Source organism: Anomaloglossus baeobatrachus, chromosome 2 (assembly GCF_048569485.1).
Source record: "Anomaloglossus baeobatrachus isolate aAnoBae1 chromosome 2, aAnoBae1.hap1, whole genome shotgun sequence".
Lineage (NCBI taxonomy): Eukaryota > Metazoa > Chordata > Amphibia > Anura > Aromobatidae > Anomaloglossus > Anomaloglossus baeobatrachus.
The window spans coordinates 12190445-12299185 of NC_134354.1; the positions used below are offsets into that span (position 1 = coordinate 12190445).

At 51.1% G+C, this 108741-nt stretch overlaps 3 protein-coding genes across 13 annotated transcripts; 2 read left to right on the plus strand and 1 right to left on the minus strand.

Annotated features, from left to right (window-relative positions):
* Positions 1–516: 516 nt before the first annotated feature.
* Positions 517–16589, plus strand: ZDHHC23 (zDHHC palmitoyltransferase 23). 7 transcript variants are annotated; one of them, XM_075334887.1, is made up of 5 exons: positions 517–619; positions 3398–3641; positions 5384–6022; positions 15548–15715; positions 15842–16589. In XM_075334887.1, the coding sequence occupies exons 2-5, from the start codon at positions 3490–3492 to the stop codon at positions 16107–16109; spliced, it is 1227 nt and encodes a 408-aa protein (XP_075191002.1). In that variant the 5' UTR covers positions 517–619; positions 3398–3489; the 3' UTR covers positions 16110–16589. The 7 variants fall into 7 exon arrangements, with proteins under 7 accessions (XP_075191002.1, XP_075191003.1, XP_075191004.1 ...); XM_075334888.1 differs by having other exon boundaries at positions 3401–3641; XM_075334889.1 differs by having other exon boundaries at positions 603–658; positions 3401–3641.
* Positions 16590–19440: 2851 nt separating this feature from the next.
* CCDC191 (coiled-coil domain containing 191) lies at positions 19441–48658 on the minus strand. Of its 2 annotated transcripts, XM_075334881.1 has the most exons (17): positions 48416–48657; positions 45639–45677; positions 41301–41445; positions 35309–35455; positions 28349–28524; positions 27741–27964; positions 27401–27584; positions 26955–27145; positions 26415–26646; positions 25852–26261; positions 25336–25442; positions 22115–22197; positions 21563–21664; positions 21336–21479; positions 20867–21019; positions 20511–20665; positions 19441–20427 (listed from the first exon to the last, which is right to left on the minus strand). In XM_075334881.1, the coding sequence occupies exons 1-17, from the start codon at positions 48530–48532 to the stop codon at positions 20280–20282; spliced, it is 2757 nt and encodes a 918-aa protein (XP_075190996.1). In that variant the 5' UTR covers positions 48533–48657; the 3' UTR covers positions 19441–20279. The 2 variants fall into 2 exon arrangements, with proteins under 2 accessions (XP_075190996.1, XP_075190997.1); XM_075334882.1 differs by lacking the exons at positions 19441–20427; positions 25336–25442 and having other exon boundaries at positions 20578–20665; positions 48416–48658.
* On the plus strand, positions 48621–81792 carry QTRT2 (queuine tRNA-ribosyltransferase accessory subunit 2). Of its 4 annotated transcripts, none has more exons than XM_075334886.1 (9): positions 48621–48814; positions 49423–49639; positions 50731–50786; positions 72091–72167; positions 72399–72608; positions 72687–72886; positions 73384–73535; positions 76156–76255; positions 81524–81792. In XM_075334886.1, the coding sequence occupies exons 2-9, from the start codon at positions 49437–49439 to the stop codon at positions 81753–81755; spliced, it is 1230 nt and encodes a 409-aa protein (XP_075191001.1). In that variant the 5' UTR covers positions 48621–48814; positions 49423–49436; the 3' UTR covers positions 81756–81792. The 4 variants fall into 4 exon arrangements, with proteins under 4 accessions (XP_075191001.1, XP_075190998.1, XP_075191000.1 ...); XM_075334883.1 differs by lacking the exons at positions 72091–72167; positions 72399–72608; positions 72687–72886; ... (1 more) ...; positions 76156–76255; positions 81524–81792 and adding exons at positions 52147–52223; positions 52456–52665; positions 52744–52943; ... (1 more) ...; positions 55029–55140; positions 57211–57493 and having other exon boundaries at positions 48699–48814; XM_075334885.1 differs by lacking the exons at positions 72091–72167; positions 72399–72608; positions 72687–72886; ... (1 more) ...; positions 76156–76255; positions 81524–81792 and adding exons at positions 52147–52223; positions 52456–52665; positions 52744–52943; ... (1 more) ...; positions 55029–55140; positions 57211–57493 and having other exon boundaries at positions 48702–48814.
* Positions 81793–108741: the final 26949 nt, after the last annotated feature.

A 108741-nucleotide genomic window follows, 5' to 3' on the forward strand; every position in this document is an offset into this window, starting at 1 on the left:
TCCGCAGTCTCGCCCTCGTCCCAGGGGTCCGCAGTCTCGCTTTCCTCCCAGGGGTCCGCAGCCTCGCTTTCCTCCCAGGGGCCCGCAGTCTCGCCCTCCTCCCAGGGGTCCGCAGTCTCGCCCTCCTCCCAGGGGTCCGCAGTCTCGCCCTCGTCCAGACGGCATTGGCTTCAGCCCCTTCTCATTTCAATATTCCTCAGAGGAGGAAGACATAGATGGAGTCTGGAGAAAGCGCTGGAAATGTCGCACTGTGGCAGAATACAGACCCCTGGACGCGGCCGCCCATCCTGCATCTCACAAGAGCAGGTGTCTCTGCGGCAGGGACGGGGGGACACACAGCGCAGCCGGGGGCGGCCATCTTGGTACACCCAACAAGAAGTTGATGGCTTCAGCGGGCGCGGGACGGGCGCAGGTCACTGTGCGGCCACATGTATACACCTGAGGACGCGCGGACAGGACATCCACTTCTAGGAAGGGCTCAGGCTCCGCTCTCCACCACCGCGGGCAGCAGACGGTTAATGTTCCCCGACACGTGATATGGGCGGGCCTGAACTAGGAAGTGTGGACACGCCCCTCAGCTGCTGCCGGTCACTGAGGAGAGAAGAGCAACAGGACGGAGGTAACCGAGCAACGGAGAGAGACCCCCGGAGACACGGGGGTGAGGAGGGAGAGACCCCCGGAGACACGGGGGTGAGGAGGGGGAGTGAGACCCCCGGAGACACGGGGGTGAGGAGGGGGAGAGACCCCCGGAGACACGGGGGTGAGGAGGGGGAGAGACCCCCGGAGACACAGGGGTGAGGAGGGAGAGAGACCCCCGGAGACACGGGGGTGAGGAGGGGGAGAGACCCCCGGAGACACGGGGGTGAGGAGGGGGAAAGACCCCCGGAGACACGGGGGTGAGGAGGGAGAGAGACCCCCGGAGACACGGGGGTGAGGAGGGAGAGAGACCCCCGGAGACACGGGGGTGAGGAGGGGGAGAGAGACCCCCGGAGACACGGGGGTGAGGAGGGGGAGAGACCCCCGGAGACACGGGGGTGAGGAGGGGGAGAGAGACCCCCGGAGACACAGGGGTGAGGAGGGAGAGAGACCCCCGGGGACACAGGGGTGAGGAGGGGGAGAGACCCCCGGAGACACGGGGGTGAGGAGGGGGAGAGACCCCCGGAGACACAGGGGTGAGGAGGGGGAGAGACCCCCGGAGACACGGGGGTGAGGAGGGGGAAAGACCCCCGGAGACACGGGGGTGAGGAGGGAGAGAGACCCCCGGAGACACGGGGGTGAGGAGGGGGAGAGACCCCCGGAGACACAGGGGTGAGGAGGGGGAGAGAGACCCCCGGAGACACAGGGGTGAGGAGGGGGAGAGAGACCCCCGGAGACACAGGGGTGAGGAGGGGGAGAGAGACCCCCGGAGACACAGGGGTGAGGAGGGGGAGAGAGACCCCCGGAGACACAGGGGTGAGGAGGGGGAGAGAGACCCCCGGAGACACAGGGGTGAGGAGGGGGAGAGAGACCCCCGGAGACACAGGGGTGAGGAGGGGGAGAGAGACCCCCGGAGACACAGGGGTGAGGAGGGGGAGAGAGACCCCCGGAGACACAGGGGTGAGGAGGGGGAGACCGACCCCCGGAGACACAGGGGTGAGGAGGGGGAGACCGACCCCCGGAGACACAGGGGTGAGGAGGGGGAGACCGACCCCCGGAGACACAGGGGTGAGGAGGGGGAGAGAGACCCCCGGAGACACAGGGGTGAGGAGGGGGAGAGAGACCCCCGGAGACACAGGGGTGAGGAGGGGGAGAGAGACCCCCGGAGACACAGGGGTGAGGAGGGGGAGAGAGACCCCCGGAGACACAGGGGTGAGGAGGGGGAGACCGACCCCCGGAGACACGGGGGTGAGGAGGGGGAGACCGACCCCCGGAGACACGGGGGTGAGGAGGGGGAGAGACCCCCGGAGACACGGGGGTGAGGAGGGGGAGAGACCCCCGGAGACACGGGGGTGAGGAGGGGGAGAGACCCCCGGAGACACGGGGGTGAGGAGGGAGCAGGGTGACACCCCCCCTCCCGAGACATCTTCACCTCATGTCTCCAGGTTACCCCCTCACCTCTGGGATTTGGGGTGAGGAGGGCGTGTGACTCTTGGATTTGGGGTGTGGGGGGGGTGACTGGGATTTGGGGTGAGGAGGGCGGGTGACTCTTGGATTTGGGGTGTGTGGGGGTGTGACTGGGATTTGCGGTGAGGAGGGCGGGTGACTCTTGGATTTGGGGTGTGGGGGGTGTGACTGGGATTTGGGGTGAGGAGGGCGGGTGACTCTTGGATTTGGGGTGTGGGGGGGGTGACTGGGATTTGGGGTGAGGAGGGCGGGTGACTCTTGGATTTGGGGTGTGGGGGGGGTGACTGAGATTTGGGGTGAGGAGGGCGGGTGACTCTTGGATTTGGGGTGTGGGGGTGTGACTGGGATTTGGGGTGAGGAGGGCGGGTGACTCTTGGATTTGGGGTGTGGGGGGGGTGACTGAGATTTGGGGTGAGGAGGGCGGGTGACTCTTGGATTTGGGGTGTGGGGGGGGTGACTGGGATTTGGGGTGAGGAGGGCGGGTGACTCTTGGATTTGGGGTGTGTGTGGGGGGGGGTGACTGGGATTTGGGGTGAGGAGGGCGAGTGACTCTTGGATTTGGGGTGTGGGGGGGGGGGTGTGACTGGGATTTGGGGTGAGGAGGGCGTGTGACTCTTGGATTTGGGGTGTGGGGGTGTGACTGGGATTTGGGGTGAGGAGGGCGGGTGACTCTTGGATTTGGGGTGTGGGGGGTGTGACTGGGATTTGGGGTGAGGAGGGCGGGTGACTCTTGGATTTGGGGTGTGGGGGGGGTGACTGAGATTTGGGGTGAGGAGGGCGGGTGACTCTTGGATTTGGGGTGTGGGGGGGGTGACTGGGATTTGGGGTGAGGAGGGCGGGTGACTCTTGGATTTGGGGTGTGTGTGGGGGGGGGTGACTGGGATTTGGGGTGAGGAGGGCGAGTGACTCTTGGATTTGGGGTGTGTGTGGGGGGGGGTGACTGGGATTTGGGGTGAGGAGGGCGTGTGACTCTTGGATTTGGGGTGTGGGGGGGTGACTGGGATTTGGGGTGAGGAGGGCGGGTGACTCTTGGATTTGGGGTGTGGGGGGGTGACTGGGATTTGGGGTGAGGAGGGCGGGTGACTCTTGGATTTGGGGTGTGGGGGGGAGGTGACTGTGATTTGGGGTGAGGAGGGCGGGTGACTTGCATTTGGGGTGTGTGGGGGGTGACTGGGATTTGGGGTGAGGAGGGCGTGTGACTCTTGGATTTGGGGTGGGGGGGGGGGGGGTGACTGGGATTTGGGGTGAGGCTGCGGGTGGTGCAGATGTCACTAATCCTTTTTTCGGCTGTCAGTAGGGGCGGCTTTGTCTGATGGAGCGTCGCTCTGGTGCCCGCTGCGCTCTCCGGATGTTTGACGTTTGGCCTCTATAGCAAAGGCAGCAGCTATGAACGGAGTCAGGAAAAAGAGGGCGACCCGGAGCGGGGGAGACGCGGAGGACGTTCTGTGCTGCTGCGAGTACATCAACCAGAAGGGAGAGAGGAGTCACCTGGCCGCCTGTCTGTGCGACTGCGAGGACCTGGACGAGGCCTGTGACAGGTGAGCGACACCCACAGCGCACGGCCCCCTGAAAGCAGACCCCAAGACCCGGACACAGCAGAAGTGTAAGGTCCACAGGAAACCCAAAGGCTTGACTGCGGAGACTGATAATGGAAAGACTCATAAGTCTCTGTGCACATACATTACTGATCCTGAGTTACCTCCTGTATTATACTCCAGAGCTGCACTCACTATTCTGCTGGTGCAGTCACTGTGTACATACATTACATTACTGATCCTGAGTTACCTCCTGTATTATACTCCAGAGCTGCACTCACTATTCTGCTGGTGCAGTCACTGTGTACATACATTACATTACTGATCCTGAGTTACCTCCTGTATTATACTCCAGAGCTGCACTCACTATTCTGCTGGTGCAGTCACTGTGCACATACATTACATTACTGATCCTGAGTTACCTCCTGTATTATACTCCAGAGCTGCACTCACTATTCTGCTGGTGCAGTCACTGTGTACATACATTACATTACTGATCCTGAGTTACCTCCTGTATTATACTCCAGAGCTGCACTCACTATTCTGCTGGTGCAGTCACTGTGCACATACATTACATTACTGATCCTGAGTTACCTCCTGTATTATACTCCAGAGCTGCACTCACTATTCTGCTGGTGCAGTCACTGTGTACATACATTACATTACTGATCCTGAGTTACCTCCTGTATTATACTCCAGAGCTGCACTTACTATTCTGCTGGTGCAGTCACTGTGTACATACATTACATTACTGATCGTGAGTTACCTCCTGTATTATACTCCAGAGCTGCGCTTACTATTCTGCTGGTGCAGTCACTGTGCACATACATTACATTACTGATCCTGAGTTACCTCCTGTATTATACTCCAGAGCTGCACTCACTATTCTGCTGGTGCAGTCACTGTGTACATACATTACATTACTGATCCTGAGTTACCTCCTGTATTATACTCCACAGCTGCACTCACTATTCTGCTGGTGCAGTCACTGTGTACATACATTACATTACTGATCCTGAGTTACCTCCTGTATTATCCTCCAGAGCTGCACTCACTATTCTGCTGGTGCAGTCACTGTGTACATACATTACTGATCCTGAGTTACCTCCTGTATTATCCTCCAGAGCTGCACTCACTATTCTGCTGGTGCAGTCACTGTGTACATACATTACTGATCCTGAGTTACCTCCTGTATTATACTCCAGAGCTGCACTCACTATTCTGCTGGTGCAGTCACTGTGTACATACATTACATTACTGATACTGAGTTACCTCCTGTACTATACTCCAGAGCTGCACTCACTATTCTGCTGGTGCAGTCACTGTGTACATACATTACATTACTGATCCTGAGTTACCTCCTGTATTATCCTCCAGAGCTGCACTCGCTATTCTGCTGGTGCAGTCACTGTGTACATACATTACTGATCCTGAGTTACCTCCTGTATTATACCCCAGAGCTGCACTCACTATTCTGCTGGTGCAGTCACTGTGTACATACATTACATTACTGATCCTGAGTTATATCCTGTATTATACTCCAGAGCTGCACTCACTATTCTGCTGGCTTTAGAGCTGCTAGTTCAGTATTGCTTTGCCTCCAGGCTCCTGTTCCTCCACCTGCCCCCACATTAGGGCGCTTCATGCTTGCTGACTGTTTCCACAGCTGGATTGTGCGTCCGGTCCCCAGCAGTGAGCCCTCGGTCCGGTTCTTTGGGTCTCATGTCCTTCTCTTCTTCCTCCAGATGGATCACCTGTAGGTCTCTGCAGCCGGAGGTCTTGGGGAGGGTGATGGACACTGCGTCTGATCGTTTCCGTGTCCCGTGGATTCGTGGTGCCAGGAAGGTTAACCTGAGCGTCCTGCCCCCGCTGGTTGTGCTGCCCATCTCCCTGCACGTGGCAGCTTTCCATGTCCTCCTGGGGGTGGTGGTCCTCGGCTCGCTGCCCATACTGGTGCTCTGGTATTATCGGCTGACGCACCGGAGAAAGGGGCAGACCCTCCTCTTCCTCAGCCTCGCCCTCTTCTCTCTGGGATACATGTATTATCACTTTGTGCGGGAGGTTCTCCTGAAGGGCCACGTCGGCTGGGGCCACTTCTGCGCCATCTCCTGCGGCCTGCTGCTGACCCTCCTGTGTCTGGCAAAAGCAAAGCGGGATCCCGGCTACCTCAACAAAAGCACATGCAGCACCCGGGGGGCAACAAGGGGCAGGACAGAGGCAGCTAACGGGGTCTGGAAATCTGAGGACGGGGGTCCGGAGGAAAAGCTACATCTACCCACAGAGAAGAACTGGTGTCCGATCTGCCAAGTCCTAAGAACCCCACGAAGCGGCCACTGCAGGATATGCGGGAGCTGTGTCCAGAGGCTGGACCACCACTGCGTCTGGTAAGTGGGGGCCAGGTAACCAGGCATAGGGCGGTATAGTATATTACTGTACATAGGGGCAGTATTATAGCAGTTATATTCTTGTACATAGCAGTATTATAGCAGTTATATTCTTGTATATAGGGGGCAGTATTATAGTAGTTATATTCTTGTACATAGGGGCAGTATTATAGTAGTTATATTCTTGTACATAGGGGGCAGTATTATAGTAGTTATATTCTTGTACATAGGGGGCAGTATTATAGTAGTTATATTCTTGTACATAGGGGGCAGTATTATAGTAGTTATATTCCTGTACATAGGGGGCAGTATTATAGTAGTTATATTCTTGTACATAGGGGGCAGTATTATAGTAGTTATATTCTTGTACATAGGGGGCAGTATTATAGTAGTTATATTCTTGTATATAGGGGGCAGTATTATAGTAGTTATATTCTTGTACATAGGGGCAGTATTATAGTAGTTATATTCCTGTACATAGGGGGCAGTATTATAGTAGTTATATTCCTGTACATAGGGGGCAGTATTATAGTAGTTATATTCTTGTACATAGGGGGCAGTATTATAGTAGTTATATTCCTGTACATAGGGGCAGTATTATAGTAGTTATATTCTTGTACATAGGGGGCAGTATTATAGTAGTTATATTCTTGTATATAGGGGGCAGTATTATAGTAGTTATATTCTTGTACATAGGGGGCAGTATTATAGTAGTTATATTCTTGTACATAGGGGGCAGTATTATAGTAGTTATATTCCTGTACATAGGGGCAGTATTATAGTAGTTATATTCTTGTACATAGGGGCAGTATTATAGTAGTTATATTCTTGTACATAGGGGGCAGTATTATAGTAGTTATATTCTTGTACATAGGGGGCAGTATTATAGTAGTTATATTCTTGTACATAGGGGGCAGTATTATAGTAGTTATATTCCTGTACATAGGGGGCAGTATTATAGTAGTTATATTCTTGTACATAGGGGGCAGTATTATAGTAGTTATATTCCTGTACATAGGGGCAGTATTATAGTAGTTATATTCTTGTACATAGGGGGCAGTATTATAGTAGTTATATTCTTGTATATAGGGGGCAGTATTATAGTAGTTATATTCTTGTACATAGGGGCAGTATTATAGTAGTTATATTCTTGTACATAGGGGGCAGTATTATAGTAGTTATATTCTTGTACATAGGATCAGTATTATAGTAGTTATATTCATGTTTATAGGGAGCAGTATTATAGTAGTTATATTCTTGTACATAGGAGCAGTATTATAGTAGTTATATTCCTGTACATAGGGGGCAGTATTATAGTAGTTATATTCTTGTACATAGGGGGCAGTATTATAGTAGTTATATTCTTGTACATAGGGGGCAGTATTATAGTAGTTATATTCCTGTACATAGGGGCAGTATTATAGCAGTTATATTCTTGTACATAGGGGGCAGTATTATAGTAGTTCTATTCTTGTCCATAGGAGAGGATAGACGTGTGTTTGTGAGCTCTCAGCAGGGCGGAGGCCATGGCCTCAGACCCAGGTGGAGGGGAGGGGAGCTGGGCTGATGATCCAGGAGAAGTCCACAGTCTGGAGTGTGGCCTGCAGCATGGATCTGATGGTGGTGGAGAAGTGGAAATGGTGGCTGGTGAGTCCTTGAAACCTGAGTGCAATATTTCTGGATTAAGTTCCAAAGATACAAGGAAAAGTATTTTTAAGTTGGAAATGCAAATTAGCAGACTAAAAAGAGAAATTAGTAATGAGAGTGATCCAAAACTGAAGCTGATGAAATGTGAGTGCCTGGATGACTGTACACGTGAGCTGGCGATGCAGAAAGAAAGACTGGAGAAGAACCTGACCTCTGTGACCAGAGTGGAGACACGGACTAAGGAAAAACAAAGGGAATCCAGAGCCCAGAGTGTAAAGAGACAGCGCTTCATTAAATCAAAGGACAAAGACTATGAGACTGTGTATGACATTGTGAGTCAGGGGAATCCGGTGAGGAGCGCGGCATTAATATCAGGGGCGCAATGTGAGCGGTCAGAGACATCCGAAAATGCTGCAGAGCAATGTGTGTCAGCAAATGATGGGTTAACTGCAGAGCCATGTGTGTCAGCACAAGAGGGGTTAACTGCAGAGCACTCTGTGTGCAGCAATGAAATGAACATTATTCCTGCTACTGAGAATGGAAGTACACCTTGTACAGAGACAGTAGGTGAGACCCCGCTCGGCATAGTGAGTGAGACCCCGCTCGGCATAGTGAGTGAGACACCGCTCGGCATAGTGAGTAAGACACCGCTCGGCATAGTGAGTGAGACCCCGCTCAGCATAGTGAGTGAGACCCCGCTCAGCATAGTGAGTGAGACCCCGCTCAGCATAGTGAGTGAGACCCCGCTCAGCATAGTGAGTGAGACACCACTCGGCATAGTGAGTGAGACCCCGCTCAGCACAGTAAGTGAGACCCCGCTCAGCACAGTAAGTGAGACCCCGCTCAGCACAGTAAGTGAGACCCCGCTCAGCACAGTAAGTGAGACCCCGCTCAGCACAGTAAGTGAGACCCCGCTCAGCACAGTAAGTGAGATCCCGCTCAGCACAGTAAGTGAGACCCCGCTCGGCACGGTGGGTGGGACCCCGCGGACCCCGCTCGGCATGGTGGGTGAGACCCCGCTCGGCATGGTGGGTGAGACCCCGCTCGGCACGGTGGGTGAGACCCTAGGCAATATGATTGAGACCGCGCTCAGTGGTGCTAGTAATGAAGACCTTCTGGCAGCAGAAAGTATAATGGACTCTCGGCCGTCTGTGGCAGTAAGTGGCGACAATATCGTGGTATTAATGGATTCCGGATCGTCGGTGTTAGACAATGGAGATAATATTGTGCAGCAGTTGGGGCTGGTGGACTCTCTGCCATGTAATGTGCAACAGTCGGGGCTGGTGGACTCTCTGCCATGTAATGTGCAGCAGCAATCAGTAGTGGAGTTAGCCATGTTTGCAGCACAATCGGGGTCCAGTAATCATAAGGCCGGGGAGAGCGGCAGCACTGAGCCGCCTGCAGCTGAGAATCCCAGCACCGATACGCCTGTGAATGGGGAAAATGCTGGCTCTAACCCATCTGACGACCAGCATCAGCCCAGGAGACTGTTCTCCAATGTCACAAGACTAGTGAACCCTCCACCTCAAAGAATAAATGCTGTGAGGATCAAGTACACCGGGCCAGAGGAGAAGATCCCTTCCAGAATCTATATTGGTAAAGTCCTTCTGAAAGGTTTCATGAAGTTTCAGGCGTCTGAAATCCATGCTCTGATACACGTTCCCCCCAGCAGAGTCTTTGATGTCAGTTTTAAGCTGCAGTATGATCTGGATGCGTTCTGGAGCATCTATAATGACACCAGAGATGATAAGATCTGGGATGACCTCTACTGTATCCAGCTGTCTAAGCCGCAGGAGGTAACGGCCACTGTCCTGTTCCGGTCTGAGGTGGTGGCACTGGCGGATCTACAGCACTGGCTGAGTCGGCAGTGTATGGTGAAAAGTCATCCTGAGAAGATCTATGATGAGGAACAGTTGTGGAATGGAGGCTATACGGTGAAGATTCAGCTCCTACAACAGAATGGTGTGACCTGTCATCTGCCGCACTCCTTCTATTTGGGCTCCGAGAGGGGGATATGCTACTACCCTGGTCAGCCACGTCGGTGCCATAAATGTGGAGGCCGTCACCTCGCCATGAACTGTTCTCGTGTGAAGTGCTCCTTATGTGGACAGTTGGGGCATGTAAAGAGCGAGTGTACAGGACCTGTCATCTGTAACCTGTGCTCAGAATCAGGGCACACATTCAGGGAATGTCCTTTTGCTGAACATAATCAATATAATGATCAGATCTTCCCAGTACCTATGGAGGAAGGTCAGGAAGATGTTGCCAGAGGTCTTGATGTTGTCCCTGAAGTCGGCAATGATCGTGATAGCAGTCTTAATGTCACTGAATCAGCTCCAGAGTCTGTGATACCACCAAAGAAAGCTGTTCTGCAAAGACCACCAGCCACTGAAAAAAAGTCTACGGTACCACCAGTCATTGAAGACACCCCTAAGGTGCTATCAACTCCTAACCTACCATCAATTAATCAAGAAGGGGCTAAATGGCCATCAGTCACTAAAGGAAGAACAAAAATCCTTCCAGTCAAAACTAAACTGTCAGTCATTAAAGGAAAATCTAAAGTGTTTAAAAAGCCTTATGTCAAACCGCCCAGTCCCCGGGCTAGTACTTCTGCAGAATCAGTTGGACTGGGCACTTCGTCCAGTGTCGATGACGAAGGTTTCGTTACCGTAAAAAGGAAAAATATTGCTGCGAATCCTTCCAGAAAAATAAAAACTGTACAGAAGACTTCTGAGCCTCCGGATTTATCAGTCAGTCCTGGACGTTATAGTGTACTGGGAGAAGGACCGGAAGAAGAGACACAAATGGAGCAAAGTCCTTCATATGTTCCTGAAAGTGACTCTCATGAGGTGGATCCTGTTTCCCCAGTGTCCACAAAGAGGTGGGGAACTACAGGTGACAGCAGTGGAAGGAGGAAGAAGACCAGGAAGTCTAAGTGATCTAGATGCGGCTGAGGATAAGCTCTATTAATGTGAACAGTGTAAGGACCAGGAACCGGCGGCAGGCTATATACCAGCGTCTGTCTGATGAGAGATCCGATGTCTTCTTTTTACAGGAGACATATTTGAAGAGTAATGCCCATGTGTATGCAGCTAAGAGAGACTGGAGACTCGGGCCGTCATTCTGGTCCTTCGGTCTGGAGAGGAATGACGGTGTGGGGATCCTCTTTAATACTATGGATGTTCATGTGAATAGAGTCTTGGAGATCTGTCCGGGCCGATGTCTGATGCTGGACTTTACGCTGGACTCCGTCCATTATAGAGCCATAAATATTTATGCTCCGCAGACCAGAAAGGAGCGGAGGGAGTTATTTGATCATCTGAAGTCATATTGTTTTACTTCAAAAGTATTCCTATTGTGTGGAGACTTTAATAATGTGTCATGTAATGTGGACCGAACCAGTAGTCACAAGAGACTGAGATATGATGAGACCTTTCTTAATAATATAGTCCAGCAAGCCCATCTAGTAGACCCTTTTAGAACCCATCATACCAGTAAGACGTTCACTTACCATAAAGCCGGTAATGCCAGTAGAATAGACCGGGTGTATATAAAGAGAGAGGTGAGAAGTTCTCAGTACAGGATCAGCCCTCTGGAGTACTCCGACCATTGTATGGTGAGCGTGACACTGGATTCGGACGGCACTGGGGTGTGTGGTAAGGGGTACTGGAAGATGAATAGCTCCGTAATTCAGGGGCCAGGGTTTAGAGATGCCTTTACCACCTATTATAATGAGCGGAGGACCACGCAGTGTATGTGTGAGGACACAGCTGAGTGGTGGGAAATCATGAAAAGTGACATCAAGCAGTTTATTATACGGGCAGCTAAAAGACGAAGTAATGTGGAGTATATGAGATACTCGGCCTTGAGACTACAATTGAGCAGGCTATATAGCAGGATGAATGGTGGAGAGGAGGTGGACAGCCGGAACGTTAGCCAGATAAAGCGGAGTATGAGAGAGTTACAGTACGATCGCCTCAAGTCTCTCAAGGCAGAGGGACAGTTTGATAGTTGGGGTGTCCATACTCCGGACCCCTTTATAGCTTGTAAGAACAGAGTCAGTAAGAAGCTAATGACCGGCTTGTTGGATGAGAATGGGGTGGAGCAGTCAGATCAGGAGAAAGTCCATAACATCATTGGGGACTATTATAGAGATCTGTATAAAGGGGTCCAGATCAGAGAGGATGGCATTAAAGACTATCTGAAGGGGACGTCTCGGACAACGTTAGACCCTGTACAGGCGGAGAGTATGGCCAGGCCCATAACTGAGGAGGAGGTAAAAAGGAGCATTGACTCCTTAAAGCCCAACAAGAGCCCGGGGCTGGACGGCCTGACCAGTGAGTTCTATAGGGGGTTTAGGGCCTTGTTGGCTCCAGATCTGGTGCAGGTCTATAATGAGTGTCTCTCTGCTGGGAAGCTCACCCAGTCCCAGTATAAATCTGTTCTGGTCCTTCTGGCAAAAAAGGGAAATCTAAAAGATCTAAAGAACTGGCGTCCCCTGTCTTTACTGAATACGGATTATAAAATCCTGGCTAAGATCTTGTATTTTCGGCTGAGTGAGGTGGCGGGTGAGCTGCTCATCGCCAACCAGACGTGTGGTGTGAAGGGTCGCACTATAGAGGACTCATTACTGCTGGTGAGAGAGGCCGTGACGTATATTAAGCAGCACAATATGGGAGCGTATATTGTGGGGTTAGACCAGAGTAAGGCCTTTGATAGAGTCCATCATGGCTACTTGTATGAGGTGTTGTCGCATTATGGTCTTCCCATGCAGTTTGTGCAGTGGTTGCAGGTTCTGTATAAGGAGGCCATTAGTCTGCCGCTGATTAATGGCCATTTGGCCGAGCCTTTCAGGATTATGTCGGGGGTGAGGCAGGGTTGTCCTCTCAGCCCTTTGTTGTATGTCTTCAGTCTAGATCCTTTCCTTAGAAAGTTGCAGGACCATAGAGATTTTACAGGGTTGAGGTGTCACCTGCAGAGTAAAGTGGAGGATGTGAAGTTCTGCGCTTACGCGGATGATGTCGGTCGTGGTGACTTCTAGAAAAGACTGTGCGGCTCTACAGCAGGAGATTGCAGCTTTCTCCCATGTGTCTAATTCCTCTGTGAACATGGAGAAGAGCGGGGCTCTATGGTTGGGGGATGACCAGAATGTCTTCTCTGTGCCCTTTAGGGTAAGAAAAGGCATACATAAATTCTGCATAACGATAGAAAATAGTCAGCACAATATAATATATTATGCAGAAAAAGGACCACGGATAAAGACCAAATCGCTAATACAATAGAACAAACAAGAGGAACAAAAGGCGATCAATTAGGTCTATTTATTTTTATTATGAATAAAAGTGCGGACAGGTGGGGGGAGTCAAACCCGGTATACATCACTTACAGTCAACATGCACCAATTGTGCCAGGTATTATAAACAAGTCAAGATTGTGAATAAATATGTACCATCAAAGTTACAATACAATCTGCATAGGGTAAAAATTCATCACAATATCCCTTACTGATTAACTGGGACTCGCTCATCCATATATGCACATATAGAAAACACGATATTAAAGTTCATTGGAGATCACATGAACTACTCCAAGTACAATTATAAACCTGTACCAAGGTGACTCTAATTATCCTCTCTATATACGCATGGGAACCGTGAAATTTCAACTATAATTCCAAGCGCAGAGCACGGAGCAATTCATGAGGATAGCACAATTCTCTAGTAAGTTGACAGAAACCACGTGCCCAAAAGCTTAGGCTTCCATGGATTTCTATGAGAATGGTGATAGAGCAATTGCCCTTTAGGACAGTTCAGGGTCAGATAAAGATTTTGGGAGTTGTGTTTGGTGCTGTAGACGATGGGAAGGTGAACTGGGAAGAGAGGTTGTCGGTGTGCGAGCAGAAGGTGCGGAGCTGGAAGCACTGGAGGATGACGTATCAGGAGAAGATCCGTCTGCTGAAGACGTTCCTGCTCCCGCTCTTCCTCTATATCAGTGTGGTGTTCCCGGTGCCTGATACGTTACTCCCTAGGCTCACCAATGTTTTCTTCCACTTTTTATGGGGTAACCGAGTGAATGTGGTCAGGAGAAATATTGTCTATCTCCACTATGAGGAGGGCGGCCTCTCCATGCCATGCCCCGAGCTCTTCTTTAATCTCTTGTTCTTGATGAAAAACTTCTCATTTTGTAAAAAGTTAGAGAAGACGCCGTGGTCTTGGTTGTTTAAGAGACAGATTCAGCAGTTTGTGTCGGTGTGGTCGGTAGGAGACCCCATCAAGAGGATCTCCGGGCGCATAAAGAATAACGTGTCTTGGTATGGTGTCCATGTAATAAGTAAGATCATCAGATGGAAGATCCTGTATGATGATGTTAAGCAGATCAGTAGGAAGGAACTGTACAAAAATCTTCTATCCTCTCACTTCAGAGCCCAAATACAACTGAAGGGTGCTCCACATCTAGACGTAAAATGGGCGGCAAAAACCCTGCGAGACCCCAGAGTTCCCCCTCATATGAGAGATGTAGCTTGGTTGGGGATGCATGGTAAAATGTACGTCCGAGATAATCTGAAGTGTAGGAATGTATCAGACAGATCCTGTCCTAGAGATGAGTGCCCCAATGTACAGGAGACCATGGAGCATCTGCTGCTGGAGTGTCCCTTCAGTATTCAAGTGTGGGAGTCTGTGTCTAGGTCGCTAAAGTTACCGCACCTGGTGGGACAGTCGTACCCTCAGCTGCTGTACGGAGACTTCCAGCCGGGGCTCAGGGCTTACAGCAGAAGCTCCCTGTATATCATAAATGTGGTGACCATCTACCATCTGTGGTGTGCGCGGTGCTGCCTGCTCATCAATAAGGAGATCCTGTCCTGTGAGAACGTCAGGTGTAAGATCCTAGAAAGTCTCAAGACCGTGTATAAGAAAGATATACAGAGGACAATAGGGAACCTGAGCTGGAGGAACATTCATGTGTCAGGATTCATTACTGAGACCTAATGTTTTGTGAAGGTGAAATCACTTCAATATTTCTTGTATTTCTTGTATTTTATGATTTAAATGTAAATATTTTGTAAATTTTGGTTGGCAATTTTAAATAAAAAGATCATTATAGTAGTTATATTCTTGTATATAGGGGGTAGTATTATAGTAGTTATATTCTTGTACATAGGGGGCAGTATTATAGTAGTTATATTCTTGTATATAGGGGGTAGTATTATAGTAGTTATATTCTTGTACATAGGGGGCAGTATTATAGTAGTTACGGTATATTCTTGTATATAGGGGCAGTATTATAGTAGTTATATTCTTGTACATAGGGGGCAGTATTATAGTAGTTATATTCTTGTACATAGGGGCAGTATTATAGTAGTTATATTCCTGTACATAGGGGGCAGTATTATAGTAGTTATATTCTTGTACATAGGGGCAGTATTATAGTAGTTATATTCTTGTATATAGGGGCAGTATTATAGTAGTTATATTCTTGTATATAGGGGCAGTATTATAGTAGTTATATTCTTGTATATAGGGGGCAGTATTATAGTAGTTATATTCTTGTACATAGGGGGGCAGTATTATAGTAGTTATATTCTTGTACATAGGAGCAGTATTATAGTAGTTATATTCTTGCACATAGGGGCAGTATTATAGTAGTTATATTCTTGTACATATGGGCAGTATTATAGTAGTTATATTCTTGTATATAGGAGCAGTATTATAGCAGTTATATTCTTGTACATAGGAGCAGTATTATAGTAGTTATATTCTTGTGTATATAGGGAGCAGTATTATAGCAGTTATATTCTTGTACATAGGGGCAGTATTATAGCAGTTATATTCTTGTATATAGGGGGCAGTATTATAGCAGTTGTATTCTTGTGTTTTGCAGGATTAATAACTGTATTGGATCTGGGAACCACAGATCCTTCCTTTTGCTCCTTGTGGTTTTCCAGTTCACCTCTGTGTACGGTATGGCGGTGACGCTCGGCGCTGTGTGTCCGGAGCGCAGTGTGTTCGGTGCCTTATTTTACTGCCCGGGGGTCTATGATCAGTACAGGTAATGCATGTTCTCAGGGTTCAGTGTTGGGGGTTCCGTTCTCTCGCTGGCTGGATGCAGATTCCTGCCCCTATATATAAGGTGCTGTATGTATATACATTCCCCCTTTTATTCTATGTTTTGCAGCGCGTCGTTTGCCTTCACGTGTGTGTGGTATTGCGGCATTGTCACGGCCGGTTTGGCTTACCTGCTCCTTATTCAGATACTGAACATCAGCTACAATGTGACGGAGCGGGAGGCGAGGATCGCTCTGCGGGAGGGGAGCGGCCGCTGCCTCCTCGGGGGTCTGGTTGTGGACACGGGAACCTTCAGCCGGGGGTTCCTCCAGAACTGGCTCCTCTTTCTGTCTCTGGACTGTGCGGGGTCAGAGCAGGACCTGCCGGCTCTTGTGTGAGCAGACCACCCCCGGTCAGTGCCTTATCCCTCGGACCACCTTACCTGCCTTTATTCCAAGTGCTCTTTTTCCGGACTTCACAGGATCCGCGGCCGATGTCTCCGGACGCCACAATCCGGTGGTGAATAAAGGCAGACCCCTGTACGGGGGCGAGGGTCTGCAGTCGCCCGATGCTTTGCTTCAGTTCCCCACCTCTGTGCAGATCTCTGCTTGCTGTCAGTGAATGGAAGCCAGATTTGTTTCTGGAACCTGAAATCCTGCTCGTAGACTTTATCATTCACTAAGAAGCAAGCGGAGATCTTACTGGTGAAGCGCTGACGACAAAGTGTATGGGAAAGTAGCAGAACGTCGCTGTAGCCCGGAGCCCCCCTTTATGTCTGTCCTGGGGCGTCCGAGGCCTGATATTATCTGTATCTTGTGTAGTAGTGATGACAATCAGATGTATGAGCGATAAATACGACACTGCCATATCGTAGTATATACTGTCTGTGCCCTCTTCTATTTCAGGACCCCTCCCCCATCCCACTATGACGTCTGCTCCACGGTTAGGCTCGGGCCCTGTTCACATTACCTCCAGCATAGACACTGCGGTCCCATTATGTCATGACGGGCAGTTTTCCTGTACCCCCCCACCTCCCCTAATGAATATTTGGTGCATTTTCCAGCTGCCGTGCGCCAAAACCAGAAATGTGCACAGTCCGGGTCTGGGGGTCTCTGTGACGTCATTTTACTTTTCTGTCTTAGTGGAAAGCAAAGCAGTGGCGATGTATTGGTGTAATGACGACTTCAGCAAAAATCTAACTTCTGCAGCATTTTTACCCCAGAATCGAGAACAATCTGCTTGCTGGATCAGGGGGTGAGTGGTCGCTCCAAGCGTGGACCCCCAGTCTGCGGAGTGTGATACGGAGGCGACAGCAGCAATCTGGAGATAAAATCCAAGCAGAAGACGGCACTCGCAGGGGTCTTATACGCAGTGGGGATGAGAATCTGCACAGCAGGGGACATAGTGAAATGCCCGGGGGTACAGGGACTCGCGGACCCTCACCGGTCTCTGCACATTTTCTTTCCTATAGATGTAATGTGAACAGGGCTTTGGGGGTCACAGGGGTGGTCCTGAGGGCTCTTAAATAAACAATGTTTTATATGCTTGTCCAGTGATGTGTGAGGGGATCATTACTGAACGGGGGCTGTGTGATAAAGGTCCGATCTCTACAACAGGTGAGAGGGGTTCTCTACATCAGGGGTCTTAAACTCGGCCGAGTAGAAGGGCCGCACGTAGAAAGAAAAAAAATTTACTGGACCCAGTGACCTTTTTTTCTATACATCTGTTGAATCTCATTTTTTGAAAATTTTCACTCATTCATTTACGTTTTTATTTGTTTATATATAAAAAGTATTTTTATTGGGGGGAAAAAGTTCATTCTTTATTTTGATTTTTTTTTTTTTTCTTTTACATTTTATTCCCTTCTTGTTTTATAATTACCAACATTTTGTAGTAATTTTTCCATCCTGGTCCCCATTTGCCCCATCCTGTAGTAATATCCCATTATAACATTTAGATACACACAAAAAAGATTCTTCTCACCTGTCCTCCGTTCCCTCGGTGTCCTCGTACCTGCTTCTTGCAGCACGCAGGCACCTAGACCCTGTTATGACCGCTGTCCAGTACACGGGGTCGCCGCCATCAGCGGTTTCCTTCTGGGGAATGATTTGTGGCACTGCTACTCTCCTCATATCTTTACTAATGGCAGCTGCTGCCGGCCAATCAGAAGACACCCATGTTAGCTGCTGGGCTCTGATTGGCCGGCGGCAGCTGCCATTAGTAAAGCTTCTTCTGTGCGTGGTGCTGCAAATTATACTCACCTGCAGGAAAGTGCTATGTATGACACGGGCGCAATCGGCATGGGGTGTAGGTGCCTGCAGGCCGCAAGAAGCAGCCTCTGTGGCCGCATGTCTTGTGATCTACATTGTGTCAAATTAAAGGATCAGTCTGGTCCAGATCCCAGAAGATCCTCTGGAATCTCAGCCATCAGAAAGCGTCCACTGGAGCACAGAAGACGCCGATAGTGGCCATACTTTCCTTACACTGGAGCTGTAGCGTCCTTTGCCTGCCCCCTCCCAGTGACACTTCCTAAAATACCAATGTGTAATCTCAGTATCAAATTCACAGCCTGAAGTGGCTGATAACAGGGAACAATCGCTTCTTTCATCTAATATTCTTCCTTTTCTCACTGCTGATTTCTTGTAAATTATAATTATTCATGCCTTGCTGTGAGGGCAATCAGCTCTCCCTGCGCTAACATCCTAAGGAGATATGAAGAAGCAGAACTGCAGTGTAAAGCATGGAGGAAGAAAAGAGCAATGTACTACATCACTGATTGAACTGGAAATATATTTACAATAAATCTGATCTCACACAGTAACCTCTTCATGTAGCACACTGGTGAGCCGGATGGGGGCCGTGCTTGTGTCAACCCACCCCACCACCATCCCACCCCACCCGATTACTGATACGGCTGTTGCGTAGCGTCCTGTGACTGTTTGCTCAGCTCTACTGCATCGATTATTAATTAGCTCATTTAGACCTGAGGGCGCTGGTGTACTTATTAGACTGGATATATAAAGATGAGATGAAGGTTGTGTTGAGCCCAGGGCAGGGAGATCTAATTAATCCAGGGGGAGTCAGGAAGAAAAGGTGCGGGCGGGCGGTCTTCTGAGACGTCACTGCATGCGATGGTGCAGCTGTGGGCACCGGGTGTCAGACACAGCCAGGCTCCGCCCAGATGCTTGATGACGGTCTCCTCCGATGTATACACAGCTCTGAAGCAGCGCTGTGTATACGGGTCAGGAACTCCTCCAGTCCCGGCCATCGTGTGATCGCGGGGTGCAGGAGACCCCGGTGTGTGGCCGAGAAGATACAATTCCACTGTATCAAAACAAAGCGAAAAACGGACATATTTCCTTAATTTTCCCACTCAGCAAAAACATAAAAAGAGCATGAAAATGACCCAATCACAAAAAGGGTCAAAACTAAACAGATGCACACAAAAAAAAAAAAGTACACATTTTTTCTGCACAAAACAAATAATTTTTGAAGATGTACCTGGTCAGGAACGGGGGTAAATCACCCGAGCCCCTGCCTGGAGTGACTGACAGCCTGCACCCACCCCTGATGTGGGACCGTTATCCGACCTCATTAGCATATGTGACGATGATAATGAACCCTGCAAATAAATCACTTGCTGGAGAAATGGTCGGGACAAGTCCCTGTAATAAGTGCAGGAACATTGTAAAATCTGGGGTCAGGTCCTCACAATGACCCCCCCCCCCCCCCCCCCAGACACCGGAGCTGCTGTGGAGGCCGAGCAATGAGGAAAATACACAGCAAATATCAGCCAGAGGCCGCCGACAACACACAGGACCACGGCAAACCTCGGGGTATAGAGACCGCGTCCCCTGAAATTAGAGAGCTGCAGACAGCAACATACAGACCAGGTCACATATAACTCCATCTACTGCAAAGGCCGAAACCAGCTGCATCCCCCATCACTACAAATGGTATATACTGTATACCAATATCTACAAGTACATGTGTTGCATCCTGTACACCAGAGCTGCACTCACTATTCTGCTGGTGCAGTCACCGTGTACATACATTACATTACTGATCCTGAGTTACCTCCTGTATTATACTCCAGAGCCGCACTCACTATTCTGCTGGTGCAGTCACTGTGTACATACATTACATTACTGATCCTGAGTTACCTCCTGTATTATACTCCAGAGCTGCAATCACTATTCTGCTGGTGCAGTCACTGTGTACATACATTACATTACTGATCCTGAGTTACATCTTGTATTATACTCCAGAGCTGCACTCACTATTCTGCTGGTGCAGTCACTGTGTACATACATTACTGATCCATTTATACTCCAGAGCTGCGCTCACTGTTTTGCTGGTGGAGTATTTGTATTATACAATAATCAGGCATTGTTTCCAGAACATGAAAGTAAAATGTTTTTTTAGTAAAGAATCCTCTTTTTCTAGTGAAGCCTCTGTAGTAGGTTCTGCAGCTGTTTGCTTTCTGCTCTGCAGCTGTCTGCTTTCTGCTCTGCAGGTTGGGTGCGGCGCTCCGGCTGCAGATGATGGAGGTTGTGCTCCGTCTCCTGTCACACGTCTCTATTGTCCGGGCTGAAGTCCGGCAGGATTTCGGCCACCCTCCTCCTCAGCGCGTCTCTTCGCTCCTCCTGTAATCTGCGCTCTCTCATCTCCTCCGGGAGCCGTCTCCACGCTCTGAGCGCGCTCAGCAGGATCCTCCTGGAGGTCGGTGCGGGGCAGTATTGAGGATTTGTCTGTTGCCCCCCATATGGCGCCCCCTGCTGCACATACACTGCACCCACCTCTGGTTGTGCTCTGCTGCCGTCCGCTGCTTCTCCCACATGGCCATCTTCTCCTCCTGTGCCACGTCCAGCCACGCCAGGAACGCCCTCCTCTGAAGACCCGCCCTGTGCCGCTGCACGGCCCTCTCCTCCTGGACGGACAGGTAGTCCTTATACTGAAAGGCAGAGAATTGGGGCATTACTGTGGCCCTATGATAGTGATGCCGGGCAGGAGTTCTGCAGGGGAGACGGAGCGATACCCCGCGTCCCTTACAATCGCGCGGCACCGTCACTCGGGGTCTTCTCCCATTCTCCCATAGTTTGCGATGTACAAGAGATGATCATCCCGCTACCGTGACGGACGGAGCACAACTCACCCACAGCCAATGCCGGAAGCTTCTCCGTAAGAGCACGGTGCTGCGCAGCCGCTCCGCCCGCTGCACCTTCACGGACACGATCTCCCTCGCTGTTTGTGCCCAGCACGTGAGGCCACGTCTCAGGAGGCCACGACAGCGATGAGACTCCGCCCGCTGCAGAGGAGGAAAGCGGTGTCACATGATTAGGAGAAAGGTTGGTTGGTGTTGGAGACAGTCAGCAAGCAGGTGAGCAGCCGCGCCCCTATCATGCAGTGTAAAGACATCACTTCTCTGCATGCAAATCTCCATCGAGGCACTGAAAAAGTAAGACGTCCTGGGAGATTGCAGCTCTGAAGCCATTAACGCAGCTTGCATTCTGTACATAGAGCCGTCCGTTACTCCATATTATGTTAATATGTAATGCTGCAGTATCCACACAGCAAAAAAGATGACGTGTCCCCCTGTGCCGCCGCCGCTGCAGTGCCGTTACCTCCGCGTGCCGCCTTTGTTGCACCAGCAGCTTCTTCCAGGGCTCCAGCCCCCAGGTCCTCAGCAGCCGGCGCTCGTTGTGCCGCTCCGCTCGCTGCAGCAGCTGCTCCTCTCTCTGCAGCCGCCTCTGCTTCTCCTCTTCTTTCTGGGAAGTGAAGTGATCGGGACGAGCGGTCAGACATGGACGGCGGGTGCCGCGACGAGGCGGCGGCTCTGGGGCCACACTACCTGTCTCTGCAGCCTCTTCTCCTCCCGCTTCCTCTCCAGCTGCGCCTCCTTCTCCGCTACCTCCATCTGCTGCCGCTGTTCCTCCGCCGCTCGCAGCTCCGCCTGTGGATGGAGACATCAGAAAGGCTAGGGCTGCGTTCACACACGTACATCGGATGCTTATAACTCGTGTCCTCAGTGTTGCCTCCATTTTTTTCTCACTGGCGCAGGTGGAAACACTGTACACAAAGTATCAGGTGAATACGGATAGAACTGGGACAGACACCGAGGTACAAGGTCGCCTGTGTCCCCCGAGACTCGCGGAGCCCCCCACACTTCACTGTCAGGGTCTGATCCACGGGGATAAGGCGCGGTCAGAGACTCGCGGAGCCCCCCACACTTCACTGTCAGGGTCTGATCTGCGGGAATAAGGCGCGGTCAGAGACTCACGGATCAGTATATAACACTGATGTGCGCGGATCCATGCACCTGTAGGGGGAAGTGCGCGATCCGAGAAATAAAGGGAAGCTCGCGCCTTATATACGGAGCGGAGGGAAGTGCAGGGATCCTCACCAGCTTCTCCTCCTCCCGCCGCCGCCTCGTCTCCTCCAGGATTCGCCTCCTCTCCGCTCGCTGCACCGCTCGCTCCTCCATGGCTGCAACACGAAGATAGGACAAATCAATGGAAAGAATAATCACAAGAAAGCGGCATCTGAAAGGAAACGGCACCGTACGCTGCACCGCCACCGCCCTCCCCGTGTGACTACTGCACCGCCATCTCCACAAATGCTACACCGCCCTCCCCGTGTGACTACTGCACCGCCATCTCCACAAATGCTACACCGCCCTCCCCATGTGACTACTGCACCGCCATCTCCGCAACTGTGACACCGCCCTCCCCGTGTGACTACTGCACCGCCATCTCCACAAATGCTACACCGCCCTCCCCATGTGACTACTGCATCGCCATCTCCGCAACTGTGACACCGCCCTCCCCGTGTGACTACTGCACCACCCGTCCTCCCTCCCTGTGTGACTACTGCACCGCCATCTCCACAAATGCTACACCGCCCTCCCCGTGTGACTACTGCACCGCCATCTCCACAAATGCTACACCGCCCTCCCCATGTGACTACTGCACCGCCATCTCCGCAACTGTGACACCGCCCTCCCCGTGTGACTACTGCACCGCCATCTCCACAAATGCTACACCGCCCTCCCCATGTGACTACTGCACCGCCATCTCCGCAACTGTGACACCGCCCTCCCCGTGTGACTACTGCACCGCCATCTCCACAAATGCTACACCGCCCTCCCCATGTGACTACTGCATCGCCATCTCCACAAATGCTACACCGCCCTCCCCGTGTGACTACTGCACCGCCATCTCCACAAATGCTACACCGCCCTCCCCATGTGACTACTGCACCGCCATCTCCGCAACTGTGACACCGCCCTCCCCGTGTGACTACTGCACCGCCATCTCCACAAATGCTACACCGCCCTCCCCATGTGACTACTGCATCGCCATCTCCGCAACTGTGACACCGCCCTCCCTGTGTGACTACTACACCGCCCGTCCTCCCTCCCCGTGTGTGACTACTACACCGCCCGTCCTCCCTCCCCGTGTGTGACTACTACACCGCCCGTCCTCCCTCCCCGTGTGTAACTACTGCACCGTCCGTCCTCCCTCTACTGCACCGCCCGTCCTCCCTCCCCGTGTGTAACTACTACACCGTCCGTCCTCCCTCCCCGTGTGTGACTACTACACCGCCCGTCCTCCCTCTACTGCACCGCCCGTCCTCCCTCCCCGTGTGTAACTACTACACCGTCCGTCCTCCCTCCCCGTGTGTGACTACTGCACCGCCCGTCCTCCCTCCCCGTGTGACTACTGCACCGCCCGTCCTCCCTCCCCGTGTGTGACTACTGCACCGCCCGTCCTCCCTCCCCGTGTGTGACTACTGCACCGCCCGTTCTCCCTCCCCGTGTGTGACTACTGCACCGCCCGTCCTCCCTCCCCGTGTGTGACTACTGCACCGCCTGTCCTGCCTCCCTGTGTGACTACTACACCGCCCGTCCTCCCTCCCCGTGTGTGACTACTACACCGCCCGTCCTCCCCATGTGTGACTACTGCACCGCCCGTCCTCCCTCCCCGAGTGTGACTACTACACCGCCCGTCCTCCCTCCCCGAGTGTGACTACTACACCGCCCGTCCTCCCTCCCCGTGTGTGACTACTACACCGCCCATCCTCCCTCCCCGTGTGTGACTACTACACCGCCCATCCTCCCTCCCCGTGTGTAACTACTACACCGCCCATCCTCCCTCCCCGTGTGTAACTACTACACCGTCCGTCCTCCCTCCATGTGTGTGACTACTGCACCGCCCGTCCTCCCTCCCCGTGTGTGACTACTGCACCACCCGTCCTCCCTCCCCGTGTGTGACTACTGCACCGCCCGTCCTCCCTCCCCGTTTGTGACTACCGCACCGCCCGTTCTCCCTCCCCATTTGTGACTACCGCACCGCCCGTCCTCCCTCCCCGTGTGTGACTACCGCACCGCCCGTCCTCCCTCTCCGTGTGACTACTACACCGCCCGTCCTCCCTCCCTGTGTGACTACTGCACCGCCCGTCCTCCCTCCCTGTGTGACTACTGCACCGCCCATCCTCCCTCCCTGTGTGTGACTACTGCACCGCCCGTCCTCCCTCCCTGTGTGACTACTACACCGCCCGTCCTCCCTCCCCCTGTGTGACTACTACACCGCCCGTCCTCCCTCCCAGTGTGTGACTACTACACCGCCCGTCCTCCCTCCCAGGGTGTGACTACTACACCGCCCGTCCTCCCTCCCAGGGTGTGACTACTACACCGCCCGTCCTCCCTCCCCACGTGTGACTACTGCACCGCCCGTCCTCCTTCCCTGTGTGACTACTGCACCGCCCGTTCTCCCTCCCCATTTGTGACTACCACACCGCCCGTCCTCCCTCCCCGTGTGTGACTACCGCACCGCCCGTCCTCCCTCTCCGTGTGACTACTACACCGCCCGTCCTCCCTCCCTGTGTGACTACTGCACCGCCCGTCCTCCCTCCCTGTGTGACTACTGCACCGCCCATCCTCCCTCCCTGCCTCCCTGTGTGTGACTACTGCACCGCCCGTCCTCCCTCCCTGTGTGACTACTACACCGCCCGTCCTCCCTCCCCCTGTGTGACTACTACACCGCCCGTCCTCCCTCCCAGTGTGTGACTACTACACCGCCCGTCCTCCCTCCCAGGGTGTGACTACTACACCGCCCGTCCTCCCTCCCAGGGTGTGACTACTACACCGCCCGTCCTCCCTCCCAGGGTGTGACTACTACACCGCCCGTCCTCCCTCCCCACGTGTGACTACTGCACCGCCCGTCCTCCTTCCCTGTGTGACTACTACACCGCCCGTCCTCCCTCCCCGTGTGTGACTACTACACCGCCCGTCCTCCCTCCCTGTGTGACTACTGCACCGCCCGTCCTCCCTCCCCGTGTGTGACTACTGCACCGCCCGTCCTCCCTCCCCGTGTGTGACTACTGCACCGCCCGTCCTCCCTCCCTGTGTGACTACTGCACCGCCCGTCCTCCCTCCCCGTGTGTGACTACTGCACCGGCCTTCCTCCCTCCCTGTGTGACTACTGCACCGCCCGTCCTCCCTCCCCCTGTGTGACTACTACACCGCCCGTCCTCCCTCCCCCTGTGTGACTACTACACCGCCCGTCCTCCCTCTATTCAAGAATATTTTCTCCATTCAGATCTCTCGCGGCCTCGGGCTTATACCGGTCACTGCACGGTGGGGGGTGGAGGATCCGCCATTTCTCTTGGATGTGGCGCTGTGGGCGGAGCTTGTATTGGGCCGCTCCGCTGCTTTAGATGATGCTGGGAATCTATGAAGACACAATCCAGAGGGGACACATGGGCGCATCAATGTCCTCATAGGGGCGACACCCGGTCCTGAACGGCACATGGATAGGTTATCCAGGAATATTCAACATAGTGGCAGCGGGCGACGGCGTCAGGGGCAGCGGGCGACGGCGTCAGGGGCAGCGGGCGACGGCGTCAGGGGCAGCGGGCGACGGCGTCAGGGGCAGCGGGTGACGGCGTCAGGGGCAGCGGGTGACGGCGTCAGGGGCAGCGGGTGACGGCGTTAGTGGCAGCGGGTGATGGCGTTAGTGGCAGCGGGCGATGGTGAAAGCAGAAATAGCAGCCATCGTGGCGGTCACCCAGCTTTCCCCGGATCAGATACAATCCACGGCTTGTTTATAAAGCTGCGATGAACACGAGGGTCTCTCTTACCTGGGGGGCGTCACACCTGCCGGGCTGCCCGTCCTGTGGGTGACCCTGGCCGGGACGCTGCGCTCGGACAGTGCTGCGGTCGCGGCGGTGGCGTTCTTGGCTTCCCGCCTGGCGATCATCAGTCTCTGGTTCTCCATCAGTCCCAGGATCAGGTCCTTCTGCTCCTGCAGCTGCCGCTTCTGCTCCTGGATCAGCTTCTGCTGAAAGCTGTGACGGTTCTCATAGTTTTCCCCGAAGGGGGGCACCTTCCTGTGCTGGCCGGACCCCTGGGGGGCGCTGCGATGCTGCTCCAGCTCCTCAGGTGTGAGGCACGCATGCTGGGGGGTCACCTGCCAGGCGTGTCGGGGTCCGGAGGTCGGCTTGTGGGATGTGACCGGAGCCTCGGCTTTGGCGTTTCTGCTCGTCTCCATCTACAAGGACACAATTTACTGTGAGGTTGAAAGATTTCAGCTCTGAGGGACATCAACGCTGACCTCAGCATGAAAAGCTCCTGCACCTGCAGCCCGGCTTCATCCACATGGACTAACCCCATTACTAAGCATTATGGTGACAGGAGGAGTTACCTTTGGCTCGGTGGCCTCGTGGCTGCTGACAGTCGCCTGCCTCAGACCTTCGTTATTCTGTCTCTGGACTGATGAGGCTGCGTCCAGCAGAGCCGCCATCTTCCTCTTCGTCTCCTCTCTCTGCGCCTCCAGCTCTCGCTTCTCCTTCTCGCCTCGACACCAGAGCTGCCACTCTACCAGGCAGCGGCGCAGCAGGCGTTTGTTGTAGCACTCGGCGGCGGCTCGCTGCTTCCTGCGATCAGTGAGTAAGAGCACCCAGGACATAGATGGGAACAGTGATACAAAAATGTGCACCCCCAACCGTACGTGAGGCCTCCCCCACGGTCGCGCACGTCAGGCCTCCCCCACGGTCGCGCACGTCAGGCCTCCCCCACGGTAGCGCACGTCAGGCCTCCCCCACGGTAGCGCACGTCAGGCCTCCCCCACGGTAGCGCACGTCAGGCCTCCCCCACGGTAGCGCACGTCAGGCCTCCCCCACGGTAGCGCACGTCAGGCCTCCCCCACGGTAGCGCACGTCAGGCCTCCCCCACGGTAGCGCACCTGTTCTGATCCCTCAAATCCTTCTCCATTTGCCGGGTCTCCCGCTCCATCTTTCCTGACCACACGAGGTCCCTCCAGGCTTGGAATGTCCTGAGCTGAAGCCTCCAGTCGGCCAGGGCCCGGGCCTTCCCCATCTTCACCCTGCGCTCCAGGACCAGCTTGTACCAGATGGAGAAGTGATTCTGGAGACACTGAGGAGATGGGGGCACAAAAGGGGAAGAAGATCCCATAATCCTGTGATATCGGGGCTGCGGGTTATAATGCCGTCCCAGTTACACCCCACTGACATGTTTAGGGGCCACTGAGGTCCCTTTAGAAACACTTATGATCTGCACAATAGTTGCAATTGTTCTAAAGCTCCTTCCTGTTCAGAAACTGAAGTGGCTGATAACAGGGAGCAATTGACTGTTCTCCAGCACTGAGTGCATTGCTGCAGCCGCTCTCACCCGGTGGTTCTCTGCGTAGATCTGATGGAGCAGCTCCTGGATCTTGGCCCGTTTCTCCAGTCTCCTCCTCTCCGGCTCCTGGGACACTGGCTGTGCTGAGGACGCCGGCTGTGCTGAGGACGCCGGCTGTGCTGAGGACGCTGGCTGTGCCAGGGACGGTTCCTTCTGCCGACGCTTCGCCTCTCTACAAAGACAAAAAAACTCCAGTAAAAAGAAGAGAATGGATCTCATTAGCCAATATGGCACCCATTATAAGTGTCACCCAACTTTTCCAGGTCCCTGAATGACAACCACGGACACTCAGGAGTCTGGGAAAGCTGGGTGGCCTGTGGCGGCTTACGCTCGCCGTGCCTCCTCCATCACTCTCCGGCGCTCGCTCATCTCCTTGCGCAGTTTCACCATCTCCCTCTGGATCGCCTCCTCTTCCTTTTTGGCCTTCAGCGCTTTCTGTTTGTTCTCCTCCTGCAGCAGAATCTGCGCCTCCGACAGCACCGACCTCTTCAGCGCCAGCTCCTGCCTCCGCCGCTCCGCCTCCCTCTGCCGCCGCGCCCGGTTCTCCTTCACCTACACGGGTCACATGACATCCTCTTATATCCTGTATATATTTGTATTTGCCCAATAAACAAGTTGTCATCCAAATTGGTCTGAACCTCTACAATCCGAGATCTCCTGAGAAGTGCTGCAGTGTAAAGCATGGAGAAGGGAGAGAGCCAGAGCTTATATCCAAGCAAAAGACGACCTTACATTCCCAACAGACAATGCATCTACGCTGGAGTCACTAATTATAAAGCAAAGCTGCAGTGTAAAGCATGGGTTACTGAATCTCAGAAAACTAGAGGGCGAAACATGACCTGCATATCAATGTCACATAAATGTCCGATCAGTGGGGTAGAACCCAATAAAATAGAGGGTGAGATATCCCTCTATATGTGCAATTCTTCGTCCCACCTGTTGGTGTCTCACTTCCATGGTGACTCTCGGGTCTTTAGGTTTCGGGATGTTGGTTCCTTCACTCCTGAGATTTTCCAATATCCCAGAATCCACCACTTCCTTCTGTAGAAGAGTCTGCAAGAAATCCTGAGTGTTCGCGCTCTCGGTTTCCTTCTCCAGATAATCGTAGAGATCTGAAAGACGCATGAAGTTAATTGTGTGAGGCACAAGATCTCTGCTCCTTGAGATCTCTGACCATGTGCAGCTAGAAAAACAAGGAAGCACCATGGCGGCAGCGCTGGGGGTGGATGGCAACGGTATGTGCCTTCCCTGATCGGGACCACAGAAGAAAATGATACTGTATATACAGAAGATGTAATTAAAGGGGTGAGGTCAGACCCCATTACAGTGCCCTATACCACAATGTTTTACAGCAAGCCAACATAGGGAAACACTATGGCAGCAGGTGGTTGCACCAAGCTGTGGATGGATTCTGCATGCTGCTGTTTGGCTGCCCTGTACAGCCCCACAAAATAACCCTTTATATTTAGAAAATATTAATTAAGGGATAAGGTTAGACCCAATTACAGTGCCCTACACTACATTGCTTCACAGCTAGCCAACATAAGGGAAACACTATGGCAGGACTAAGCTGTGGATGGATTCTGTGTGCTGCTGTGTGGCTCCCCTGTACAGCCCCACAAAAACCTGTATATTTAGAAGATATTAAAGGATGAGGATAGACCCGATTATAGTCCCCCAATATACTAATTTCATCACACTGTGTTGCTAGACAAAGAAGGGAATTTTGTTACTTACCGTAAATTCCTTTTCTTCTAGCTCTTATTGGGAGACCCAGACGATTGGGTGTATAGCACTGCCTCCGGAGGCCACACAAAGCAATTACACTAAAAAGTGTAAGGCCCCTCCCCTTCTGGCTATACACCCCCAGTGGGATCACTGGCTCACCAGTTTTAGTGCAAAAGCAAGAAGGAGGAAAGCCAATAACTGGTTTAAACAAATTCTCTCCGAGTAACATCGGAGAACTGAAAACCGTTCAACATGAACAACATGTGTACCCGCAAACAAACCAACAATCCAGAAGGACAACAGGGCGGGTGCTGGGTCTCCCAATAAGAGCTAGAAGAAAAGGAATTTACGGTAAGTAACAAAATTCCCTTCTTCTTCGGCGCTCTATTGGGAGACCCAGACGATTGGGACGTCCAAAAGCTGTCCCTGGGTGGGTAAAGAAATACCTCATGTTAGAGCTGCAAGACAGCCCTCCCCTACGGGGAGGCAACTGCCGCCTGCAGGACTCTTCTACCTAGGCTGGCGTCCGCCGAAGCATAGGTATGCACCTGATAATGTTTGGTGAAAGTGTGCAGACTCGACCAGGTAGCTGCCTGGCACACCTGTTGAGCCTTAGCCTGGTGTCGCAATGCCCAGGATGCACCCACGGCTCTGGTAGAATGGGCCTTCAGCCCTGATGGAACCGGAAGCCCAGCAGAACGGTAGGCTTCAAGAATTGGTTCTTTGATCCATCGAGCCAGGGTGGCCTTAGAAGCCTGCGACCCTTTGCGCTTACCAGCGACAAGGACAAAGAGTGCATCGGAACGGCGCAAGGGCGCCGTGCGGGAAATGTAGATTCTGAGTGCTCTCACCAGATCTAACAAATGTAAATCCTTCTCATACCGATGAACTGCATGAGGACAAAACGAAGGCAAAGAGATATCCTGATTAAGATGAAAAGAGGATACCACCTTCGGGAGAAACTCCTGAATGGGGCGCAGCACTACCTTGTCCTGGTGGAAGACCAGGAAGGGAGCCTTGGATGATAGTGCTGCCAGCTCAGACACTCTCCGAAGAGATGTGATCGCTACCAGAAAAGCCACTTTCTGTGATAGTCTAGAAAGTGAAACCTCCTTCAGAGGCTCGAAGGGCGGCTTCTGGAGGGCAACTAGTACCCTGTTCAGATCCCATGGATCTAACGGCCGCTTGTACGGGGGTACGATATGGCAAACCCCCTGTAGGAACGTGCGCACCTTAGGAAGGCGTGCCAAACGCCTCTGAAAAAAGACGGATAGCGCCGAGACCTGACCTTTAAGGGAGCCGAGCGACAAACCTTTTTCTAACCCAGATTGCAGGAAAGAAAGAAAGGTAGGCAATGCAAATGGCCAGGGAGACACTCCCTGAGCAGAGCACCAGGATAAAAATATCCTCCACGTTCTGTGGTAGATCTTAGCGGACGTGGGCTTCCTAGCCTGTCTCATGGTGGCAACGACCCCTTGGGACAATCCTGAAGACGTTAGGATCCAGGACTCAATGGCCACACAGTCAGGTTCAGGGCCACAGAATTCCGATGGAAAAACGGCCCTTGGGACAGTAAGTCTGGTCGGTCTGGGAGTGCCCACGGTTGGCCGACCGTGAGCTGCCACAGATCCGGACACCACGCCCTCCTCGGCCAGTCTGGGGCGACAAGTATGACGCGGCTGCAATCGGATCTGATCTTGCGTAGCACTCTGGGCAAGAGTGCCAGAGGTGGAAACACATAAGGGAGCCGGAACTGCGACCAATCTTGCACTAGGGCGTCTGCCGCCAGCGCTCTTTGATCGCGAGACCGTGCCATGAAGGTTGGGACCTTGTTGTTGTGCCGTGACGCCATTAGGTCGACGTCCGGCACCCCCCAGCGGCGACGGATTTCCTGAAACACGTCTGGGTGAAGGGACCATTCCCCTGCGTCCATGCCCTGGCGACTGAGGAAGTCTGCTTCCCAGTTTTCTACGCCGGGGATGTGAACTGCGGATATGGTGGAGGCTGTGGCTTCCACCCACATCAGAATCCGCCGGACTTCCTGGAAGGCTTGCCGACTGCGTGTCCCCCCTTGGTGGTTGATGTATGCCACCGCTGTGGAGTTGTCCGACTGAATTCGGATCTGCCTTCCTTCCAGCCACTGCTGGAAGGCTAGTAGGGCAAGATACACTGCTCTGATTTCCAGAACATTGATCTGAAGGGTGGACTCCTGCTGAGACCACGTACCCTGAGCCCTGTGGTGGAGAAAGACTGCTCCCCACCCTGACAGACTCGCGTCTGTCGTGACCACCGCCCAAGACGGTGGTAGGAAGGATCTTCCCTGTGATAATGAGGTGGGAAGAAGCCACCACTGCAGAGAGTCTTTGGCCGTCTGGGAAAGGGAGACTTTCCTGTCCAGGGATGTTGACTTCCCGTCCCATTGGCGGAGAATGTCCCATTGAAGTGGACGCAGATGAAACTGCGCAAACGGAACCGCCTGTATCGCCGCCACCATCTTCCCGAGGAAGTGCATGAGGCGTCTTAAGGAGTGCGGCTGACTTTGAAGGAGAGCCTGCACCCCAGTCTGTAGAGACCGCTGCTTGTCCAGCGGAAGCTTCACTATCGCTGAGAGAGTATGAAACTCCATGCCAAGATACGTTAGTGATTGGGACGGTGACAGATTTGACTTTGGGAAGTTGATGATCCACCCGAACGCCTGGAGAGTCTCCAGTGCAACATTCAGGCTGAGTTGGCATGCCTCTTGAGAGGGTGCCTTGACCAGTAGATCGTCCAAGTAAGGGATCACAGAGTGTCCGTGAGAGTGCAAGACTGCTACCACTGCCGCCATGATCTTGGTGAACACCCGAGGGGCTGTCGCCAGACCAAATGGCAGAGCTACGAACTGAAGATGGTCGTCTCCTATCACGAAGCGTAGAAAGCATTGGTGCTCTGTAGCAATCGGCACGTGGAGATAAGCATCTTTGATGTCTATTGATGCTAGGAAATCTCCTTGAGACATTGAGGCAATGACTGAGCGGAGGGATTCCATCCGGAACCGCCTGGCGTTCACATGCTTGTTGAGCAGTTTTAGGTCCAGAACAGGACGGAAGGAGCCGTCCTTTTTTGGAACCACAAAGAGATTGGAGTAAAATCCTCGCCCCCGTTCCTGAGGGGGGACAGGGATCACGACTCCTTCTGCTCTTAGAGAGTCCACCGCCTGCAGCAGGGCATCTGCTCGGTTGGGGTGTGGGGAGGTTCTGAAGAACCGAAGTGGAGGCCGAGAACTGAACTCGATTCTGTACCCGCGAGACAGAATGTCCGTTACCCACCGGTCTTTGACCTGTGACAGCCAAATGTCGCAAAAGCGGGAGAGCCTGCCACCGACCGAGGATGCGGAGGGAGGAGGCCGAAAGTCATGAGGTAGCCGCTTTGTTAGCGGTTCCTCCATTTGCTTTCCTGGGGCGTGAGTGAGCCCGCCAGGAATCTGAGCTCCCTTGTTCTTTCTGAGTCCTTTTGGACGAGGAGAATTGGGCCTTGCCCGAGCCTCGAAAGGACCGAAACCTCGACTGCCACTTTTTCTGTTGAGGTTTACTTGCTCTGGGCTGTGGTAAGGAAGAGTCCTTACCCTTGGACTGTTTTATGATTTCAGCCAATGGCTCACCAAACAGTCTGTCTCTAGATAATGGCAAGCTGGTTAAGCATTTTTTGGAACCAGCATCTGCTTTCCAGTCCTTTAACCACAAGGCTCTGCGCAAAACCACAGAATTGGCGGACGCCATAGCGGTACGGCTCGTAGATTCTAGGACAGCATTGATAGCATAGGTCGCAAACGCAGACATTTGCGAAGTTAGGGACGCCACTTGCGGCACTGCTGGACGTATGAAAGCATCCACCTGTGCTAAACCAGCTGAAATAGCTTGGAGTGCCCACACGGCCGCGAATGCTGGAGCAAACGACGCGCCGATAGATTCATAGACAGATTTCAACCAAAGGTCCATCTGTCTGTCGTTGGCATCTTTAAGTGAAGCGCCATCCTCTACTGCGACTATGGATTTAGCCGCAAGCTTGGAAATTGGGGGATCCACCTTTGGACACTGGGTCCAGCGTTTGGCCACCTCAGAGGGAAAAGGATAACGGGTATCCTTAGAACGTTTAGAGAAAAACGCTTGTCTGGATGAGCGTCGTGTTTCTGGATCGATTCTCTGAAGTCAGAGTGGTCCAAAAAAGCACTTAATTTACGCTTGGGATACAGGAAATGGAACTTCTCCTGCTGTGCAGCTGCCTCCTCTGCAGAAGGGGCTGGGGGAGAAATATCCAACAGTCTATTAATTGCCGATATAAGGTCATTAACCATGGCGTCACCATCAGGGGCATCCAGATTGAGAGGGCCCTCAGGATTAGAATCCTGGTCACCGTCCTCAGTCTCATCACAGAGAGACTCTTGTCGCTGAGACCCTGAGCAGTGTGATGACGTGGAGGGTCTTTCCCAGCGAGCTCGCTTAGGCTGCCTGGGACTGTCATCTGAGTCAGAGACTTCAGCCTGTGATGCTTGAGACCCCCCTGAAGTACGGATTAGTTCCAACTGAGGGGGACCGGAGAGCATAGACACAGCAGTGTCCATGGTCTGAGCAACTGGCCTGGACTGCAAGGTCTCCAGGATTTTTGCCATAGTCACAGACATTTTATCAGCAAACACTGCAAAGTCTGTCCCCGTCACCGGGGCAGGGTTCACAGGCGTCTCTGCCTGGGCCACTACCACCATAGGCTCTGGCTGACGAAGTGCCACTGGGACTGAACATTGCACACAATGTGAGTCGTTGGAGCCTGCTGGTAGATTAGCCCCACATGTAGTACAAACAGTGTACACAGCCTGTGCCTTGGCACCCTTGCGTTTTGCGGATGACATGTTGCTGCCTCCTCAGAGCAGTACAGGGTGTCCAGCCAAGAAGCGACCTTACAGTGCAACTATATATATATATATGGTACCAAGAAAAAAGTACACTAATATAACACTGAGGCACTAGTGGGGCCAGCACTAAAGTGCAGCTTACCGCCCGCTTAGGAGCGGTGTGTGGTCGCCGAAATCCCTCTAGTCTGGGTCTCCCAGAGCCTGCTGCCTTTCCCCAGCCAGACCGCATGTGTAATGGCTGCCGGCGTCCTTGTGGAGAGGGGGGGCGGGCCCTGGGCGTATACAGACGAAGAGCGGGAAGCCTGCTTCCCACTGTGCCTAGTGAGAGGGCTGGAGCATGTAAATAAAGCTCCAGCCCTCGGCGCTGCCAATTGAGCAGCGTCTCTCCCCTACCCTGATTGACAGGGTGGGGGCGGGAACGAAGCGGCGCTAGGCCGCAGAAGCCGGGGGCTAAAGTTAGAAGCGCCGCCGCCGTAAAAGCGCGGTCGGCGCAAAGCCCCCGGCGCACCACAAATCGCAGCTGCGCCGCCGCTCCAGGAGCGGTCGGCGCAGTAGTTCCCAACATGTAACGTCACTCAGCAAAGCTGCAGTGACCTAACCCCAGCGCACAGCGCTACTGTCCCCGGCGCACTATAACGCTCAGCAAGCCTTGAGAGTGTCCGTGCCTGCCGGGGACACAGAGTACCTGAAAGTTGCAGGGCCTTGTCCCTGAACGGCACTCCCGCTCCAAATCCAGCAGGTTCTCTGGGTCTGTGGATGGAGCCCGGCCCCAGGGCTTGGGGGCCGGCAAGATCCCACTTCCACAGAGCCCTCCAGGGGATGTGGAAGGAAAACAGCATGTGGGCTCCAGCCTCTGTACCAGCAATAGGTACCTCAACCTTACAAGCACCACCGCGGGTGAGAAGGGAGCATGCTGGGGGCCCCATATGGGCCCTCTTTTCTTCCATCCGATATAGCCAGCAGCTACTGCTGACTACAAACAGTGGAGCTATGCGTGGATGTCTGACCTCCTTCGCACAAAGCAGAAAACTGGTGAGCCAGTGATCCCACTGGGGGTGTATAGCCAGAAGGGGAGGGGCCTTACACTTTTTAGTGTAATTGCTTTGTGTGGCCTCCGGAGGCAGTGCTATACACCCAATCGTCTGGGTCTCCCAATAGAGCGCCGAAGAAATAAGGAAAGACTTTAGTTGCCTGTGAGTTGTTCATGGCTTCTGTCGGCTGTTGTGTGCCATGAGTCGAGAGGTGAGGTTAGACCCCACTACAGTACCTCAACATCTTACCGTCAAATCTGCTGTACTTGACAAACTCTGGAGGGGAAGGTCTCGCTGGCTCCATAGTGTTCGTCTCTGTATCATCATCATGATCATCATCCTGCGTGAGCTCTATTTTCAGCTTATTGCTCAACCACTCGCTCAGCAGATCCTGGGCTGAAGGGTTAAATAAAGTCACAAACTACATCCACAACATCCATAGTTATGAGTCTAGCCCTCCTCTCCTTCTACAGAGTAGGAAGATAGCAGTGACCGCCAATAACCTGTGCTGGCGGAGGCGAAAACGTGCAATGATTGTAATAATGGCCGCAGTGACCACCGGGAGAAGCCGCCAAATCGCCCGATTACACCATGTAACAAATTAGAATTGTTTGTTTGTCCTTGGGCACCAAAGGTGTTTCCCAATCACTTATGATTAAAGTGAAAAGAAAATGGCAAAAATTCCCAAGAAAGTTTTGCTTTTGTGGTCAGGACATTGATTATTTGAAATCTAAGTTTTCTCGAACATTCGCAAAACGTGCAACATTGCGTAGACCGCGAGAAGCTTCCGGAAACGCGAGAACTGTGGATAAAGTAGTGTACATACAGGATCCTTAATTGTCCATTTCTGTTCGTGTTACAGTTGATACATCCCTGCATTTCATTTAGAGGTTGTCAGTATCCGGCGGAAGCATTTTGCTACATTTATAAAAACACGAGCTAAAAGATACAACGTGACGGCATCTTCTAAGACGTGTGAGGCCTATATCAAACGATTCCATACACACACACTACCGTTCAATAGTTTGGGGTCACCCAGACAATTTTGTCATTTCCATGAAAAATCCTACTTGTATTTATCAAATGAGTTACATAATGAATAGAGAATCTCGTCCAGACAGTGGCGAGGTCAGGAATAATGATTTTTACGTGAAATAATAATTTCCTCTTCACACTTGGCTTTCGGCACAGAATGCTCCTTTGCACAATTCCAGCTTTGCAGACCTTTGGCATTCTAGGGGTTAATTTGCGGAGGTAATCTGGAGATATTTCGCCCCATGCTTCCCCCCTCCCACAAGTTGGATTGGTTGATGGGCACTTTTTGGTACCATACGGTCACAAGCTGCTCCGACAACAGCTCTATAGGGGTGAGGTCTGGTGACTGGGCCCCTCCATTACAGATAGATACCAGCTGCCGGCTTCTTCCCTAAATAGTTCATGTATAATTTGGAGGTTGCTTTGGGTCATTGTCCTGTTGTAGGATGAAATTGGCTCCAATCAAGCGCTGTCCACAGGGTATGGCATGGCGTTGTAAAATGGAGTGATGGCATTCCTTATTCACAATCCCTTTTACCTTGTACAAATCTCCCACTTTACCAGCACCAACCCCAGACCATCATATTACCTCCACCATGCTTGACAGATGGCGTCAGGCAGTCTTCCAGCATCTTTTCAGTTGTTCTCCGTCTCACAAATGTTCTTCTGTGTGATCCAAACACCTCACACTTGGATTCGTCTGTCCATAACACTTATTTCCAATCTTCCTCTGTCCAATGTCTGTTCTTTTGCCCATATTAATCTTTTCCTTTATTAGCCAGTCTCAGATATGGCTTTTCTTTGCCACTCTGCCCTGAAGGCTGGCATCCCGGAGTCGCCTCTTCACTGTAGACGGTGACACTGGCGTTTTGCGGGTACTATGTAATGAAGCTGCCAGTTGAGGACCTGTGAGGCGTGGATTTCTCACACTAGAGACTGTAATGTACTTGTCTTGTTGCTCAGTTGTGCAGCGCGGCCTCCACTTCTCTCTACTCTGGTTACAGCCTGTTTGTGCTCTCCTCTGAAGGGAGTAGTACACACCGTTGTAGGATAGAGCCTTCTTGTGCTCTCCTCTGAAGGGAGTAGTACACACCGCTGTAGGAAATCTTCAGTTTCTTGTCAATTTCTCACATGAAATATCCTTCATTTCTAAGAACAAGAATAGACTGTCGAGTTTCACATGAAAGTTCTCTTTTTCTGGCCGTTTTAAGAGTTTAATGGAACCAACAAATGTAATTGGAACATGACTAAGACTGTGTCGAAACGCGTAGTTCAATGGGGTCCTAACATCTTTCTTTCTTTGCTGACTGCTTTGTATATCTATATTTTTAATGGAATTATCCTAATAAATGTGGAATCGTTTTAACCTATGATCTGTGGACTGCGCTGGATATTTCTTTTTCTACAACAAATGTAATGCTCCAGATTCTCAACTAGCTCCAAGGAAGGTCAGTTTTATAGCTTCTCTAATTAGCAAAACTGTTTTCAGCTGTGCTAACATACTTGCACAAGGGTTTTCAAGGGATTTCTAAACATCCATTAGCCTTCTAACACAGTTAGCAAACACAATGTACCATTAGAGCACTGGAGTGGGCGTTGTTGGAAAAGGGCCTCTTTACACCTATGTAGATATTGCCGCTAGAATAGTCATTTACCACATAATAGTGGATTTCTGTGTAATTTAATGTTGGCTTCATTGAAAAAAAAAATGTGCTTTGCTTTAAAAAATAAGGACATTTCTAAGTGACCCTAAACATTTGAACTGTAGTGTATTTTATTCCCATGTTTAATACCTTACAGGCTGGTACAGAGGAGAATAAAGGACAATGACGTTTTCTATCCCCGAATCTGGCGAGTGCCTCTGACCACGTCAACAACTGTTACCTCTGTATGGTGGACCCAACCACACGTCAAACTGGCAAGCGTGCGCGTCCTATCACCTATCCAGACATTCCTCCAGTGTCACTGCCCATTCCTCCAGAAGGAGATCGGCCATCTTCAGGAGAACGTGGCCAGTCTGAGGGTGAGGAAGACGATGCAGATCCAGAATGCAGCTTCGAAGAAGAAAGACCACCTGAGTACCCCAACCAAAACGACCTTAACCATCTCACCGGAGACCTCGGTGTCACCAGGCCACACGCTGAGCTTCTCACGTCCAGGCTCAAACAGTGGAACCTGTTAAATGAAAGCGTCAAAGTGGCCGATCAGAGAAAGCCTCATCGAGCTTTTGCCGGCTTCTTCGGTCAGCAAGATGGACTATGCTTCTGCAACGATGTGGCGGGTCTACTTGAAGCTAATCACGTGCAACTCGAGTGAGTGGCGCCAATTCATAGATAGGTCATCCAGGAGCCTCAGAGCCGCGCTGCTGCATAATGGGAACAACTACCCGTCTCTGCCGGGGGCGCACTCGGCTCACCTCAAAGAGGACTACACCGGTGTCAAGCGGTTATGTGTCTTGGAGTACGAGGATTATGGCTGGGACTTCATTGGAGACTTTTCTGATGGGAATCCAAGGCGGTATTACAAAGTTTCCTTGTTTTCTTTGCCTTTGGGACAGCCGGGACACCGATCGGCACTATCACAGGCGGCACTGGCCACAGAGGACCGAGTTTTCTGTGGGAAAGAATAACGTGCAGTGGGAGCCATTGGTGGACGCACGGAGAGTGCTGATGCCGCCCCTGTACATCAAGTTAGGCCTGATACCAGTCTGTCACAGCTCTCCACAAAGAATCGGCAGCCTTCACGTACCTACAACATCTCTTTCCTAAGCTGTCTGACGCAAAGGTAAAAGCTGGGATCTTCATGGGACGAAAATCAAGCAGATTCTAGAGAAGGAAGAAATCGTAAAGAAGCCGACCAGAAAAGAGAAGGCAGCGCGGAGCAGCTTTCTGCAGGAGTGCAGGGGTGCAGGAGAGCAGGAGTGCAGGGGTGCAAGAGTGCAGGGGTGCAAGAGTGCAGGGGTGCAAGAGTGCAGGGGTGCAAGAGTGCAGGGGTGCAAGAGTGCAGGGGTGCAAGAGTGCAGGGGTGCAAGAGTGCAGGGGTGCAAGAGTGCAGGGGTGCAAGAGTGCAGGGGTGCAAGAGTGCAGGGGTGCAAGAGTGCAGGGGTGCAAGAGTGCAGGGGTGCAAGAGTGCAGGGGTGCAAGAGTGCAGGGGTGCAAGAGTGCAGGGGTGCAAGAGTGCAGGGGTGCAAGAGTGCAGGGGTGCAAGAGTGCAGGGGTGCAAGAGTGCAGGGGTGCAAGAGTGCAGGGGTGCAAGAGTGCAGGGGTGCAAGAGTGCAGGGGTGCAAGAGTGCAGGGGTGCAAGAGTGCAGGGGTGCAAGAGTGCAGGGGTGCAAGAGTGCAGGGGTGCAAGAGTGCAGGGGTGCAAGAGTGCAGGGGTGCAAGAGTGCAGGGGTGCAAGAGTGCAGGGGTGCAAGAGTGCAGGGGTGCAAGAGTGCAGGGGTGCAAGAGTGCAGGGGTGCAAGAGTGCAGGGGTGCAAGAGTGCAGGGGTGCAAGAGTGCAGGGGTGCAAGAGTGCAGGGGTGCAAGAGTGCAGGGGTGCAAGAGTGCAGGGGTGCAAGAGTGCAGGGGTGCAAGAGTGCAGGGGTGCAAGAGTGCAGGGGTGCAAGAGTGCAGGGGTGCAAGAGTGCAGGGGTGCAAGAGTGCAGGGGTGCAAGAGTGCAGGGGTGCAAGAGTGCAGGGGTGCAAGAGTGCAGGGGTGCAAGAGTGCAGGGGTGCAAGAGTGCAGGGGTGCAAGAGTGCAGGGGTGCAAGAGTGCAGGGGTGCAAGGGTGCAAAGGTGCAGGGGTGCAAGGGTGCAAGGGTGCAGGGGTGCAAGGGTGCAGGGGTGCAAGGGTGCAGGGGTGCAAGGGTGCAAGGGTGCAGGGGTGCAAGGGTGCAGGGGTGCAAGAGTGCAGGGGTGCAAGAGTGCAGGGGTGCAAGAGTGCAGGGGTGCAAGAGTGCAGGGGTGCAAGAGTGCAGGGGTGCAAGAGTGCAGGGGTGCAAGAGTGCAGGGGTGCAAGAGTGCAGGGGTGCAAGAGTGCAGGGGTGCAGAGATGCAGGAGCGCAGGGGTCCTGGACCATCACATGGATGAGAGATCTGTGCACCTGGTGCAGACTCCGATAAGGAACTGTGGAGAAATGGGACGTTGGACGTCTGTCACGGTACAACATGGGGCTTCCTCATAAGAGCACGGCGAGCGCTTCCATCAGGATATAAAGGGCTCTGAACGACGCTACCAAGGACAGTATAACGGGAGCATGATGGGGACTAGATTTGGGGTTTGAGTCGTTGAAGTGATTTGCAGTATAATGGTAAATCGACAGACGCTTCTCACTTCTAGCCCGCTGCTGCTCGTCTCGGCCAATATTAAACGCATATACAATGATCTTGTAACTATCAACAAAAAGAAATGATGAACATTTTCGATTTCTTTCTGCAAATACATAAAACCGAAGATTTCATTGTCCTGGTCACAAAATACTCACAGCAGATAAAGCAGAGGTGAACAGGCCAAGAAAAACTAATGCACTAACAGGGAGCAACCAGAGCCCAATAGATGGAGGCATCACAGGTGCAAGAGGAGCAAATCACCCACACAACCCCAGAATATGGAGGGGGCGATCGCTGGGTGGTAACATTGCACATTCTAATGCTTGTATATGAGGACCCGTGACGAGGGTTGTAGGCTACCGCTATTTTGGCCATAATATCGACTAATACCTCAGATTGTGTATTTATTTTTCTGCACATGACATTTTATACGGGGGCAGCCAGGCCCCTTCATGTCTGGACTTGCATATTGGAGACCCCGTCCCTGTATGGTGCACACTGGTACCGCGCAGCCGCCTGATCGAATAGTATGGGCGTGTAATCGGCTGCTGCCTGGCATACTGTGCGCCTGTGAGTGTGACCGGTGCCCTATACAAGCCACTAGTGTGCAATGTTACCACCCAGCGATCCTCCATATTCTGGGGTTGTGTGGGTGATTTGCTCCTCTTGCACCTGTGATGCCTCCATCTATTGGGCTCTGGTTGCACCCTGGTAGTGTATTCGTTTTTCTTGGCCTGTTCACCTCTGCTTTATGTGAGTGTCCTGGTCACAAAAGCAAAGTCTATAATGACTTAGTGTTTCTATTTAGGCGAGTCACTGGAATATAATAGAACATCTCACAAAGGACAGACTACGACCAAACCATCCATCCCTGACCCGCTCCTCCCCGGACCAACCTTCAGTGTAAGCAGCGTCGTGGTCGTGCAGCTGATCCACTGACTGCAGGGGCAGCGCGGGCTGCGGGGGTCTCTGGCCACGCTGGGTGGGCTTCTTGGGTGAAAACACTTCAGATACAGCAAATTCTGAGGCCTCCTCCACCCGCTGCAAAGAAGTGACAGTCAGCAGAGAGCGAGCGGCAGCAAGTCAGACAGGACGGGGACCGCATGGCAAGAGACCAACAGGAGAAGAGAAGATATTGGGGGGTAATACATGTGACACAGGGGCAGTAATATAGGTAACATGGGGGGCAGTAATAAAGGTGACACGGGGGCAGTAATAAAGGTGACACGGGGACAGTAATAAAGGTGACACGGGGGGCAGTAATAAAGGTAACACGGGGGCAGTAATAAAGGTAACACGGGGGGCAGTAATAAAGGTAACACGGGGGCAGTAATAAAGGTGACACGGGGGCTGAGGGAGCAGTAATAAAGGTGACACGGGGGCAGTAATAAAGGTAACACAGGGGCTGAGGGGGCAGTAATAAAGGTGACACGGGGGCAGTAATAAAGGTAACACGGGGGCAGTAATAAAGGTAACACGGGGGCAGTAATAAAGGTAACACGGGGGCAGTAATAAAGGTGACACAGGGGGCAGTAATAAAGGAGACACAGGGGGCAGTAATAAAGGTGACACAGGGGGCAGTAATAAAGGTGACACAGGGGGCAGTAATAAAGGTGACACAGGGGGCAGTAATAAAGGTGACACAGGGGGCAGTAATAAAGGTGACACAGGGGGCAGTAATAAAGGTGACACAGGGGGCAGTAATAAAGGTGACACAGGGGGCAGTAATAAAGGTGACACAGGGGGCAGTAATAAAGGTGACACAGGGGGCAGTAATAAAGGTGACACAGGGGGCAGTAATAAAGGTGACACAGGGGGCAGTAATAAAGGTGACACAGGGGGCAGTAATAAAGGTGACACGGGGGGCAGTAATAAAGGTGACACGGGGGGCAGTAATAAAGGTAACACGGGGGCAGTAATAAAGGTGACACAGGGGGCAGTAATAAAGGTGACATGGGGGCAGTAATAAAGGTGACATGGGGGCAGTAATAAAGGTGACACGGGGGGCAGTAATAAAGGTGACACGGGGGCAGTAATAAAGGTAACACAGGGGCTGAGGGGGCAGTAATAAAGGTGACACGGGGGCAGTAATAAAGGTAACACAGGGGCTGAGGGGGCAGTAATAAAGGTGACACGGGGGCAGTAATAAAGGTAACACGGGGGCAGTAATAAAGGTAACACGGGGGGCAGTAATAAAGGTAACACGGGGGCAGTAATAAAGGTGACACGGGGGCTGAGGGAGCAGTAATAAAGGTGACACGGGGGCAGTAATAAAGGTAACACAGGGGCTGAGGGGGCAGTAATAAAGGTGACACGGGGGCAGTAATAAAGGTAACACGGGGGCAGTAATAAAGGTAACACGGGGGCAGTAATAAAGGTAACACGGGGGCAGTAATAAAGGTGACACAGGGGGCAGTAATAAAGGAGACACAGGGGGCAGTAATAAAGGTGACACAGGGGGCAGTAATAAAGGTGACACAGGGGGCAGTAATAAAGGTGACACAGGGGGCAGTAATAAAGGTGACACAGGGGGCAGTAATAAAGGTGACACAGGGGGCAGTAATAAAGGTGACACAGGGGGCAGTAATAAAGGTGACATGGGGGCAGTAATAAAGGTGACACAGGGGGCAGTAATAAAGGTGACACAGGGGGCAGTAATAAAGGTGACACAGGGGGCAGTAATAAAGGTGACACAGGGGGCAGTAATAAAGGTGACACAGGGGGCAGTAATAAAGGTGACACAGGGGGCAGTAATAAAGGTGACACAGGGGCAGTAATAAAGGTGACACAGGGGGCAGTAATAAAGGTGACACAGGGGGCAGTAATAAAGGTGACATGGGGGCAGTAATAAAGGTGACATGGGGGCAGTAATAAAGGTGACACAGGGGGCAGTAATAAAGGTGACACAGGGGGCAGTAATAAAGGTAACACGGGGGCAGTAATAAAGGTGACACAGGGGGCAGTAATAAAGGTGACATGGGGGCAGTAATAAAGGTGACATGGGGGCAGTAATAAAGGTGACACGGGGGGCAGTAATAAAGGTGACACGGGGGCAGTAATAAAGGTAACACAGGGGCTGAGGGGGCAGTAATAAAGGTGACACGGGGGCAGTAATAAAGGTGACACAGGGGCTGAGGGGGCAGTAATAAAGGTGACACAGGGGCTGAGGGGGCAGTAATAAAGGTGACACAGGGGCTGAGGGGGCAGTAATAAAGGTGACACGGGGGCAGTAATAAAGGTAACACGGGGGCAGTAATAAAGGTGACACAGGGGGCAGTAATAAAGGTGACATGGGGGCAGTAATAAAGGTGACACAGGGGGCAGTAATAAAGGTGACACGGGGGCAGTAATAAAGGTGACACGGGGGCAGTAATAAAGGTGACACAGGGGGCAGTAATAAAGGTGACACAGGGGGCAGTAATAAAGGTGACACAGGGGGCAGTAATAAAGGTGACATGGGGCAGTAATAAAGGTGACACAGGGGGCAGTAATAAAGGTGACACAGGGGGCAGTAATAAAGGTGACACAGGGGGCAGTAATAAAGGTGACACAGGGGGCAGTAATAAAGGTGACACAGGGGGCAGTAATAAAGGTGACATGGGGGCAGTAATAAAGGTGACATGGGGGCAGTAATAAAGGTGACACGGGGGGCAGTAATAAAGGTGACATGGGGGGCAGTAATAAAGGTGACATGGGGGGCAGTAATAAAGGTGATATGGGGGGCAGTAATAAAGGTGACACGGGGGCAGTAATAAAGGTGACACGGGGGCAGTAATAAAGGTGACACGGGGGCAGTAATAAAGGTGACACGGGGGCAGTAATAAAGGTGACACGGGGGCAGTAATAAAGGTGACACGGGGGCAGTAATAAAGGTGAGACGGGGGCAGTAATAAAGGTGACACGGGGCAGTAATAAATGTGACACGGGGGCAGTAATAAAGGTGACACAGGGGGCAGTAATAAAGGTGACACAGGGGGCAGTAATAAAGGTGACACAGGGGGCAGTAATAAAGGTGACATGGGGGGCAGTAATAAAGGTGACATGGGGCAGTAATAAAGGTGACATGGGGGCAGTAATAAAGGTGACATGGGGCAGTAATAAAGGTGACACGGGGGGGCAGTAATAAAGGTGACACGGGGGGGCAGTAATAAAGGTGACACGGGGGGGGCAGTAATAAAGGTGACACGGGGGGCAGTAATAAAGGTGACATGGGGGCAGTAATAAAGGTGACATGGGGGCAGTAATAAAGGTGACACAGGGGGCAGTAATAAAGGTGACATGGGGGCAGTAATAAAGGTGACACAGGAGGCAGTAATAAAGGTGACACAGGGGGCAGTAATAAAGGTGACACGGGGGCAGTAATAAAGGTGACACGGGGGCTGAGGGGGCAGTAATAAAGGTGACATGGGGGCAGTAATAAAGGTGACACAGGGGGCAGTAATAAAGGTGACACAGGGGGCAGTAATAAAGGTGACACAGGGGGCAGTAATAAAGGTGACACAGGGGCAGTAATAAAGGTGACATGGGGGCAGTAATAAAGGTGACATGGGGGCAGTAATAAAGGTGACATGGGGGCAGTAATAAAGGTGACACGGGGCTGAAGGGGCAGTAATACATGTGACACGGGGGGCAGTAATAAAGGTGACAGTCTGAGGGCTGGATACGGTGCAGTGTGCCTCGGTGTCCACCAGGTGGCGCTCTCCTCCAGCGTCTTCTCATCTGCTGTCATTTCCGCACGTTTCGTGTTCGCTCTTTTTTCTATGTAGGGTCTGTTCTGATTTTTCATTTTTTGTCTTTTCCTCTTTTTTTTTTATACGGTTTTTAGTTCACATTTCATTTCACAACAATTTTTTTACTGCATTTTTTCATTGTTACTACAGAAGCTGATAGAAAAACCTGCAGAATGGCCGCGAGTCTTCATAGTGACATCCACTGTAACAGCAGAATATCTGCATAAAAACCGCAGCATCTGCACTACATGGGAACACGGCCTTAGCGCCTGGACGAGAAACTGCGCGGCCTGTGCTGTACCCCCATGCTGTACCCTGTGCTATATCCTGTGCTGTACCCTGTGCTATATCCTGTGCTGTACCCCCGTGCTGCACCCCTATTACAGCCCATGTGTGATCAGTGTATACACAGAGGAGCCGCGAGTATATATGAGAGACAGAGAAAAATGCAATTGTGTCTGTGTATCCAAACCACTGCAGCATCTGACCCTGCAGTGTCCGTACCTTAATCCAGTGATCCACATTGTCATAGTCAAAAGCCGCCTGTAAAAAAAAAAGACAGTGAGATCATATGATCTGATCAAGTGTATCTAATCCTCTCCTGTGTGATACTGACTGCTGAGCTGTGTATCTAATCCCATCCTGTGTGATACTGACTGCTGAGCTGTGTATCTAATCCCATCCTGTGTGATACTGACTGCTGAGCTGTGTATCTAATCCTCTCCTGTGTGATACTGTCTGCTGAGCTGTGTATCTAATCCTCTCCTGTGTGATACTGACTGCTGAGCTGTGTATCTAATCCCATCCTGTGTGATACTGACTGCTGAGCTGTGTATCTAATCCCATCCTGTGTGATACTGTCTGCTGAGCTGTGTATCTAATCCTCTCCTGTGTGATACTGTCTGCTGAGCCGTGTATCTAATCCTGTCCTGTGTGATACTGTCTGCTGAGCTGTGTATCTAATCCCATCCTGTGTGATACTGACTGCTGAGCTGTGTATCTAATCCCATCCTGTGTGATACTGACTGCTGAGCTGTGTATCTAATCCTCTCCTGTGTGATACTGTCTGCTGAGCTGTGTATCTAATCCTCTCCTGTGTGATACTGACTGCTGAGCTGTGTATCTAATCCCATCCTGTGTGATACTGACTGCTGAGCTGTGTATCTAATCCCATCCTGTGTGATACTGTCTGCTGAGCTGTGTATCTAATCCTCTCCTGTGTGATACTGTCTGCTGAGCCGTGTATCTAATCCTGTCCTGTGTGATACTGTCTGCTGAGCCGTGTATCTAATCCTCTCCTGTGTGATACTGTCTGCTGTGCCGTGTATCTAATCCTCTCCTGTGTGATACTGTCTGCTGAGCCGTGTATCTAATCCTCTCCTGTGTGATATTGTCTGCTGAGCTGTGTATCTAATCCTATCCTGTGTGATACTGTCTGCTGAGCTGTGTATCTAATCATCTCCTGTGTGATACTGTCTGCTGAGCTATGTATCTAATCCTATCCTGTGTGATACTGTCTTCTGAGCTGTGTATCTAATCCTCTCCTGTGTGATACTATCTGCTGAGCTGTGTATCTAATCCTCTCCTGTGTGATACTGTCTGCTGAGCTGTGTATCTAATCCTCTCCTGTGTGATACTGTCTGCTGAGCTGTGTATCTAATCCTATCCTGTGTGATACTGTCTGCTGAGCCGTGTATCTAATCCTCTCCTGTGTGATACTGTCTGCTGAGCTGTGTATCTAATCCTCTCCTGTGTGATACTGTCTGCTGAGCTGTGTATCTAATCCTCTCCTGTGTGATACTGTCTTCTGAGCTGTGTATCTGATCCTCTCCTGTGTGATACTGTCTGCTGAGCTGTGTATCTAATCCTCTCCTGTGTGATACTGTCTGCTGAGCTGTGTATCTAATCCTCTCCTGTGTGATACTGTCTTCTGAGCTGTGTATCTAATCCTATCCTGTGTGATACTGTCTGCTGAGCTGTGTATCTAATCCTCTCCTGTGTGATACTGTCTGCTGAGCTGTGTATCTAATCCTCTCCTGTGTGATACTGTCTGCTGAGCTGTGTATCTAATCCTCTACTGTGTGATACTGTTTGCTGAGCTGTGTATCTAATCCTCTCCTGTGTGATACTGTCTGCTGAGCTGTGTATCTAATCCTATCCTGTGTGATACTGTCTTCTGAGCTGTGTATCTAATCCTCTCCTGTGTGATACTGTCTGCTGAGCTGTGTATCTAATCCTCTCCTGTGTGATACTGTCTGCTGAGCTGTGTATCTAATCCTCTCCTGTGTGATACTGTCTGCTGAGCCGTGTATCTAATCCTATCCTGTGTGATACTGTCTGCTGAGCCGTGTATCTAATCCTATCCTGTGTGATACTGTCTGCTGAGCTGTGTATCTAATCCTATCCTGTGTGATACTGTCTGCTGAGCCGTGTATCTAATCCTATCCTGTGTGATACTGTCTGCTGAGCTGTGTATCTAATCCTCTCCTGTGTGATACTGTCTGCTGAGCCGTGTATCTAATCCTGTCCTGTGTGATATTGTCTGCTGAGCTGTGTATCTAATCCTGTCCTGTGTGATACTGTCTGCTGAGCTGTGTATCTAATCCTATCCTGTGTGATACTGTCTGCTGAGCCGTGTATCTAATCCTATCCTGTGTGATACTGTCTGCTGAGCTGTGTATCTAATCCTCTCCTGTGTGATACTGTCTGCTGAGCCGTGTATCTAATCCTATCCTGTGTGATACTGTCTGCTGAGCCGTGTATCTAATCCTATCCTGTGTGATACTGTCTGCTGAGCCGTGTATCTAATCCTCTCCTGTGTGATACTGTCTGCTGAGCTGTGTATCTAATCCTATCCTGTGTGATACTGTCTGCTGAGCTGTGTATCTAATCCTCTCCTGTGTGATACTGTCTGCTGAGCTGTGTATCTAATCCTCTCCTGTGTGATACTGTCTGCTGAGCTGTGTATCTAATCCTGTACTGTGTGATACTGTCTGCTGAGCTGTGTATCTAATCCTGTACTGTGTGATACTGTCTGCTGAGCTGTGTATCTAATCCTGTACTGTGTGATACTGTCTGCTGAGCTGTGTATCTAATCCTATCCTGTGTGATACTGTCTGCTGAGCTGTGTATCTAATCCTGTACTGTGTGATACTGTGTGCTGAGCTGTGTATCTAATCCTGTACTGTGTGATACCGTCTGCTGAGCTGTGTATCTAATCCTGTACTGTACCTAAGCTGATCAGTACATTATGGCGGGGCAGCATTATCCCGGGGTCTGACCTTGGCCCTGGGCCCGGCGCTCTGCCTCCTCCAGCGGTACAGCTCGGGCTTGTGCTTTCCGGCTCTCATGGCGTCCCGGGCCCCCGCCAGCATCCTCCAGTCCGGCACCGTTCTCATCTGCCGGCAGAGGTGAGGAGACGCAGATCTGTGTCGGGAATTGTAGTTTTGCAGATCCACTTCCTCCTTCCCTCAGATAGAACGCAGCGCATGACTGGACTACAAATCCCGAGATGCTTCACTTACAACGGAAGCGTCTACGTGTTTCCATAGCTACAGAAAGCAGAGCACGCACAATGAGTCACATGACTGAAAAGATCGGCGATGAGTGATGACGTTCCCAGCGTTGATTGGACCTCTGGAGTGATGTACAAAGGACGCGTCTTCCCCTTTCCTGCACATGTAAGTTCATTTCTGAGTTCGTTAACCCTTTCTGTCCTAATTGGTCTGTTATATTAACCCTTTATGATTTCTGTAGACGGCTCTGCTCTGGAAGGGCCCAGGGAGTAATTGCCGCATTAGAACCTGCCTGTGTGCACAGGATGCGCATGTAACAACCTCCAGCAGGAACATCCGTCCTCAGATCTCTAGGACTTACATGTCCAGACACTGGCAGGATCAGGGACGCCGGCACAATTAGGATTGCAGGCTCAGGGACGCCGGCAGGGTCAGGGTTGCAGGGTCAGAGACGCCGCCAGGGTGAGTGTTGCAGGGTGAGAGGGTTGCAGGGTCAGGGTCGCCGGCAGGGTGAGGGTTGCAGGGCCGGGGTTGCAGGGTCATGGTCGCCGGCAGGGTGAGGGTTGCAGGGTCAGGGTCGCCGGCAGGGGGAGAAGGTTGCAGGGTCAGGGTCGCCGGCAGGGTGAGAAGGTTGCAGGGTCAGGGTCGCCGGCAGGGTGAGAAGGTTGCAGGGTCAGAGACGCCGGCAGGGTGAGAGGGTTTTAGGGTCAGGGTCGCCGTCAGTAGTGTTCTTCTCGTGCTTCTCGTTGATGTTGTGTCTTTTCTCTTGACAGTCGCCCGCCGTGTGATGATGAAGCTGACAATCAGTGCAGTGACGGGCAGAGCTCGCCTCGGGGTCATCTCCAGCCTTGGACAGAGCGGCGAGAAGACGCTGGAGGTCCCGGGCTGTCTGCTGTATACACGGACGGCGTCCCCCCCTCATCTCACCCATGACACCCTGCAGAGCATCGCCGGTGTCCCCCCAGTGACCCACGTCACCCTGTCCACACTGTAAGGAGAGGCTACGACACCGAAAAGTAGTGTGCAGCGAGAAGGATCCCCCCCAGCAGCACAGAGGAGCTCAGGAGGGGACAGAGTAGTGGAGTGGGATCCCCCAGCAGCACAGAGGAGCTCAGGAGAGGACAGAGTAGTGGAGTGGGATCCCCCAGCAGCACAGAGGAGCTCAGGAGAACACAGACTAGTGGAGTGGGATCCCCCAACAGCAGAGAGGAGCCCAGGAGAGGACAGAGTAGTGGAGTGGGATCCCCCAGCAGCACAGAGGAGCTCAGGAGAGGACAGAGTAGTGGAGCGGGATCCCCCAGCAGCACAGAGGAGGCCAGGAGAGGACAGACTAGTGGAGCGGGATCCCCCAGCAGTATAGAGCAGAGGAGAGGACAGACTAGTGGAGCGGGGTCCCCCAGCAACACAGAGGAGCTCAGGAGAGGACAGACTAGTGGAGCGGGATCCCCCAGCAGTATAGAGCAGAGGAGAGGACAGAGTAGTGGAGCGGGATCCTCCAGCAGTATAGAGGAGAGGAGAGGAGAGGACAGAGTAGTGGAGCGGGATCCTCCAGCAGCACAGAGGAGCTCAGGAGAGGACAGACTAGTGGAGCGGGACCCCCCAGCAGTATAGAGCAGAGGAGAGGACAGAGTAGTGGAGCGGGATCCTCCAGCAGTATAGAGCAGAGGAGAGGACAGAGTAGTGGAGCGGGATCCTCCAGCAGTATAGAGGAGAGGAGAGGACAGAGTAGTGGAGCGGGATCCCCCAGCAGTATAGAGCAGAGGAGAGGACAGAGTAGGGGAGCGGGATCCCCCAGCAGTATAGAGCAGAGGAGAGGACAGAGTAGGGGAGCGGTACTCTCCAGCAGCACAGAGGATTTCAAGTGGGGTATTTTGCTCATCTTGTGGGAGATCAAAGACTGAAGTTACGTAGTGAAGGGAACAAGGTCCTCTGCAGCAAAGAATATCTCAGGAGAGCACTGACCTTGTGGGAGTTTACACAGTTAAATCAGTCTGGTGTCCAGCAGCACAGAGTATGTCAGGAATACAGCTCATACAGTAGTAATGTGAGCAGCAGATCCTGACACTGTGACTTATTTGCAGAGCAGAACATCAGGAAGTTCTGGAGGAATATAAGGAGGGGATCGGGCAGTTTGCCGGTGAGTGCACGTCCGTCTCTGTCCGTATCATATAAAGTAAGTGAACCCTTGATGTAGTGACCCGTGGACCCTCTAGCGGTGATCGTCTGCACCAGACCTGCCGGGAGCTGTGGAGTGAGGATTTTGCACTTTCCTTCCTGCACTGATCTGTGTGTGTGCAGCTGGCACTGAGCTGTGTGTGTGCAGCCGGCAGACAGTGTCAGTGCACACACACCAGGCGGCGTTTTCTCTAGAAAGGAATTGAGCACTGTCCATCAGAAGCAGGAAAATCCTCAAAGTCCAAAATGAGGGGTCATAATGGTGCCCAGGAGCCGCCTCATATACACAGGCATTAACAAGATATCTCAGACACCGGGTAGACCATGTGCACACGGTGCGTTTTTGCATCTTTTTTTTTTTTAATGCAAATTAAAAGCTGCTTTTTACAGTCCCAGCAAAAGCTGTGATTCCAGAAATCTGCACGATGGGTTTATTTTCTTACTGAAATGGAAAACTGCAGCGTGACAATTCTTCTCACAGCGTTTCTCACGATAGATGGAAGTGAGAAAGAGAAAACTGCTGCAAATCGCCACTGCTGCAAAACGCCACTGCTGCAAAACGCCACTGCTGCAAAACGCCACTGCTGCAAACCGCTGCGTTTCTTGATGATTTAAACAAACCTGTGCACTCGACAGATGACATTTATAATCTGCACAAAACAGCAGCAAAACCCGCCTTTTGTTAGCAGCTATTTTACTGCAGAGAGGGCAGGTTTTGGCTACAGAAAAAAAGCAACTTGCTAGCGTGATTTTTAAAAACTAGAAGCCCCATTCACTGACTGGCAGCAGAGATATTGGAAATGTTAGAGAGTTGATCAGTTGACCTTCACCAGGAAGGACTGTTCATCCTGAGCCTCCTGGTTCCTGATGATCTTCTCTCCCCCTTCTGTAGATTGTCAGCTCTGGGGCTTAGTTCCCTGTGCAGTTTGTTTATAAGGCAGGGACAGGCTCCCTGTAAGGAATGGCTGACCGCCGGTGCGTTTTGGGCCATCTCTTCTAAGCGTCACCCCCCTGGGGCAGATTTCTCGGCGCCGTCTTATTCTTCTACAGCACAATCTCGGCCTGGTCTGGTGCTGAGATGCTGCGGAGCGATCACCGGTCACCGCGGCTCCGGCTGCTTCTTGTGTCTAATCCTGAGCCTCTCGGCCTCGGTTTTCCCCGTGCGTCCGTCCCTCGTCGTCTCCTCGCTGATGTTGTCTTGCAGTGATGACATTTGGGGTGTTCGGTGTTTTCCGCCCCCCCCCTCTCTGGCCTGTGACATCCTGTGTGGTCGGGGTGATGATGCGGCAGGATGTGACCCCGATCTCTTCGCTTTCTTGCAGGTTTATCAGACACTTTGCTTTATTGCTCAGTCAATGACCCCGTGGCTCCGACCGCCCCCGGATACAACACCAACAAGGTAACATCGGCCGCAGCACCGGTCACTACTCACAGCTGAGGGTCTGCTGCAGATGGCACAGCTTGTTACAACTGTAACAAACCCTCAGCTGTGACAAGTGTAAACTAGATCCATTCACTGACTGCCAGCAGAGATATTGGAAGTGTCACACAGCCGATCAGATGACACTAGGAGGGACTGTTCATACTGAGCCTTCTGGTTCCTGATGATCTTCTCCCCCCTTCCTCTGTAGACTGTGTCGGTCTGGGGTTCAGGGGGGCGATTGGAGCTGACGCCCCAGAAGTTCGTGTCCTTGCAGAGGGCCCTGCGGGTGGACTGGATCCAGTGCTTGTCTGACGGGGAGGTGATGGCCGACGGCTGCTCCCGGAAGCGGGCGAGGAAGTCCGTGGACCGGTCTCTGGCGTTCCTGGACGAATGTCTGCAGCTGATGTCGGAGAGTGAGGTGAGGATAGGGCGCAGGGGAGGACGGAGTTAATCCTTAAAGGGGTCCTCTAACGCCCGCAGCTTCTCGTCCCTCCAGGCCCTGAAGCAGAAGGTTGTGATCGGAGCCATCGAGGGAGGAGACCTCCAGGAGGAGAGGCTGAGGTCAGCGCGAGAGACGGCCAAGAGGCCCGTGAGCGGCTTCCTGCTGGACGGATTCCAGGGCCGCAGCGGGAGCCACGAGGCCAAGATGGACCTCATCTCAGCCGTCACCGCAGAGCTGCCCGAGGACAAGCCGCGGTGAGCAGCAAACCTCCGCTCCATTCACTGACAGCAGGCAGAGATACTGGAAACGGATCATGTTTTGTTCCTTCATATTTCTGATGCGATATCAGATTGTGCCTGAAGCCGCCACCAGGGGGAGCTCAGCGCCATATACAGCTCCATCTGCCCCAGTATACAGCCGGCTCCTGAGCTCCCCCTAGTGGCGGCTGCAGGCAGAGATATTGGAAACGGATCATGTGTTAATCCTCCATATTTCTGTGATATCGTATTGTACCTGAAGCCGCCACCAGGGGGAGCTCAGCGCCATATACAGCTCCATCTGCCCCAGTATGCAGCCGGCTCCTGAGCTCCCCCTGGTGGCGGCTGCAGGCACAATCTGATATCCCTTATCCTCTATGCTGAGGACGCGGAGCTCTGGATCAGGAGTATGAGGAGATCGGAATGAAAGCAGAAGATCCGATCTTACTTTTTTAACCCTTTGTATTCATGTCCTGCAGGATCATCCATGGCCTGGGGCGGCCGGATCAGGTTCTGGACTGCATTGAGCGTGGGGTGGATCTGTTTGACAGCTCTTTCCCGTATGAAGTGACGGAAAGAGGCTGCGCCCTGTGCTTCACTCACCAATACCAGCCGGACCCCGAGACCGCAGGTGACCCCCAGCCCCCGGGTAAATGTGCTCACCCCCTTCACACCACCATTACAGCGTTATTGAGGTGCAGCAAGAAGTGTAATCTCCCCTAAACATGCATCACAAGAATCCCAAACCATGAGCAATCTGATGCCCCAGATAAGTCCGAGCTGTGCGCGGTGCTGGTGTGCAGAACCCGGCCCACACACGTCCCGTCCTCCCTCCGCGGCTGCGAGTAGAGAGGGACAAGTCCCTGTAACACAAGTGCAATCTGCAAAACACTGGGGGCCGCGAGACGTGCGGAGCGTTATACAGTGCAGAGCAGAATACAGTGCAGAGCGTAATACAGCGCGGAGCAAAATATAGCGCAGAGCCGGAGATATCAGTGCAGAGCAGAATACAGCGCAGAGCCAGAGAGAGTGCAGAGCCGGAGATATCAGCGCAGAGCGTAATGCAGTGCAGAGCCGGAGATATCAGCGCAGAGCGTAATACAGCGCAGAGCCGGAGATATCAGCGCAGAGCGTAATGCAGTGCAGAGCCGGAGATATCAGCGCAGAGCGTAATACAGCGCAGAGCCGGAGATATCAGCGCAGAGCGTAATGCAGCGCAGAGCTGGAGATATCAGCGCAGAGCGTAATGCAGCGCAGAGCCGGAGATATCAGCGCAGAGCGTAATACAGCGCAGAGCCGGAGATATCAGCGCAGAGCGTAATACAGCGCAGAGCCGGAGATATCAGCGCAGAGCGTAATACAGCGCAGAGCCGGAGATATCAGCGCAGAGCGTAATGCAGCGCAGAGCTGGAGATATCAGTGCAGAGCGTAATGCAGCGCAGAGCGTAATACAGCGCAGAGCCGGAGATATCAGCGCAGAGCGTAATGCAGCGCAGAGCTGGAGATATCAGTGCAGAGCGTAATACAGTGCAGAGCCGGAGATATCAGCGCAGAGCGTAATACAGCGCAGAGCCGGAGATATCAGCGCAGAGCGTAATACAGCGCAGAGCCGGAGATATCAGCGCAGAGCGTAATGCAGCGCAGAGCTGGAGATATCAGTGCAGAGCGTAATGCAGCGCAGAGCGTAATACAGCGCAGAGCCGGAGATATCAGCGCAGAGCGTAATGCAGCGCAGAGCTGGAGATATCAGTGCAGAGCGTAATACAGTGCAGAGCCGGAGATATGAGTGCGGAGTCAGTACTTTTCAGGACCACCTTTCTCTGACTTGCATTAGTATTCAGCCCCCGGTGTCAGGACTTCGCAGGATCACCATTTCTTTTACAAATACGTTAGTGTTATATGGAACATGAAATCCCAATAAAATACATTTGTTTGTGGTTGTGATGTGAAAACGTTCCCTGGGTATGAATACTTTTTCAAGGTCCTGTAACCTGGTGGCCTCCATCCTTGTAGTGTGGTAATGGCGCGGCGCTCCTCACATACAGATCGCTCGCCCTGTGACTGCAATTTCTTCTTCTTCAGTCCTAGACGAGGAGGAGCTGAGAAATGGGGAGAAGAACGAGGAGAAATCCGAGGATCCAGAGACCGAGCGCCGCGACGTCACCGCCTACGAGATCTGCCTGAAGGAGAGACGGTGCGTGGCTCCTCAACATGAGACATCACATGAGTAATCATTATACGGTGACATCACTGCGGCCGTACATGAGTAATCATTATAAGGTGACATCACTGCGGCCGCACATGAGTAATCATTGTACAGTGACATCACTGCGGCCCTCCATGAGTAATCATTATAAGGTGACATCACTGCGGCCGCACATGAGTAATCATTATACGGTGTCATCACTGCGGCCGCACATGAGTAATCATTATACGGTGTCATCACTGCGGCCGTACATGAGTAATCATTATACAGTGACATCACTGCGGCCGTACATGAGTAATCATTATACGGTGTCATCACTGCGGCCGTACATGAGTAATCATTATATGGTGACATCACTGCGGCCGTACATGAGTAATCATTATACGGTGACATCACTGCGGCCGTACATGAGTAATCATTATACGGTGTCATCACTGCGGCCGTACATGAGTAATCATTATACGGTGTCATCACTGCGGCCGTACATGAGTAATCATTGTACAATGACATCACTGCGGCTGTACATGAGTAATCATTATACAGTGACATCACTGCGGCCGCACATGAGTAATCATTGTACAGTGACATCACTGCGGCTGTACATGAGTAATCATTATACAGTGACATCACTGCGGCCGCACATGAGTAATCATTATACGGTGTCATCACTGCGGCCGTACATGAGTAATCATTGTACAATGACATCACTGCGGCCGTACATGAGTAATCATTGTACAATGACATCACTGCGGCCGTACATGAGTAATCATTGTACAATGACATCACTGCGGCTGTACATGAGTAATCATTATACAGTGACATCACTGCGGCCGCACATGAGTAATCATTGTACAGTGACATCACTGCGGCTGTACATGAGTAATCATTATACAGTGACATCACTGCGGCCGCACATGAGTAATCATTATACGGTGACATCACTGCGGCCGCACATGAGTAATCATTATATGGTGACATCACTGAGGCCGTACATGAGTAATCATTATACAGTGACATCACTGCGGCCGCACATGAGTAATCATTATACGGTGACATCACTGCGGCCGCACATGAGTAATCATTATACGGTGACATCACTGCGGCCGTACATGAGTAATCATTATACGGTGACATCACTGCGGCCGCACATGAGTAATCATTGTACGGTGACATCACTGCGGCCGCACATGAGTAATCATTATATGGTGACATCACTGCGGCCGTACATGAGTAATCATTATACGGTGACATCACTGCGGCCGTACATGAGTAATCATTATACGGTGACATCACTGCGGCCGTACATGAGTAATCATTATACGGTGACATCACTGCGGCCGTACATGAGTAATCATTATACGGTGACATCACTGCGGCCGTACATGAGTAATCATTATACGGTGACATCACTGCGGCCGTACATGAGTAATCATTATACGGTGACATCACTGCGGCCGCACATGAGTAATCATTATATAGTGACATCACTGAGGCCGTACATGAGTAATCATTATACGGTGACATCACTGCGGCCGTACATGAGTAATCATTATACGGTGACATCACTGCGGCCGTACATGAGTAATCATTATATAGTGACATCACTGCGGCCGTACATGAGTAATCATTATACAGTGACATCACTGGGGCCGCACATGAGTAATCATTATATAGTGACATCACTGCGGCCATACATGAGTAATCATTATATGGTGACATCACTGCGGCCGCACATGAGTAATCATTATACAGTGACATCACTGCGGCCGTACATGAGTAATCATTATACAGTGACATCACTGCGGCCATACATGAGTAATCTTTGTGCGGTGACATCACTGCGGCCGTACATGAGTAATCTTTGTGCGGTGACATCACTGCGGCCGTACATGAGTAATCTTTGTGCGGTGACATCACTGCAGCCATTGATGCCTCCACCTGATGTCACAGCGTGCTGTCAGTCGCTGATCACCCGTCCTGTCGGCTGACAGTCACTGACAGCACGCTGTGATGCTGTACACAGACAATAGACTCTCGCATCTTCCCGTCTCCTCGCAGGTTTCGTGAGGACTTCCGGCCGCTGCAGGACGGTTGCACGTGTTACTGCTGCCGCCACCACAGCCGCGCTTACGTGCACCACCTCCTGACCGCCAAGGAGCTGCTGGCCGGGATCCTCCTGATGATGCACAACTTCCAGCGATACTTCAGCTTCTTCCGCTGCGTGCGTCAGGCCATGAGCGACGGGAGGTTCATACACCTGAAGAAGGAGATCCAGAGACAATCGGCCTGAGCCCGCGGCGCTGCACCCCTGTACACAGAATAAAACTGACCCAACAGGACACTGTATAAATGCTGCTCCCCGGGTGTGAATATTTCTGCACTGCTCGTGTCTGTAACGGAGGACGATCTGCTTACAGGGGTTGTAGAGCTCAATGTCCTGTGCACTGCAGCGATCCGGTCATCATCGGACCCACAGCACCAGCCAGCCTCCAACAACCTGTACTGTACACAGCACCAGCAGAATAGTGAGCACAGCTCTGGAGTATAATACAGGAGGTAACTCAGGATCAGTAATGTATGTACACAGTGACTGCACCAGCAGAATAGTGAGTGCAGCTCTGGAGTATAATACAGGAGGTAACTCAGGATCAGTAATGTAATGTATGTACACAGTGACTGCACCAGCAGAATAGTGAGTGCAGCTCTGGGGTATAATACAGGAGGTAACTCAGGATCAGTAATGTAATGTATGTACACAGTGACTGCTCCAGCAGAATAGTGAGTGCAGCTCTGGGGTATAATACAGGAGGTAACTCAGGATCAGTAATGTAATGTATGTACACAGTGACTGCACCAGCAGAATAGTGAGTGCAGCTCTGGGGTATAATACAGGAAGTAACTCAGGATCAGTAATGTATGTACACAGTGACTGCACCAGCAGAATAGTGAGTGCAGCTCTGGAGTATAATACAGGAGGTAACTCAGGATTAGTAATGTAATGTATGTACACAGTGACTGCACCAGCAGAATAGTGAGTGCAGCTCTGGAGTATAATACAGGAGGTAACTCAGGATCAGTAATGTATGTACACAGTGACTGCACCAGCAGAATAGTGAGTGCAGCTCTGGAGTATAATACAGGAGGTAACTCAGGATCAGTAATGTAATGTATGTGCACAGTGACTGCACCAGCAGAATAGTGAGTGCAGCTCTGGAGTATAATACAGGAGGTAACTCAGGATCAGTAATGTAATGTATGTACACAGTGACTGCACCAGCAGAATAGTGAGTGCAGCTCTGCAGTATAATACAGGATGTAGCTCAGGATCAGTAATCTAATGTATGTACACAGTGACTGCACCAGCAGAATAGTGAGTGCAGCTCTGGAGTATAATACAGGAGGTAACTCAGGATCAGTAATGTAATGTATGTGCACAGTGACTGCACCAGCAGAATAGTGAGTGCAGCTCTGGAGTATAATACCTGTATGATTAGACCCTTAATATAATACAAATTCTATACTAGATCTGCCCCTCTAATACAAACATTTGATAAAACCTCCAAACATTTCTACACATGAAAGACCAGACCCTATATCAGACCTACTAAATTTAAACCTCAAAACTAATACAAAACCCACTAAAGGAATAAGGAACCCAGATCTCAGATGTCGACACTAATAAGTGCAGACCCCCTAAAGTGATCCCGACCATAGACCAGACCCCCTCAAGTGATATTGACTGCAGATTTGTCCTATTAGACCTAATACAGACATCGGCTTTTTTAGGATCAGGCGTAAGATGAGACGACTTCCTCGCATTTCCTACATGATTTGGGGTCCGGTGTAATGTGGGGTCCGGTGTAATGTGGCGTCCGGTGTAATGTGGCGTCCGGTGTAATGTGGCGTCCGGTGTAATGTGGCGTCCGGTGTAATGTGGGGTCCGGTGTAATGTGGGGTCCGGTGTAATGTGGGGTCCGGTGTAATGTGGCGTCCGGTATAATGTGGCGTCCGGTGTAATGTGGGGTCCGGTGTAATGTGGGGTCCGGTGTAATGTGGCGTCCGGTGTAATGTGGGGTCCGGTGTAATGTGGGGTCCGGTGTAATGTGGCGTCCGGTGTAATGTGGGGTCCGGTGTAATGTGGGGTCCGGTGTAATGTGGCGTCCGGTGTAATGTGGGGTCCGGTGTAATGTGGGGTCCGGTGTAATGTGGCGTCCGGTGTAATGTGGGGTCCGGTATAATGTGGGGTCCGGTATAATGTGGGGGCCGGTGTAATGTGGGGTCCGGTGTAATGTGGGGTCCGGTGTAATGTGGGGTCCGGTGTAATGTGGGGGCCGGTATAATGTGGGGGCCGCCGTTTCGGACCTAGAATAGTTCGGTATGGATGTATTCGCCGGCAGCGATCAGCTCTGATCAGAATCTTAACCAGCGGAGAAGCGTCATTCCTGGCAGTGAGCGCCGCTCGTTGATGTCACCGCGCAGCCCCCCGGACACGGTGTCTGAAGCCGCGGTTATCAGCGTCTCCCGCTGAGAGTCCATTGTAATGATTTCTGGAACTGGAATTATTGCCAAACTGAAGGCAACAGAGACAGAACAATCCGTCTCCTCTGCAAAGTTATCCAGCTGAGAAAGACAGAGCGCAGCAGAGCCAGGGATGTAGCAGAGCCAGGGATGTAGCAGAGCGCAGCGGAGCCAGGGATGAAGCAGAGCACAGCAGAGCCAGGGATGTAGCAGAGCGCAGCAGAGCCAGGGATGTAGCAGAGCGCAGCAGAGCCAGGGATGAAGCAGAGCGCAGCAGAGCCAGGGATGAAGCAGAGCACAGCAGAGCCAGGGATGAAGCAGAGCGCAGCAGAGCCAGGGATGAAGCAGAGCGCAGCAGAGCCAGGGATGAAGCAGAGCGCAGCAGAGCCGGGGATGAAGCAGAGCGCAGCAGAGCCGGGGATGAAGCAGAGCGCAGCAGAGCCAGGGATGAAGCAGAGCGCAGCAGAGCCAGGGATGTAGCAGAGCGCAGCAGAGCCAGGGATGTAGCAGAGCGCAGCAGAGCCAGGGATGAAGCAGAGCGCAGCAGAGCCAGGGATGTAGCAGAGCGCAGCAGAGCCAGGGATGAAGCAGAGCGCAGCAGAGCCAGGGATGAAGCAGAGCACAGCAGAGCCAGGGATGAAGCAGAGCCAGGGATGTTGCAGAGCCAGGGACGCAGCAGAGCCAGAGATGTAGCAGAGCGCAGCAGAGCCAGGGATGAAGCAGAGCGCAGCAGAGCCAGGGATGAAGCAGAGCACAGCAGAGCCAGGGATGAAGCAGAGCCAGGGATGTTGCAGAGCGCAGCAGAGCCAGGGACGCAGCAGAGCCAGAGATGAAGCAGAGCGCAGCAGAGCCAGGGATGAAGCAGAGCGCAGCAGAGCCAGGGATGAAGCAGAGCACAGCAGAGCCAGGGATGTTGCAGAGCGCAGCAGAGCCAGGGATGCAGCAGAGCCAGAGATGTAGCAGAGCGCAGCCGGTCACACTACATCATGTGTATAAGGGTCCTGGGAGCGGGCCGGCTTATACAAATATGTCCATAAGGGGTCTCTGGCACCTGTTCTGTGCCCCTCATGGTCTCAGTCTCCGGACCCTCCGCAGCGCCGCCTCCCATCACCCGTCCCTTATGAAGCCTCGACTTTCTGTACATTGTTATCCTGGTTATTGATACGTCTTACACTTCCCCGGCTGATCCCTTCATACAACCCCCGCTACACGAGGCACCTATACACTATTGTGTGATAACGTTCAGATCGGGGCCGCCCTTGTCGAATATGGCGCCTTGTGTATTGAAGACTTTCATCCCCATTATCCTTCATCCCGAATGTCCTTCATCCCCACAGTCCCCATTTATCATCCCCATAATACCTGATCCCCAATGTCCCTATCCTTCATCCCCACTATACCTCATCCCCACAGTCCCCTCATCCCCAATGTCCCTCATCCCCACAGTCCCCATTTATCATCCCCATTATACCTGATCCCCAATGTCCCTATCCCTCATCCCCACTATCCCCTCATCCCCACTGTCCCCATCCCTAATCCCCACTATCCCTCATCCCCACTATCCCTTATCCCCACTGTTCCTTATCCCCACTATCCCTCATCCCCACTATCCCTTATCCCCACTGTTCCTTATCCCCACTATCCCCTCATCCTTCATCCCCACTGTCCCCATTTATCATCCCCATTATACCTGATCCCCAATGTCCCTATCCCTCATCCCCATTATCCTTCATTCCCACAGTCCCTCATCCCCACTATCCCCTCATCCCCACTATCCCCTCATCCCCACTATCCCCTCATCCCCACTATCCCCTCATCCCCACAGTCCCTCATCCCCACTATCCCTTCATCCCCACTATCCCTTCATCCCCACAGTCCCTCATCCCCACTATCCCTTCATCCCCACTATCCCCTCATCCCCACTATCCCCTCATCCCCACTATCCCCTCATCCCCACTATCTCCTCATCCCCACTATCCCCTCATCCCCACTATCCCCTCATCCCCACTATCCCCTCATCCCCACTATCCCTTCATCCCCACTATCCCCGCATCCCCACTATCCCCTCATCCCCACTATCCCTCATCCCCACTATCCCTCATCCCCACAGTCCCTCATCCCCACTATCCCCTCATCCCCACTATCCCCTCATCCCCACTATCCCCTCATCCCCACTATCCCCTCATCCCCACTATCCCCTCATCCCCACTATCCCCTCATCCCCACTAACCCTTCATCCCCACTATCCCCCCACTCTACACTTGCCTTGATAATACTATCATCTTATTCCTTACACTGAAGCTTCTTTGAATTCTGATGTAAGATGTGTATATGGTGGATATTCTTGTGTGGGTCCTACGGCTGATGGTGGAGCCGGCCGATGATCCGCCCTCGCTATGGTACAGATGTCCTCGCACCATCACTTCCACCGCGGTCTCTGAGGATGTGACTGACCACGGGGGGGCTTCTTTATCTCTATTATTTATATGAATAGACATGGCACATTGTGATAAACCCTATAAAATCTGGGTCATTTCTATGACTTTATGCCGGCGATGGAGCTGCCCCTGTCCGGGCTATACTATGGATTCTATGTGTCCAATTCTAATGTATATGTTAATGTGAATGCTACTAGCTAGGTGCAGGTTCCAGATTGCAGCGGAGTATAAAGGATAGGGTTAAGGGGGAGTACCATGAGGGAAGGAGGACAGGAGAGAAGACTCAAAAGGAACGAGTAGAGAATAGGGTTCAAGTGTGACAAGACGTGGCTTCAGGACTAGAGCCAGTCAGGGGGTCCGGAGCCCCCAGCTCACCCCGGCAGGCTTAGAGACTCAGCTAGAGTCATCAGGGCCCAGCATTGGACATAGGTGGAAATGAAGTACAGATCCCGGAGCTTGAGGACAAGGCCCAAGATAATGGGGGACAGGTTCAGGAGCAGAACCCCAAACTAATAGGAAGGAAAGGGAGGCCTTGTCTGTCACAACGGTGAGAAGAATAAAAGGGAGCGATTCTGGTTGGCGAAGTGAACTCCAGTGTTACGATCTACGATGGCTGCCAGCGGGTGATGGACATCGGCCTGAAGAAGCCGGTAAGGGTCGTCCTCCCTCCCGAAGTCACATTTATTTTTGAAAATATTGAAAATTTGACAAAAAAATTCAAATTTTCAAACTTTTTCTGCCCTTAAACCAGAGAATTCTGTCACAAACCGTTACCAAATCACATCCCCCACGTTACTCTACATCAGCAATTTGTGAAACATCATTTTTCTTTTTAGGAAGTCGGAAGGGTTAAATGTTTATCAGAAATGTCTCATTTTTTTGGTAAAATTTACAAAACCCCATCAAATGTGACGTGACTATGACAGGCCAAGGAGACAGAAAATACCCAAAAGTGCCACCATTCTAAACACTGCCCCCCTCACGCTGCTCAAAACCCCCATCCAGGAATTTAACCCTTCAGGGGCTTCACAGGAATTAACGCAATGTGAAAGAAAAAAAAATGAAAATTTAACTTTTTTCCCACAAAAATATTGCTTTAGAGTCAAATTTTGCATTTTGATAAGGAGAAAATGGACAATATAAATTCTTGTGCAATTTCTCCTGAGTATGCGGATACAGTGGGGAAAAAGTCATTATTCAGCCCCCAATTGTGCAATTTCTCCCCCTTATAAAGATGAGAGAGGCCTGTAATAGTGTCAAGGTGGGGAATTTAGGGAAAACCGCTAATTGGGGTTTTCAGGGTCACAGAGACGGAGTTCAAATCGATCTGCGCAGATGTATGTATGAGGAACAATAACCACACAGAGACGTGTCTCTATTCGGGAGAAGCTCAATGGTTTTCTGATCCATATATTATAAAATACACACAGTTATTCAGTTCAACACTGTCCCTGATTGGTCAAAGATAGCCAGCAATCTCCATATAGTACATCATCAGCCTGTTTCTGGCTTCCTAATACTAGTTTGAACCAGCTACTAAATACTTCTTTGTTAACACATTGCTGAGCAAGAACCAGGAGTCAACCTCCCACATCTCACATCCCTTATTTCACATGGTGAGAACTAACTGATTACAGATTCTCTCAGTATATTATAAATACCTCTTTGTTCATTGTTCATTTTGGCTTGATTATCTAGTTAACACATTCCTGATCACACATCTTAAAGTTATAATGGTGTCGATGCGATTGTCATACAGACACACAGATAATTATGCAAGGACATCTATACTTTAATTATATACACACACACACAGATAATCTTATTACATCTGGACAAACGGCCTATAGCCCAGGCCTACCCTCACACTAGGTGACCACAACTATGAGAGACGAAATAAGAAAACAAATCCAGGAAATCCCCAAGTCTGATTTGGAAGATTTTAGTTGCATTTCCATTTTCTCAAGTGACAACAAAGTGTCGCACAATTTCTGCTGAGCATGGCAAGATCCCACATGTGGCTGTGCAGAACTGCTTACCACAAAACGAGACTTACGAGGGATGGAAGGAGCGCCACTTGACCCTTGGAGCACAGATTTTCCTATAATAGTTTGCGGACTCCATATACAAAGCCCCTAAGTGCCAGAACAGCAGAATCCCCCCCTCAGTTGACCCCATTTTGGAAATGACACCCATGTGAATGTATCCACAGGTGTAGTGACTATTTTAATTCCATGGGTGTTTTCCAGAAAGAACAAAAATGGATGTTGCTGAGTGAAAATTGCAAATCTGCCATTGTAGTGCCCAGTACATTGTAGTGCCTGTACATTGTAGTGCCCAGTACATTGTAGTGCCTGTACATTGTAGTGCCCAGTACATTGTAGTGCCTGTACATTGTAGTGCCCAGTACATTGTAGTGTCCAGTATATTGTAGTGCCTGTACATTGTAGTGCCCAGTACATTGTAGTGCCCAGTACATTGTAGGGCCCAGTACATTGTAGTGCCCAGTACATTGTAGTGCCCAGTACATTGTAGTGCCTGTACATTGTAGTGCCTGTACATTGTAGTGCCCAGTACATTGTAGTGCCTGTACATTGTAGTGCCTGTACATTGTAGTGCTCAGTACATTGTAGTGCCTGTACATTGTAGTGCCCAGTACATTGTAGTGCCCAGTACATTGTAGTGCCCAGTACATTGTAGTGTCCAGTATATTGTAGTACCTGTACATTGTAGTGCCCAGTACATTGTAGGACCCGTACATTGTAGTTCCCATAGACTGCACAGCTAATGCTTCTGGAGACACATATCCTGTAAATAAACTGGTCTCTCCTCACTCCAGAAATGTGAACACAAGATGTGGTTTAGGCACATTGTGACGCTCAGAAGGGAGGAGAATTTGGATTTCTTTACTGACCGGGGGAGTAACGCTTCTCCAGAGTCTTTGTGCTCTCAGTAATGTGGAAGCCCCCTATATTTCCATTGACAAATGATGGACCTGAGTTGGGACTTGTTTTTGTTTTTTACATTCTATTTACATTTATTCTATTTACATTTTTCTATAATTTTTACATTCTTCTGCCGACAGTCATGTGAGGACTTGTTTTTTGCATGATGAGTTGATCATTTTATTGGTGCCATTTCGGGGGCCATATCGTTTTTTGATCGATTTTTAGGAGGTAGAATAGATAAAATCAGCAATTTGGCATTTTTTTTATGCCATTCACTGTTTGGTGAAAGTGATAGGGCGGCTTTATTCCTCAGTATGATTACAGTGATAGCACATTTATGTTTTTTTATGTTTCTTCGGCGCTCCATTGGGAGACCCAGACGATTGGGTGTATAGCTACTGCCTCCGGAGGCCACACAAAGCATTACACTAAAAAGTGTAAGGCCCCTCCCCTTCTGGCTATACACCCCCAGTGGGATCACTGGCTCACCAGTTTTCTGCTTTGTGCGAAGGAGGTCAGACATCCACGCATAGCTCCACTGTTTAGTCAGCAGCAGCTGCTGACTATATCGGATGGAAGAAAAGAGGGCCCATATAGGGCCCCCAGCATGCTCCCTTCTCACCCCACTTGTGGTTTGTAAGGTTGAGGTACCTATTGCTGGTACGGCGGCTGGAGCCCACATGCTGTTTTCCTTCCCCATCCCCCTGAGGGGCTCTGAGGAAGTGGGATCTTACCGGCCCCAAAGCCCTGAGGCCGGGCTCCATCCACAGACCCATTGAACCTGCTGGATACGGAGCTGGGTACCGTTCAGGGACATGGCCCTGCACCATTCAGGTACTCTGTGTCCCCGTACACACAGGCACAGCACACTCCAGACTTGCTGGGTGTGCTAGTGCGCCGGGGACAGTAAAGGGTTACAGTCACTGCAGCCTAGCTGAGTGACTTTATGTATGGGGAACTACCGCGCCGGACGCTCCGGGAGCGGCGGCGCGGCTGGGACTTGTAGTGCGCCGGGGACTTAGCGCCGACCGCGCTTTTACGGCGGCGGCGCTTATAAATCCAGTCCCCGGCTTTTGCGGCCTAGCTCCGCTTCGTTCCCGCCCCCACCCTGTCAATCAGGGTAGGGGAGAGACGCTGTACAATCAGCAGCGCCGAGGGCTGGAGCCTTATTTACATGCTCCAGCCCTCTCACTGGACACTGTGGGACGCCGGTTTCCCGCTCTGACTTGGGGGCACGCCCACGGCCCGCCCCTACCCACACGAGCTGGAGAAGACGCCGGCAGCCATTCCTGCAGTCCGAGCTGAGAGATCGGACTCTGGGCAACCAGGCACAGGACTAGGGCGACCACACACCCGCTTATAGGCGGGCGGTAAGCAGCACCTGAAGTGCTGACCCCACTAAATACCGCAGTTGTCCATTTGTATTTTATGCTTACACTGCACAGGTCGCTATTTTTGGCTATATGCCCTCTTAGATGGCGACACATCAGCAGCAGGAAAGCAGGGGTGCTAAGGCACAGGCTTTCCATGCTGCTTGTATTGCATGTACTGAAGTGTTCATGTGTATTTATGCTTGTATGCTATACACTGCACTGTACGGTCGCTAGTCTGGGCTATTTTCGCCTAGAATGACTAGACTACAGCAGCAGAAAAGCAAGGGTGCTGAGGCACAGGTTTTTTCTATGCTGCTTGTATTGCAGGGGTTGCAGTGTTCATTTGTACTTATGCTTGTATGCTATACATTGCACTGTATGGTCGCTATTCTGGGCTATATTCCCCTAGCTGGCTAGTCTACAGCAGCAGAAAAGCAGGGGTGCCAAGGCACAGGCTTTCTATGCTGCTTGTATTGCATGTGCTGCAGTGTTCATTTGTACTTTATGCTTGTATGCTATACATTGCACTGTACGGTCGCCATTCTTGGCTCTATAAGTCGGCAGCAGCATATAAGCAACACAGGCTTTCGATGCTGTTTTTACTGCATGTGATACTGTTCCACGGCACTGAACCCCATTGTGTGCAATGCTCCCCTGTAGCACTTGGTCAGCCGAGGTCTCTACTAGACGTGGCCAAAGGAACCACCTGTCAACCCTGTCCAAGGACAGGGATGGAGTTGCAATGGGATAGAGACTTGCAGTCCGGACAGGCCATGGGCAATCTGGATCATTGCTCCCTGGCCACCCTCACTTGGATTAAAAATCGGTGCTCCGGGGGGGTCCCAGGAGGCTCTCTGTATGATGAGGCAGACGTAGCTCATCAGGACTTTGATCCTGACACCGCTCTCAATCCGGATACACCGGATGGTGACGCCATAAGGAATGATCCTATAGCGTCCATCAATGGAATGTTGGATCTTTCTCCCTCAGCTCCCCCAGCGGAGGAGTCAGCTTCACAGCAGGAGAAGTCCCATTTCAGTAGCTCAAACGTATATTGAGTATTTTTCTGGCCACGCTGACTTCAGAGAAGCAGTCCAGGAACACCACGCTTACCAGATAAGCGTTTTCTCCAAACGTATTAAGGATACACGTTATCCTTTTCCCCCTGACGTGGTCAAGCGCCGGACCCAGGGTCCAAAGGTGGATTCTCCAATCTCCAGGCTTGCGGCTAGAGCCATAGTTGCAGTGGAGATGGGACTTCACTTAAAGATGCCAGACAGATGGACTCTGGTTGAAATCTGTCTATGAGGCTATCGGCGTGTCGGTTGCTCCGGCATTTACAGCCGTATGGGCACCCTAAACTTTTCAGCTGTTCTTGCACAGCTGGTCTTGAGCATATGTACATTTGTGCCGCAGGGGCGTCCGTAACCTCGCAATGTCTGCATTGCGACTTACCCTATTAATGCTGTCCTGGAAGGACAGTCGAGGTTTCGGTCCTTCCCAAGCTCGGGCAGGTCCCAATTGTCCTCGTCCAAAAGAGCTGAAAAGCCTCAGAGGGGCTCAGCTTCCGGGGGCTCAATCACGCCCAAGGAAGGCAGCCGGAGGAACCGCTACCAAGGCGGTCTCCTCATGACTCTCAGCTCTCTCATCTCTCCGCATCCGCGGTTGATGGCAGACTCGCTCGCCTTTGGCGACGTTTAGCTGCCACAGGTCACAGACCGGTGGGTGAGGGATATTGTGCCCACGTGCACAGGACAGAGTTCTGTTCTCGTCCTCCGACTCGATTCTTCAGAACGTCCCCACCTCCCCACCGAGCCGATGCTCTTCTGCAGGCAGAAGGAGTGGTAATCCCTGTTCCTCTTCAGGAACAAGACACGGTTTTCCTCCAATCTGGTTGTGGTGCCAAAAAAGGATGGCTCTTTCCGTTCCGTTCTGGACCTAAAACTGCTCAACAAGCACGTGGAGGCCAGGCGGTTCCGGATGAAAACCTCCGCTCCGTCATTACCTCAATGTCTCAAGGATATTTCCTAGCATCAATAGACATCAAAGATGCTTATCTCCACGTGCCGATTGCTACAGAGCACCAATGGTTTCTACGTTTCGTGATGGGAGACGACCATCTTCAGTTCGTAGCTCTGCCATTCGGTCTGGCGACAGCCCCACGGGTGTTCACCAAGGTCATGGCGGCAGTGGTAGCAGTCTTGCACTCACAGGGACACTCTGTGATCCCTTACTTGGACGATCTACTTGTCAAGGCACCCTCTCAAGAGGCATGCCAACTCAGCCTGAATGTTGCGCTGGAGACTCTCCAGACGTTCGGGTGGATCATCAACTTCTCAAAGTCAAACCTGTCACCGACCCAATCACTAACGTATCTTGGTATGGAGTTTCATACCCTCTCAGCGCTAGTGAAGCTTCCGCTGGGCAAGCAGCGGTCACTACAGACTGGGGTGCAGACTCTCCGTCAAGGTCAGTCGCACTCCTTAAGACGCCTCATGCACTTCCTCGGGAAGATGGTGGCGGCAATGGAGGCGGTTCCGTTTGCGCAGTTTCATCTGCGTCCTCTTTATTGGGACATTCTCCGCCAATGGGACGGGAAGTCAACATCCCTGAACAGGAAAGTATCCCTTTCACAGACGGCCAAGGACTCTCTGCAATGGTGGCTTCTTCCCACCTCATTATCACAGGGAAGATCCTTCCTACCACCGTCTTGGGCGGTAGTCACGACAGACGCGAGTCTGTCAGGGTGGGGAGCAGTTTTTCTCCACCACAGGGCTCAGGGTACGTGGACTCAGCAGGAGTCCACCCTTCAGATCCATGTTCTGGAAATCAGAGCAGTGTATCTTGCCCTACTAGCCTTCCAGCAGTGGCTGGAAGGAAAGCAGATCCGAATTCAGTCGGACAACTCCACAGCGGTGGCATACATCAATCACCAAGGAGGGACACGCAGTCGGCAAGCCTTCCAGGAAGTCCGGCGGATTCTGATGTGGGTGGAAGCCATGGCCTCCACCGTATCCGCAGTTCACATCCCCGGCGTAGAAAACTGGGAAGCAGACTTCCTCAGCCGCCAGGGCATGGACGCAGGGGAATGGTCCCTTCACCCGGACGTGTTTCAGGAAATCTGTAGCCGCTGGGGAAGGCCGGACGTCGACCTAATGGCGTCCAGGCACAACAACAAGGTCCCAACCTTCATAGCACGGTCTCGCGATCACAGAGCTCTGGCGGCAGACGCCTTAGTGCAAGATTGGTCGCAGTTCCGGCTCCCTTATGTGTTTCCACCTCTGGCACTCTTGCCCAGAGTGCTACGCAAGATCAGATCCGACTGCAGCCGCGTCATACTCGTCACCCCAGACTGGCCAAGGAGGGCGTGGTATCCGGATCTGTGGCATCTCACGGTCGGCCAACCGTGGGCACTACCAGACCGACCAGACTTACTGTCCCAAGGGCCGTTTTTCCATCGGAATTCTGCGGCCCTGAACCTGACTGTGTGGCCATTGAGTCCTGGATCCTAGGGTCTTCAGGATTATCCCAAGGGGTCGTTGCCACCATGAGACAGGCTAGGAAGCCCACGTCCGCTAAGATCTACCACAGAACGTGGAGGATATTCTTATCCTGGTGCTCTGCTCAGGGAGTGTCTCCCTGGCCATTTGCATTGCCTACCTTTCTTTCTTTCCTGCAATCTGGGTTAGAAAAAGGTTTGTCGCTCGGCTCCCTTAAAGGGCAAGTCTCGGCGCTATCCGTCTTTTTTCAGAAGCGTCTAGCACGACTTCATAAGGTGCGCACGTTCCTGCAGGGGGTTTGTCATATTGTACCCCCGTACAAGGGGCCGTTAGATCCATGGGATCTGAACAGGGTACAATTGCCCTCCAGAAGCCGCCCTTCGAGCCTCTGAGGGAGGTTTCACTTTCTAGACTATCACAGAAAGTGGCTTTTCTGGTAGCGATCACATCTCTTCGGAGAGTGTCTGAGCTAGCAGCGCTATCATCCAAGGCTCCTTTCCTGGTCTTCCACCAGGACAAGGTAGTGCTGCGCCCCATTCAGGAGTTTCTCCCGAAGGTGGTATCCTCTTTTCATCTTAATCAGGATATCTCTTTGCCTTCGTTTTGTCCTCATGCAGTTCATCGGTATGAGAAGGATTTACATTTGTTAGATCTGGTGAGAGCACTCAGAATCTACATTTCCCGCACAGCGCCCCTGCGCCGTTCGGATGCACTCTTTGTCCTTGTCGCTGGTCAGCGCAAAGGGTCGCAGGCTTCCAAAGCCACCCTGGCTCGATGGATCAAAGAACCAATTCTTGAGGCCTACCGTTCTTCTGGGCTTCAGGTTCCATCAGGGCTGAAGGCCCATTCTACCAGAGCCGTGGGTGCGTCCTGGGCATTGCGACACCAGGCTACGGCTCAACAGGTGTGCCAGGCAGCTACCTGGTCGAGTCTGCACACTTTCACCAAACATTATCAGGTGCATACCTATGCTTCGGCGGACGCTAGCCTAGGTAGAAGAGTCCTGCAGGCGGCAGTTGCCTCCCTATAGGGGAGGGCTGTCTTGCAGCTCTAACATGAGGTATTTTTTTACCCACCCAGGGACAGCTTTTGGACGTCCCAATCGTCTGGGTCTCCCAATAGAGCGCCGAAGAAGAAGGGAATTTTGTTACTTACCGTAAATTCCTTTTCTTCTAGCTCTTATTGGGAGACCCAGCACCCGCCCTGTTTCCTTCGGGATTTTTGGTTGTTTTTCGGGTACACATGTTGTTCTTGTTGAACGGTTTTCAGTTCTCCGATGTTACTCGGAGTGAATTTGTTTAAACCAGTTATTGGCTTTCCTCCTTCTTGCTTTTGCACTAAAACTGGTGAGCCAGTGATCCCACTGGGGGTGTATAGCCAGAAGGGGAGGGGCCTTACACTTTTTAGTGTAATTGCTTTGTGTGGCCTCCGGAGGCAGTGCTATACACCCAATCGTCTGGGTCTCCCAATAAGAGCTAGAAGAAAAGGAATTTACGGTAAGTAACAAAATTCCCTTCTTTGTTAGCAGCTATTTTACTGCAGAGAGGGCAGGTTTTGGCTACAGAAAAAAAGCAACTTGCTAGCGTGATTTTTAAAAACTAGAAGCCCCATTCACTGACTGGCAGCAGAGATATTGGAAATGTTAGAGAGTTGATCAGTTGACCTTCACCAGGAAGGACTGTTCATCCTGAGCCTCCTGGTTCCTGATGATCTTCTCTCCCCCTTCTGTAGATTGTCAGCTCTGGGGCTTAGTTCCCTGTGCAGTTTGTTTATAAGGCAGGGACAGGCTCCCTGTAAGGAATGGCTGACCGCCGGTGCGTTTTGGGCCATCTCTTCTAAGCGTCACCCCCCTGGGGCAGATTTCTCGGCGCCGTCTTATTCTTCTACAGCACAATCTCGGCCTGGTCTGGTGCTGAGATGCTGCGGAGCGATCACCGGTCACCGCGGCTCCGGCTGCTTCTTGTGTCTAATCCTGAGCCTCTCGGCCTCGGTTTTCCCCGTGCGTCCGTCCCTCGTCGTCTCCTCGCTGATGTTGTCTTGCAGTGATGACATTTGGGGTGTTCGGTGTTTTCCGCCCCCCCCCTCTCTGGCCTGTGACATCCTGTGTGGTCGGGGTGATGATGCGGCAGGATGTGACCCCGATCTCTTCGCTTTCTTGCAGGTTTATCAGACACTTTGCTTTATTGCTCAGTCAATGACCCCGTGGCTCCGACCGCCCCCGGATACAACACCAACAAGGTAACATCGGCCGCAGCACCGGTCACTACTCACAGCTGAGGGTCTGCTGCAGATGGCACAGCTTGTTACAATGTAACAAACCCTCAGCTGTGACAAGTGTAAACTAGATCCATTCACTGACTGCCAGCAGAGATATTGGAAGTGTCACACAGCCGATCAGATGACACTAGGAGGGACTGTTCATACTGAGCCTTCTGGTTCCTGATGATCTTCTCCCCCCTTCCTCTGTAGACTGTGTCGGTCTGGGGTTCAGGGGGGCGATTGGAGCTGACGCCCCAGAAGTTCGTGTCCTTGCAGAGGGCCCTGCGGGTGGACTGGATCCAGTGCTTGTCTGACGGGGAGGTGATGGCCGACGGCTGCTCCCGGAAGCGGGCGAGGAAGTCCGTGGACCGGTCCCTGGCATTCCTGGACGAATGTCTGCAGCTGATGTCAAAGAGTGAGGTGAGGATAGGGCGCAGGGGAGGACGGAGTTAATCCTTAAAGGGGTCCTCTAACGCCCGCAGCTTCTCGTCCCTCCAGGCCCTGAAGCAGAAGGTTGTGATCGGAGCCATCGAGGGAGGAGACCTCCAGGAGGAGAGGCTGAGGTCAGCGCGAGAGACGGCCAAGAGGCCCGTGAGCGGCTTCCTGCTGGACGGATTCCAGGGCCGCAGCGGGAGCCACGAGGCCAAAATGGACCTCATCTCAGCCGTCACCGCAGAGCTGCCCGAGGACAAGCCGCGGTGAGCAGCAAACCTCCGCTCCATTCACTGACAGCAGGCAGAGATACTGGAAACGGATCATGTTTTGTTCCTTCATATTTCTGATGCGATATCAGATTGTGCCTGAAGCCGCCACCAGGGGGAGCTCAGCGCCATATACAGCTCCATCTGCCCCAGTATACAGCCGGCTCCTGAGCTCCCCCTGCTGGCGGCTGCAGGCAGAGATATTGAAAACGGATCATGTGTTAATCCTCCATATGTCTGAGGCAGACATCTCTGTGATATCGTATTGTACCTGCAGCCGCCACCATGGGGAGCTCAGGACCATATACAGCTCCATGTGCCCCAGTATACAGCCGGCTCCTGAGCTCCCCCTGCTGGCGGCTGCAGGCACAATCTGATATCCCTTATCCTCTATGCTGGGGACGCGGAGCTCTGGATCAGGAGTATGAGGAGATCGGAATGAAAGCAGAAGATCCGATCTTACTTTTTTAACCCTTTCTATTCATGTCCTGCAGGATCATCCATGGCCTGGGGCGGCCGGATCAGGTTCTGGACTGCATTGAGCGTGGGGTGGATCTGTTTGACAGCTCTTTCCCGTATGAAGTGACGGAAAGAGGCTGCGCCCTGTGCTTCACTCACCAATACCAGCCGGACCCCGAGACCGCAGGTGACCCCCAGCCCCCGGGTAAATGTGCTCACCCCCTTCACACCACCATTACAGCGTTATTGAGGTGCAGCAAGAAGTGTAATCGCCCCTAAACATGCATCACAAGAATCCCAAACCATGAGCAATCTGATGCCCCAGATAAGTCCGAGCTGTGCGCGGTGCTGGTGTGCAGAACCCGGCCCACACACGTCCCGTCCTCCCTCCGCGGCTGCGTGTAGAGAGGGACAAGTCCCTATAACACCAGTCCAATCTGCAAAACACTGGGGCCGCGAGACGTGCGGAGCGTTATACAGTGCAGAGCAGAATACAGCGCAGAGCGTAATACAGCGCGGAGCAAAATATAGCGCAGAGCCGGAGATATCAGTGCAGAGCAGAATACAGCGCAGAGCCGGAGATATCAGTGCAGAGCAGAATACAGCGCAGAGCCGGAGATATCAGTGCAGAGCGTAATACAGTGCAGAGCAAAATACAGCGCAGAGCGTAATACAGCGCAGAGCCAGACATATCAGTGCGGAGCGTAATACAGCGCAGAGTGTAATACAGCGCAGAGCCAGAAATATCAGTGCAGAGCGTGATACAGCGAGAAGCCAGAAATATCAGTGCAGAGCCGGAGATATCAGTGCAGAGCGTAATACAGCGCAGAGCGTGATACAGCGCAGAGCCGGAGATATTGGTACAGAGCGTAATACAGCGCAGAGCCGGAGATATCAGTGCAGAGCATAATACAGCGCAGAGCATAATACCGCACAGAGCATAATACCGCACAGAGCATAATACAGCGCAGAGCATAATACAGCGCAGAGCTGGAGATATCTGTGCAGAGCGTAATACAGCGCAGAGCCGGAGATATCAGTGCAGAGCGTAATACAGCGCAGAGCCGGAGATATCAGTGCAGAGCGTAATACAGCGCAGAGCGTGATACAGCGCAGAGCCGGAGATATTGGTACAGAGCGTAATACAGCGCAGAGCCGGAGATATCAGTGCAGAGCATAATACAGCGCAGAGCATAATACCGCACAGAGCATAATACCGCACAGAGCATAATACAGCGCAGAGCATAATACAGCGCAGAGCTGGAGATATCTGTGCAGAGCGTAATACAGCGCAGAGCCGGAGATATCAGTGCAGAGCGTAATACAGCGCAGAGCCGGAGATATCAGTGCAGAGCGTAATACAGCGCAGAGCCGGAGATATCTGTGCAGAGCATAATACAGCGCAGAGCCGGAGATATCAGCGCAGAGCGTAATACAGCGCAGAGCTGGAGATATCAGTGCAGAGCGTAATACAGCGCAGAGCGTAATACAGCGCAGAGCGTAATACAGCGCAGAGCGTAATACAGCGCAGAGCTGGAGATATCAGTGCAGAGCGTAACACAGCGCAGAGCGTAATACAGCGCAGAGCGTAATACAGCGCAGAGCTGGAGATATCAGTGCAGAGCGTAATACAGCGCAGAGCGTAATACAGCGCAGAGCGTAATACAGCGCAGAGCTGGAGATATCAGTGCAGAGCGTAATACAGCGCAGAGCGTAATACAGCGCAGAGCGTAATACAGCGCAGAGCTGGAGATATCAGTGCAGAGCGTAATTCAGTGCAGAGCGTAACACAGCGCAGAGCGTAACACAGCGCAGAGCGTAATACAGCGCAGAGCTGGAGATATCAGTGCAGAGCGTAATACAGCGCAGAGCGTAATACAGCGCAGAGCGTAATACAGCGCAGAGCCGGAGATATCAGTGCATAAATTATTTAAAGCAAAAAAACTCCTAAAATTCCAATTCTTTATTATTTTAGTCTTAAAAAGGGAGAAATCCCAACATCAGATTTATAATACAAATATCCAAAAGTACAGGGGAGGGGCCTGACCCTTGATTCGCCCTAAAACTCGCCCCTTCCTTGCCGCGGAGGTTGGCACCCTAGAGGCCTGCGCATTTGGCGCCCCCACTCAATGAAGACTATCCCTCTGGGCCCTAAATGACCCTAACAGATGAGATGATAGTAATACAAGGATAAACGAGCGGTTCCAACAGAAACCACCCGACGCGTTTCCCCTCATCTGTTTGAGGTTCTTCAGGAGTGGAAAATGTAATTAGTTCAAAAACAACACAGTAGATAATCAATAAATGCTGGTGGTCCCACGTAACACTGAGAGTCAGTTACCCCCAAATGTATCCAGTCCCAACAAAAACCACTGAATTCAGCGCAGAGCGTAAGACAGCGCAGAGCCGGAGATATCAGCGCAGAGCGTAATACAGCGCGGAACCGGAGATATCAGTGCGGAGTCAGTACTTTGTAGGGCCACCTTTCTCTGTCTTGCATTAGTATTCAGCCCCCGGCGTCAGTACTTTGCAGGACCACCTTTCTCTGTCTTGCATTAGTATTCAGCCCCCGGTGTCAGGACTTTGCAGGATCACCATTTCTTTTACAAATACGTTAGTGTTATATGGAACATGAAATCCCAATAAAATACATTTGTTTGTGGTTGTAACATGAAAACGTTCCCTGGGTATGAATACTTTTTCAAGGTCCTGTAACCTGGTGGCCTCCATCCTTGTAGTGTGGTAATGGCGCGGCGCTCCTCACATACAGATCGCTCGCACTGTGACTGCAATTTCTTCTTCTTCAGTCCTAGACGAGGAGGAGCTGAGAAATGGGGAGAAATCCGGGGATCCAGAGACCGAGCGCCGCGACGTCACTGCCTACGAGATCTGCCTGAAGGAGAGACGGTGCGTGGCTGCTCAACATGAGACATCACATGAGTAATCATTGTACGGTGACATCACTGCGGCCGTACATGAGTAATCATTATACGGTGACATCACTGCGGCCGCACATGAGTAATCATTATATGGTGACATCACTGCGGCCGTACATGAGTAATCATTATATGGTGACATCACTGCGGCCGTACATGAGTAATCATTATATGGTGACATCACTGCGGCCGTACATGAGTAATCATTATATGGTGACATCACTGCGGCTGTACATGAGTAATCATTATATGGTGACATCACTGCGGCCGTACATGAGTAATCATTATATGGTGACATCACTGCGGCCGTACATGAGTAATCATTATATAGTGACATCACTGCGGCCGTACATGAGTAATCATTATATGGTGACATCACTGCGGCCGTACATGAGTAATCATTATATAGTGACATCACTGCGGCCGTACATGAGTAATCATTATATAGTGACATCACTGCGGCCGTACATGAGTAATCATTATACGGTGACATCACTGCGGCCGTACATGAGTAATCATTATACGATGACATCACTGCGGCCGTACATGAGTAATCATTATATAGTGACATCACTGCGGCCGTACATGAGTAATCATTATATAGTGACATCACTGCGGCCGTACATGAGTAATCATTATATGGTGACATCACTGCGGCCATACATGAGTAATCATTATATAGTGACATCACTGCGGCCGTACATGAGTAATCATTATACGGTGACATCACTGCGGCCGTACATGAGTAATCATTATACGATGACATCACTGCGGCCGTACATGAGTAATCATTATATAGTGACATCACTGCGGCCGTACATGAGTAATCATTATATAGTGACATCACTGCGGCCGTACATGAGTAATCATTGTACAGTGACATCACTGCGGCCGTACATGAGTAATCATTATATGGTGACATCACTGCGGCCGTACATGAGTAATCATTATATGGTGACATCACTGCGGCCGTACATGAGTAATCATTATACGGTGACATCACTGCGGCCATACATGAGTAATCATTATATAGTGACATCACTGCGGCTGTACATGAGTAATCATTATACGGTGACATCACTGCGGCCGTACATGAGTAATCATTATATGGTGACATCACTGCGGCCGTACATGAGTAATCATTATACGGTGACATCACTGCGGCCGTACATGAGTAATCATTATACGGTGACATCACTGCGGCCGTACATGAGTAATCATTATACGGTGACATCACTGCGGCCGTACATGAGTAATCATTATATGGTGACATCACTGCGGCCGTACATGAGTAATCATTATATGGTGACATCACTGCGGCCGTACATGAGTAATCATTATATAGTGACATCACTGCGGCCGTACATGAGTAATCATTATAAGGTGACATCACTGCGGCCGTACATGAGTAATCATTATACAGTGACATCACTGCGGCCGTACATGAGTAATCATTATATGGTGACATCACTGCGGCCGTACATGAGTAATCTTTATATAGTGACATCACTGCGGCCGTACATGAGTAATCATTATACGGTGACATCACTGCGGCCGTACATGAGTAATCATTATACGGTGACATCACTGCGGCCGTACATGAGTAATCATTATACGGTGACATCACTGCGGCCGTACATGAGTAATCATTATATGGTGACATCACTGCGGCCGTACATGAGTAATCATTATACGGTGACATCACTGCGGCCGTACATGAGTAATCATTATACGGTGACATCACTGCGGCCGTACATGAGTAATCATTATACGGTGACATCACTGCGGCCGTACATGAGTAATCATTATATGGTGACATCACTGCGGCCGTACATGAGTAATCATTATACGGTGACATCACTGCGGCCGTACATGAGTAATCATTATACGGTGACATCACTGCGGCCGTACATGAGTAATCATTATACGGTGACATCACTGCGGCCGTACATGAGTAATCATTATACGGTGACATCACTGCGGCCGTACATGAGTAATCATTATACGGTGACATCACTGCGGCCGTACATGAGTAATCATTATACGGTGACATCACTGCGGCCGTACATGAGTAATCATTATACGGTGACATCACTGCGGCCGTACATGAGTAATCATTATATGGTGACATCACTGCGGCCGTACATGAGTAATCATTATATGGTGACATCACTGCGGCCGTACATGAGTAATCATTATATAGTGACATCACTGCGGCCGTACATGAGTAATCATTATATGGTGACATCACTGCGGCCGTACATGAGTAATCATTATATAGTGACATCACTGCGGCCGTACATAAGTAATCATTATACGGTGACATCACTGCGGCCGTACATGAGTAATCATTATACGGTGACATCACTGCGGCCGTACATGAGTAATCATTATACGATGACATCACTGCGGCCGTACATGAGTAATCATTATATAGTGACATCACTGCGGCCGTACATGAGTAATCATTATACGATGACATCACTGCGGCCGTACATGAGTAATCATTATATGGTGACATCACTGCGGCCGTACATGAGTAATCATTATATGGTGACATCACTGCGGCCATACATGAGTAATCATTATATGGTGACATCACTGCGGCCGTACATGAGTAATCATTATACGGTGACATCACTGCGGCCGTACATGAGTAATCATTATATGGTGACATCACTGCGGCCGTACATGAGTAATCATTATATGGTGACATCACTGCGGCCATACATGAGTAATCATTATACGGTGACATCACTGCGGCCATACATGAGTAATCATTATATGGTGACATCACTGCGGCCGTACATGAGTAATCATTATACGGTGACATCACTGCGGCCGTACACGAGTAATCATTATACGATGACATCACTGCGGCCGTACATGAGTAATCATTATATAGTGACATCACTGCGGCCGTACATGAGTAATCATTATACGATGACATCACTGCGGCCGTACATGAGTAATCATTATATAGTGACATCACTGCGGCCGTACATGAGTAATCATTATACGATGACATCACTGCGGCCGTACATGAGTAATCATTATATGGTGACATCACTGCGGCCGTACATGAGTAATCATTATACGGTGACATCACTGCGGCCGTACATGAGTAATCATTATACGATGACATCACTGCGGCCGTACATGAGTAATCATTATACGATGACATCACTGCGGCCGTACATGAGTAATCATTATACGGTGACATCACTGCGGCCGTACATGAGTAATCATTATATAGTGACATCACTGCGGCCGTACATGAGTAATCATTATATGGTGACATCACTGCGGCCGTACATGAGTAATCATTGTACGGTGACATCACTGCGGCCGTACATGAGTAATCATTATATAGTGACATCACTGCGGCCATACATGAGTAATCATTATATGGTGACATCACTGCGGCCGTACATGAGTAATCATTATATGGTGACATCACTGCGGCCGTACATGAGTAATCATTATATAGTGACATCACTGCGGCCGTACATGAGTAATCATTATATAGTGACATCACTGCGGCCGTACATGAGTAATCATTGTACAGTGACATCACTGCGGCCGTACATGAGTAATCATTATACGGTGACATCACTGCGGCCATACATGAGTAATCATTATACGGTGACATCACTGCGGCCGTACATGAGTAATCATTGTACGGTGACATCACTGCGGCCGTACATGAGTAATCATTATACGGTGACATCACTGCGGCCGTACATGAGTAATCTTTGTGCGGTGACATCACTGCGGCCATACATGAGTAATCTTTGTGCGGTGACATCACTGCGGCCGTACATGAGTAATCTTTGTGCGGTGACATCACTGCGGCCGTACATGAGTAATCATTATATGGTGACATCACTGCGGCCGTACATGAGTAATCTTTGTGCGGTGACATGACTGCGGCCGTACATGAGTAATCATTATATAGTGACATCACTGCGGCCGTACATGAGTAATCATTATATAGTGACATCACTGCGGCCGTACATGAGTAATCATTGTACGGTGACATCACTGCGGCCGTACATGAGTAATCATTGTACGGTGACATCACTGCGGCCGTACATGAGTAATCATTATATGGTGACATCACTGCGGCCGTACATGAGTAATCATTATACGGTGACATCACTGCGGCCGTACATGAGTAATCATTATATGGTGACATCACTGCGGCCGTACATGAGTAATCATTATACGGTGACATCACTGCGGCCGTACATGAGTAATCATTATACGGTGACATCACTGCGGCCGTACATGAGTAATCATTATACGGTGACATCACTGCGGCCGTACATGAGTAATCATTATACGGTGACATCACTGCGGCCGTACATAAGTAATCATTATACGGTGACATCACTGCGGCCGTACATGAGTAATCATTATACGGTGACATCACTGCGGCCGTACATGAGTAATCATTATACGGTGACATCACTGCGGCCGTACATGAGTAATCATTATACGGTGACATCACTGCGGCCGTACATGAGTAATCATTATACGGTGACATCACTGCGGCCGTACATGAGTAATCATTATACGGTGACATCACTGCGGCCGTACATGAGTAATCATTATACGGTGACATCACTGCGGCCGTACATGAGTAATCATTATACGGTGACATCACTGCGGCTGTACATGAGTAATCATTATACGGTGACATCACTGCGGCCGTACATGAGTAATCATTATACGGTGACATCACTGCGGCCGTACATGAGTAATCATTATACAGTGACATCACTGCGGCCGTACATGAGTAATCATTATACAGTGACATCACTGCGGCCGTACATGAGTAATCATTATATGGTGACATCACTGCGGCCGTACATGAGTAATTTTTGTGCGGTGACATCACTGCGGCCGTACATGAGTAATCATTATATGGTGACATCACTGCGGCCGTACATGAGTAATCATTATATGGTGACATCACTGCGGCCGTACATGAGTAATCATTATACAGTGACATCACTGCGGCCGTACATGAGTAATCATTATATAGTGACATCACTGCGGCCATACATGAGTAATCTTTGTGCGGTGACATCACTGCGGCCATTGATGCCTCCACCTGATGTCACAGCGTGCTGTCAGTCGCTGATCACCCGTCCTGTCGGCTGACAGTCACTGACAGCACGCTGTGATCCTGTACACAGACAATAGACTCTCACATCTTACCGTCTCCTTGCAGGTTTCGTGAGGACTTCCGGCCGCTGCAGGACGGTTGCACGTGTTACTGCTGCCGCCACCACAGCCGCGCTTACGTGCACCACCTCCTGACCGCCAAGGAGCTGCTGGCCGGGATCCTCCTGATGATGCACAACTTCCAGCGATACTTCAGCTTCTTCCGCTGCGTGCGTCAGGCCATGAGCGACGGGAGGTTCATACACCTGAAGAAGGAGATCCAGAGACAATCGGCCTGAGCCCGCGGCGCTGCACCCCTGTACACAGAATAAAACTGACCCGACAGGAGGCTGTATAAATGCTGCTCCCCGGGTGTGAATATTTCTGCACTGCTCGTGTCTGTAACGAAGGACGATCTGCTTACAGGGGTTGTAGAGCTCAATGTCCTGTGCACTGCAGCGATCCGGTCATCATCGGACCCACAGCACCAGCCGGTCTCCAACAACCTGTACTGTACACAGCACCAGCAGAATAGTGAGCGCAGCTCTGGAGTATAATACAGGAGGTAACTCAGGATCAGTAATGTAATGTCTGTACACAGTGACTCCACCAGCAGAATAGTGAGTGCAGCTCTGGAGTATAATACAGGAGGTAACTCAGGATCAGTAATGTAATGTATGTACACAGTGACTGCACCAGCAGAATAGTGAGCGCAGCTCTGGAGTATAATACAGGAGGTAACTCAGGATCAGTAATGTAATGTATGTACACAGTGACTCCACCAGCAGAATAGTGAGTGCGGCTCTGGAGTATAATACAGGAGGTAACTCAGGATCAGTAATGTAATGTATGTACACAGTGACTGCACCAGCAGAATAGTGAGCGCAGCTCTGGAGTATAATACAGGAGGTAACTCAGGATCAGTAATGTAATGTATGTACACAGTGACTCCACCAGCAGAATAGTGAGTGCGGCTCTGGAGTATAATACAGGAGGTAACTCAGGATCAGTAATGTATGTACACAGTGACTCCACCAGCAGAATAGTGAGTGCAGCTCTGGAGAATAATACAGGAGGTAACTCAGGATCAGTAATGTAATGTATGTGCACAGTGACTGCACCAGCAGAATAGTGAGTGCAGCTCTGGAGTATAATACAGGAGGTAACTCAGGATCAGTAATGTAATGTATGTACATAGTGACTCCACCAGCAGAATAGTGAGTGCAGCTCTGGAGAATAATACAGGAGGTAACTCAGGATCAGTAATGTAATGTATGTACACAGTGACTGCACCAGCAGAATAGTGAGTGCAGCTCTGGAGTATAATACAGGAGGTAACTCAGGATCAGTAATGTAATGTATGTACACAGTGACTGCACCAGCAGAATAGTGAGTGCAGCTCTGGAGAATAATACAGGAGGTAACTCAGGATCAGTAATGTAATGTATGTACACAGTGACTCCACCAGCAGAATAGTGAGTGCAGCTCTGGAGTATAATACAGGAGGTAACTCAGGATCAGTAATGTATGTACACAGTGACTCCACCAGCAGAATAGTGAGTGCAGCTCTGGAGAATAATACAGGAGGTAACTCAGGATCAGTAATGTATGTACACAGTGACTGCACCAGCAGAATAGTGAGTGCAGCTCTGGAGAATAATACAGGAGGTAACTCAGGATCAGTAATGTAATGTATGTGCACAGTGACTGCACCAGCAGAATAGTGAGTGCAGCTCTGGAGTATAATACAGGAGGTAACTCAGGATCAGTAATGTAATGTATGTACATAGTGACTCCACCAGCAGAATAGTGAGTGCAGCTCTGGAGAATAATACAGGAGGTAACTCAGGATCAGTAATGTAATGTATGTACACAGTGACTGCACCAGCAGAATAGTGAGTGCAGCTCTGGAGTATAATACAGGAGGTAACTCAGGATCAGTAATGTAATGTATGTACACAGTGACTGCACCAGCAGAATAGTGAGTGCAGCTCTGGAGTATAATACAGGAGGTAACTCAGGATCAGTAATGTAATGTATGTACACAGTGACTGCACCAGCAGAATAGTGAGTGCAGCTCTGGAGTATAATACAGGAGGTAACTCAGGATCAGTAATGTAATGTATGTACACAGTGACTGCACCAGCAGAATAGTGAGTGCAGCTCTGGAGTATAATACAGGAGGTAACTCAGGATCAGTAATGTATGTACACAGTGACTGCACCAGCAGAATAGTGAGTGCAGCTCTGGAGAATAACACAGGATGTAACTTAGGATCAGTAATGTAATGTATGTACACAGTGACTGCACCAGCAGAATAGTGAGTGCATCTCTGGAGAATATTACAGGAGGTAACTCAGGATCAGTAATGTAATGTATGTACACAGTGACTGCACCAGCAGAATAGTGAGTGTAGCTCTGGAGTATAATACAGGAGGTAACTCAGGATCAGTAATGTAATGTATGTACACAGTGACTGCACCAGCAGAATAGTGAGTGCAGCTCTGGAGTATAATACAGGAGGTAACTCAGGATCAGTAATGTATGTACACAGTGACTCCACCAGCAGAATAGTGAGTGCAGCTCTGGAGAATAATACAGGAGGTAACTCAGGATCAGTAATGTATGTACACAGTGACTGCACCAGCAGAATAGTGAGTGCAGCTCTGGAGAATAATACAGGAGGTAACTCAGGATCAGTAATGTATGTGCACAGTGACTGCACCAGCAGAATAGTGAGTGCAGCTCTGGAGTATAATACAGGAGGTAACTCAGGATCAGTAATGTAATGTATGTACATAGTGACTCCACCAGCAGAATAGTGAGTGCAGCTCTGGAGTATAATACAGGAGGTAACTCAGGATCAGTAATGTAATGTATGTACACAGTGACTGCACCAGCAGAATAGTGAGTGCAGCTCTGGAGTATAATACAGGAGGTAACTCAGGATCAGTAATGTATGTACACAGTGACTGTACCAGCAGAATAGTGAGTGCAGCTCTGGAGTATAATACAGGAGGTAACTCAGGATCAGTAATGTAATGTATGTACACAGGGACTGCACCAGCAGAATAGTGAGTGCAGCTCTGGAGTATAATACAGGAGGTAACTCAGGATCAGTAATGTAATGTAATGTATGTACACAGTGACTGCACCAGCAGAATAGTGAGTGCAGCTCTGGAGTATAATACAGGAGGTAACTCATGATCAGTAATGTATGTACACAGTGACTGCACCAGCAGAATAGTGAGTGCAGCTCTGGAGTATAATACAGGAGGTAACTCAGGATCAGTAATGTATGTACACAGTGACTGCACCAGCAGAATAGTGAGTGCAGCTCTGGAGTATAATATAGGAGGTAACTCAGGATCAGTAATGTAATGTATGTACACAGTGACTGCACCAGCAGAATAGTGAGTGCAGATCTGGAGTATAATACAGGAGGTAACTCAGGATCAGTAATGTAATGTATGTACACAGTGACTGCACCAGCAGAATAGTGAGTGCAGCTCTGGAGTATAATATAGGAGGTAACTCAGGATCAGTAATGTAATGTATGTACACAGTGACTGCACCAGCAGAATAGTGAGTGCAGCTCTGGAGTATAATACAGGAGGTAACTCAGGATCAGTAATGTAATGTATGTACACAGTGACTGCACCAGCAGAATAGTGAGTGCAGCTCTGGAGAATAATACAGGAGGTAACTCAGGATCAGTAATGTAATGTATGTACACAGTGACTCCACCAGCAGAATAGTGAGTGCAGCTCTGGAGTATAATACAGGAGGTAACTCAGGATCAGTAATGTATGTACACAGTGACTCCACCAGCAGAATAGTGAGTGCAGCTCTGGAGAATAATACAGGAGGTAACTCAGGATCAGTAATGTATGTACACAGTGACTGCACCAGCAGAATAGTGAGTGCAGCTCTGGAGAATAATACAGGAGGTAACTCAGGATCAGTAATGTAATGTATGTGCACAGTGACTGCACCAGCAGAATAGTGAGTGCAGCTCTGGAGTATAATACAGGAGGTAACTCAGGATCAGTAATGTAATGTATGTACACAGTGACTCCACCAGCAGAATAGTGAGTGCGGCTCTGGAGAATAATACAGGAGGTAACTCAGGATCAGTAATGTAATGTATGTACACAGTGACTCCACCAGCAGAATAGTGAGTGCAGCTCTGGAGTATAATACAGGAGGTAACTCAGGATCAGTAATGTATGTACACAGTGACTCCACCAGCAGAATAGTGAGTGCAGCTCTGGAGAATAATACAGGAGGTAACTCAGGATCAGTAATGTATGTACACAGTGACTGCACCAGCAGAATAGTGAGTGCAGCTCTGGAGAATAATACAGGAGGTAACTCAGGATCAGTAATGTAATGTATGTGCACAGTGACTGCACCAGCAGAATAGTGAGTGCAGCTCTGGAGTATAATACAGGAGGTAACTCAGGATCAGTAATGTAATGTATGTACATAGTGACTCCACCAGCAGAATAGTGAGTGCAGCTCTGGAGAATAATACAGGAGGTAACTCAGGATCAGTAATGTAATGTATGTACACAGTGACTGCACCAGCAGAATAGTGAGTGCAGCTCTGGAGTATAATACAGGAGGTAACTCAGGATCAGTAATGTAATGTATGTACACAGTGACTGCACCAGCAGAATAGTGAGTGCAGCTCTGGAGTATAATACAGGAGGTAACTCAGGATCAGTAATGTAATGTATGTACACAGTGACTGCACCAGCAGAATAGTGAGTGCAGCTCTGGAGTATAATACAGGAGGTAACTCAGGATCAGTAATGTAATGTATGTACACAGTGACTGCACCAGCAGAATAGTGAGTGCAGCTCTGGAGTATAATACAGGAGGTAACTCAGGATCAGTAATGTATGTACACAGTGACTGCACCAGCAGAATAGTGAGTGCAGCTCTGGAGAATAACACAGGATGTAACTTAGGATCAGTAATGTAATGTATGTACACAGTGACTGCACCAGCAGAATAGTGAGTGCAGCTCTGGAGAATATTACAGGAGGTAACTCAGGATCAGTAATGTAATGTATGTACACAGTGACTGCACCAGCAGAATAGTGAGTGTAGCTCTGGAGTATAATACAGGAGGTAACTCAGGATCAGTAATGTAATGTATGTACACAGTGACTGCACCAGCAGAATAGTGAGTGCAGCTCTGGAGTATAATACAGGAGGTAACTCAGGATCAGTAATGTATGTACACAGTGACTCCACCAGCAGAATAGTGAGTGCAGCTCTGGAGAATAATACAGGAGGTAACTCAGGATCAGTAATGTATGTACACAGTGACTGCACCAGCAGAATAGTGAGTGCAGCTCTGGAGAATAATACAGGAGGTAACTCAGGATCAGTAATGTATGTGCACAGTGACTGCACCAGCAGAATAGTGAGTGCAGCTCTGGAGTATAATACAGGAGGTAACTCAGGATCAGTAATGTAATGTATGTACATAGTGACTCCACCAGCAGAATAGTGAGTGCAGCTCTGGAGTAAAATACAGGAGGTAACTCAGGATCAGTAATGTAATGTATGTACACAGTGACTGCACCAGCAGAATAGTGAGTGCAGCTCTGGAGTATAATACAGGAGGTAACTCAGGATCAGTAATGTATGTACACAGTGACTGTACCAGCAGAATAGTGAGTGCAGCTCTGGAGTATAATACAGGAGGTAACTCAGGATCAGTAATGTAATGTATGTACACAGGGACTGCACCAGCAGAATAGTGAGTGCAGCTCTGGAGTATAATACAGGAGGTAACTCAGGATCAGTAATGTAATGTAATGTATGTACACAGTGACTGCACCAGCAGAATAGTGAGTGCAGCTCTGGAGTATAATACAGGAGGTAACTCATGATCAGTAATGTATGTACACAGTGACTGCACCAGCAGAATAGTGAGTGCAGCTCTGGAGTATAATACAGGAGGTAACTCAGGATCAGTAATGTATGTACACAGTGACTGCACCAGCAGAATAGTGAGTGCGGCTCTGGAGTATAATACAGGAGGTAACTCAGGATCAGTAATGTAATGTATGTACACAGTGACTGCACCAGCAGAATAGTGAGTCCAGCTCTGGAGTATAATACAGGAGGTAACTCAGGATCAGTAATGTATGTACACAGTGACTGCACCAGCAGAATAGTGTGCGCAGCTCTGGAGTATAATACAGGAGGTAACTCAGGATCAGTAATGTAATGTATGTGCACAGTGACTGCACCAGCAGAATAGTGAGTGCAGCTCTGGAGTATAATACAGGAGGTAACTCAGGATCAGTAATGTAATGTATGTATACAGTGACTGCACCAGCAGAATAGTGAGTGCAGCTCTGGAGTATAATACAGGAGGTAACTCAGGATCAGTAATGTAATGTATGTACACAGTGACTGCACCAGCAGAATAGTGAGTGCAGCTCTGGAGTATAATACAGGAGGTAACTCAGGATCAGTAATGTATGTACACAGTGACTCCACCAGCAGAATAGTGAGTCCAGCTCTGGAGTATAATACAGGAGGTAACTCAGGATCAGTAATGTAATGTATGTATACAGTGACTGCACCAGCAGAATAGTGAGTGCAGCTCTGGAGTATAATACAGGAGGTAACTCAGGATCAGTAATGTAATGTATGTATACAGTGACTGCACCAGCAGAATAGTGAGTGCAGCTCTGGAGTATAATACAGGAGGTAACTCAGGATCAGTAATGTAATGTACACAGTGACTGTACCAGCAGAATAGTGAGTGCAGCTCTGGAGAATAATACAGGAGGTAACTCAGGATCAGTAATGTATGTGCACAGTGACTGCACCAGCAGAATAGTGAGTGCAGCTCTGGAGTATAATACAGGAGGTAACTCAGGATCAGTAATGTAATGTATGTACATAGTGACTCCACCAGCAGAATAGTGAGTGCAGCTCTGGAGAATAATACAGGAGGTAACTCAGGATCAGTAATGTAATGTATGTACACAGTGACTGCACCAGCAGAATAGTGAGTGCAGCTCTGGAGTATAATACAGGAGGTAACTCAGGATCAGTAATGTAATGTATGTACACAGTGACTGCACCAGCAGAATAGTGAGTGCAGATCTGGAGTATAATACAGGAGGTAACTCAGGATCAGTAATGTAATGTATGTACACAGTGACTGCACCAGCAGAATAGTGAGTGCAGATCTGGAGTATAATACAGGAGGTAACTCAGGATCAGTAATGTAATGTATGTACACAGTGACTGCACCAGCAGAATAGTGAGTGCAGCTCTGGAGTATAATACAGGAGGTAACTCAGGATCAGTAATGTAATGTATGTACACAGTGACTGCACCAGCAGAATAGTGAGTGCAGCTCTGGAGTATAATGCAGGAGGTAACTCAGGATCAGTAATGTAATGTATGTACACAGTGACTGCACCAGCAGAATAGTGAGTGCAGCTCTGGAGTATAATACAGGAGGTAACTCAGGATCAGTAATGTAATGTATGTACACAGGGACTGCACCAGCAGAATAGTGAGTGCAGCTCTGGAGTATAATACAGGAGGTAACTCAGGATCAGTAATGTATGTACACAGTGACTGCTCCAGCAGAATAGTGAGTGCAGCTCTGGAGTATAATACAGGATGTAACTCAGGATCAGTAATGTAATGTATGTACACGGTGACTGCACCAGCAGAATAGTGAGTGCAGCTCTGGAGTATAGTACAGGAGGTAACTCAGTATCAGTAATGTAATGTATGTACACAGTGACTGCACCAGCAGAATAGTGAGTGCAGCTCTGGAGTATAATACAGGAGGTAACTCAGGATCAGTAATGTAATGTATGTACACAGTGACTGCACCAGCAGAATAGTGAGTGCAGCTCTGGAGTATAATACAGGAGGTAACTCAGGATCAGTAATGTATGTACACAGTGACTGCACCAGCAGAATAGTGAGTGCAGCTCTGGAGAATAACACAGGATGTAACTTAGGATCAGTAATGTAATGTATGTACACAGTGACTGCACCAGCAGAATAGTGAGTGCAGCTCTGGAGTATAATACAGGAGGTAACTCATGATCAGTAATGTATGTACACAGTGACTGCACCAGCAGAATAGTGAGTGCAGCTCTGGAGTATAATACAGGAGGTAACTCAGGATCAGTAATGTATTGTATGTACACAGTGACTGCACCAGCAGAATAGTGAGTGCAGCTCTGGAGTATAATACAGGAGGTAACTCAGAATCAGTAATGTAATGTATGTACACAGTGACTGCACCAGCAGAATAGTGAGTGCAGCTCTGGAGTATAATACAGAAGGTAACTCAGGATCAGTAATGTAATGTATGTACACAGTGACTGCACCAGCAGAATAGTGAGTGCAGCTCTGGAGTATAATACAGGAGGTAACTCATGATCAGTAATGTAATGTATGTACACAGTGACTGCACAAGCAGAATAGTGAGCGCAGCTCTGGAGTATAATACAGGAGGTAACTCAGGATCAGTAATGTAATGTATGTACACAGTGACTGCACCAGCAGAATAGTGAGTGCAGCTCTGGAGTATAATACAGGAGGTAACTCAGGATCAGTAATGTAATGTATGTACACAGTGACTGCACCAGCAGAATAGTGAGTGCAGCTCTGGAGTATAATACAGGAGGTAACTCAGGATCAGTAATGTAATGTATGTACACGGTGACTGCACCAGCAGAATAGTGAGTGCAGCTCTGGAGTATAGTACAGGAGGTAACTCAGTATCAGTAATGTAATGTATGTACACAGTGACTGTACCAGCAGAATAGTGAGTGCTGCTCTGGAGTATAATACAGGAGGTAACTCAGGATCAGTAATGTAATGTATGTACACAGTGACTGCACCAGCAGAATAGTGAGTGCAGCTCTGGAGTATAATACAGGAGGTAACTCAGGATCAGTAATGTAATGTATGTACACAGTGACTTCACCAGCAGAATAGTGAGTGCAGCTCTGGAGTATAATACAGGAGGTAACTCAGGATCAGTAATGTATGTACACAGTGACTGCACCAGCAGAATAGTGAGTGCAGCTCTGGAGTATAATACAGGAGGTAACTCAGGATCAGTAGTGTATTGTATGTACACAGTGACTGCACCAGCAGAATAGTGAGTGCAGCTCTGGAGTATAATACAGAAGGTAACTCAGGATCAGTAATGTAATGTATGTACACAGTGACTGCACCAGCAGAATAGTGAGTGCAGCTCTGGAGTATAATACAGGAGGTAACTCAGGATCAGTAATGTAATGTATGTACACAGTGACTGCACCAGCAGAATAGTGTGCGCAGCTCTGGAGTATAATACAGGAGGTAACTCAGGATCAGTAATGTATGTACACAGTGACTGCACCAGCAGAATAGTGAGTGCAGCTCTGGAGTATAATACAGGAGGTAACTCAGGATCAGTAATGTAATGTATGTACACAGTGACTCCACCAGCAGAATAGTGAGTCCAGCTCTGGAGTATAATACAGGAGGTAACTCAGGATCAGTAATGTATGTACAGAGTGACTGCACCAGCAGAATAGTGAGTGCAGCTCTGGAGTATAATACAGGAGGTAACTCAGGATCAGTAATGTAATGTATGTACACAGTGACTGCACCAGCAGAATAGTGAGTGCAGCTCTGGAGTATAATACAGGAGGTAACTCAGGATCAGTAATGTATGTACACAGTGACTGCACCAGCAGAATAGTGAGTGCAGCTCTGGAGTATAATACAGGAGGTAACTCAGGATCAGTGATGTATTGTATGTACACAGTGACTGCACCAGCAGAATAGTGAGTGCAGCTCTGGAGTATAATACAGGAGGTAACTCAGAATCAGTAATGTAATGTATGTACACAGTGACTGCACCAGCAGAATAGTGAGTGCAGCTCTGGAGTATAATACAGAAGGTAACTCAAGATCAGTAATGTAATGTATGTACACAGTGACTGCACCAGCAGAATAGTGAGTGCAGCTCTGGAGTATAATACAGGAGGTAACTCAGGATCAGTAATGTAATGTACACAGTGACTGTACCAGCAGAATAGTGAGTGCAGATCTGGAGTATAATACAGGAGGTAACTCAGGATCAGTAATGTAATGTATGTACACAGTGACTGCACCAGCAGAATAGTGAGTGCAGCTCTGGAGTATAATATAGGAGGTAACTCAGGATCAGTAATGTAATGTATGTACACAGTGACTGCACCAGCAGAATAGTGAGTGCAGCTCTGGAGTATAATACAGGAGGTAACTCAGGATCAGTAATGTATGTACAGAGTGACTGCACAAGCAGAATAGTGAGCGCAGCTCTGGAGTATAATACAGGAGGTAACTCAGGATCAGTAATGTATGTACAGAGTGACTGCACCAGCAGAATAGTGAGTGCAGCTCTGGAGTATAATACAGGAGGTAACTCAGGATCAGTAATGTAATGTATGTACACAGTGACTGCTCCAGCAGAATAGTGAGTCCAGCTCTGGAGTATAATACAGGAGGTAACTCAGGATCAGTAATGCATGTACACAGTGACTGCACCAGCAGAATAGTGAGTGCGGCTCTGGAGTATAATACAGGAGGTAACTCAGGATCAGTAATGTAATGTATGTACACAGTGACTGCACCAGCAGAATAGTGAGTGCAGCTCTGGAGTATAATACAGGAGGTAACTCAGGATCAGTAATGTATGTACACAGTGACTGCACCAGCAGAATAGTGTGCGCAGCTCTGGAGTATAATACAGGAGGTAACTCAGGATCAGTAATGTAATGTATGTGCACAGTGACTGCACCAGCAGAATAGTGAGTGCAGCTCTGGAGTATAATACAGGAGGTAACTCAGGATCAGTAATGTAATGTATGTATACAGTGACTGCACCAGCAGAATAGTGAGTGCAGCTCTGGAGTATAATACAGGAGGTAACTCAGGATCAGTAATGTAATGTATGTACACAGTGACTGCACCAGCAGAATAGTGAGTGCAGCTCTGGAGTATAATACAGGAGGTAACTCAGGATCAGTAATGTATGTACACAGTGACTCCACCAGCAGAATAGTGAGTCCAGCTCTGGAGTATAATACAGGAGGTAACTCAGGATCAGTAATGTAATGTATGTATACAGTGACTGCACCAGCAGAATAGTGAGTGCAGCTCTGGAGTATAATACAGGAGGTAACTCAGGATCAGTAATGTAATGTATGTACACAGTGACAGCACCAACAGAATAGTGAGTGCAGCTCTGGAGTATAATACAGGAGGTAACTCAGGATCAGTAATGTAATTTTCTTCGGCGCTCCATTGGGAGACCCAGACGATTGGGGTGTATAGCTACTGCCTCCGGAGGCCACACAAAGCACTACACTAAAAAGTGTAAGGCCCCTCCCCTTCTGGCTATACACCCCCCGTGGGATCACGGGCTGCTCAGTTTTCAAGCTTTGTGCGAAGGAGGTCAGACATGCACGCATAGCTCCACTGTTTAGTCAGCAGTAGCTGCTGACTATGTCGGTTGGAAGAAAAGTGGGCCCATATGGGGCCCCCAGCATGCTCCCTTCTCACCCCACTTTTGTCGGCGGTGTTTGTTAAGGTTGAGGTACCCATTGCGGGTACGGAGGCTGGAGCCCACATGCTGTTTTCCTTCCCCATCCCCTGAAGGGCTCTGGTGAAGTGGGATCTTACCGGCCTCCAGACTCTGAGGCCGGGCTCCATCCACAGACCCGGAGAACCTGCTGGATACGGAGCTGGGTACCGTCAGGGACAAGGCCCTGCAACATTCAGGTACTCTGTGTCCCCGTGCAGACAGGCACAGACACACTCCAGCGTTGCTGGGTGTGCTAGTGCGCCGGGGACAGTAGCGCTGCGCGCTTGGGCTATACTCACTGCAGCTTAGCTGCAGTGAGTTTATTTGTGGGGAACTACCGCGCCGGTCGCCCCTAGAGGCTGCGGCGCGGCTGTGACTTGTGGTGCGCCGGGGACTTCGCGCCGACCGTGCTTTTACGACGGCAGCGCTTATAAATCTAGTTCCCGGCTTCTGCGGCCTAGTTACGTTTCGTTCCCGCCCCCAGCCCTGTCAGTCAGGGAAGGGGAGAGACGCTGTACAGTAGTCAGCGCCGAGGGCTGGAGTCTTATTTACATACTCCAGCCCTCTCACTGGGCACAGTGGGACGCCAGTTTCCCGCTCTTTGTCTGCAGCACGCCCACGGCCCGCCCCTCTTCACAGGACGCCGGCAGCCATTCCTGCACGCAGTCTGAGCTGGAGAACGGACATAGCCCTGGGAGATCCAGACAAGGGATTCTGGCGACCACACACCCGCTCTTAAGCGGGCGGTAAGCAGCACCTAGGTGCTGACCCCACTAGTGCCACAGTGTTGTTTTGTGTACTTTTGTTTGTACATATATATATATTGCACTGTACGGTCGCTTCTTGTCTTATACCCCTATATTGCTCTGAGGAGACGACAGCATGTCATCCGCAAAAAGCAAGGGTGCCAAGACACAGGCTGTATACGCTGCTTGTACCGCATGTGGGGCTGATCTACCGGCAGGTTCCTCTGACCCCCATTGTGTGCAATGTTCGGTCCATGTGCCACTTCGTCAGCCGGAGTCTATGCTAGTAGTGGCCCAGGCAGAGACGCCTGTGAACCCTGCCCCGGTGACGGGGACAGAGTTTGCAGTTTTTGCTGATAAAATGTCTGTGACTATGACAAAAATTCTAGAAACCTTGCAGTCCAGGCCGGTCACTCAGACCATGGACACTGCTGCGTCAATGTTCCCCGGTCCCCCTCAGTTGGAACTAATCCGTGCTCCAAGGGGGTCCCAGGCATCACAGGCTGAAGGCTCTGACTCGGACGACAGTCCCAGGCAGCCTAAGCGGGCTCGCTGGGAAAGACCCTCGGCGTCATCACGCTGGTCAGGGTCTCAGCGAGAGGATTCTCTGTATGATGAGACAGAGGTAGATGATCAGGAGTCTAATCCTGAGACCGCTCTCAACCTGGATACCCCTGATGGTGACGCCATGGTAAATGACCTTATAGCGGCCATCAATAGACTGCTGGATATTTCTCCTCCAGCGGAGGAGGCAGCTGCACAGCAGGAGAAATTCCATTTCAGATATCCCAAGCGTATTTTGAGTACTTTTCTAGACCACTCTGACTTCAGAGAAGCAGTCCAGAAACACCATGCTTATCCAGATAAGCGTTTCTACAAACGTCTTAAGGATACACGTTATCCCTTTCCCCCTGACGTGGTCAAACGCTGGACCCAGTGTCCAAAGGTGGACCCCCCAATCTCCAGGCTTGCGGCTAGATCCTTAGTTGCAGTGGAAGATGGGGCTTCACTTAAAGATGCCACTGACAGACAGATGGACCTTTGGTTGAAATCTGTCTATGAAGCTATTGGCGCATAGTTTGCTCCAGCATTCGCAGCCGTGTGGGCACTCCAAGCTATTTCAGCTGGTCTGGCGCAGGTGTCATACGTCCATCAGTGCCGCAGGTGGCGTCTTTAACCTCGCAAATGTCTGCGTTTGCGACTTACGCTATCAATGCTGTCCTGGACTCTACGAGCCGTACATCTATGGCGTCTGCCAACTCCGTGGTTTTACGCAGAGCCTTGTGGTTGAAAGAATGGAAAGCAGATTCTGCGTCCAAAAAATGTTTAACCAGTTTGCCATTATCTGGAGACAAACTGTTTGGTGAGCAATTGGCTGAAATCATTAAACAGTCCAAGGGTAAGGACTCTTCCTTACCCCAGCCCAGATCAAACAAACCCCAACAGAGGAGGGGACAGTCGAGGTTTCGGTCCTTTCGTGGCTCGGGCAGGGCCCAATTCTCCTCGTCCAAAAGGACTCTGAAAGAGCAGAGGAGTTCAGATTCCTGGCGGGCTCACTCACGCCCCAAGAAAGCAACCGGAGGTACCGCTTCCAAGGCGGCTGCCTCATGACTTTCAGCCTCCTCTCTCCGCATCCTCGGTCGGTGGCAGGCTCTCCCGCTTTGGCGACATTTGACTGTCACAGGTCAAGGACCGGTGGGTGAGAGACGTTTTGTCTCACGGGTACAGGATAGAGTTCAGTTCTCGTCCTCCGCCTCGATTCTTCAGAACCTCCCCACCTCCCGACCGAGCCGATGCTCTTCTGCAGGCGGTGTGCTCCCTCAGGGCAGAAGGAGTGGTGATCCCTGTTCCTCCTCAGGAACAAGGTCAAGGATTTTACTCCCATCTCTTTGTGGTACCAAAAAAGGACGGCTCTTTCCGTCCTGTTCTGGACCTAAAACTGCTCAACAAGCACGTGAAAATCAGGCGGTTCCGGATGGAATCCCTCCGCTCCGTCATTTCCTCGATGTCTCAAGGAGATTTTCTAGCATCAATAGACATCAAAGATGCTTATCTCCACGTGCCGATTGCTCCAGAGCACCAGCGTTTTCTACGCTTCGTGATAGGGGACGACCATCTTCAGTTCGTAGCCCTGCCATTTGGGCTGGCGACAGCCCCACGGGTTTTCACCAAGGTCATGGCAGCAGTGGTAGCAGTCTTGCACTCTCAGGGACACTCGGTGATCCCTTACTTGGACGATCTACTTGTCAAGGCACCCTCTCAAGGAGCATGCCAACACAGCCTGAACGTTGCGCTGGAGACTCTCCAGACCTTCGGGTGGATCATCAACTTTTCAAAGTCAAACCTGTCTCCGACCCAATCACTAACTTATCTTGGCATGGAGTTTCATACTCTCTCAGCGGTAGTGAAGCTTCCGCTGGACAAGCAGCGGTCACTACAGACAGGGGTGCAGTCTCTCCTTCAAGGCCAGTCGCACCCCTTAAGACGCCTCATGCACTTCCTAGGGAAGATGGTGGCAGCAATGGAGGCAGTTCCGTTTGCGCAGTTTCATCTGCGCCCACTTCAATGGGATTATCACAAGGAAGGTCCTTCCTACCCCCATCCTGGGAAGTGGTCACGACAGACGCGAGTCTGTCAGGGTGGGGAGCAGTTTTTCTCCACCACAGGGCTCAAGGTACGTTGACTCAGCAGGAGTCCACCCTTCAGATCAATGTTCTGGAAATCAGGGCAGTGTATCTTGCCCTACTAGCCTTCCAGCACTGGCTGGAAGGGAAGCAGATCCGAATTCAGTCGGACAACTCCACAGCGGTGGCATACATCAACCACCAAGGTGGGACACGCAGTCGGCAAGCCTTCCAGGAAGTCCGGCGGATTCTGATGTGGGTGGAAGCCATGGCCTCCACCATATCCGCAGTTCACATCCCCGGCGTAGAAAACTGGGAAGCAGACTTCCTCAGTCGCCAGGGCATGGACGCAGGGGAATGGTCCCTTCACCCGGACGTGTTTCAGGAAATCTGCCGCCGCTGGGGAGTGCCGGACGTCGACCTAATGGCGTCTCGGCACAACAACAAGGTCCCGACCTTCATGGCGAGGTCTCGCGATCAAAGAGCTCTGGCGGCAGACGCCTTGGTGCAAGATTGGTCGCAGTTCCAGCTTCCCTATGTGTTTCCCCCTCTGGCACTCTTGCCCAGAGTGCTACGCAAGATCAGGTCCGATTGCCGCCGCGTCTTACTCGTCGCCCCAGACTGGCCGAGGAGATCGTGGTACCCGGATCTGTGGCATCTCACGGTCGGCCAACCGTGGGCGCTACCAGACCGGCCAGACTTACTGTCACAAGGGCCGTTTTTCCATCTGAATTCTGCGGCCCTGAACCTGACTGTGTGGCCATTGAGTCCTGGATCCTAGTGTCTGCAGGATTATCTCAAGGGGTCGTGGCCACCACGAGACAGGCTAGGAAGCCCACGTCTGCTAAGATCTATCACAGAACGTGGAAGATTTTCTTATCCTGGTGCTCTGCTCAGGGAGTGTCTCCCTGGCCATTTGCATTGCCTACTTTTCTTTCCTTCCTGCAATCTGGTTTGGAAAAAGGCTTAGCGCTCGGCTCCCTTAAAGGGCAAGTCTCGGCACTATCCGTGTTTTTTCAGAAGCGTCTAGCACGACTTCCTAAGGTGCGCACGTTCCTGCAGGGGGTTTGTCATATCGTACCCCCGTACAAGCGGCCGTTAGATCCATGGGATCTGAACAGGGTGCTGGTTGCTCTCCAGAAGCCGCCCTTCGAGCCTCTGAAGGAGGTGTCACTTTCTCGACTCTCACAGAAAGTGGCCTTTCTGGTAGCGGTCACGTCTCTTCGGAGAGTGTCTGAGCTAGCAGCGCGGTCATCCAAAGCTCCCTTCCTGGTGTTTCACCAGGACAAGGTAGTGCTGCGCCCGATTCAGGAATTTCTCCCGAAGGTGGTATCCTCTTTTCATCTTAATCAGGATATCTCCTTGCCTTCGTTTTGTCCTCATCCAGTTCATCGGTATGAGAAGGATTTGCATTTGTTAGATCTGGTGAGAGCACTCAGAATCTACATTTCCCGCACGGCGCCCCTGCGCCGCTCGGATGCACTCTTTGTCCTTGTCGCTGGTAAGCGCAAAGGGTCGCAGGCTTCTAAAGCCACCCTGGCTCGATGGATCAAAGAACCAATTCTTGAAGCCTACCGTTCTGCTGGGCTTCCGGTTCCATCAGGGCTGAAGGCCCATTCTACCAGAGCCGTGGGTGCGTCCTGGGCATTACGGCACCAGGCTACGGCTCAACAGGTGTGCCAGGCAGCTACCTGGTCGAGTCTGCACACTTTCACCAAACATTATCAGGTGCATACCTATGCTTCGGCGGACGCCAGCCTAGGTAGAAGAGTCCTGCAGGCGGCAGTTGCCTCCCTATAGGGGAGGGCTGTCTTGCAGCTCTAACATGAGGTATTTCTTTACCCACCCAGGGACAGCTTTTGGACGTCCCAATCGTCTGGGTCTCCCAATGGAGCGCCGAAGAAGAAGGGAATTTTGTTACTTACCGTAAATTCCTTTTCTTCTAGCTCCAATTGGGAGACCCAGCACCCGCCCTGTTTCCTTCGGGATTTTTGGTTTTTTCGGGTACACATGTTGTTCATGTTGAATGGTTTTCAGTTCTCCGAGGTTACTTCGGATTGAATTTGTTTAAACAAGTTATTGGCTTTCCTCCTTCTTGCTTTTGCACTAAAACTGGTGAGCCAGTGATCCCACTGGGGGTGTATAGCCAGAAGGGGAGGGGCCTTACACTTTTTAGTGTAATTGCTTTGTGTGGCCTCCGGAGGCAGTGCTATACACCCGAAAACTAATCGTCTGGGTCTCCCAATAAGAGCTAGAAGAAAAGGAATTTACGGTAAGTAACAAAATTCCCTTCTATGTACACAGTGACTGCACCAGCAGAATAGTGAGTGCAGCTCTGGAGTATAATACAGGAGGTAACTCAGGATCAGTAATGTAATGTATGTACACAGTGACTCCACCAGCAGAATAGTGAGTCCAGCTCTGGAGTATAATACAGGAGGTAACTCAGGATCAGTAATGTATGTACACAGTGACTGCACCAGCAGAATAGTGAGTGCAGCTCTAGAGGATAATACAGGAGGTAACTTCGGATCAGTAATGTAATGTATGTACACAGTGACTGCACCAGCAGAATAGTGAGTGCGGCTCTGGAGTATAATACAGGAGGTAACTCAGGATCAGTAATGTAATGTATGTACACAGTGACTGCACCAGCAGAATAGTGAGTGCAGCTCTGGATTATAATACAGGAGGTAACTCAGGATCAGTAATGTAATGTATGTACACAGTGACTGCACCAGCAGAATAGTGAGTGCAGCTCTGGAGTATAATACAGGAGGTAACTCAGGATCAGTAATGTATGTACACAGTGACTGCACCAGCAGAATAGTGAGTGCAGCTCTGGAGTATAATACAGGAGGTAACTCAGGATCAGTAATGTATGTACACAGTGACTGCACCAGCAGAATAGTGAGTGCAGCTCTGGAGTATAATACAGGAGGTAACTCAGGATCAGTAATGTGATGTATGTACACAGTGACTGCACCAGCAGAATAGAGAGTGCAGCTCTGGAGTATAATACAGGAGGTAACTCAGGATCAGTAATGTAATGTATGTGCACAGTGACTGCACCAGCAGAATAGTGAGTGCAGCTCTGGAGTATAATACAGGAGGTAACTCAGGATCAGTAATGTAATGTATGTACACAGTGAATGCACCAGCAGAATAGTGAGTGCAGCTCTGGAGTATAATACCTGTATGATTAGACCCTTAATATAATACAAATTCTATACTAGATCTGCCCCTCTAATACAAACATTTGATGAAACCTCCAAAAACGTCTACACATGAAAGACCAGACCCTATATCAGACCTACTAAATTTAAACCCCAAAACTAATACAGAACCCACTAAAGGAATAAGGAACCCAGATCTCAGATGTCGACACTAATAAGTGCAGACCCCCTAAAGTGATATTGACTGCAGATTTGTCCTATTAGACCTAATACAGACATCGGCTTTTTTAGGATCAGGTATAAGATGAGACGACTTCCTCGCATTTCCTACATGATTTGGGGTCCGGTGTAATGTGGGGTCCGGTGTAATGTGGGGGTCCGGTGTAATGTGGGGGCCAGTATAATGTGGGGTCCGGTGTAATGTGGGGTCCGGTGTAATGTGGGGTCCGGTAAAATGTGGGGGCCGGTATAATGTGGGGTCCGGTGTAATGTGGTGTCCGGTGTAATGTGGTGTCCGGTGTAATGTGGGTGTCCGGTGTAATGTGGGTCCGTGTAAATGTGGGGTCCGGTGTAATGTGGGGTCCGTGTAATGTGGTGTCCGGTGTAATGTGGTGTCCGGTGTAATGTGGGTCCGGTGTATGTGGGTCCGGTGTAATGTGGGGGTCCGGTGTAATGTGGGGTCCGGTGTAATGTGGGGTCCGGTGTAATGTGGGGTCCGGTGTAATGTGGGGTCCGGTGTAATGTGGGGTCCGGTGTAATGTGGGGTCCGGTGTAATGTGGGTGTCCGGTATAATGTGGTGTCCGGTGTAATGTGGTGTCCGGTGTAATGTGGTGTCCGGTGTAATGTGGGGTCCGGTGTAATGTGGGGTCCGGTGTAATGTGGGGGCTGGTATAATGTGGTGTCCGGTATAATGTGGTGTCCGGTGTAATGTGGTGTCCGGTGTAATGTGGTGTCCGGTGTAATGTGGGGTCCGGTGTAATGTGGTGTCCGGTGTAATGTGGGGGCTGGTATAATGTGGTGTCCGGTGTAATGTGGTGTCCGGTGTAATGTGGTGTCCGGTGTAATGTGGGGGCTGGTATAATGTGGTGTCCGGTGTAATGTGGTGTCCGGTGTAATGTGGTGTCCGGTGTAATGTGGTGTCCGGTGTAATGTGGTGTCCGGTGTAATGTGGTGTCCGGTGTAATGTGGGGTCCGGTGTAATGTGGTGTCCGGTGTAATGTGGTGTCCGGTGTAATGTGGTGTCCGGTGTAATGTGGGGTCCGGTGTAATGTGGTGTCCGGTGTAATGTGGTGTCCGGTGTAATGTGGTGTCCGGTATAATGTGGGGGCCGGTATAATGTGGTGTCCGGTGTAATGTGGTGTCCGGTGTAATGTGGGGTCCGGTGTAATGTGGTGTCCGGTGTAATGTGGTGTCCGGTGTAATGTGGTGTCCGGTGTAATGTGGGGTCCGGTGTAATGTGGTGTCCGGTGTAATGTGGTGTCCGGTGTAATGTGGTGTCCGGTGTAATGTGGGGTCCGGTGTAATGTGGCGTCCGGTGTAATGTGGTGTCCGGTGTAATGTGGTGTCCGGTGTAATGTGGTGTCCGGTGTAATGTGGTGTCCGGTGTAATGTGGGGTCCGGTATAATGTGGTGTCCGGTGTAATGTGGTGTCCGGTGTAATGTGGGGTCCGGTGTAATGTGGGGTCCGGTGTAATGTGGGGTCCGGTATAATGTGGGGGCCGCCGCTTCGGACCTAGAATAGTTCGGTATGGATGTATTCGCCGGCAGCGGTCAGCTCTGATCAGAATCTTAACCAGCGGAGAAGCGTCATTCCTGGCAGTGAGCGCCGCTCGTTGATGTCACCGCGCAGCCCCCCGGACACGGTGTCTGAAGCCGCGGTTATCAGCGTCTCCCGCTGAGAGTCCATTGTAATGATTTCTGGAACTGGAATTATTGCCAAACTGAAGGCAACAGAGACAGAACGATCCGTCTCCTCTGCCAAGTTATCCGGCTGAGAAAGACAGAGCGCAGCAGAGCCAGGGATGTAGCAGAGCCAGGGATGTAGCAGAGCGCAGCGGAGCCAGGGATGTAGCCGAGCGCAGCAGAGCCAGGGATGTAGCAGAGCGCAGCAGAGCCAGGGATGAAGCAGAGCCAGAGATGCAGCAGAGCCAGGGATGTAGCAGAGCCAGGGATGTAGCAGAGCCAAGGATGTAGTAGAGCGCAGCGGAGCCAGGGATGTAGCAGAGCGCAGCAGTGCTAGGGATGTAGCAGAGCCAAGGATGTAGTAGAGCGCAGCGGAGCCAGGGATGTAGCAGAGCGCAGCAGAGCCAGGGATGAAGCAGAGCACAGCAGAGCCAGAGATGCAGCAGAGCCAGGGATGTAGCAGAGCCAGGGATGAAGCAGAGCATAGCAGAGCCAGGGATGAAGCAGAGCCAGGGATGTTGCAGAGCGCAGCAGAGCCAGAGATGTAGCAGAGTGCAGCCGGTCACACTACATCATGAGTATAAGGGTCCTGGGAGTAGGGTGGCTTATACAAATGTGTCCATAAGGGGTCTCTGGCACCTGTTCTGTGCCCCTGATGGTCTCAGTCTCCGGACCCCCCACAGTCCTGCCTCCCATCACCCGTCCCTTATGAAGCCTCGACTTTCTCTACATTGTTATCCTGGTTATTGATACGTCTTACACTTCCCCGGCTGATCCCATCATACAACCCCCGCTACACGAGGCACCTATACACTATTGTGTGATAACGTTCAGATCGGGGCCGCCCTTGTCGATATGGCGCCTTGTGTAGTGAAGACTTTCATCCCCATTATCCTTCATCCCCAATGTCCTTCATCCCCACAGTCCTCATTTATCATCCCCATTATACCTGATCCCCAATGTCCCCATCCCTCATCCCCATTATCCTTCATTCCCAAAGTCCCTATCCCTCATCCCCACTGTCCTCATCCCCAATGTCCCTCATCCCAACTGTCCCCATCCTTCATCCCCACAGTCCTCATTTATCATCCCCACTATCCCTCATCCCCATTGTCCCCATCCCTCATCCCCATTAGCCTTCATTCCCAAAGTCCTTATCCCCTCATCCCCACTATCCCCTCATCCCCACAGTCCCTTCATCCCCACTATCCCCTCATCCCCACTATCCCCTCATCCCCACAGTCCCTCATCCCCACTATCCCCTCATCCCCACAGTCCCTCATCCCCACTATTCCCTCATCCCCACTATCCCCTCATCCCCACTATCCCCTCATCCCCACTATCCCCTCATCCCCACAGTCCCTCATCCCCACTATCCCCTCATCCCCACTATCCCCTCATCCCCACTATCCCCTCATCCCCACTATCCCCTCATCCCCACTATCCCCTCATCCCCACTATCCCCTCATCCCCACAGTCCCTCATCCCCACTATCCCCTCATCCCCACTATCCCCTCATCCCCACTATCCCCTCATCCCCACTATCCCCTCATCCCCACTATCCCCTCATCCCCACTATCCCCTCATCCCCACAGTCCCTCATCCCCACTATTCCCTCATCCCCACTATTCCCTCATCCCCATTATCCTTCATTCCCAAAGTCCCTATCCCTCATCCCCACTGTCCTCATCCCCAATGTCCCTCATCCCAACTGTCCCCATCCTTCATCCCCACTGTCCTCATCCCCACAGTCCTCATTTATCATCCCCACTATCCCTCATCCCCATTGTCCCCATCCCTCATCCCCATTAGCCTTCATTCCAAAGTCCTTATCCCTCATCCCCACTATCCCCACTATCCCCTCATTCCCACTATCCCTTCATCCCCACTATCCCCTCATCCCCACAGTCCCTCATCCCCACTATCCCCACTATCCCCTCATCCCCACTATCCCTTCATCCCCACTATCCCCTCATCCCCACTATCCCTTCATCCCCACTATCCCTTCATCCCCACTATCCCTTCATCCCCACTATCCCTTCATCCCCACTATCCCTCATCCCCACTATCCCCTCATCCCCACTATCCCCTCATCCCCACAGTCCCTCATCCCCACTATCCCCTCATCCCCACAGTCCCTCATCCCCACTATTCCCTCATCCCCACTATTCCCTCATCCCCACTATCCCCTCATCCCCACTATCCCCTCATCCCCACTATCCCCTCATCCCCACAGTCCCTCATCCCCACTATCCCCACTATCCCCTCATTCCCACTATCCCCTCATCCCCACTATCCCCTCATCCCCACTATCCCCTCATCCCCACTATCCCCTCATCCCCACTATCCCCTCATCCCCACTATCCCCATTATCCCCTCATCCCCACTATCCCCTCATCCCCACTATCCCCTCATCCCCTCATCCCCACTATCCCCTCATCCCCACTATCCCCTCATCCCCACAGTCCCTCATCCCCACTATCCCCACTATCCCCTCATTCCCACTATCCCCTCATCCCCACTATCCCCTCATCCCCACTATCCCCTCATCCCCACTATCCCCTCATCCCCACTATCCCCTCATCCCCTCATCCCCACTATCCCCTCATCCCCACTATCCCCTCATCCCCACTATCCCTCATCCCCACTATCCCTTCATCCCCACTATCTCCTCATCCCCACTATCTCCTCATCCCCACTATCTCCTCATCCCCACTATCTCCTCATCCCCACTATCCCCTCATCCCCACTATCCCCTCATCCCCACTATCCCTCATCCCCTCCCCCCACTATCCCCTCATCCCCACTATCCCCTCATCCCCACTATCCCCTCATCCCCACTATCTCCTCATCCCCACTATCTCCTCATCCCCACTATCTCCTCATCCCCACTATCTCCTCATCCCCACTATCCCTCATCCCCACTATCCCCTCATCCCCACTATCCCCTCATCCCCACTATCCCCACTATCCCCTCATCCCCACTATCCCCTCATCCCCACTATCCCTCATCCCCACTATCCCTCATCCCCACTATCCCTTCATCCCCACTATCTCCTCATCCCCACTATCTCCTCATCCCCACTATCTCCTCATCCCCACTATCTCCTCATCCCCACTATCCCCTCATCCCCACTATCCCCTCATCCCCACTATCCCCACTATCCCCTCATCCCCACTATCCCCTCATCCCCACTATCCCCTCATCCCCACTATCCCCTCATCCCCACTATCCCTTCATCCCCACTATCTCCTCATCCCCACTATCTCCTCATCCCCACTATCCCCTCATCCCCACTATCCCCTCATCCCACTATCCCCTCATCCCCACTATCCCCTCATCCCCACTATCCCCTCATCCCCACTATCCCCTCATCCCCACTATTCCCTCATCCCCACTATCCCCTCATCCCCACAGTCCCTCATCCCCACTATTCCCTCATCCCCACTATTCCCTCATCCCCACTATCCCCTCATCCCCACTATCCCCTCATCCCCACTATCCCCTCATCCCCACAGTCCTCATCCCCACTATCCCCACTATCCCCTCATTCCCACTATCCCCTCATCCCCACTATCCCCTCATCCCCACTATCCCCACTATCCCCTCATTCCCACTATCCCCTCATCCCCACTATCCCCTCATCCCCACTATCCCCTCATCCCACTATCCCCTCATCCCCACTATCCCCTCATCCCCACTATCCCCTCATCCCCACTATCCCCTCATCCCCACTATCCCCTCATCCCCACTATCTCCTCATCCCCACTATCCTTCATCCCCACTATCCCTTCATCCCCACTATCTCCTCATCCCCACTATCTCCTCATCCCCACTATCTCCTCATCCCCACTATCCCCTCATCCCCACTATCCCCTCATCCCCACTATCCCCTCATCCCCACTATCCCCACTATCCCCTCATCCCCACTATCCCCTCATCCCCACTATTCCCTCATCCCCACTATCCCCTCATCCCCACTATCCCCTCATCCCCACTATCCCCTCATCCCCACAGTCCCTCATCCCCACTATCCCCACTATCCCCTCATTCCCACTATCCCCTCATCCCCACTATCCCCACTATCCCCTCATCCCCACTATCCCCTCATCCCCACTATCCCCTCATCCCCACAGTCCCTCATCCCCACTATCCCCTCATCCCCACAGTCCCTCATCCCCACTATCCCCACAGTCCCTCATCCCCACTATCCCCTCATCCCCACAGTCCCTCATCCCCACTATTCCCTCATCCCCACTATCCCCTCATCCCCACAGTCCCTCATCCCCACTATTCCCTCATCCCCACTATTCCCTCATCCCCACTATCCCCTCATCCCCACTATCCCCTCATCCCCACTATCCCCTCATCCCCACAGTCCCTCATCCCCACTATCCCCACTATCCCCTCATTCCCACTATCCCCTCATCCCCACTATCCCCTCATCCCCACTATCCCCTCATCCCCACTATCCCCTCATCCCCACAGTCCCTCATCCCCACTATCCCCTCATCCCCACAGTCCCTCATCCCCACTATCCCCACAGTCCCTCATCCCCACTATCCCCTCATCCCCACAGTCCCTCATCCCCACTATTCCCTCATCCCCACTATCCCCTCATCCCCACAGTCCCTCATCCCCACTATTCCCTCATCCCCACTATTCCCTCATCCCCACTATCCCCTCATCCCCACTATCCCCTCATCCCCACTATCCCCTCATCCCCACAGTCCCTCATCCCCACTATCCCCACTATCCCCTCATTCCCACTATCCCCTTATCCCCACTATCCCCTCATCCCCACTATCCCCTCATCCCCACTATCCCCTCATCCCCACTATCCCCTCATCCCCACTATCCCCATTATCCCCTCATCCCCACTATCCCCTCATCCCCACTATCCCCTCATCCCCACTATCCCCACTATCCCCTCATCCCCACTATCCCCTCATCCCCACTATCCCCTCATCCCCACTATCCCTCATCCCCACTATCCCTTCATCCCCACTATCTCCTCATCCCCACTATCTCCTCATCCCCACTATCTCCTCATCCCCACTATCCCCTCATCCCCACTATCCCCTCATCCCCACTATCCCCTCATCCCCACTATCCCCTCATCCCCACTATCCCCTCATCCCACTATCCCCTCATCCCCACTATCTCCTCATCCCCACTATCCCCTCATCCCCACTATCCCCTCATCCCCACTTTCTCCTCATCCCCACTATCCCCTCATCCCCACTATCCCCTCATCCCCACTATCCCCACTATCCCCTCATCCCCACTATCCCCTCATCCCCACTATCCCCTCATCCCCACTATCCCTCATCCCCACTATCTCCTCATCCCCACTATCTCCTCATCCCCACTATCCCTCATCCCCACTATCCCTTCATCCCCACTATCTCCTCATCCCCACTATCTCCTCATCCCCACTATCTCCTCATCCCCACTATCCCCTCATCCCCACTATCCCCTCATCCCCACTATCCCCTCATCCCCACTATCCCCTCATCCCCACTATCCCCTCATCCCCACTATTCCCTCATCCCCACTATCCCCTCATCCCCACAGTCCCTCATCCCCACTATTCCCTCATCCCCACTATTCCCTCATCCCCACTATCCCCTCATCCCCACTATCCCCTCATCCCCACTATCCCCTCATCCCCACAGTCCCTCATCCCCACTATCCCCACTATCCCCTCATTCCCACTATCCCCTCATCCCCACTATCCCCTCATCCCCACAGTTCCTCATCCCCACTATCCCCACTATCCCCTCATCCCCACTATCCCCTCATCCCCACTATCCCCTCATCCCCACTATCCCCTCATCCCCACTATCCCCTCATCCCCACTATCCCCTCATCCCCACTATCCCCTCATCCCCACTATCCCCTCATCCCCACTATCCCCTCATCCCCACAGTCCCTCATCCCCACTATCCCCACTATCCCCTCATTCCCACTATCCCCTCATCCCCACTATCCCCTCATCCCCACAGTCCCTCATCCCCACTATCCCCACTATCCCCTCATTCCCACTATCCCCTCATCCCCACTATCCCCTCATCCCCACTATCCCCTCATCCCCACTATCCCCTCATCCCCACTATCCCCTCATCCCCACTATCTCCTCATCCCCACTATCCCTTCATCCCCACTATCCCTTCATCCCCACTACCTCCTCATCCCCACTATCTCCTCATCCCCACTATCTCCTCATCCCCACTATCCCCTCATCCCCACTATCCCCTCATCCCCACTATCCCCTCATCCCCACTATCCCACTATCCCCTCATCCCCACTATCCCCTCATCCCCACTATCCCCTCATCCCCACTATCCCTTCATCCCCACTATCCCCTCATCCCCACTATCCCCTCATCCCCACTATCCCTTCATCCCCACTATCCCCTCATCCCCACTATCCCCTCATCCCCACTATCCCCTCATCCCCACAGTCCCTCATCCCCACTATCCCCACTATCCCCTCATTCCCACTATCACCTCATCCCCACTATCCCCTCATCCCCACTATCCCCTCATCCCCACAGTCCCTCATCCCCACTATCCCCACTATCCCCTCATTCCCACTATCCCCTCATCCCCACTATCCCTCATCCCCACAGTCCCTCATCCCCACTATCCCCACTATCCCCTCATCCCCACTATCCCCTCATCCCCACTATCCCCTCATCCCCACTATCCCCTCATCCCCACTATCCCCTCATCCCCACAGTCCCTCATCCCCACTATCCCCACTATCCCCTCATTCCCACTATCCCCTCATCCCCACTATCCCCTCATCCCCACAGTCCCTCATCCCCACTATCCCCACTATCCCCTCATTCCCACTATCCCCCTCATCCCCACTATCCCCTCATCCCCACTATCCCCTCATCCCCACTATCCCCTCATCCCCACTATCCCTTCATCCCCACTATCCCTTCATCCCCACTACCTCCTCATCCCCACTATCTCCTCATCCCCACTATCTCCTCATCCCACTATCTCCTCATCCCCACTATCCCCTCATCCCCACTATCCCCTCATCCCCACTATCCCCACTATCCCCTCATCCCCACTATCCCCTCATCCCCACTATCCCCTCATCCCCACTATCCCTTCATCCCCACTATCCCCTCATCCCCACTATCCCCTCATCCCCACTATCCCTTCATCCCCACTATCCCCTCATCCC

Coding starts and splice junctions, on each gene's coding strand:
- CCDC191 (XM_075334881.1), bottom strand. CDS start 48,532: ATGAGAACGGTGCCGGACTGGAGGATGCTGGCGGGGGCCCGGGACGCC. Junction 28,525..35,308: donor CAAGTACAGCAGATTTGACG/GTAAGATGTTGA, acceptor TGCGTCTTTCAG/ATCTCTACGATTATCTGGAG. Junction 21,480..21,562: donor AGAAGAGGCTGCAGAGACAG/GTAGTGTGGCCC, acceptor TTCACTTCCCAG/AAAGAAGAGGAGAAGCAGAG.
- ZDHHC23 (XM_075334887.1), top strand. CDS start 3,490: ATGAACGGAGTCAGGAAAAAGAGGGCGACCCGGAGCGGGGGAGACGCG. Junction 6,023..15,547: donor CTGGACCACCACTGCGTCTG/GTAAGTGGGGGC, acceptor TGTGTTTTGCAG/GATTAATAACTGTATTGGAT. Junction 15,716..15,841: donor GGGGTCTATGATCAGTACAG/GTAATGCATGTT, acceptor TATGTTTTGCAG/CGCGTCGTTTGCCTTCACGT.
- QTRT2 (XM_075334883.1), top strand. CDS start 49,437: ATGATGAAGCTGACAATCAGTGCAGTGACGGGCAGAGCTCGCCTCGGG. Junction 49,640..50,730: donor CACGTCACCCTGTCCACACT/GTAAGGAGAGGC, acceptor ACTTATTTGCAG/AGCAGAACATCAGGAAGTTC. Junction 52,224..52,455: donor CCGGATACAACACCAACAAG/GTAACATCGGCC, acceptor CTTCCTCTGTAG/ACTGTGTCGGTCTGGGGTTC.